At 46.3% G+C, this 140,795-nt stretch overlaps 1 protein-coding gene and 1 long non-coding RNA gene across 4 annotated transcripts; both read left to right on the top strand.

Moving 5' to 3' along the window:
- The first annotated feature begins 22,885 nt into the window (after positions 1-22,885).
- On the top strand, positions 22,886-115,321 carry SCN10A (sodium voltage-gated channel alpha subunit 10). Of its 3 annotated transcripts, none has more exons than XM_077773991.1 (27): positions 22,886-23,155; positions 24,052-24,179; positions 27,124-27,204; positions 46,987-47,115; positions 47,680-47,771; positions 49,789-49,980; positions 50,365-50,431; positions 54,118-54,259; positions 54,404-54,601; positions 55,313-55,483; positions 58,100-58,393; positions 60,934-61,045; positions 71,113-71,351; positions 74,206-74,379; positions 85,552-85,911; positions 87,441-87,875; positions 89,205-89,342; positions 90,972-91,095; positions 92,113-92,267; positions 95,490-95,663; positions 99,422-99,544; positions 101,114-101,398; positions 102,131-102,184; positions 103,059-103,196; positions 105,249-105,353; positions 110,422-110,692; positions 113,629-115,321. In XM_077773991.1, the coding sequence occupies exons 1-27, from the start codon at positions 22,886-22,888 to the stop codon at positions 114,840-114,842; spliced, it is 5,865 nt and encodes a 1,954-aa protein (XP_077630117.1). In that variant the 3' UTR covers positions 114,843-115,321. The 3 variants fall into 3 exon arrangements, with proteins under 3 accessions (XP_077630117.1, XP_077630116.1, XP_077630118.1); XM_077773990.1 differs by having other exon boundaries at positions 89,202-89,342; XM_077773992.1 differs by lacking the exon at positions 58,100-58,393 and having other exon boundaries at positions 89,202-89,342.
- A 6,436-nt stretch (positions 115,322-121,757) lies between these two features.
- Positions 121,758-123,698, top strand: LOC144239805 (uncharacterized). Its single transcript, XR_013337492.1, has 3 exons — positions 121,758-121,827; positions 122,069-122,296; positions 123,507-123,698. It is a non-coding gene; the product is annotated as an uncharacterized LOC144239805 (long non-coding RNA).
- The last annotated feature ends 17,097 nt before the right edge of the window (positions 123,699-140,795 follow it).

Genomic DNA, 140,795 nt, shown 5'->3' with positions numbered 1-140,795 from the left:
GTGGTCGACCTCTCCCCTGCCCTGTTTTGCCGCCGCCCCCTCCCTTCACGGGTGCTGCCCGAAGGGCTCTCCCTAGTAAACCTGTGCCAGCCGACCTCCCCCGGAGAGTCCTGAGAACGTGGCCCGGGACAGCGCCGGGGCCACGCAAGGGCGCGGGACCCACGCCCCCGCCGCACCGCACGTGGAAGGAGAGCCCGACCCTGAGAGAGACCGGTCACCAACCCGNTCACAAGCCCCCAGAGGTGGCCAGTCCCTCCCCCCGGCCTCCTGTCCCGTCCCACGTGGCCGGGCCACGCCGTGGTTACCCCCAGGGCCAGTGTCCTTGCCCCTCCTTAAGGGAGGGGACGGGGTCTCCGCATCTGGGTGCTCCCAAGCATGGCAGTGAGAGGGGGCGCGGGGGATGCCCCACGCACGACACAGAAAGCCCCCCGGTGCCAAGCTCTCCGGTCGGAGGGCGGGTTGAGGGACAGGGGCGCCTGAGGCCCCGCCTTCCTCCGAAAGCTCTGAGCAGGAGAGGGGCTGCCGCACTGCCGGGCAGCTTTGCTCTGGGGACGTGACCGCGGGCGGCATGTGCCCACACCCGTCCCCGTGGGAACCACGTCAGGCAAAGCCCCGGCTCGGAATGAGCAGCCTGCCTCGGCCCGAGCCCGGTGGGGGCCGGCGTGCGCACAGGGCTCTGTCGGGCCACCCGCAGCCCCCGCCTCAGGGGCCCAAGAGGGGCTGCGGCCAAAGCGACCGGGTGGGCAGGTTGCCATGGAAACCAAGCCGCTGGCCTCTCCTGAGGCTTGGAGTTCTGACGGGGAGGCTGCACTGCACACAGCGCCCTGGCCCGGGCTCCCCCGCGCCCACGCGGCCTGCGTCCAGGGCGCGTCACAGGCACGGAGATGGATGACAGGAGCTCAGGGGAGCAGGCCGGGCAGGCGCGTCAAGACACTGGCAACGATCCTCTGCCTTCCACTCTTCTGGCCGCTGCCGTGATTCCGGGGGACGAAACTGCCTGAGGAGAGTTGGCTTCCCGAGGAGCCGGAAGCGAAGGTGGCGAGAGTCACATCTGGGAACTCTGTGTTGGCAAGAGCCGGGGAGCCAGACACCGTGGGCTCTCCTTCTTGTCTTCATCCTGCAGGGCTGGGGTCACTGGTAGAGCGTCTCAACCTTGGCTCTCAGCCCAGTTTCCCCACATATAAAATAAAGATTATTTGATCCACCAGACCTCCATCAGGTACCATTATTCAAAAGTAAAGCGTAAGCTGTAACACCATTTTACGGATAAGAGATTGTTACTACGGCAGCTAAGACCATACCCTGTATTCGAAAGAATTAGATAAATGCATGCATGGCAAACAGCTGATGTATTAAAAGGAACAATTCCTTTTAAGTCTTAGTTTGGTGCCTCTCTAGGCAGGCCTGGTGCCCGTGGCTGGAGACCGGAGGGGCCCCCAGCCTCACAGAAGGGTTCCATGTTGGCTCGCTGCGTGCCTAGCGTGAGGAACACTGGAATAGGCATGGACGCGCGTTTCTCAAGGAGCACAGAGAGACCTTCTCAGGGACGTGAACACGAGCCACACACCTATGAGCCACACAGGGAGGCTGTGACTTACGGGGTAGAAGACTTTGAGGGACGTCTTCACTAGGAACCCTCATCCTAGGGACTAGCCTAAAAAGGTCCCTAGGGTGAAGCCCAGGAAGAGGCGGTTGGGTAAAACGAGGTGAGATGGGTCTGCATCACCAACTAATCCTTCGGTTGTACGGGGCAGAAGGAATCTTTGCAAAATATGTTGCTTTCTGGAAGATTATCCTTTGCCTTTGATATGCTAAGAGTGTCCTGAGCTCCAACTGCCAACAAATGTGTGTGTGTGTGTGTGTGTGTTTGTGTGTGTGTTGGGAGGCTTCCTCACGACCAACAAGCAAGCCTCCGATTCCTGCTGCGTGTCCTGCAGGTGAGCTCGGTTCTGACAGTGAGCAGGGCTGGCAGCGGTCTCCGCGGCTCAGGGGCCAGACCCTCAAAAGTGATGTTAAATAACAAAAATTCAACGGAATAAATTTAAAGATCTAATTGGCTTTATCCAACAATTCACGAGCAGGACAGCATCCCATTTTACAAACAGAAAGGATCTCCACTGAGCTGTAGGGAAGGAAAGGTATTTAAAGGCAATGGGGCGGAGGGGACAGAAAATGGAAGTTATTAGCCAAGTATGCATTGTTTCCAGCAAGGTCGCCTTCCTAAGGGGAACAGGGGCCTCACACTTTCTCACGGGCGCTGACCAGGTAATTCCACGCTGACCACAGCTTACAGTCCTGGGGGTGGAAGCTGCCATGAGGTTAGGTGTTAAGTCTCTGCCTGCTGACACGGGTTTAGCAAAAATGACTCCCTTGTGGGCTTCTGTCTGTTTTTTAACACTGTCCTCCGCTTCCAACGCCGATCACGAGCCCAGGTTGTCACCTATACTCCTGACGGACCAGCTACAACTCGGAGGGTCCCACGAACCCCTGCTTGCCAGAGTGGCTCACGGAATCCAGGACCACTGTTCACTCACTAGATTACCGGTTTATTATAAAAGGCTATAGCTCAGCAACAGCCAGACGGAAGCGATGCGTAGGGCAGGGTGCCTGGAGGCAGGAAAAAGTGTGGAGCTTCCGTTCCCTCTCCAGACACACTACTATCCCCCGGTCTCTACGTGTTCACCAACCCCCACCCCCCATCCCTGTCCTTTTGGGTTTTATGGAGACTTCATTACATAAGCACGATTGATTGAATCACTGGCCATTAAATCACTGGTGACTGGTTCAACTTCTAGCAGCCCTTCTTCCCTGCAGGGCAGGGGGTGGGAGAGAGATTCCCAGCCTCCACTCACTGGTGGGTCTTCTTGCCCACCAGCTCCCACCCTTGTGGGGTTCCAGAAGGTGCCTCATTAACATAGTGGCTCCAAAGCATTTCGGGAGCTTGGTGCCTGTCACCAGGGTGAACACAACATCACATGTGTGTTGATTCATTTTTTTGTTCTACATACAGTTTTCCTTATTTTTGTTTTAATGAGAAACTTGAGCCTACTTCTGTGAATGTAACTCTTTACATGAGGTGTAATGACTGAAATAACTGTCCCGGTCGTAATTCTCTGGCATATTTCGACTTCCCATTCGTTAATTTTTTTAATCACTTATTTTCTGCCTCCCTTTGTAGAATGTTAGCTCCACGGGAGAGGAACTTCATCTTCTCGTTTTTGTTTCCTCGGCGCTCAGCTTAGACATGGCGTAGTTCTTCCTATGTGCCAGTTAAATAAGGAAATGGTAGGGAAGACAGACATGGCACTCATGGCTCGAAGAAGTGCTTTACATGTTCAGTCGTATAAGCAGTTCATCGCCTTTGCTTTTTCCTGTCGTAACTGGTAGCACAGTTACATCCTGCCGTAACGCCTTAAGCGAGGCCCAAGAATTCCATTAGTGTAGGATGTGCGATGCATTATCATGAGGCTCATGAAGTGATGGGGGTGGGCCAGCTGCTAAGAATGAGAACCCGTCACCCGTTGCTGCCTGAATTTGCATTATTGGGGGTCTGTCATCACAAGGCACATTGTCACGGTCATTAGCAGCATTATTTGTGCAGTATCTCTGTCCCACACTGAGCTGTGGGCTCTCGGCACTAGACAGCTCTCCATGACAATGTGTTGAATGAATGAAAGAATGAATTCACGGGAGGGTTTAACATGAGTATCCGCCCCGGTTTGGTGAGTCAGGGAACGTATTCTCAAGGCAGCGATGTTTAGTTTGGGGAGTGAAGGATAACCAGATATTAGTAAGTAAAGGAGAGGGGAGGAAACCAAATGCAAGAAAACGAGAGCGAACACCCTCTTCAAGGGCTCTGGGGCACAGGGACGGGTGGGTGGGCCCCTGTCACCACTAGGATGGCAGGGAGCTCACAGGCTACTTCTGGGACCTGGGACCTCGCTGCAACGACAATGGCCCGCGTTCAGGGATTTTCTGCAGAAGCGATTTCTGATCAAATGTCTGGGACACAGAATATTCTAGCTGCTGTGTGGGGAGTGTATTGGAGAGTGAGCAGTGGCAATGGGGAAACCGAGGCCCAGAGAAATCAGGTGACTTTTCCAAGGACACAAAGCCTCCCTGACATCAACCCCAGGGCTGCTCCCCCCAAGGGTGCCACTCTGAGGGTGCGGAAGATGATCTCCCGTGGTGGTGACAGGGTCTACCGCACAGCCCTGGGCGCTCAGGGAACACTCCCCGAGTGCAAGGATCTCCTTCCCCAGGGCCAGTGTTCCCGCAGCCCCTCTTTCCCAGCCACCAGACCAGGATTTGCAGAGAGAAATCCTTGAAGCTGGAGCTCCAATCATGCTCTTTAAATATAGCCTTAGAGGCACCTGGAGGGCTCAGTCGGCTGAGCATCCAACTTCAGTTCAGGTCATGATCTCGCAATTTTTGTGAGTTCAAGCCCCACATCAGGCTCACTGCTGTCAGCGTAGAGCGGGCTTCAGATCCTCTGTCCCCCTTTCTCTCTGTCCCTCCCCCACTTTTCTTTGTCTCAAAAATAAATAAACATTTAAAATAAATAAATAAATAGTGCCTTTTGTTACCATGTTTATTGTGGAAAAAATAATACAAAGAGTTCCTTATACAGAATAAGTCACTCCTAATTCCACCGTGTATATACACAAACAAATTTTTGGTGTCTTTCCTCCCAGACAATATTTTCTACAGATAGCTACAATATTTGTTCATAAAGCTAAGATCATGATAGTGTCATAATCTGCTTTTCATCTAACAGCCTTTGCATGAGCATCACATTTTAAAAACCTTTTGTTATAGAAATTCAAGTATATTCCAGACTAGAGAGAATAGTGTGACAAATCCTTACCTACTCCAATTCCACAGTTATCTACTCATGGTCAATCTTGTTTCCTTTTCACCCCACCGCACCCCCTTAGATTATGATTCAGCAAACCCCAGATAGCATGGCATTCCATCCGTAAATACAGTTGACACTTGATCAACACAGGTTTGAACTTTGTGGGTCCACTTATGCACAGATTGTTTTTTATAAATACAGTACAGTACTGTGAATGTATTTTTCTCTTCCTTATGATTTTCTTAATAACGTTTTCTTTTCTCTAGCTTCTTTTATTGTAAGAATAGAGTGTATAGTGTATATGTAACACATACAAAATATATGTTCATGGTCTATTTATGTTATTGAGAAGGCTTCAGGCCAGCAGTAGGCTATTAGTAGTTAAGTTCTGGGTGAGTGAAAAATGATATATAGCTCTTAGACTTCAAGAAGGGATGCTAAGTACCACTAATGCCCAATTGTTCAAGGATCAACCGTATTTCAGAAGCAGTGTCTTTGGGGTCACTGCAGATGCCTTTGCTTGGGTGGATCACAAGAAGAAGCATCTTTATATTTTAAAGCTTATGTATTTGAGAGAGAGAGAGCACGAGAGAGAGGATGGAAGGGGCAGAGAGAGAGAGAGAGAGAGAGAGAATCCCAAGCAGGCTCCTCACTGTCAGCAAAGAGCCCAATGTGGGGCTCAATCGCTCAAACCATGCGGTCATGACCTGAGCCGAAGTCGAGAGTCAGGCACCGCGTGGACGGAGCCGCCCGGGCGCACCCAGAAGAAGCCAGTTGAGGAGACTGCAGGGAGCCAGGAAGTCCCGTCCGGCTCCCGCCCTCCGNGATAGGAATCCTGACTTGAAGAAGCTGCTTTTTGTTTGATTTGGGAGATTTTGAGTAGAGTTGTAATACGGTAAAGCGCCCAGGCCAGTTTTCTGCAATACGACCTGGCCCTGAGGCGCCAAGTCCCTCAGTGAACCCGGCAGACACAGTGGNACAGGTTATCTTCTCCTGCTCTTTTCTCTTATCCAATCTGAGGTTTGAGGGCTTTTCTGTAACTTTGTTACAAACTCTTGTTTCGGCCGACCTGGTCTAATACTGAGTGTGCATGAAAACTACGCAAATGCTCTTTTCAATTAAATTTCTCCAAAATGCAAGAAAAAAAGGAAACAAACATTTTCTTTTAGGTTCCAGCTGGGGAAGGGGGACATTTTGATAAACATGAGTGTTGGTTCTGAACAAGGACCTAGAGGCCAGGAGGCAGCGCATGAGCGAAGCAGCGGCCGGGCCGCAGCATCCGCATCTAAGTGCAGCCTCCTTGCTTCCTCGGGTTTCAGCGTTTCCCACGAGGCCGTTTAAAATCACATTTGTTACTTTACCATCTAATCACACATAAGTTTCTTCCCACGCCCCCACCCCAACCCCGCCCCCCTGCGTCGGAGGAGAGCACTTTCTGGAGCAGCAGCAGCCAGGGTGGGACTCGAGCCGGGAAGTGGGAATGGCACCCAGGGAAGCCCGAGTCCTTGCAGCTCCCTGAAATCAGGGAGGCGCCCACCCCGCAGGCCGAGCGCCTTAACTGAAGGCACAGACCGGGGGGGTCTCCGAGGCGCTTCCAGAACCGCTCACCGGCCTCTCAGCAGAACAGACGCCACACGGAGTCTCTTCTTGCTCTGCCCGATGTCGGGCTGAACGTGTGTTCCAGAAGCTCATGGATTCCAGAGGAGGCGAGCTGGGCTAGAAGAGAGGATCTCTTACCCAGAAGAGAAGCAAGACTGAGCCAGCAAAGGTTTGGCTGTGGGGCTAGGGGTCCAGTCTATGAGTAACGGTTTCAAGATCGGTGCTTGGGGTTATAGGAGCAGAATTACGGGTTTTACCCATGAGCCAAGTGGAAACGTGTTTGTGGGCTGTTTGAATATATGACCTTCCCCCAAACACCCACAGTTCTTAGAAAACTAGTATTACTATTCTGTTGCTGTAGAAAGCTCCCACTGTTTCTCTTCCTCTGACGGGTAAGGGGGAAAATTGTAGGCAAATCCAAACACTAGCAATCTCTACATGACAGATCGACGTCAAGTTTATGTTCTTCAAAGAGTCACATTCATATAAAGAGATGTTTTATTAGCAGGTGTGATTTCAGAAATTGTACCCAAGCTGTGGTAACAGAGGCCAAATACCCTAGAAGTTTTGATGAGAACGTTGCAGCTAAATGAAAATGGGCATAGAAAGCAGAGAAACCATAGTCTTCAGATAGGACATGACACACTCCTTCGGAGAGAAGTTTTGCTTCAAACATGAGGCAAAAATACTCTCATTAGAAGAAAGTGGATAAGGTTGAATGCAGTGTAGTTTCCACTCTGGGTCCTACATCAGATAAATTGGAGACAGTTTGAGGGACAGACTCCTGAACCCCACTCTAGGCTTACTGATCTGAATGTCCAGGGGTGACAGCCAGGAATCTATGTTTTTCTCAATGCTTTCCAGAAAATTCCAGTGGGCAACAGGGCTGAGGGGCACCTGTTTTCAGATGTTTTGATGAAAAAAGACAGACCCAGGTGACTGAGAGTGTTTTCTAACCTGCAGGGAGCATTTATACATGTCCAGAAAGGTGGCGACAGGTAGGGCCAAAGCCATCTCTTCTTTGTTTTTCGCCCAACTTTGAAATCCAGAGGAACGATTCATTGAGAGATTTCTGTGGTTCTGGCTTTGGTTGGCCCTTTCCCCCCCATAGCTCAAGTGCACTTAGTATAAATTGATTCTTAATCATGATTTTGGTCTTTGAGTTTACCTGATAGGCTCGATGCCAGAAAAGGAAAAGTCTGCTATGATTTTTTAAATGTAGCTTGAGTCACCTTTCCTGGATGTGCAAAGTGAAGCAAGCAGAGCCAGTCGCACTTAAGTATTTTGAGAAGCAGAAGCCAAGAGGTTGGGCTTTCTAGCCGCATGGTGTGGGAAGAAGGTGGAAATGACGCAGAGAAATGAATTGCTTTTAGTCTGATGGAAAAATTTGTTTTGAAATGGCATAAAGTTGGTTTGAAATGCTAGGAAGATTCTAGAATGGTCTTAAAAAGCAATTTCCTAGTTCCCTGTCCACTCACTTAGCAGTCAACTAATGTTGATAACAACAATAATAATAATGAACAATCATTGAAGGTGAGCGCCGGCATGTGAAAAAAACATGTATGCAGAAAGCTGGTTTTGAGAAAATCGTCATCAAAAGGAAATTAAAAAGGACCCTGCGGATGTTCTGTAATGGTAAACAATGGATAAAGAGTCTCTCACAAATAAATATTGCCAAGGAAATGCTATTCTAGGAGGAGGCAAAAACAGTGATCACCAACTCTGGGCAGGTCCCTGGTCATGCATTCCCTTGTATCAGAAGCCCGTCAGGTCAAGGAGATTCCTGAGACCCCGGCTCCTTTAAGAGCCGCAGCCCTATGCTTGCGGAGGAGAAGGAATATTCTCCTTCCCTCAGAGCAGACTGGTCCTAGGGTCCCGCATACAACCAATGCCATCAACTCGGAGTCCATGCCTCCTGAGCCCATGCAAGACACACTTTCCCTTCCCCTCTGGGGCTGCTGCATCCTTTCTTGTACATTCTTCACCCCCTGGGCTCACCCTTTCTGCATAGTCACTCCCTGCCCAGACCTTACCTGTCCTTCAAGGTCTGGAGAGCCCTCGCTCTCCCCCAAGACCCTGTGCCCTCTCTCCCTTCTGCCCCAGCATCGTCTCTTCACTGACGTTAGCGTGTGTGAGCGTGTCTCGCATCACAGTCGGGCTTCTGTCGGTCCTGCCCCCTCCCAGACTGTGAATTCCTGAGTGACAGGGGCTCATCCTCCTTGATTCTTATACCTCCATCAAAACTTTGCACACGATAGCCGCTCAGCAAGTGCTTCTTGGATAAAAACCGTGGCTTGGCGTCCCGGATCATATGGGAAGGAGATCCAAATATGACAGACGGCACCTTGTCTCACTTCCCCCTTTCAGGCAAATGTGGGTCCCTTCCTTCCCCACTGACATCGATTCTGAGAGGCTCAGAACTCTGTCCCGAGGGAGGATGTCACTCTGGTCCATCTTGCTCACGAGAGCCCGTGGTCACTCCCCTTAGCTTGCCACTTGCTACTCTCTCCATTTTCCGTGGCTCTCCGAAGACAGCTAGAGCCATGTTTGATGAGCTGGTTCAGAAGGGCAGCAAGAGGTGACGGTGACCGCCACCGATGTAAAAGTGCCAAAGAGTGTAGGCCTGGGGGCTGGGCCGTGCTTGGTTAGCCTTCCAGCTTTACTGTTTATTAGCATGTTGGACAACTCTACCCCAGTTGTTTCCTCAACTACGAAATGGCCATAATAATACCTATTTCACAAGACAGTTGTGAGGTAGGTTTAAACCGGGGATATATGAAGGGCTCAGCCCAGCCGATTAGCTACTCTTTCCATTATTATTTAGTCTGATGCTTTTATTTTATAGATGAAGAAACTTGGAGATTTAGGGTTTCAGTTTCAGTGAGTCGGTCAAGGTCACATAGCTGGTTAGGGAGACAAGGGGCACCTGGTCCCCTGGTGAGGGTGAGAGGCATTTGTCCCACGCTGCCCCCCCAGGACCACCCTGCACACCATGTGGCACTCACTAGCTTCAGGACACAGGAGGAAGGCGTGGGGGGGCGGGGGGGGCCTTGTTCACACTCTGTAGGGAGGGGCCGAGGCCCTAGAAGCCAGGCACGAATGCTGTGAGCCTAACTTTGCATGAGGCAGTCGTAGCGGAAAGGAGGTAGAGTGGGTTGTGATATTATTATTTTGATTAGTTATTATTATTATTATTATTATTTTGAGGTGTCTTCAGAGCTGACCAGCAGGACAAATCAGAGGATTCTTCAGAGAGGGTTTGAGTAACAGGTGGGCTGCAGAGAGACTGAGAAGAGGGGGGAGGTTGCCGCGCCCTGGGTGTGGTGATGTGGGCAAAGGCTCAGAGACACCTAGAAGGTGCTGACTTCAATGACAGAAGTCACAATAGTGGTCATCTCCGGGTGGGGCCTGCATAGCCACTGGGAAGGCATCAAACTCTAAGTTTAAGATTAGTGCACTTCACTTGTTTTGTGTATTATATTCTCCCTCTATTAAAAAAAAAATCCCCAGTAGCACCACTCCCCGAGAATAATCAGGTTCGTATTTTTATTTTTTACCTTCTGGATAGTAGACGTAAGGGTAACTACTTAGATATCCAATATGCTATGACCTTGGCTAAGCCAGCCTCAGGGCTTTAGTGCCTTATCTGTGGAAATGGGTTAATAATAGGGTAGACTTCCTATGATCCTGGGAAGATTAAGTGATACACCGTATGTGAGACACCCAGCACTGTGTATATATGCTGTAGATACGCAGCCCCACATATAGACAGCCAACAAGAAGATGTATTTATTAATAAGACAGTCACCTTTTCGTGTTCAATTTTTAAGCAGATAAAGCTGTGACTACTTTTTTTGGTAAGAACTGACTGGCTCAGTGGGTGATCATAGGTCATGGGTGGGTCAGCGCCCTTCAGAGGCCGCATTCAGAGTGCCTCAGAGCTTGTCAGCAGGCAGACACCGATCAGGGTGCTCGGAAAATATCAGCTGGTTCTTGGCTTGGCGCCCAGCTGCAGCCGTGCGAGGGGAGACGGCTCAGCCTGTCCTGCCTGGTCCGCCGGCCCAGTGCTCGTCCAGTCGCGGCTCTGTGTCTCCTGTTCCAGCCGATTACAATCCCCGCTTTGTGGGAAAGCAGGACGAGGGAGGGGAAAGGGAATCCTCAGACGACTGACAGCGTTGATGCTGGAACATGGAAAACACTGGAAAATCTGGGTTATTGTCCCAGCTCTCCCTTTTTCTAACTGAAGTCCTCGAAGGATACCCCTTGTGCACCCGGATCATAGATTCTTCATCTGTGGATTGGAGATAGCTGTACTCCAGGAAGTCAGGCAGATTGTGTGGCACGTCTGGGTCAACCTCTCTATCGCCTTGTCCCCTTGGGGGACAATAATGTTAAGGGCAAAATTAATATAATACTTCCAGTGCTCTGGACATAGCTCTAAGCATTCATTTCTTTCTGATGACCAGCTCATAGTACTATTATTATTCCTGTTTTACAGATGAGAAAATTGAGGACGGAGACGTTACATAAGCTTCCCAATGTCTCACAGCTAGTAACTTGTACAGTGGTGACCTAAACCCACATAATCTGGTCCCAGAATCCAAGAACGTAACCATTACACTCTGTTGCCACTCTACACCTTGATTTCTTAACCAGCAGAAAATATTTTGTTGTATTGGGGGAGAGATATGATAAGCGTAAACATGTGTACAAATGTGTAAAAAATGTAGAGGGCCAAGTATTAGATGTGATCATTCAATGCCTTTTGAAAGGCCTGAAACATAAGCATATGCTACATTGTCTGAAAAATGTGACTATTTCACTGAGTCCCCACTTTTACTTAATGACTACATTTCATGCTGTACATGGTGCAGACACCAGGCACGCGGAGCTGTGGACAGAAGAAATTTCGTTTCTGCCCTCCCAGGACTGACAGTCTAGTGGGGCAGACAGATACTAAATAAACACACAAATAAATATAATTATAAACTGTGACAGTGTCAGGAAAGAACAGGATTCTCTGGGGATCATCTTGCAGGCTCCTAATTTAGAAAGGCAAGATCAAGGAAAGAATCTCCGAGGAAGTGACATTGAAGCGGTGGCCTAAAAGGAGATACGTTATTTTTGTCATAATTTGCCTTTTGGAGGCAGATTTTCAGGACCACATCACAATGTGATTTGTAGACAAAGGACGATTCCTTCGATGGGGGGAGCTGGGCAGCAGCGCCAGATTTTCTGAGTACCCTTCACTTTCCTGGAATAAACCGATGGGCTGCATTATGTTGGTTGGCATTTATATAATATTCACAGCGCTCTTGCCTTAGACCTTGTCCAAAACCCATTTCTACCTGTCAGAACTTGCGTATTTTTTTCTTTAGAAACGTAGCAAAGAAAAGGGAGAATTATTGTTCATGAGAAACATATTTGGCTCTAAAAATAATTAATGTTTAAGAAGATTAACAGCGTAGAATTGCTTCATGAAAAAGGCCTCATATAGGTGCCTCTGCTTTTAGCAGGTGGTCATTCAATCAGGCCAGAAAGTGCCCCAGAGGGAGCGTTCGGCATAGCCAGTGGGTACGCATTTGCATATTCTTCAGGGTTCCTGACCCAGAGTATATTTATGCCTCTCAAGTTAGAATATGTGGATTCATATTGCAAAACATACAGTCATAAAGACACTCTACAAACAACTTCCTCCAGGATGGCTCCACTGAGCTTCTCTTACTGTTTTGGCCCCTCCCTTCTTCAAAACTTTGAGTCACTTGTCTTTATTGCTTTAAACTCCACAGTCAGAACCAAATAATGTAGCCCTTGTGTATTTTTCTAATTATTTCCTTGTGATGAAGGATTCTTTTCTCCCTGAGAAGACTCAAAGGCCTCCAAAACAAGAAACATGGCTTCAATATACCCCTAGATCAACCCCCTCATTGTATAGATGAACAATCTGAAATCCAGAGAGAGAAGGTACCCAAAGACTGAACATGGTTCACTACAGACCTGTGGCTGGGACTCCAGTCTTCTGGTTTCTGCCCACTGCTCCTCCCTCTACGCCACACCACCTTCCACAACACCCAGTAGTGCTAACTGCACAGCAAGCTCTCAGCAATTACTGAGAATGAAAGAATTTCTGAATATTTGACAGAACGAGGAAGAGCTGAGCGTTCCTGGCTCACCCAGCGACCTCCGGGAGCTCAGCGGGGCCTTCCAGGCTGTGGCAGTTTGAAGAGAGAAGCCTCTGAAACTTACAGGCACAAGGTCAAGTTCATATTTGAATGTAGCCAAGAGAATACAATTCTGTTGCTTCTACTTCCCTGGGGAGTCAAGAATCAAAACAAATATGAAGGATGACTGTCTTATCCCCCCAGGAGTTACAACCAGAAGGCCATTGACCAGGGAGGGAGGGATACTTGTGCCAGGTCATGATCAAACCCAGTCCTGCTGCTGCAAAGCCCATCCACCTTCATGGCCCCTACCTAGTCTTTCATTACACAGAACCTGAGTTTCTTCCCAAGATCATAATCAGAACAAGTCACCGCCATAGCATTACTTCTAGGTTCCTAAGGCAACAGAGCTCACAAAGGACACCTGAGAGCACTTCCTCATCTTCCTGTATGGTGATTGCTTCTCAGAGACAAAACAAACAAACAAACAACAACAAAAGAAAACATACTCGGCATGAGAAAGCAAGTCAGCAGAAGGACAAAGGGCAAACTCAGGTCTCCTCATGCCTGAGCCATAGTTGTTTACGTTGTGTCACAAGGACTTCCTCTTAGTGAGCGTCACTGAATAACCCTCCAGTCATCTTTTCACCCATTTCAGTTTTCTTGCGTCCATGTACAGCTCCAGGATTTTTTTTCTACACCAAAGAAGCTTGGTCATTGGACAGTGGGAACAATCTTTTTTACTCTAAGATCAAATCAGGTACACCGACACAGAAGCTCATGAATCGTAGGTCATTTTCGTGATGCTCCTCTAAAATAGTTTGCCTCTGGGAGCCATGCTCACTCGTGTATTCCTTTACTCAACAATATTTATCAAACACTTACATGTGTCATATTAATCTAAGTGCCAGGGATACAGCAGAGGAAAAATAGACATGGTCCAGGGCGCCTGGGTGGCTCAGTCGGTTACGCGTCTGACTTCGGCTCAAGTCATGGTCTCATGGTCTGTGGGTTCAAGCCCGGCATCGGGCTCTGTGCCGACAGCTCAGAGCCTGGAGCCTGTTTCAGATTCTGTGTCTCCCTCTCTGTCTGCCACCTCCCCAGCTCGTGCTCTGTCTCTCTCTGTCTCAAAAATAAATGAACGTTTCAAAAAAATAGATATGGTCCTTGGCACCCAGGAGCTTACTCTCTAGCATAGGAGCAGACACTGAGCAGGTAATTACTGAAATAAATGAAAGTACAGCCTTCTGTACAAATGAATAACAAAGCAAACTAGTCTAGTCTGGAGGGTAAGAAAAGAATGCTATAAGGGAGTGATATTTAAACTAAACTGAAGGAAAAATAGAAGCCAATCAGGGGAGGGAAAGGGATAGAAGAAGCGTTATTGAGGGGGGGAAAAAATGTGTGTGAAGCTACCAAAGCAAAAAGGAACTTGATGAATTTGAGTAAGTGAAAGAAAACAAGGGTGATTATTAGGGAAAAGCAAGGGAAGAGCCAATATAGATGGAAGTGATGGGCAGAGACCAGATCATGCCAAGGCTTATTTGCCATGTGAATGAATTTCGGCATCATCTGAAGGGCTTGGGAAGCCTTTGCAAGGTATAATCAGAGGAATGATATGATCAGATTTACATTTTTAAAAGGTTATGTTGGTTGGTACATAGGTAAAACAGAATATGTAGAGAGACCCATTAATAAGCAAGCATAGAGGCCAGATAAGAGATGACTGAGGCTTGGCAGTTGAGGCCCGTGTGGACAGTGAGGGAGAGGGAGAGTTTATGGGTTTATGATGTAAGCAGCCATGAAGGCACTTGATGCTACCATTTAACAAAATAGGGAACAGGGAAGAAGCCAATTTAGATGAAGGAAATAGAAACACAAAAACAAAAACGGGCGGACAGTCAGCTCTGGGACAGAAGAGATGTCTGAGTGGACATTAAAAGCATGGAGATTAGATTTCCATGAGAGAGGGTGTAGGTGAAGTCTAGGACAGACCCCAAAGAAGCTCCGTATAGTAGCCTGATAGGAAAGAAGCCTTCAATGATGTCTCAGATGGGACAAAGAGAGAAGATTTCAAGGAAAATGGAAGGGCCAACTGTGTCAAATCCCGCTGAAAGGTCAAGTAAATAGAGATCTAAAAGTTTGGATTTGGCATCCTCGAGGTCATTTACAACTTAGTAAAAGCTTTCATGAAAGGGATGGGGAGAGACATATTAGAGTGTGTTGAGGAGTCATGACATGTATGAAAGGGTGCATTTGTCATGTACGCCTTTTGCAATATCATGTCATCTAGTTAAATCTGATGCTGGTTTCCAGCCTCCCTAAAAATATTAATCGACTGTCCAAATTCTACTGCTCATCAAGACTCTAAAAATGGCAAAAAAAACCCCTATATGGTGATTTCAATATTCTGCTCGAATCAAGCTTACACTTTATCCTTACAAAATCTTTAGCTTACTTAAATATACCTGGGCAAAAATAAGCCACAGTTTAAAAATTGTAAGAACTCCCTTGCCAGACCACCTCCCACATGAATTCTGAAGGTCTGCTAGTGACATTCTGATAGGATCCTTTGGAATAGGACAGGAATTCTGTTGGGGGAGAGAAGTAAGAATAGGGAAAAAGAAGTAGATTCTATATGTTTTAAATAAAAATTTTTATCTGCAGCATAAAGCCCCTTCAATTCCTTGAGTCTATTGTAATTTGTACTACTTCATTAAATAAACACTTTTATTTGGGGCAGCAGAACCATATTCAAAAGTATTCACACATTGAAGATGGGAAATAGAGAAATAAAGTAGCAACAGTATGAGTTCTTTATACTCCTTAATTGTAAATGATCTCACATACTTATTTCATTTGTATGCTGAGAGCTAGTGGTGTGGAATTGAAATAGGCTAAGTGGCTATTGGCTATTAAATAGCATGTGTAATGGGAAATATTAAAGTCTACATTGTGCATTTGTACAGCACTTAGCTTACAATATGCTTTCACATACATTTGATTCTCCCAACAACAGTGTCAGATTAGCAGGGCAGATGTTATCATCACCAGCTTTCAAATCATAGAAATGAGAGTCAGACAATTCAAAAGACCTAGTTAGTGTCAGAACTAAAGCTTTGTGTCTCCAAGCCTAGTGCTATTTTGACAAAACCACACTACCTCCCTGGGTTTCTTGAATAATTATAACTTGAAGTCTCAAAAGCTGACTCAATCCACCATCCTGAGTTTCTAAGTCCACAGCGCTCCCAGACTATGTGATGAGGAACTTGATTTCTTCCATAGTGATGAAGATCTTTTTCCTCCTTCTAATCCACTTTCAGTAGGTTGGAGGAGATGGTAGGGAGGTAAAATCCTTTAGAAAGAATATTTTCCTTCTCTTTAACTTCATTTGGATATCCATTCTGGTGAGCAGAGATGTTCTGACTAAATGCCTTTTGGGCACTTTCTTCCCCAAATTCCCAGATTTCTTTCTTCCTTTAATTATTCCTGTCTTCCATTCTAGCTCCCACAGAAACTCAGTTATTCTCAGCACTTCTGCCTGGCACACTCACTCAGCATCACAAACATATCAGTTATTCACCCAGCTTCACAGAAAACCATTCCCACTCACCCTGCACCCAAGCCTGCCGTCCCGGTTTAGTACCACAGACAGCTCAGGAGCGTACAGCCTTGCTGTTTCAGACCCACGGACAGTGCGTGTACTTTCCCCTCTTCTGGGAGTACGTTTGTTGTACTCCATCCCTGGACAGTAGATTAACCTGCTATTATCTCTGAATTATTTGGAGGTAAATTATGTTCAGCAAGGGTTTCCATAAGTCCATTCCATTAGCACCAGGGGCAACTCAGGACTCTTCAACTTCAAAGACGGTTTAGTGATATGTTCCTGCCATCGCTGAGGCCTGTCTTTGACTGCTTGGCAGTGGCGTTAAGTCCTTCAAATTCTGTTTCTTCCCTGGACAATTTGATCACATTTCCCAGTGTCCTGTTGATGCAACCAGGTGCCTAATGATTAAACATTTCAGGGCAATGGTTTGCTCAGATAAGCACGTGTCAGTATCACTGATGATTTTAAATGCTGAAATCTCAGGGGCTTTTCTAAGTCTTGAATAGTTTGGGCACATTCACCTAAACAGAGACATTTAATTCCATGCTCTCATTATCATAGAGGGTTCAGCAGCCGCCCCAGTGCTAAAGCTAACTCGGTTGCTCATCCCGTGGATTAGAGAGCCTGGCCACACCCTCAGCACCATGTGCAACAACAGTTTCACTCAGATGTTTCAGTGTCTTGGTTACCACTTCTAACCACCAGCTCATCACATTCTCAATCCAGGGCCATGAAAGGTCCAACCCATTCTCAGTCTTAGTGACATCTTGACAACATGCTTTCTGTTCCCTCAGGCAGTCAAGCGAGGGGAATAGAAGCTGAGGCAGCCCTTTATCATGGTCCTGCTCTTTGGGTACCTCATGTAATAATGAGTTTATCCAAGTTTACAGTTACACCCGTATCACAACTAGTCTTTTTCAACAACACAAACAATCTAGACATAGCCTCTGCACTTCATACTTATTCACACTCCCTCTGACTAAAACCATTCCCACAACTAGAACAAAACTCAACAGTTCTTAAAACTTTTCTTCGTGTTATTTATATGACACCAATATTTCCTTGTTCTTCTTCCTTTTTGACTAGAGCGCTTCTATAATGTTCAGTGCTTCTCTGCCCCTATAGCCCTCCAGATTCCAGCCCTCATTTTTCTCCTCTCACCTTGGAGAACAAATTTTATCCACATAAGGGTGAATTTTAGGAATCTTAAGCCTTCAGCTGTTACTGGGCAACAACGTTTTCTCCCCTCAGCAACATGGGAAATGGTCAGTTTCTACCCACTCTGGTCTCACAGTTTAAGTACTTGTGCTTGTTTTCCCCAAACTCAGTCCTGCTGCAGAGATGTTCTGTAAATATCTGATACCCATTCAGGATCCCTTGAGTGTATTCACTCATGTATTCCACAAATATTTGTTGATCATCTAGTATGTGCACTGTTCTCAGTGTTAAGGGTTCAACAGTTAGCCAAATAGACAGAATCCATACTTTCAGGAAGGAAAAATTCTACTTTAAAGAGACAGTAAACAAATTAAAATGTCAATATTAGTCATAGGTACTATGAGGAAAAGTGAAGGGAGGTAAAGGGATAGAAAGCAGCCAACAGCTGTTGTTTGGGAAACAATGGTCAGGGGAGGCTTCCCTAACAGATGATATTTGAATGAACCATCTGGTTACAAATCAGAAGAGAATACGAGGCAGAAAGAATAGCAAGTTCAAACACCTTGAGACAAGAGCATGCTTGGTGTGTCCAATAAACAACTAGGTGGTCTATGGGCCTGGGTTTCAGTGAGCTAAGGAGATAATGATATGAAGTGAGCTCAGAGATTGAGTTTATGGGAACACACTTCAAAATATCACTCTTATTGCTTCCAAAAGCATATACTGCAAATATTTGAGAGGATTCTAACAGTGAGACGTATTGAGAAGATATAGTAGTGGCCCAAGCAAGACATGACAATGGTGTGGCTTATGGAGGTAGCAGTGGAGGTGAGTGACAGTGGTTTAGACCAGGGCAGTAACAGTGGAGGGAGATTATAGTGGTTTGAACCACGGAGATGGCAGTGGTGGTGGATGATAATAGTTTGGGCTATGGAGGTAGCAGTGGAAGTGGGTGACAGTGGTTGGACCAGTGCAGTAGCAGTGAAAGTGGGTAATAGTGGTTTGAACTATGGAGATAGCAGTAGTGGTGGGTGAGAGTGCTTGGACCATTGCAGTAGCCATGGAGATGAATGATAGTGGTTTGGACTATGGAGGTAGCAGTCGCTGTGATGGGAAGTAGATAGCTGTACTTCAGATGCAAGGTCATTAATTTTCTGATCATCCAAATATGAGATTTGAGAGGGAGAAAGTGAAGTGATATGTAATTCCGAGCCACTGGTAGGATGAAATTTCAATTTATTGAAATAAACTCAACAAAGAAGAGCACATTTGGAGTAAGGGTATCAATAGTTAGGCTTTATACATCTATCAGCCATCCTTATGAGGGGTTATGAGTGGATAGCTACATATAACAATTTAGAATGTAGGTGAAAGGCTGGAGATATAAATTTAGATTTATGTTTCAAATGTGACTTAAGACTTCCCATGATGTCACTGTAACTTCAGTCTTTTCTGGAAAGTCTCTTTCTAGGAAACTAGCCTAAGTTGGCTGAGATCCAGAGCTACATTTAAGCTCCCAAAGGTCTACAGTTTTTTTCATTGCTGTATCCCTGGAGTTGAAAACCATGTCTGGCATAAGGGAGGGAGACTTGTGGGAGAAATACACATGAAGAAGAACCCCTAAGCTTCCATTTTGGAAAAATGGTTATGCAGTTTATTGAGATAGGGCACACAGGAATAGGAAAAGTCAAGGTGGAGAGAAGATTGAGAGATCATGCAGGACAATGACTTTGAGGTGTCTCTGGAGCATTCAAAGGGGTATGTCAAAGGCATTGGATTAGTGGGTCCAGGGTTCAGAAGAAAGGTCCAGATTTAGGACCCATGTACATGAAAATGATAATTTTGGTTGTATATAAATAGATGAGAGGAACCATAAGCAGCATGAGAAGATGCAATCCCGCATTGATACATTCACCTGGAAAAACTATAATTATCTGTTTGCTTACATCATATCTGCCATATGGAGGAAAAAGCTACATTAGTGGGGAAAATCCTCCCTTGTTTTTTTTTTTAAATTTTTAAAATGTTTATCATTTTTGAGAGAGAGAGACAGAGAGCAAGTAGGGGAAGGGCAGAGAGAGAGGGAGACACAGAATGGGAAGCAGGCTTCAGGCTCTGAGCTGTCAGCACAGAGCCCAACGTGTGGCTTGAACTCACAGACCGCGAGATAATGGCCTGAGCTGAAGTTGGCTGCTTAGCCAACTGAGCCACCCAGGTGCCCCCCCCCATTGTTTTTCTTAAAAAGTATCAATGAGCTATATAACACAAAGGGGCTGCTCTAAGACCCCTTGAAAACTTCATCAAATCTGAATGCATTCAGATCAACCCATACCTCTATTAAGTCCAGAGCCCTCCAATGATGCCCCAGTCAGTAGGATTCCAGAACTGCTCCAGCCAGTGGGACTCATCCCAGAAATAGAAGAGCACTGGGTATGGAATCAAAAGTCCCAGAGACAAGCTTGTTTAGTCCAATGATATATTTATAACCTAGAGGATTCACTGGTTATTAATTGTCTTATATATAAGAAAATGCCTTCTACTTACTCTTTAGGACTTCTGTGGGGATTAAAGAGACAATTGTGTCCACCTTTGTTGTTGCAGTAGGTTGATAATTTAAGTAATTCTTTTCATGAGGTTCAGCCATCTTTGTGGGCAACTCAGACTCACTGCATGACTATAGAAACATTTATTCTACTGATAACAATAGAAACTGGAAGAAAGAACCCTCTGTCCTGTTAAGATGTTCTAATAACTCATCCCAATGTGTGTGTGTGTGTGTGTGTGTGTGTGTGTGCGCGCGTGTGTGTGTGTGTGTGTGTTAGGAGGTCCCTCACTCCACCAAGGTGCAATTCTGCAGACAGTATCTGTGTGTTCTGTAGTTTAACTCAATTCTGACACTATCTACTGCCCCTTGCCCACATACACAAAACTTAAGATTCCAATTGCAAGCCCAGGTTGTTTCCTATGCTTCTGAACAACTGGCTATAAATCAGAGGTTTCCATGACCTCCTCCTTGCATTTGGTTAATTTGCTAGAATGGCTCACAGAACTCATCGAAACACTTTGTTTCATATAACTCAGGGACAGCCAGATGAAAGGTGTATGGGCATAGAGCATAGGACAGAGTATGGGAAAGGAGTGCAGAGTTTTCATGTCCTTTCTGACATCTCTCTCCCCAGATCTCCATGTGTTCACTAACCCAGAAGCTCTCCAAATTCTGTTATTTCATGTTCTTATAAAGGCTTTATTATGTAGGCATGATTGATTAAACCATTGGCCATTGGTTATTGAACTCAACCTCCCTGGGAGTCAGAGGTGAGGTGGGGAGCTGAAAGCTTCAATCTTTTAATGGTTGGTTCCTCTGGAAATCAGTCCCCACCCTTAGGTGAGTTTCAAAAGGCACCTCATTGACATACATAAGACATCGATTAGGAAATTCTAAAGGTTTTAAGAGCTCTGTGTCAGAAGTGGGATAACAACCAAATACATATTTCTTATTATAAACCACAACATCAGACCTGCCCTACCCACCGTAATCTCAAGGAGACCCTCGTTTGTACCCTTACTTATATCCACCTCCATTTAGCAGCCCTGAATCTGCTGGCCTGCCTAGACCATAGGTCTTGGCTAAAGACCAACTAGTTATTTCCATCACCAGTGAAATGACAAATGTGAAACACCCATTATCTATCCAATCACTTTTGGTTGACTTTGTTTCTTCTTAGAAACTGTTTACTCAATACGGCTCAGAAATATGAGTTAAGATGTCTTTATGGCCCATCCAGAAGAGATCCAGTGGGTAGCCTGGAAATCCCAGATACAAGGCAAATACCTACAGAAGCTTAACCCCCAGAAACAATCAAATTCCATTCTTGTTCCCATCCCTTGAGTATAATCTCCCTGAAGTTTCTGGCCAGCGGTTGCCCTAACTCTGATAACAGAAGGGTGGAGGTCCCAAGGACTGCCTCACCAAAACCTCTGAGGGGTCAGTTTCTTAGGATGGTCACTCAGCAGGGACACCCAGCCACTTGATGCTGGGCCACTTCTTCCCTACTCCACGCAACACTGTCTTCTGTCTTGCCTCTACAATCCAGGAAGAGTTTCCTCTAGACTTTAGAGCTGTTGGAGCAGGTCATCAAATCCTACCCTGATCTTGTGGCCCTCACCTTCACTTCATCTTGCGTCCATAGTTGCACTGGCTTCCATTGCCTCCCAAAGATAGGACACCTTCAACAGCTTCAGCTATGAGCTTATAAATGCAGCTTCCTAGATCTCACCTTAAACCTATTGAATGAGAATCTTTGTATGTTGGGTCCAACAATCTGTATCTTAACTCAAAGAGCAGTATATCCTGCTCTATGTATAGCATATATGTGTGTGTACATATAGCTATATATAATGCTCATAAACTGCAGACATTCTGTTTGGTTCCAGACTAGCGCTAGGGGTGGCAAGCTTCCTGAGGACATTGCAGCCCATAGAAAACCTAGTCATTGGAGTGCCTTCCATGCTTTGTATGGATCATGCGGGACCAGAGTCCCAAAGACCCTGTCTGGCAGCATTAGAGACCATGTATTAGATCAGGATTTTACAAACTGATGGGACCATAGGACAGTTTTAAAATCATCATGACTTATTAAATGTCATTGATAGGCTATCAGGAAATGTGGGTGCACTTAGATTAAAATAAACAGCAAAAAACGGACTTGTTAATCAATCATTTGAAGAAATAAGCCAACTCTTATTTATGATTTTTTTTAAAAGAAAACCATTATATTAGAAGAAAAAGCAACTATTTAGGAAAATTAAATAATGTATTTTATTAAGAAAAGAAAGAAATAAAACAAATATGCTGCCAAGCTTAGAGCATTCGGCAGACAGCACACTCTCAACTAGCAAGCCCAGCTCTGTGCTCAAGGAGCTGGGCTTTCTCTTCTCTCTTGCTGTCACATCCAGGAAAGGCTGTCACTTCTTAAAAGCATCCATTGCATAATAAAAGAACAATAAAACATGTTAATGTCTTCCATACGTTTTAACAAATGCTTTTCAAAGGGGAAAATGTTACTAGCATTGTTTTTGCCGCAGACCACATGAACCAGTGTTTAGTGAGTGCAGGAGAGTGCCTATTGCTCAGTGGTCATAGAAACGAGAGAGAGGGCAGGATGGGTAAATCTGGGATGGTGATCGTGGTGGTGGTGGTGGAGTAACGCTTTATAAGGTGGAGTAACGCTTTATAAGCTCATGGAGGGCATAGCTTGACCCTGAGGTGCCGGGAGGAGGGTGGAATAAACAGCCTCCCCTAAACTTCCACAGGGCAGTAAGACTCCGGGAAGAGCTCAGTGTGAGTTATTAAGGACAGAAGTGGGCGAGGAGGCTGTTCTAGCACCAGAGTGTGAGTTAGGAAAGAACTGGAGGGAGAGGGCCAGTGGGCAGGCTGTTACTTCTCTGTGGTGATGTCCACTCTCATAAGAGTATAAATTCTTCCTGAAAAAGAATGAGAAGATGGAATTCCCCTTTGGGTCCCTGGAAACTACCAACTTCCGTCGATTCACTCCAGAGTCCCTGGCAGAGATTGAAAAGCGAATTGCTGCCAAGCAGGCAGCAAAGAAAGCCAAAGATAAGCCCAGAGAGCAGAAGGGCCAAGAAGAGAAGCCTCGGCCCCAGCTAGACTTGAAAGCTTGCAACCAGCTGCCCAAGTTCTATGGTGATCTCCCGGCAGAGCTGGTTGGGGAGCCGCTGGAGGATCTGGACCCCTTCTACAGCACACACCGGGTAAGGGTGACGTGCTTCAAAGGCTGTTCTCAGCTCGGGGAGAGGAAGCCCCTGCCCCACTCAGCCTAGGGGGTTCTCCTGTGCCTGGATGATGGGGCTATCAGCTAGACTCAGTTAATGACAAATATATCCGACTCTGCTCTTTGACACTCTTTGCATTTTTATAGTATTTATGGTAGGGGCTAATTAAACTCAAAACCTCAAACGCAGCAACGGGGTCCTGAAATCAGAACATTTGAGAACCACTGGTTTAAGTAAGCGCTGCTTTATGACCATTCCCCTGTTTGTATAGTGTCTTAGCTATTCCCTCCCGGGGAAGAGAGTGTGCGTATTTGGGAGTTGGGAGGAACAGGAATTAGCCATCTCAGATCTGGTTTCTAGAGCAAATAAAAAGGCACTGGAATGTCTTTCTCCCTCCTCTCATGGGCCAAGAGCCCTTACCGTCTCAGATGCTCACAGGGAACCAGTAGAGGGTTTCAAAAGCGAGACGTAGGAAGTGGAGGGTAGAGGGAACACCCCAGCACCAGGGATGACCCGCTAAGCAGAAGAGGAATGTAGTGCAGCCAGACCCCACCTTCCTGCTGCCAGGATCCTGGCCGTGGGCCTGATGCATCTTTCCAGCCCCGGGTCAGCTGCCTGCCCGCTGGGCACTCTCAGTGGGCTAATCCTGCTGCACAGTCAAGTGACTGTGGGTCTTGCTAGGGGGTGAGGATATGGCTTTTAGTCCCAGACGCCACTAACTCTGCCTCTCCGCTGGGCTCTCCGCTGATGGATGCGTGGCTCTCCGGGCGCTTCTTGCTCATAAACCTGGGATGACACCTTCGTGCTTGACAACATGGCTGCGCGAGGCCCATGCGTCTCACCGTGGGCCCACCTTCTGCCTTGTTTTGTTGTAGACGTTCATGGTGCTGAACAGAGGGAGGACCATTTCCCGGTTTAGTGCAACTCGGGCCCTGTGGTTATTCAGTCCTTTCAACCTGACCAGGAGAGCCGCCATCAAGGTGTCTGTCCACTCATATCCTTTGCACTGTCGCTTCTCCCACGCGGTTCCTTTAGCATCAGGCTTTGCCCCGTGTCCAGTACCTTCTCCAGAGCTTAGCAATAGAGGTTTTCTCTGACTGAACCCTGAGACAACGAAATCATCAAGTCGAAAGGAAAAAATGCTGTGGCTTTCAGGTGTCCAGGACCCCAAAGCAGCCCGAAGACAGAGGAGGTACTCGTGCAAGCCACAGGTGGGTTGGGGTTCACCCAGACTGGTCAGGACACACCTGCGCATGCATCACCCAGAAACCGTCCTCCGCATGAAGGAGCTTTGCTGATGTAAAGCCTGGCACACTGTCACCATAGGAGGCCTGCTCATCTCACGACATAATAACCAGCCAGAGGGCCCTGCGGGTTCTTGGGGCAGGTGACGCAAGCATGGGCTGTTCCCCTGGGCCTTAGCCATGCTGGGAAGTGGCAAAAAAGCAGTACCTGCCAGAGGACAGAGGGGACAGACCACAGTGGGTGGAGCTAGATTGTGTCGGTGGGACCACGCTGGTCACTGGGCACTGCCAACCTCCCAAGTTACCCCCAAACTGCCAGCAGGTTAGAAAGGTCAGCAATGCAAAAACGACAACAGAAAGAAACCTGTCCATGGTGCGAGGCTCATGCCACTGGGGCGTGTAGTACTGATTAGAGACACATCAGTCAAATCCTGTGTTGTATTAACTGCTTCTGGGTAGCTTCGGAATCTGCCTTCCGTTTTTGTTTTGTTTTGTTTTGTTTTGATTTTCAAGGCAAGCCAGACCAGGACGAAAAAGAGACTTTGGCTTGGTTTCCAAGGATCTTCCCTGGTGACTGTCCAAATTGGAAGTTCCTAATGACAAATTCAGCCCTGGCTTCCAGGAGGTTGGTTTGCAGGAACAGCCTTGCCTCAGCTGCCTGACAGATGGTAGCCAGCCTCTTCTCGGGAGGCTCCGGTAAAAGGAGCGCTCGCCCTGCCATTCTGCGCTGCGGGACAGCGCTCGGTGAGCTGGTAGCTCTGGCCCGGGCTCGCCCCGGTAGGAAACCTTGCCGCCCCTTGTACTTGCATTACATTTCCCTTCACACGTTTGATCTTTATGGCCAAGCAGGGGGGTTATATTTTCTTAATTCTATCTTGGATCTTCTGATCCTATATGTAATGATAATAGTAGGCTACCATTTGCTACATACCTCCTCACCGTCACAGGTACAGAAATCCTTGAAGAAGGGATTAGCATCCCCATTTTACAGATGTTGAAACTATTACTCAAAGGCATTAAATAAGTTGTCCAAGGTCACACAGCCAGTTTAGAGGTCCAGCCTGCATCCTGCTTAGAACAATATCAGCAATAAATAAGTAGGCAGTTAACGGAAATGAACTGAGGTAATTTATTCTCTCAGTATGTCATCTCCACTTGGGTGTTTTTAAAATATATATATATATCCAATTACATAAAAACTACAAATAAAGAAAAGCAGCAAATATACAAACTCCTCTCCATGCATCCTGGATGAGTTATGTCTCAATTAGCCGTAAGAAACACCTAATTAGAAATAAAATCCCTTTAAAGAATCAAGTGACCAGTGAATATTCTATTCACCTTGAGATTTGATGAATCATAATTGCCGGATGGAGTCATAGCTGGACCAAAAAGCTATTTAGTGTCGGCTTCTCACAAAAGCCCGCATGTGTATATTGAAATGTTACGAACTTGGTAGCTCGACTCCCAAAAGATACTCTTGAAGCTATGGAATTCTCAGTGTTCTATTATTAATATTTCACCAAATTTGTAATTCTAATCAACTTTCCTATGCATGTTTCCACAAGTAACATTATACCTAAGACATTGCTTTTAAAGGTTTGTGGAGTTGGAGATATGATTTTAATTTAATCCTTGGGTTAATATTTCCCCCCGTGTGAACATATTTCTTAACTTAATTGCAAGTCAACAGGAAAATGTGGCTTAATTAGCAGAATTTCCCTTTTCCAAATAGATGTGTTCCTAAGTAACTGTAAAACAGGGCACATTAAAGACATTTACAGAAAATAAAATAGCTTTAAATACTTCTGCTCAAACTGAAATTATGAAAGATGAGTGGCTCACTCTCTCCGTAGGTCAAGCTTATCTTCAGGCTTTGTTTTTCCTTTGGAAGTGATTGTTAGGAGCCCACGCTCGTCCTGAGAAAAATGTCCACTGGAAGAAATTTCTCTCTGGGCTCCCCTCCATCTATTTAGCCCTTTCCACTCACCCTCTTCACGGTCTCCTTCCCTTTGTGGTAATCCCTTGCCTCAACCTCGGAAACTCTTCTCTCTGGTTATCCAGGGTTCTCTACCACAGCCTACTTGCATCTGGAGTCTTCCTTCCCCGTGCCTGCCCGCGCCACTCCTGGCCCGGGCTCCGTGTCCTCAGTGTGACCGATCTCAGCTGAGTCAGGAAAACAGTCTGACTGAATTAATTCCCAGGAAAGCTGGCAATCCTCCCTTTACCTCTAACTTCTGAGGAGTATTTTCTTTGTCTTTTAGGAAAAAAGAGACCTTTGCTGGATGTGATTCCAGGCTGTATTGTAGAGGGAAAGGAAGGCGTCAGGGCGGCAGGACATTTTGGAGAAAGGGTTCTTGTTTCTTGCTTGCTTGCTCAGGGTTCTGCTATCAGACAATCTGAGGACACATCTCAGCACCATGGCTGACTGGCTGTATGACCTAGGGAACCTCACGTAAGCGTTTTAAACCTATTTTCTTGGGTCTGACACGTAGATTGGATATCTACCTCTAGGTCCAGCTGTATTAGAAACAACGTGGAGTAGCCCGCCCGGGGTAGGCGCTCAGTAAATGTTAGCAGCTGTTACGTGACAAAGCCGCAAAGCTGATCCTGCCTAAAAGCTATGAATTTAATTGTTCAGCATCAAGATGACGTCAGAGAAATACGGCGACTCTCAGCTTTTCCTTAACACAGTGCTCTCAGGTGGTTCAGTTTATTTATTACGGTCACCATTTTGGTCAACTGTGTGGGCATGACTCAGAACGAGCTTCCGGAGAGAATCGAGTAAGTAGACTTGCTGTCACTCTCATTCCTGTGCGTCCTCTTCCTGCTCACTCCACCTCTCCTTCCTCTTCGTGGCTTTTTCCTTTTTCGCTCCTGCTAGTCAACTGTGAGTCTCGCAGACTTCATGATGGTTAGGTATTTCCTTCTCTGTGGACTTTGGTTCATAAGCACACATGTGATTCTCAGCTTTGAAGAACTGTAGATGGGTGGTGCTCAACCTTGGGATCCCCTGGGGAGATTTTTAAAATATTAATGCCCGGGTCTCAGTCCCAGAGGGTCCGACTTCGTTAGTCTGGGGTAGGCTGGGCAGATGAGGCTCCCCACCACCCACTCCCCACACTCACCTGCCAGGCACACAGGAACCAGGTTCAGGGAAGGCTTACTCTGAGAGACAGGAGCAAAGTTGAGACAGAATGAAGAACAAATGGTTCTGGAACATATTCAGAAAATTACCCATGAATGAAGCTATTTATGTTATCATGGCTCATACACTTCAAAGTGCCCTTAATAGTCCTGAGAGTATTCTATTTCCCTGGGTTAGCAGAAGGAAACTCTGTAGTTTCAGAACCTAGTGGGGCCTTTCCAAAAGCACCAAAAAATCCAAGAGAGGTTCCCCCAGCTCAGCGCAAGACTGACATACCTTTGGTATAATAATGGGAAGTCTGTAGAGCTTTGTCTTTTCCACCTTATAAATGAAAAAAATATATTTTTGCTGATTATAACATTAAGACATGCCACGATAGAAAATACATGTAACCCTTAAACAATGTAGTAGTGGTGTGGGTCCACTTTTTACATGGATTTTTTCAATAATTATAATACAATATTGTAAATGTATTTTCTCTTCCTTGTGATTTTCTTAATAATATTTTCTTTTCTCTAGCTTACTTTACTGTAAGAAGACAGTCTCTAATACATATAACATACAAAATATGTGCTAATTGATGATTGATGTTATCGATAAGGCTTCCTGTCCACAGTAGGCTATTAGTAGTTAAACTTCTCGGAGTCAAAACCTATATGTAGATTTTTACTGTGCAAGGGTCAGTGCCTTTAACCCCTGTGCTGTTCAAAGGTCCACTATATGTTTTATTTCTATGACTAGATTAAAGAGAATAATCATGTAGTCATCTTAATTGATGCTGAAAAATCATTTGATAAAGTTTGGTATCTGTTTGTGATTAGAAATACCTAGAAAAAGAAGGAATCTAAAGGAATTGCCGTGCTCTGATGAAGGGCAATTACACTGAAGGAGGTAGCAAATATCATGCTTATTTTTTAAAAAAATTTTAATGTTTTTATTTATTTCTGAGAGAGAGAGACAGCGTGAAGAGGGGAGGGTCAGAGAGAGAGGGAGACACAGAATCCGAAACAGGCTCCAGGCTCTGAGCTGTCAGCACAGAGTCTGACACGGGGCTCGAACCCATCGAGCAGTAAAATCATGACCTGAGCTGAAGTCGGATGCCCAACCGACTGAGCCACCCAGGCGCCCCCAAACAATGGTTTTTAAAAAATACCATTTACACTGGCATTTTACAATAAAAGTATCTAGAAACAAGATTATCAAAGTATGAGTAAGATCTCTACCAAAAAAATTATGAAAAATAGCAAGTGAGATGATAGAAAATCCAATACATGGAGAGATGTATTATATTCCCGGATTCAAAGTCACAATATTCTAAGACTACTCAAAATGACTGAAGAACTTCATGTGAGCCCAATCAAGATTCCAACAAGTTTTTTTTTTTATTACTCAATGAATTGACTCTAAGATTTCTATAAAAATGCAAACAGCAAATTATAGCCAACACTTTTGAGGAAGAAAAAACAAGATGGGAGAAGAAAACTGGCCCTACTGGATGTTAGAATGTACTGTAAAGCTCCAATAGTTAAACCATGTGCAGCGGAGGTGAGATTAGTCAGCCTCGTGGGACAGAATATTTGGCTCGTGTACAGCCATTGAATTTGCACCGCAGCACAGTGTGGAGAGGGCAGTCCTCAATAAATGGTGCTGAAGAATTCGGTATCTTTTTTTTTTTTAAAGAATGANAAAGTCGGACGCTTAACCGACTAAGCCACCCAGGTGCCCCGAAGAATTCGGTATCTTAATAGAAAAATTACTTTGAACATCCAACTTTCTGCCACATACAAGAATCAACTCTAGGTGGATGAATAGTTAAATTCTTTTATAAAAGACAAAAACATAAAGCTTTTAGGGAAAAATAAAAGGAGAATTTCTTCATGGCCTCAGGTTAGGGAAGGATTTATTACATATGGCACAAGAAGCACTAATCATAGAGGAAAAAACTGATACATTTTAGCATGCTAAAATTAAGAATTTCTGTTCATGAGAAGACAACTTTGTAAGAGTGAAAAAGCAAGCCTCCTGAGTAGGAGATATTTGCAACAGACGTACCTAAAAAATGTTTCTATCCAGAAGAATGAGCCCCTACAAATCATTAGAAAAAGATCGAGCAACCAATTTTGAGGTGAGCAAAATATTTGTATAAGATACTTCACCAAAGGGGCGCCTGGGTGGCTTAGTCGGTTAAGCGTCCGACTTTCGCTTGGGTCATGATCTCGCGGATCGTGGGTTCGAGCCCCGCGTCGGGCTCTGTGCTGACTGCCAGCTCAGAGCCTGGAGCCTGTTTCAGAGTCTGTGACTCCGTCTCTCTCTGACCCTCCCCTCTTCACGCTGTCTCTCTCTCTCTCTTAGAAGTAAATAAAACATTAAAAAAAAAAAAAGATACTTCACCAAAGCAGAAACCCAAATGGTCAATAAACATATGAAAATATCCTTAACCAAAGAAATGTGAATTAAAATTACACTGAGCGATTGGGACAGCTCAGTCAGTTACGCATCTGACTGTTGATTTCAGCTCAGGTCGTGATCTCATGGTTTACGGGTTTGAGCCCCACGTGGGATTCTTTCTTTCTCCCTCTCCCTCTGCCCCTCCCACACTCTCCGTCTCTCAAAATAAATAAATAAACTTTAAAAATTTTTTTAAAAATTACACCGAGAGGGGCGCCTGGGTGGCTCAGTCGGTTAAACATCCAACTTCGGCTCAGGTCATGATCTCACGGTCGTGGGTTCGAGCCCCGTGTCGGGCTCTGTGCTGACAGCCAGCTCAGATGCAGGAGCTGCTTTGGATTCTTTGTCTCCCTCTCTCTCTGACCCTCCCCTGCTCATGCTCTCTCTCTCTCTCAGAAATAAATAAAACAATTTAAAAATTATGACCGAGAGATGATTTAATTGTGACAATACCGAATATTAAGAAAGGTAGGGAGCAACCGAAACTTGTATACTGCTGGTGGGAACGTAAATTTGTACAACATCTTTGGAAATCAGCGAATATCCTCAAATAAAGGTGAAGACACACATATACTTTGATCCTTAATTATACACTCAACAGAAATATGCATGGGCACCAGGATATAGCTACAAGAAAGTTTACAAACACTGTCCATAAAGCCCCAAACTGGAAACAACCCAATTGTCCAAAACTTTTTGAATGCATTAAATATCTCTCTTATATTTTAAAAATAGGATAATGTATAGCAATGGAAATGAGTAAATTATTGTTCCAAAAAACAAGGATGAATAAAGTCAGACATAAAAGATTATGTAAGTATGATTCCGTTTATACAAAATTTAAAAACAAGCAGAACTTAACTATTTAGTTTAGAGATGCTTACTTAGGACATAAAAATATAAGTACAATCTATAGGGCAGAGGAGGGAGGACATAGTTGAGAAGGGGCTTGTGGGGTGCTCATGATGTTCCATTTAGTGACGTGAGTAGTTGTCACACCGCCACTATTGACTGGATTATGCCCCCCCCCCCAATCCATATATTGAAGCCATGTGACTGTATTGGAGAAGGGGCCTTTAAGGAGGTGACAAGGTTAAATTAGGTCAGAAGAGCAGAGCCGTGACCCAGTAGAACTGGTGTCCTTGTAAGAAGAGGAATGGATTTCAGGACTCTCTCTTTGCCATGTGAGGATGTAGCAAGGAATCAGTCCTTAGCAAACCAAGGAGAAGGCTCTCACCAGAGCCTGGCCAAGAGACACCTCAGCTCCCATTTCCTGCCTCTGCAACTGTGAGAAGTCAGCTTCTGTGCTTTGACCGCTCTGTCGATGGTGTGTTGTTGTGGTAGCCCAAGCTATGTGCAAGCTTTCATTTTACAATTAATTTATGGTCCGTATGTGTTTTTATTATGCACATTACATATCATAATAAAAAGCTTAAAAACAAAATAAATTTTAAAAAATGGCCACTGCATAAAATATAGACTACTGAAAAATATAAATCAGAAAAGAGTTAACTAGGTCGAGAAATCACTGTTGATATTTTAGCTTATTCTCCCTTTCCTTCTCGCTCGCTCTCTCTCCCCATATATAAAAAGTTGGAGATCTAATTGGCTTTATCAAATGATTCATGAGCCAGGCAGCAGCCCATCTAGCAAGTAGAGAGGAGGTGTACAAAATGGAAGGTTTTATAGGTAGGAGCGTAAGGGTAAGAAAGTTATTAGCAAAGGAAAAGGATTCTTCCAGAGGGGGCAGTTTGCAAGGGGAAAAAGCAAAGTGTCTTCTCATGTAGATTACCTCAGCTTTCTTTTGGGGATGGAGAGGACCCAGGTGACAGACTCTTGGATGAAAAGAATAATTTCCTGACTGACCAGTCAAGGCCACATTTCTGGGGGAGGTTGAAACTACCAAAAGACTGGGTGTTAAGCCCCGGTTTGGGAACTCACTAAGTGGCACCATTTTGGGCCTGCGGTTTTCTTAACTATATATAGGCTGAGATCATATAGCATGTAAAAATCTCTATCCTTATTTTGAACTTTTAAGGCAAAGCATTTCTTTCAAAAGTAAGAGTTATTTGGGGATTCTGGTTAAATATGGAAGATAGCATGCATATGTTTTACCCCCACCCTCTCGGAACGCCAATAAAATGACAGCAGGGGAATAAGAATGGTATAAATATACAAGAACAAAAAGAAGGAGAAGCAAAGCACAGAGGACAAAGATGTCAAAACAATCTGGGAAGGACAAGGTGGGCGGAGGCCTGGCAAATGACTCACACATCAGGACTTATTAAAGAGGGGTGAAGATGACAGTCGAGGCATTTTACCCCCTAAAACCACAGAGGCCCTGAAGCTGTGGACATGATCCAAACAGCTCCCAGTGACTGGGAGTGGAAGGAGGAAAGGACGTGGGAGCAGAGGATGCTCACTTGCTGCTGCTTCTATAATAGCAAGAAGTGAAAGGGTCGTCTTTCAAGTAGATAAATCAAGGAATGGAAATAATTCTACTAAACGGTATAAAGGTAAGCCCCAAAACTGTACCCTTAAGTACAATCAGGTGATGCGTAAAGTGGAGGGGCAAAGGAAGAGAGTTGCCAAATCGAAATAAGACATATTATATAGATAGTATACTAAGGACAATGAGCTACCCGGCTTTAGTTATAATTACGAATTTATACTTATAAAGGCAACCAATAGAACTAAAATAAACACTGTTTTAAATTTAGAATCATACACAAAAAGCAAATGATACATATCAGGTAAAATATATTTTTAAAAAATGAGGAAATACATGACTTATAGTTATATAAACAACGATCAAACAATTCTCTTATGCCAATAAATATAAATGGATTTGACCCATCCGTTTAAAAAAATTCACACATACTCATATATTACAAAGCAACATCCAACGTTCTGTTGAATAAACAGTATACTGCTCCAGGTCATATGGAAAAATCAACATTAAAGAACGCTGTGTCCAACATCAAGTGTCCAACTCGTGATCATGGGTCATGAGCTTTAGATCCACGTGTGGCTCTGGGCCACCAGCTTGGGGTCCTCTTCCCCCCCTCTCTCTGCCCCTCCCCTACACGTTCTCTCTCTCAGAATAAATAAATACACTTAAACAAAAAAGAATGTATAAAGATATACGCAAAGGCATACAGGAAGAGAGAGAGAGATGAGATGTGAATATCAAAGAAGGTGAAATTTGAGCCAAAAATCATTAAACGGGATAAAAATGACACTTCATAGTGCAAAATAATCCAAAACAGTCATGTATGTCTTTGAAACAAATAATGTGGCAACAGTGTTCCTAAGTCAAAAATCATAAGAATATAAAGGTAAATAGACAAAAACATTACAAGGATCAGAGGGTGTAATTAATTTCAGCCTATGACAGGTCGAGTGTATAAAAAAGTATGTAAAGATATAGATGACCTGAACATGTAATTCCTAAGACACATCTGGTTAATATGTATCAAACTATATTCCCTGAAAAACAGAGAATATACTGCCAAACAAATTGACCAAGTGTTAAATCACAACAAAACTTCAACAAGCTCCAACAAGCAAAAATAACACAAGAAACATTCTTCCAGCACACTGTAATAAATAACAAAATTAGAAGGGGAAAAAAAGGCCTCTCCATTTGGTAATGTTAAAGTCCTTGAAACTCTTAGATTAAAAAATACTACAAACTTAAATTATAGAATATTTAAATCAGTGCAAAATGAAAAGAATTATTTAACCACCCAATATAAAGCTAAAAGAAGAAAATAAATGAAAGGAAAATGAATTAATAATTTAAAAGAAAAAATAGCAAGTTAAGAAATAGGGAAACAGTAGGAACGATAAGCCCAAAAACTGTTGTAAAATATATATGTAAGACATTTATACTGAAAGATGACAAAACACTACTGAGAGAAATTTTAAAGTATAAAATAAATTTAACAATATCTCAGTGTGTCTGGGTGGCTCAGTCGGTGAAGCATCCAACTCTTGGTTTCAGCTCAGGTCATGACCTCATGGTTTGTGGGATCGAGCCCCACATCGTTCTCTGCACTGACCGCGCGGAGCCTCCTTGGGATTCTCTCTCCGCCCTTCGCTGCTCATGGATGCACATGTGCCCGCTCTCTGTCTGTCTCTCTCAAAAATAAATAAATAAACATTTAAAAACTTAACAATATCTCATGTTTAGGGATTAGAAAACTCACCAGCTGTTACAATACCAAGGCTACCCAAATTGATCTATAGAGTTCCAATTTACTGAAGTCTGAATAAAAATCCTAGCAGCCTATGTTCCGTGGAAATGGAATAGATTTCACTACATGGATGAAGCAAAATCTATTTAACTATTATCCTGTTACAGGCATTTATGTTGGCCCTAATCAACACAACCCTCATATTTTGTCACCATGAGTCTTCAGTAAGTACCCTTCCTTACTCACGTATCTTTGCACAATAACGTAGATGTATGTGAGGGATGGATTCTCAGAAGCGGAATTACTAGGTCAAAGGGACATGCAGTTTTAATTTTTGAGGTATCACCAAACTGTTTTCCAAGGTCATACCAGTTTCCATTCCCACTATTATTAAATTCATTCTTTATCAGATTTTGTATGAACTGAATTGTTGAGAAAGCTTCTTTTATAAACACAGGTGGAAAAATATAGACATAAAAGATAAGTCTACGTATCTGGTTTTATTTCTAGAAACTTATGTGGCAGGTACTGGAGGGTGTTCAGCATCCTTGGCCTCGGGAAAATGATCAGAATGCAGATTCCATTTTTGAAATGCAAACTTATAACAGCCATTGGTTGCTGGGAGCCCAAAGGAAAAGGGTAAATGTCTGTGGGATACACTGGGGCTACAAAGATCACGCTGTGTATTCTTTTATTAAAATTTTTAATAGTTTTTATTTATTTGTTTGTTTGTTTGTTTATTTATTTATTTTTGAGAGAGAGAGACAGCATGAGCAGGGGAGGGGCAGAGAGAGAGGGAGACACAGAATCCGGAGCAGCTCCAGGCTCTGAGCTGTCAGCACAGAGCCCGACGTGGGGCTCGAACCCACGAACCGTGAGATCATGACCTGAGCCGAAGTCGGAGGCTTAACCGACTGAGCCCCCCGGGCGCCCCCACACTGTGTATTCTTGACGAGAAATAAGATCATAGCCAGCGAGGAATCAGAAGCCAGTTCCTATCACCATGTTCTTGATACAATGCTTTGGACACAGCAGTTCCCATCTCTGATCGCCCTTCCCAGACATTACACATCCCTGAAACATTAGCTTTATACTGCTGCCTGCTGGCANAGCTCAGGTCATGACCTCGCAGTTTGTGAGTTTGAGCCCCACATCAGGCTCTGTGCTGACAGCTCAGAGCCTAGAGCCTGCTTCCCAGTCTGTGTATCCTCTCTGTCTGCCCCTCCCCTGCTCATGCTCTGTCTCTCTCTCTCTCTCTCACTCACTCACTCAAAAATACTTAAACATTAAAAAAAATTTTAAGGAAATTAGGGATTCGTTGCGGTCACAAAGGGGAAGAACATATCAGACCGGGCCCCAGTTGGAGATGAAAACCACAGGGGAATGTTCTACTGTCCCTGCCTCCTAGGCTCATAGAGAGTCACTCAGAAGGCCCTGTGATGGCCCTAAGATGCCCATCACTAACCACGCTGAGAATCTGAAGAAGCATTTGACAAAATACAGCAATCTGGTTGCAGGGACAAGCACAGTGGAAGATAAATATTTTCTCACCTGGAAAAAAACACACGAAGAGAGACTAAACCCATGGCAACAGGGCAATGCGTCCCTGGCCACGCACTTTCCAAGTGAACACGAAGGACACCATGTTGTGTGCACACTTCAGCTGATGCTTTTTTTTTAATTTTTAAAAATTAAAAAAAAATTATTTTTACTTTTTAATTTACATCCAAGTTAGTTAGCATATAGTGCTATAATGATTTCAGGAGCAGATTCCAGTGATTCATTCCCGATGCAACTCCCAGTGCTCATCCCAACACGTGTCCTCCTTAAGGCCCCTGGTCCATGCAGCCCATCCCCCCCCAGCAACCGTGTTTGTTCTCCGTATTTAAGAGTCTCTTCTGTGTTGTCCCCCTCCCTGTTTTTATATTATTTTTTCTTCCCTTCCCTTATGTTCATCTGTTTTGTATCTTAAATTCCTCGTATGAGTGAAGTCATGTAATATTTGTCTTTCTCTGACTGATTAATTTCGCTTAACATAATACCCTGTAGTTCTGTCCACATAGCTGTAAATGGCAAGATTTCATTCTTTTTGACTGCCAAGTAATACTCCGTTGTATATATATATCTTCTTTATCCATTTATCTGTTGATGGACATTTGGGCCCTTTCCCTACTTTGGCTATTGTTGATAGCGCTGCTACGAATGTTGGCGTGCACGTGCCCCTTTGGAACAGCACACCTGTATACCTCGGATAAATACTTCGTAGTGCGATTTCTGAGTCGTACCGTAGTTCTGTTTTTAATTTTTTGAGGAACCTTCATACTGTTTTCCAGAGTCGCTGCACCAGTGTGCATTCCCGCCAGCCGTGCAGAAGAGGTCCTCTTTCTCTGCATCCTCGCCAACATCTGTTGTTGCCCGAGTTGTTAATTTTAGCCATTGTTACTGGACTGGGGTGGTATCTCACTGTGGTTTTGATTTGTATGTCCCTGATGATGAGTGATGTGTCTGTTTTTCATGCGCATTTTTTCATGTGTCTGTTAGCCATCTGGATGTCTTCTTTGGAGAAATGTCTATTCGTGTCTTTTGCCCATTTCTTTACTAGATTGTTTTTGGGGGTTGAGTTTGATAGGTTCTTTATAGATTTTGGATACTAACCTTTTATCTGATGTCATTTGCAAGTATCTCCTTCCATTCTGTTGGTTGTCTTATTTAGTTTTGCTGATTGTTTTCTTTGCTGTGCAGAAGATTTTTATTTTGATGAGGTCCCAATAGTTCACTTTTGCTTTTGTTTCCCTTGCCTCCAGAGATGTGTTGAGTAAGAAGTTGCTGTGACCAAGGTCAAAGAAGTTTTTGCCTGCTCTCTCCTAGAGGATTTTGATGGCTTCCTATCTTATGTTTAGGTCTTTCACCCATTTTCAGTTTATTTTTGTGTCTGGTGTAAGAAAGAGGTCCAGGTTCTTTTTTCCGCATGTCGCTGTCCAGTTTTCCCAGCACTACTTGCTGAGAAGACTGTCTTTATTCCACTGGATATTCTTTCCTGCTTTGTCAAAGATGAGTTGGTCATACGTTTGTGGGTCCATCTCTGGGTGCTCTATCCTGTTCCGTTGGTCTGAGTGTCTGTTTCTGCGACAGTACCGTACTGCCTTGATGAATTCAGCTTTGTAATACATCTTGAAGTCTGGGATTGTGATGCCTCCAACTTTGGTTTTCTTTTTCAAGATTCCATTGGCTACTCGGGGTCTTTTCTGGTTCCATACAAATTTTAGGATTGTTTACTCTAGCTCTGTGAAGAATGCTGGTGTTATTCTGATAGGGACTGCACTGAATATGTAGATTGCTTTGGGTATTACTGACATGTTAACGCTATTTGTTCTTCCTACCCAGGAGCAGGGAATATTTGTCCATTTTTTGAGTCTTCTTCAATTACTTTCATAAGTTTTCTACAGTTTTCAGTGTATAGATTCTTCACCTCTTTGGTCAGGTTCATTCCTAGGTATTTTATGGGTTTTGGTGCAATTGTAAATGGGATCAGTTCCTTGATTTCGCTTTCTGTTGCTTCGTTACTGGTGTATAGGAATGCAACCGATTTCTGTGCATTGATTTTCTATCCTGCAACTTAACTGAACTCATGGATCAGTTTTAGCAGTTTATTGGTGGAATCTTTTGGGTTTTCTATATAGAGTATCATGTCATCTGCAAAGAGTGAAAGTTTGCCTTCCTCCTTGCTTATTTGGATGCCTTTTATTCCTTTGTGCTGATTGTTGAGGCTAGAACTTCCAATACCGTGTTGAATAACAGTGTCTAGCTGATGCTTTTTAGAAATCAATATTGTGACTTCGAGATTGCTCTAAGTGGATACATGTAGACTTATTTCTTTTATTTTTTTACTGCTGTGTAGTACTCCATAAAGGTTTTCTGTATTTTCTTCTAAGCATCATACTATTTCTTCCTACATTTAGATATTTCACACCACCCCCTAGACTTTAAGGCACACACACATGGCTTGAGGTAGGCTTCTAATATTTTTCTTTATGGATTATCCCACCACCATTTTTAATGGATCATTGTTTCCAAAGCGATTCCTTCTACTACCTCTGTCATGCAGCAGGCTCTCATGCACTCTCAGGTCTGTTTCTCCCATTATTTATTTGTTACTCTGTCAGTCAACACCACACTGATTTAAGTGCTTCATAATAAAATTTGATCTGGTTGATCAAAACACTCTTCCTTATTTACCTTCCTCAAAATCATGAGTTCTTGGGGCATCTGGGTGGCTCAGTCGGTTAAGCATCCGACTCTTGGTTTCAGCTCAGAGCATGATCTCATGGTCCATGAGTTCGAGCCCCGCGTCCGGCTTGGCGATGAAGCTGCAGAGCCTGCTTGGGATTCTCTCTCTCCCTCCTTCTGTCCCTCCCCATCCCTCTCAAAGTAAATAAACATAAAAAAATAAAATCATTAGTTCTTCCTTCTCTTTACTTTTCTACATCAGTTAAAGGGTCATATTTTCAAGCTTTTTTCTTACCAATCTGTTGACTTTCATTGTAGATCCACTGAATTTATTTATTTCCACTCAAAGAATCATCACATTTATGTCAAGACTTCCCTTCCATCAGCATGGGGTATCTCCCAATTTATACAGATCTTCTTTTATATTCTTCTGTAACATTATGTCTTATGTAAAGTACTTACATTTCTTATCCCTAGGTACATTATCATTGTAGTTGTCCTTTTGAGTATTTATTTAAAATTTTTAAAAAATATTTATTTATTTTTGAGAGACAGAACACAAGTGGGGAGGGGCAGAGAGGGAAGGAGACACAGACTCAGAAGCAGGCTCCAGGCTCTGAGCTGTCAGCACAGAGCCCGACACGGGGCTCAAACTCACAAACTATGAGATCATGACCTGAGCTGAAGCCAGACACTTTACCAACGGAGCCACCCAGGCACCCCTGAGTATTTATTTTTATTGCTAAAACACGTCAATGTTATTAGTTGGTTTTGTACCCAACAACTTTGCTGAACTCCTGAACAAGTTCAACATTTTTCTGTAGATTCTCTTGTGTTTTCTATTGAAACAATTATATCATCTGCAAATAGTGATGCACGGGTTTTTCTCTTTGTGAGTCTTATGCCACTTGTTTGTTTTTCCTGTCTTACTGAACTGGCTGGGCCTTCAGCACAATGTTGAATTGAAGCAACAAAAATGAGTATATCTCTTTTGCTCTTGATTTTAAAGAGTATGCTTCTAAATTTCACAATTATTATGATTATGGGATTTTTTTAGAATTAGCCTTTATCAAGTTATGGAGATTTCTTTCCACTTCTGGTTTGTTAAGAGTTTCATTATGGGGCATCTGGGTGGCTCAGTCAGTTAAGCATCCAACTCGGTTTCAGCTCAGGTCATGATCTCGAGGTTTGTGGGACTGAGTCCCATGTGGGATTGTGCTGTGAGCACAGAGCCTGATTGGGATTCTCTCTCTCCCTCTCTCTCTGTGCCTCCCTTGCTCATGCTTTCTGTCTCTCTCTCAAAATAAATAAATAAGTTTAAAAAAGAGTTTTGCAGTATGGAGGCTCCTCAAAAAATTAAAAATAGAACTACCCGATGACCCAGCAACTGCACCACTAGGTATTTATCCAGAGGATACAGGAGTGCTGATTCTTCAGGCACATGCACCGCAATGTTTATAGCGGCACTGCCAACAACAGCCAAAGTATGGACAGAGCCCAAATGTCCTTAGACAGATGAATGGATACTGAAGGTGTAATATACACACACACACACACACACACACACACACACACTGGAATATTACTCGGCAATCAAAAAGAATGAAATCTTGCCATTTGCAACTACGTGGATGGAACTAAAGTACATTATCCAAAACAAAATAAGTCAGAGAAAGAAAAATATCACATGACTTCACTCATATGTGGAATTTAAGAAACAAAACAGATGAACATAAGGGAGGGGAAGCAAAAATAGTATAGAAACAGAGAGGGAGACAAGCCACAAGAGCCTCTTAAATATAAAGAACAAACAGGGTTTCTAGAGGGGTGATGGGTGGGGGAAAGGGGTGAAGGGGGTGGGCATTAAGGAGGGTATTTGTTGGGATGAGCACTGGATGTTATATGTAAGTGGTGAATCGCTAAATTCTATTCCTGAAATTATTATTATACTATACGCTAATTAAGTTGGATTTAAATTTTTAAAAAATGAAAAGTGTCTGAAGAATATTAAAAAAAAGAGTTTCATTATGAATGGGTCTTGGTTTTTATCAATATTTCTGTTTTATTAAGATGGTCCTTAACTCTTTCATGTGTTAATATAGAAGGTACATTAATAAATTTGCCGGTCTAGTTTTAGTGGCTCCAGCTTGATCATTGCTGGATTCAACTTGCCAGTATTTCATTTGATCTCTCTTGGTAAATGAGGCTGACTTATAATAGTCTCTTGTAAATGATCTATTTGGGTTGCTTTTCCATGTCGCTGCCTCACCGTCTTCCTTCTGTATTGTTCCCAGAAACTCCAAATTCTTCTCACTTTGTTTTGCACAGTAATTCAGGTCTCTCCCGCCCCTACAACGTTTCTCAGTAAGTTATCCAGGGATCTGTGCTGGTCACTAGTCTCAAAATCATTTGACAGATGGAGAAAGAAAAGCAATGCAATCATTTCATGCACAGATAATTTAAAAGTCTGAAATGTAAGACTGACTATAATTTTCATAGAATTTCTGTCTTTCATGTTCTTAAAAACTGACAGTTCTTACTGGTTAACATGGACTTCATCGTGGGTAGTTTATTCCACCTAATGTGTTTGTTGTCTGACAGTCACTGTGTACATTTGCTGGACTTGCACTTGTCGTTACCATCGCATTGCATGACATCAGTTCAAAGAAATGAGTCATTTCAAAAGCAGTTTGCAGAAATACAACCATAGTGGTGCAAATAGAGAAAGTAAACCTCACAGTATGAAATAAGGTCACAGATGTAAATAAGGAATGGACTCTGTCATGAATTCAGAGCTGGGACCTTCAGGTCATGAGACAAGTAGATGATGGACGTGGGTAATCTCACAAAGGCAGATAAAAAACAAGTAAGAAAACAGGCAGCGTGACAATGAGAGGTGACCACTGAATGTCATTGGATCAATGAACCTTTGGCCCTAGTACCCAGTTTATTATCTGCTAATAACATTTTCATCAAATAATAACACACAGCTACCAAATCTGCCATATCATTTTCCAATGAGGCTTATCGACCTCCCTTTTAAACCAGGGGACTATTTCTAGTACAAAAGCAAAATTAGGTTTTCCAGTACAGATTGCCGATTTGATGTTAGAGGTTGAAAAGAATCGAAACCTATAGTGTCCCCGTTCCTCCTCATAGCAAAAACAAGTACAACTATACCCTTGCTGGTAAGACATGAAGCCAGCTTCCAAATCAATGACAATATTGTGTTGGAAAGAAAGCAGGAAAAGATTGGTAGAATTCCTTTAACAGAACCACTGGATTTCTTATAACGTTACTGCCATTTAAAATCAATGACTGTTATGGGGGCGCCTGGGTGGCTCAGTCGGTTAAGCTTCTGACTTTGGCTCAGGTCATGATCTCACCGCTTGAGAGTTCCTGCCCCAGATCAGGCCCTGTGCTGACAGCTCAGAGCCTGGAGCCTGCTTAGGATTCTGTGTCTCCCTCTCTCTCTGACCCTCCCCTGTTCACGCTCTCTCTCTCTCTTTCTCTCTTACTCTCTCTCTCAAAAGTAAATAAACATTAAAAATTTGTTTTTTAAGTCGATGACTTATGTACGTAAACAAGCAGTTTACTTTACAGTTTAATAACACTATAGTATATCAGTTTTCAGTAGACATGTACCATATATGTGAGAGAGAAGGGCTCAATGACTTTTTGTCTTATTCACCATATGAAGCTAATTTTAAAAGAAGAGATTTCTGGCTTAATTAATTACAGATTAGCTTGGAAACTTAAAAAGGTATGTTAGCTCGTACACCGAGGTTCATAGTGGCATTGTTCATGAGAGCCAAAAGACGGGAAGCAACCCAAATATCCATCAACAGATGAATGGATAAACAAAATGTGATATATGCATTGTATGGACAATGGAATATTATTCAGCATTACAAATGAACGAGATTCTGATACATGCTACAGCATGGATGAACCTTAAAACGTTATGCTGAATAAAATCAGCCAGACACAAAAGGACAAATTGTATGATTTGTATAATTCCATTTATATGAGGTACTAGAGTAGGCAAATTTATGGAGACAGAAAGTAGAATTGAGGTTGCCAAGGAGGAGGGAGGGAGGGGTGGGGAGCGGTGGCGGGGGGGGTGCAGAGCTTCTGTTTGGGATCGTAAAGGAGTTCTGGAGACGGAGAGTGGTAGCGATTATGCAATATTGTGAATGTACCTAATGCCACTGAATTGCATACTTAAGATGGTGACGGCAGGAAATTTTATATTATGTATATTTCACCGCAACTGGGGGGCGGGGGGAAGCCACACTGAATTGGTATTGAAGAAGCTCCAGCCACGTGGCCGGCAAGGAAAGGCGTCACTGCACAAATGAGAGATGTTGCTTCCAAAGGCAGTACACCCTTTATCCGTGGAAGACAGTGGGGGCCCGGAGCATGCGTTCAGACCCTGCCTTGCCTTCGAGTGAAACGCCGGAAATCGTGAATACAAACTAACCGTGGCCACTGAGTCTGAGTCTCCTCAGCCCGCAGGGCCAAGACGAAAGTGAGTGTAAGTGTCTGCTTTCCTGCACTGAGTTGCTCTGGCTGGCAAACCAAAAAGGCTTCTAGTGTGTTTTAAAATAAGCAATAAAACCTTTTAAAGCTTCCGCTTCCGCAAATACACGGTGCGTCTCAGTAATACCTTCCGGATTTTGAAGTTTGGATCTTTGACATTAGGACCTAATACCAAGGTGTTTTAATGATTAGACACCAGGATATCTTTTTTTAAAATGTAATTTATTGTTAAGTTTGTTTCCATACAACACCCAGTGCTCAGGCACCAGGGTATCTTAAAGCTGAGCAGTGGAGCAAAGGGCTCCATGGCTTAGAGTTTGACTTTTTCTCAACACCCAGTGACTTTCTCCCTTCATCAGGAATATCTCCTGCATATTAAAAATCACATCAAAATGCGGCAACAGAACATGAAGAAATACCTTCGGAGCCAGTGCCACCAGAAAGAGGACGCGACTCCGTCAGCTACTGTCCCCGAGTTGAGACCTTTATCCGTCCAGCTTTGGGTGGTGTTGAGCCTCGGCTGGCGTTCTCTGGTGAAGCACTGAAAATAGTCTTCAAAACGCTCTCCATAATTTCTGGATCTGCATTTGATCTGAAAAGCCAGAAATATCCGTCAAAGCTTCCCAACAACCTATAATTCTGAGTTAAGATTTTCTAATTTAGAAAACACAAGGGGGGGGGCCCACAAGATATGGAAGCTGACAGCTCAAGAGCCATCCAGCCAGATATAGATTTCTTCGTGAATAATTTCACTCTTTCTCTTGCGCAGATATGAAAAGCCATGACTGCTATTCTCTTTTTAATGTGATTTTTACTTTTATATAAGATATACAGGTTTATGGTTTAAAAGGTCACAGAGTTCTACGAAGATTCTAACAGAAACACCAATTTCATGCTCCTCACCCTTTTACCCCTAATCTCGTATTTCCAGAGGCAAGTCCTCTCAGATTTTTTGTCTCTATATTCTGATACCTCCCTATCTCTAGTAATATGCTCATACTGCATGTTTTTATTCTTCCATTTTGGGTGTTATTTATTGGCTTTCTGTTACGGAAAAAAAGAATTAGGTCCATATACCCACACTCTTTTCCTCTCACACTTACCTTCCTACTGCAGTTATATTATCATTTTGAATTAGGTAATCAGACAAGACGTACATCGACTGACTACAGACATGGTTATGTAATAGTTATTGCTGAGCAAATGACATGACAGCTGTGTCATGCAGTGTCCTTTGATGACATTTTCCTTTAGCACAACATTTTTGCTCTCTCTGGAGCCAGTAAGGATTTCATTGCTTCATTTGCTCAGCTTTCTTTGCTACCAAGCTACTACTTTGCTCCTGAGCTCTTCTCCAGAGGTTTAATCCTTGCCTCAATTTATTTGATCGTATCAGCTTATCCATCAGTTCCCATTTTTCTTGGGGAAATCACTCCTGAGTCCTCCATTTCCTGTCTCAATCTGGCCTCGGTGCTCTCGAACATGATATACAGCTCTTTTCTGGAGCTTTTTCCTTCTCCATTTTCTTTTGGATTCCACTGGTCTCTCCCTTGCATCCCCAGATCTTCCTCTTTATTGGTTGCTTCCTTATGTGGGTGTAGCGTCCTATGGTAACTTTCGTAGGTGGAAAGCACATTTTCTGAGACTTTGCATATCTGTAATAGTCTTTATTTTACCCTCATCCTAATAGTTGAGCTTGGGAAGAAATTCTATACGAGAAATTATTCTCCTCAAAATTTTGAAGGCAGTTTATTCCATTGTCCTGTATCCTCGAAGGTTGCAATTGAGAAATCTGATGATATTTTGATTCTTATTCCTTTGGCTATGACCTGTGATTTTTCACTCCCTCAAAAGCAGTTGGGGTCTTCTGTCTGTGCACACCGTTCTGAAATTTGGTGATCTTATGTCTTGAAATTCATTTTCCTGAAATTTGTGGGTGTTTTTTACCTGAATACTTTAGATTCTTCAGTTTGCAGAAATTTTCTTGAATTATTTCTTTGATAATTTTCTCTTGTCTCTTTCTGTGTCTATTTTATTCTAGATCTATCAGGCAGATAGATTGTACCTACTGGTCTGATTATCTCTAGTTTTCATGATTTTTAACCACCTCTCATCATTTCCCTTTATCTCACTTCCCATGAGATCTTTCACCTTTATTTCCAGATTTCCTGTTAATGGTTTACTTTCACTGTCATATTTTTGTTTCCAAAAGTTCTGTTTTGTTCTTTGAATAGTCTTTTGAGCCTTCTGTTCTTGCTCTGTGTATCTGGTATCTTCTCATCTCTTAGCACTCTAAAAATATTAATGATAGGTTTTTCCCAACTTTTCTTCTGCTCCCTGTGTTGTCCTTTTAGCTTTCCGTTCTTTCCTGTTTGGTTGCTTTAGTCTGTGGTGCTAGAAGCATCCTTCCAATTCCTGATGCTCACATTGGCTAGCGGTTTACATTAAAAGTACAGCACGTGCTTGGGCTATTAGCCTGACTACAGGCTTCTAGGAACTAACTAAAAAGCAGAAGGAAGCGGGTGGGTGGGAGGGCTGTGTGCCTTTCAGTATATAAAGTTTCCTTTCTACTCTTGTTTCAGCATGCAATGTCTCTTTCTCTGTCTCTGTCTCTCTCTCTGTGTCTCTTATTCGACTCTTGCAAGAGTGAACATCCAAAAGAGGTTTCCACTGCAGAAGAGGCAGTTCCTCACTGCGTGGCTGCTTCTTGTAAAGGCTTTCAAACACTATCCAGCTCCACCTGATACCCTTTCCCCAAATCCCACTTTCAGAGAGAGGTAGCGTCTCTAAGTCCCGAGCAGTCCTGCGGTGTGGGCTGCTTGCTGCCGGGAACACCTCACTTCCCGGCTCATTTCAGCCTTCTTGGGTCCGCGTTGTCAGCTACTACCCATCCGTCTGCTCCCTAGTTTCCAGAATGCTGTTGTTGTGTTCTCCATTATCTTTGTCCTAGTGGGTTGATGCTTTCAAAAAAATCCTTCTGCCAACATGTAAGAAGCATTTCAGAAAGGATAGGGGTAAATACATATGTTCAATCTGTCATGTTTAATCAAATCGTTCCCTTTTTAATGCCAGTGTTTATGTTTATGATTTTATAATTTAAAAAAATTTACTGTACCCAAAATTATGTGTACGTCTGAATCACTTTGGTCCTAGAAGGGTAATTCCCTCAAGCACTAACATCAGCTGGGGACGCGTTAGAAGTGCACATCCTTGGGCCCTACTCCTGACTTACTAAATAAGAAACCCTGAGGGTAGATTCTAGAATTCTGTGTTTGAACAAGCCTTCCAGGTGGTTCATATTCTTCCTAGAGTTTGAAAACTACTCCTCAGCAGGTCATTGAGGGATTCTAAACATGTCAGAAATACTGCTCAGCTCCAGATCTGTCTTCACCTCCAAACCCACAAGTGCCCAGCAGACTCAAGGACTGTGTGAGATGACTTCCTCTGGCAAATCCGTCCTCCGGAGAAAATGTTTGTGGATTCAGACGCTTTCTTCTTCCATGACATCTAGCTGTTTCCCACCTCATATGGCTCTTAGCCTGGGATTCCCGAGTCCAGAAACGTTTGCAGGCCCGGCGTGGGGGGAGAAGACACCGTTGGCAGTTGATAAGTGTGGCGAGGAGGGTGTGGCGGCGCCTCATCCTTTCCCACGTGTCAGCCGACAACAGGCTGGGAAAGGGGCCGCCAGCTTCCCGCCGGGCGCCTCAGCGAACAGCAGCACCCTGTTCTGGACCTTCTGGCGGTTCTGCACCTGACACTGCTCTCTGCCCACCTTCCGAGCTGAAGATGCTGCCAACCATCTCAGCCACGCCCATCTGTCTCCACCCCCCATCTGCGTGACTCCTGAGTCCCCCCATCTGTGTGTCCCCTCCTTACCTTACCTACTTCCCTTTCCCGGCCTCGCTAATGGTGTGTGCGTGTTTTCCTTTGGAGCCATTCCAGGGGCTCCCGCTTGAGCTCTCTCCATGGCACGGTAACGCTCCTTTCCACCTTCCCTCTCAGGTATGTCTTCACTGTCATTTATACCTTTGAAGCTTTGATAAAGATACTGGCAAGAGGATTTTGTCTAAATGAGTTTGCTTACCTGCGAGATCCTTGGAACTGGCTGGATTTTAGCGTCATTACCCTGGCGTGAGTATTTCTCCATGCTGATGTTAATGTTGGCATGGGTGCCTCGCACTCTGCTGATACCCCCTCATCTCGGTCCAGCTTCCTCACTCGGAACTGCATGGCCCTGGGTTTCCTTGCCACTAAATGTTGCTTCGGGAGTCACTTTCTAGAGTTAGTCTGATACCTTCAGGGAGAAGTCAGAGCCCTCAACTCTGAGCCTATAAATGGCCTATCAAAGTGAGCAGACACAGCTCAGCCTTGCGCCTACCTGACCTAGACGTGTTTGCCTAAGAAACCAGGGTCTGAGGAGACTGGCGGGCCAAGTCCACGTGCTTGACTACTCACCCATACACGTAGTACACAGAGGGGTCCAGATCATAATGCGGCTTCTCGCAGGGGCCATTCTAAAAGATATCACAATAATTAAATCTGCGTGTCAGTCTATAGGTGGATGTGCCCTTAGATTTTGTGTCTATTCTGGATCCTACCTCAGTAGGCTCTTGTTACCCCAAATTGTCATTTATGCTGCATGTGTTCCCAGGACCCCCTCCTTGAAGAGATACTGACCGACTTCTGGTTCTACAGATACATCGGTGAAGCGATAGATCTCCGAGGGATCTCAGGCCTGCGGACGTTCAGAGTCCTTAGAGCTTTAAAGACCGTCTCTGTGATCCCGGGTGAGCAGCTTTCACCCCCTCGTGTACTCATAGAGCGTACGCCGGTTTCCACAGCCCGATGCCCTTCTTTGATTTTTGCAAGAGCACATAAAGCGCCGGGGCATGAACTGTGGTCGCCTTTAAAAGACCAAGGAACTGAGGCCCAGAGACTAGAAAACACAATCCCGAGTCTTTGTCACTAGTAAGAGGCCAAGCGTGACCTGAAGACCCGAATGTCCCGATTCCTAGCCCAGTGTCTGTGTGCAGCACCTCATGGTCTCACATCGATAAATGACAAGAAGGTCATGTCCTCATTTTATGCTCCTGCTGTGGGGTCAGACAAGCTCCAGTTGGAGGTTCTCGTTTACATCCTAAACCAAGGGCCTAAACTCAGAAATAGGGAGGAAGGGAGTAGGCAGTCCCAGGCTCTAGTGAGTGTGTTTGTCATTTCCATATACCTGAAAGCTTGAGCTTCAATTCTATCTTTGGACCTACAGAGAAGAGAATTGGGCAATTCTTGATCAGAGAATTCAGAAACAAAAGCAGCCCACAGACCTCATCTTACCTCTAGACCTCCGCTGTCACCGGTATCTCAGGGGTAGGCCTCATCCTCCGCTGCGCTGGTATGGGATAGTGAGGCCAGAGACCAGGAAAAGCATTGAGACAGCTTCCACCCTGCAGCCTGCTGGATTATCTCCCTTCCCTCACCCCTGAGAATCCATGCTCTCTTCTGGAAACCAGAAACGCTCACACGATGGGTGAAGTCCTTTCTGCTGTTCTCTGTCCGGCTCTGCAGGGAACGGTTGGGAAGTCTTCGCCAGCTTCTGCTGGACGAGCTTCCTCACTTAGTGCTGCCGCTTAGTCCCTCTCTCACCTAGTCTTAGCCAGGAAAACCCTGAGTCTTGTTTATAAGACCCGTTCTGTCCATGCTCCCTGTCTTGTCTCATCTCTCTCCGATATCCACCTTGCATAGGGTTCTAGAATCTACTGTGGTTCTACAGATATGCCTGCCTCTGCTCCTCTCCCAGCCTTTGGCCGTGCTGCTCCTCTACCAAGAGAGGGCTTCCTCTCTTCACTCAACTAATACTCCTTCCTCCGTGCTCTGCCAGGGTTTGACTTTCTCAAGGAAACTCTCTGGACTCCCCCAACTTCCCCACACTCCATCCCATCCCATCTCATCCCCACCCCACGCTTCAGTTAGGGTTTGCCTCTGTGGGTGCCCACCTGCTCGATAATGCTATGGTATTTCCCTTCAGTTGCCAGACAAGCCCACCACATGCCAGTGCCTTAGCCCCTGCTCAGCCCCCTCCCCAGGGCCAACACAGGTAGTGCTCAATGCGTTGTCAACCAAATAACAAGACAAGGTTCAGTGTCAGACTGCTTCCCTCTTCAGAGCTCTTTCTGCCACCTGTGAAGCTGCTCTCTCAAAGAAGCTGATTTCGCTTGCCATGGCCACAAATCCTCCCTCCTTAAACAAGCAGGGACCCCAACTTTACAGTCAGCTGTGCTTGTCCCTGAGGCAGCTCCTTCTGACTCTCTGTTTCTGCCTTGCAGCTCTCCCTCTCCCTCTCTCTCTCATTGCCCTCTCTCTCTCTCAACACACACACAAAGGTCCACGTGTCCCCAGCCTCAAGCTGCCTCCCAGAATTGAAGTGAGGGTAGAAAAACAGATGCCAAATTGCTAGAGTCAGGTTAGTAGCCTCATGTCTAGTTTAGTGCCTGAAACATACCAGGTATTCAACAATTATTTTTAAAATTGAATTGCTACCATCAGAAGCGTATTAGCCTTATGATGATAAGAAATATATCAATTGGGTCTCAGTTGTCTCATCTTTACAATGGGACAATAATCTCTGCCTCCCTCTCACGGTTATTGCAAGGTTTAGATGGGGGTCTGGGCTTGGAACTGCCCTAGAGTTTGCAAAGGACCTCACACCTATATGTAGTCAAGGGATAGGATGGTTAAGGTGCAGACACGCCGCACGCTGCGTGTGTGGTCCCTCATTCATGAGGAAGTGTTGCTATCATCTTCCCACAGGGCTGAAGGTCATTGTGGGAGCCCTGATCCACTCGGTGAAGAAACTGGCGGACGTGACCATCCTCACCGTCTTCTGCTTGAGTGTCTTTGCCTTGGTGGGCCTGCAGCTCTTCAAGGGCAACCTCAAGAACAAATGTGTCAAGAATTGTACAGCTCTCAATGAGACGGGCAATTACTCCTCTTACAGAAAACACGAGTGGAATTTCTGCCGTGAGGATGAAGGTAGGAATATATTTTGATTCCTCTTTCCTGCTTAAATGGTCCTCTTGAGCTATATTTTACTTTTGGGTCCCCATTTTCTGTTGCCCATATCCTATTTACAAAAAATGAGCTATGAACCTGGTGCAAGTCATTCTGCTGGGGGAGGCCCAGACTGAAGTCACTGCTCAGCTTTTCTCTTCCAAGACGGAACTTTTCTCCTTCTGAATGTCCCAGGGTACCCACTGAGGGCACATAGCCAAGGGAACGCACCTTTTGCTCAGGCAAAAGATTTAACAAGTGTTGCCTTTACCACACAAGGCGTGAACTGAAGGGTTCAGAACCATATGCAAGGCTTTCATTTCTTCCTCTCTTCTGCAGATTTCTACTACAACAAGCCGGGCACTTCCGATCCCTTGCTGTGCGGCAATGGCTCTGACGCAGGGTGAGTGGCCATCCCGTGAGAAAGCACCAATGCCCAGCAGTCTTCTCTCTTTGTCATTACCATTTCCTAGATAGGGGCTGGTTTTCCGATCCCAAGGACAGTGTAGAAATGAATAAGTCATGACTTTAGTCATCCCAGGCTCATGGGGAGGGAGTGTATGAGTTGGCATTTGCCATGTAACAAATACCCCAAGATTTTTGTGGCTTAAAACACCAGCCATTTACTTAGCTCAGGACTCTGCACATCAGCATGTTGAACTGAGATCAGCCTGCTGTTCTGGCACTGACATCTGCAGAAAATGGACAGTTTAGCAGGGGCCAGCAAATCTAGCTGGTTTCAGCTGGAATGGCGTCTCTGTTCCATGTGCTCTTACACCCCAGCATGGTCTTATTCTCATGGCAGAGGCAGAGTTCCAAGAGAAGAGGGCAAGTATGCGACGTCTCTCGGGACCCACGTTTAGAAGAGACACAGCGTCACTTCTGCTGCGTTCTATTGACCAAAGCGAGTCGCTGGTCACTGCAAACCCAAGGGATGGGGAGATAAACTGCACCTCTTGATCAGAGGAGCTGCAGCATCCTATTGGAAAGGGATATGGATACAGGCAAGGAAATAGTTGTGGCCATTTTGGTATCTACCCCAGGAAGAAACTGATACTCATTAAATATGTTTTGTGTCAAACGCTTTACATGCAGTCATCATAACTCCATCACATGGGTTTTATTATCCACACATGACAGAGGAAGAAGCCCATGTATCAGCCTTTGCCATTTCAACTTCTTACAGAGGCCAGAAACACGACAACAAATGAGAAAAGAATTCGGCTGGGTAGGAACCAAGCGATGATAGTTGTGTCCCACCTAAAAGGGCCAGCCGCCACTCAAGCCAGCTTTTGGTTGCCACGTGGAAATGTGGGTCCATTGCCTCCAGCTCTTCTAACTCTTAAAAGAGAGATAAGGAGTTTAGATTTTTATGTGAAATCTCCCAACTACAAACATTGGCTACCAATTCCAAAAAATGTCTACATATTGTGGGCCAAACAAAATATTTCTGCCAGCCAAATTCAGCCTGCAAGCTGCCAGTTTGTGAGCTCTGATGCATATACATAAAGATGGTACCCTGTGAAGAAGCAGTGCTGTGCTCAGGCTCCGTGGGCTGGGGAAACAAGTAAGGCGATGGTGGGGGGGCAGGGCAACAGGTCAGGGAGGGTTTCCTAGACGTGGTGGTTGAGTTGAGCCCTGAAGGGCAGGCAGGGTGTCTCCCGTTTGGTTGGACAAGAGATGGTTTGGAAGGAGGCCATTCCAGGTGGTAGAACAGAATGTGAGACAAAGCAAAGGGCCAGTGGTGCCTCGAGCTTGCCTGCTGCTTTGACCACTGGAGCCTGTGTGAGCAGCAAGAAGAGTTCAGGTGACAGATCAGCAAGGCTCATCTTTCCCATCTCTATAGTGGGGGATCTGGAGCCCTGATCCCAAATGACCCCACTCCCTGAATGGCTAACAACTCCATATGTTGCCCAAGTGGAGCTGGGTGATACTAGTATAGAGCTTTGCCTTAATCTGCTCACTAGGAAAAGCAATCTCAGATACAGCTGAAGGATGGAGAGAGAGAATTTGATCAACATCAGCTCCTTGGCCTCTTTCTTCACAAATGCACATGGCATTTGCTCCTTTGGCTCAGGAATAGCATTGTTCTGATACCATTTACCTTTGGCTTCTAACCTGAAGACCCCCTCAATTCTTTTTATTGCCTGGATAATGGCATTTCTTACAGCAATGGCTCCAGAGTAGCCCAAGCACTATCTGTGGTAAAGTTATGGGGTCTACCTAGGGCCCCCAACGCAGCTCCAAAAAAGGCCAGACATCCAGCTGGGCAGGTCCTGGTCGGGAGATCAAGGAGTGGAAAGGTCTGGAAAGGCAAGAGAGGCCAGTTCAGGGTGGCGGGTGGAGCGGCCCTGAGGGGCATCCTGTGAAAACGGAACCTGCGTCCTGTGCTGGGCCACAGAGAAGCCAGAGCCCTGAGCGAAGGTCCACGCTGACCAGCGGCGCCATGAGAGGACAACTCGGGGTCTCGGGGTTGTACTCGAGAACAAGTACCAGGAAGCCCTTCATGATTCCCAGCATTCTTTCACGTATGTTCTTCCAGCCCATTCTTTTGGTCAATGCAGTAAAAATAATGGGAATTTTAATCTGCATTTTACATACAATATTTATCATGCTGAAAGCGCCACACAAGAACCTTTGCACTGTGGTCTCATTTAATTCTCAGAGTGGTTCATTGTAGATGTGTAGCAGCTGTAGTGGGGTTTAGTGGAAGCCATAGGCATGAGGCTACCCTTGGAGTCAACTAGCAAACCTACAGGTAATAGGTTGATTAGCTCCTTCGGAGAGCAAAACAAAAGATGGACTTTATTTTTTTTTAAATTTTTTTAATGTTTTATTTATTTCTAGGAGAGAGAGAGAGAGAGACAGCATGAGCAGGGGAGGGTCAGAGAGAGAGGGAGTCACAGACTGAAACAGGCTCCAGGCTCCGAGCCGGCAGTCAGCACAGAGCCCGACGCGGGGCCCGAACCCACGAACCGCGAGATCATGACCTGAGCGAAAGTCGGACGCTCAACCGACTAAGCCACCCAGGCGCCCCCAAAAGATGGTCTTTAAATGTGGGCCTAAAGAATCTAGGAACTCACAAATCTCCAACCAGATTGAAGATAGAATTGGGATTAATTATAGTGAAGTTGCTGGGACCCTAATCAATTGTATGGGTCCCAGGATTGTGTGTTAGCAGGGAAGCCTGGGATAAGGACAGCCCCAGAGATTGACGTCGGTGAAGGCATCGTGGAGTGGTAGAATCCCATGCTCCAAACAAGGAATTACTGTTTTCTCAGCAGAGCCATCCCACTGGGGTGGGTGAGAGCACTTCACGTGCCTTGAGCTTAAAGATACTTCTTTCCAACAACTTACTTCCTTATCATGAGAGAGTAAAGAGTCAGTCCAGCACTGCCCACCTCAGTACTCACCACGAGGTCACCTTCAATTAGGCCTTCCTTCATTAGTCAGTCTCTATAGGCTATTTGACAGCTATATTTCTCCTTTTAAATAAATATATTGGCATCTGTATGGTTTCAGGCAACTGATTTCCCTTCTCTGAACCTCAGTTTCCGCATCTGTAAGAAAGGATTGTTAAGATAATTAAATTAGAGCATTTGTAAAGCACTTAGGAGAGAGGGAGGCACACAGTAAGTGCTCAGTAAATGGGAAGTGCCATTTTCATTATTACATATAATTGGGGAGTGAACTTGACTAATGTGAGTCCTGCGGTGGACAGGTTGGCAGGTGATGCCAAACGACTCAAGTTTTAAGTCTGCATTATTGATACTGACTCTCCCTCCCCTGGTATGAACTTGCAAAGAGTTTGCCACCTTACGGGATCAGGCCTGGGCAGTCAGCTGGCCTTCCCTGGCCACACCCCTCTGCGTGAAACTCTGAAGTGAAAGTATTATCTACCCCATTTAAATATGCAAGGGAAACTGAGCCTTCAAGAGATCAAGGTCATTCAACCAATAAGAGGGAGGCCAGGCCTTAAATTTCAATCTTTGACTTGAAACCCTGTGGTCTTCCTAGGGCTCTGGGCTGCCTGGCCCCCAACAAACAGGGAGGCTGTGCAATTGATGACCTTCTCTATTCTTGCTGCAGCCACTGCCCTGAAGGTTATTTCTGTCTTAAAACATCTGAAAACCCAGATTTTAACTACACCAGCTTTGATTCCTTTGCTTGGGCTTTCCTGTCACTGTTCCGCCTCATGACACAGGATTCCTGGGAACGCCTCTACCAGCAGGTATCGAGCTGTGCGTCCCCCTACAGACTTGGCTGGAGGCTGGGGAGTCAGGTGCATGCCTACATTTTTCTTGGAGAAGCCTGGCAACGTCAGGGGCCCGTGAACTCTGGATACAGATCTCTCTCCTTTCTCTCGAATCTGCAGACCCTGAGGGCTTCTGGGAAAATGTATATGGTCTTTTTCGTGCTGGTCATCTTCCTGGGGTCTTTCTACCTGGTCAACTTGATCTTGGCTGTGGTCACCATGGCTTATGAGGAGCAGAACCAGGCCACCGTTGATGAAATTGAAGCCAAGGAGAAAAAGTTCCAGGAAGCCCTCGAGATGCTCCGGAAGGAGCAGGAGGTCTGTGAGGGGCGGACGCTTTGTGAGATCTGTTGCGGCTGCACATTCTTGGGCAGAGGCCTGGACGAGCCACTTACATTAAGGCTGTCATTCTAAGGAGCTGTAAGAACGATTTATTGTACTTAGGCACCATCTTAGGTCGGGTTTTCTCGAGAAAGACCCTGAATCAAGATCCTGTGCAAGTGGTTTATTGGGGGTGTTCTCAGTAAAAGGAGAAAGAAGGAAGCAGGATAGGACAGGAGATGAATTGAACAAGAAAGTGGCCTCAGCTAGGGGCTACTTTCAGCCTGACCCCATGCAGAGTCTGGGCCCTGACTTGTCCCACAAAGTTAGCTCTGTCTTGAGGCAAGAGCCCTGGCATTTCATACCCTTGAACCCTCCCCAGCCGAGTGCACAATCGAAGGAGATACTCCGCAGAATGCTGTAGCTGTGATCCACTAGCAGCTAGCGCTCCGGCTGCTGCTGCTGAGGGTGCTGAGCTGGGAAGAGGGGTTCGGGTGGGGCACCAGCGGGCATTCAGGGTGTAAGTGAAAGGGACGGCCCAGAGGTGGCTCTCCCCGCCATGCCTCAACCCCACCACCACCCGGGTCCTAATCTTGACCTCCTCTGTCCTAGATGCCCTCGTCTCTGTGACATCCCACGTCTGGGGGGCTCACTGATGCAAAGCTCAATCACATACTGCTGCCCGCAGCTGCTGTTGTCTCTCTTCAGGTGCTGGCCGCACTGGGGATTGACGCGGCTTCTCTCCATTCCCACGACGGGTCCCCTTTAGCCTCCAAAACCGCGGGCGAGAGAATGCACAGGCTGAAGCCGCGCGCGGCAGAGGGCTCCGCAGATGACGACAAGTCACCCCGCTCTGGTCCTCACGACCAGCGCAGGATGGTAAGGAGCTCACGTTCGTGCTCTCAAGATTACCCACCTTGGCAGCTGCCACGGACCTTAGGTTGGACCGGGAAGAGGTTTGTAGCAGGGAGACAGCGGGAAGCTCAAGATTAGGAGGATTAGACAGCACGTCGACCCCCCACAAAATAGCCTAAACTAGGACAGGCCACTGTGGATGTGGGAAAGGGGTGGATTCTGACTTTCACCGGGGGGAGGGGCACCGAGACCGGGAGTGTGGAATGTGAAGGAGAGAGGAGCCCGAAAGGACTCCCAGTGTCCAGAACTGGGCGCTGAGGTGGGTGGCGAGTCTAAGGCAGGAGCACGGGAGGAAGAGGCCAGGTTAGTGGGGGGCGGTGAGCCCGTACCGGGCATGCTGACCTTGAGGTGTCCGGGGCCTCGGACAGGACGCGCTGGCTTCCTTCTTACACTCTGATCCGCGAGTCCATCCGTGGTGCTGAGATCCTTTACAAGCTCCTTTCTGACTCTTTGCCTCAGTCCCCACAACCCAAACTCTCACCTGTTGGTGGCAAAGAAGAGTTCAGCCCCCGTGTCTGTGATACGGTCCGGCCTAGGAATAACTTCAGTACCTCACCGGACCCCGTAACAACTCTGTCCACCACCCAAATCTTCTGCATCCCACATCTACACTCACCAAGCTTCCTCACACCACCTCTCTCTCCAAATGGACAACAGAGGAAGTGCGTCTCCTTAATTCAACAATACTAGGTGCATGATGTAAAGAGATGACTAATGGTCCATTTCCCATTTGGTGGAGGAGGCAAATATACAAACAACTGTGTGCTCTATACTATAGCAGGGAAACAGATATGGTATTTTGGGAATAGAGGAGGAAGCATCCACTCTTTCGGGGGTGGAGGTGTATCAGGAAAGACTTCGTGGCGGAGGAGATCGTTGCAAAGAACAGTCAATAGTGAGTAGGGGTTCCTCTAATAATTGAGGACTGTGGGGGAGGGGGCAGGAGTATTTTCCAGGCCTAAAGTAGAATGTGTCTGTGCAAAAGCAGAGAGGCAACATTGGGGTACTTCTTTACTGCTAACTGAAGGACTGCAATTCATTCAAGGGCATCCCCTTCCTCTTTCCCCGGGTGCATTCCTGTGGTAAACAGACCATAAGCAGTTTTTGTATAAAGTCATTTTCTAAAGGGCAACAATGGGTGAGAGGTTGGGGGGTAGCAAACTAGAGGAGACACAGCAAAGACTTCAGCGACCCCAGGACACCAGTCGACCTGCTTGGACGATGCGTTTCAAGTCAAGTCTTAGATTCAGAAGTCATTGCCCACCATTTGTCAAACAGGGAAATTCCGAAAAATATTAACTGGTGGCCAGGGAAGCACCACCTGTCAAACATGGGCCCAACATTTTCTTCTGGGTTTTTTCATCGGTTTGCTTACTGCCCAACTGCAAATAACTCGGCCGTCCCCCCTTTTAATAAGGGTTTGTTAATTCTACTAAAGTAGAATTAACAAAAGTGGGAAGTACTTTCCCAAAGTGGGAAAGATTTGTGGGATTTTATGAGTTTCATAATCCTTGGACATACATTCTAGGCAAAGAATGCTCTGTTTATGGTATCAGGATTGCAGTGATAGTTGCTGAACAGTGTCGGGCTCCAAATAATCCAAAAAGGAAGCTTCAGTTGTGCGGGCTGGGGGACAGGTGAGGAGGGCTCGAATTGACAAGATGTCCCAACTTGAGTAGTCTGGTAAACAAGAGGAGTTAAGGAAGGCGGAACATTCAGCTGTATGACGAGGTTTGGTAGGAAGTCGGTGTGTAGATCTTCAGCTACAGTTCACATGGCCTAGAACTGATAACTCGTTCCGGTCAGGCTCCCACAGTGGGGATGGGCACTCGCCAAGCCAGCGTACTCGCCTCCAGGGGCTCCGGGCCTGGGAATTAGCTCCTTTTCTCTGGCAACGCCGTTCCCTCAGTGGAAGATTTTGATGGGAAATGTTTATTGATTTGGAGGAATGGCATGATTCTTCCAGGAAATTAGGCTGCAACTCTCCCCATTGTTGACTGTTCAAAGTTTGCCTCAAGGGACCCTGGAGGCTCATTACATTACAAAGCTCTTGTCTCCTCATGCACAACACACCCTCACATTTGTATCGGCTGGATCTAATGAATTGCAGAACCTAATTTCCAGACACTAAAGTGCACCTGTTCATTCAACGACCATTTCCCGAGCTTGTTCCGGTACTGGTGCGCATAATAGTCTCCTTGGGTCACAGCTTCCCTGTGGAGCAGGGAATCTGAGACAGCTTTGTCCGGTCCCGTGGGCCAACAGCTGACTCCTCTGGGTGACAAGATCGGCCTCTGACACGCTTGGCCATCAGGACCTATTTGCTGATCTTAAGCACCCTGTGATCTCTCGTCTCTCCTGGCCTTTTCCCAGGCGTGTCAGAAATATTCTTTTCCCCTGTTCTCTTCCCACGTTTACCCAGAGCACCCCTTAGATCTGTGTCTTTAATTTTTTTCTGCAAGTTCATGAGAATGAGGGCAGGGGAATAGGGGCGGGCGGAGGAAGTGTTGAGCTCCAGAAATGCTTGCAGGACGAGCTTCCAGCCTGCCTTTTCTCCTGCTCCTCCGGGGCAATGCCCAGTCCCTCCTAGGCATCACCTCTGGGAGGCGCCGGGCGAGCCACGGCAGCGTGTTCCATTTCCGGGCCCCTTGCCCGGATGCCTCGTTCCCTGACGGGGCCACAGACGACGGAGTCTTTCCTGGAGACTGTGACAGCCATCGGGGCCCCCCGCTGCCGGGCGGGAGTGCCGGCCAGCCGGGTGCCCTCCCGAGGAGCCCGCTGCCTCAGCCCTCCAACCCTGGCTCAGGGCGCGGAGAAGACGGCCCTTCCGCAGTGCCCGCTGGCGAGCTTGCCCCGGGAGGCATCGAAGTCCCGGTAAGTCTGCCAAGGCCCCGGACTCTCCTGAGCTGCCCTCCAGGTGAAGGCCAAGGAACACCGAGGGTCACCCATGGAAGGCCCCCTCACACAACGTTGTGCCCAGCACTTCCCCGCTACCCCCATTTTACAGGCAGGGCAGGGGAGAGGCAGAGACACTGGGTTTACCAGGGGCCACACAGGTTTTCCGGTTTAGTCTTCAGTCCGATAATACAAATTATTTTCCGGCTGACCGCTGCCCCTTGTTTCTCAGTGTTCCTCCGTCTCCCCTCACCTTCACTGTTTCAGAGGCAGGCCGGCCTGTTCCCTGGATGGGTATGAGAACAAGGGACGGTGCTTCTCTTTCCGCCTGGAATCTCTGCAGGCGAGGCTGGGTTTGGCACCTGGGACCCAGAGAAACGCAGGGAGGTGCCCCGGACAGATATTAGCAGAAGCGAAGTATCCCTTGCTTCACTCAGTCAAGCAGTTAAGTTGCCAAAACGTACAAATTAGGCAACAGTGACTAACTGGCAAGTGCTGTTAATAGAATAATCGCAGAGTGCGATGGCAAACCAGGGACTCCTCATTGGATTGAGAGCTGTGATTTAATTTGAGCTCTCCCTTTAGTTTCAGAAATGATGCTTCTAGTGTTTTTCCTTTGCCCTCTGTGGCTAGCCAGGGACCCAGAGCAGTTTGCAAACAGACTTGTAAAGTGAGCAGGATGCGGCTCTACTGACTCGGATAAGTCCTACAAGGTTTCCTTAGCTCCATATCTGACTGGATGCCGTGTCATCCCAGTAAGAAACAGATACCACTCGGGGCGCCTGGGGGGCTCAGTCGGTTAAGCCTCCGACTTCGGCTCAGGTCACGATCTCACGGTTCGTGGGTTCGAGCCCCGCATCGGGCTCTGTGCTGACAGCTCAGAGCCTAGTGCCTGTTTCAGAGTCTGTGTCTCCCTCTCTCTCTGACCCTCCCTGCTCACGCTGTCTCCTTCAGAAATAAATTTTAAAAAACATTAAACATTTTTTTAAAAAAAGAAACAGATACCACTCCGACGGGCAGGTGGGCTCTGAACTAAGAAGGGACAGTGAGGCACTTAGAGGTGAGCAACAGTGGGTGGCTGCTCTGTGCTCACGCTGAAGAGCTGAGGGGAAGGACCAGGACCGGAGCCCGGCAAGCGCTGGGTGGTGGCACAGAACTTGCGACCCAAGAGGCAGACCCACCACAGCCCAGCAGGGAAGAAGCCCCTCTCCCTCCAGACCCGGGCTTTCTGCTTGTGCCCCCCGTTGGCCAGGCCTGACCAGGACGAGAGGGTACAGACCACCTCCCCCAGGCACAGAGCAGGGTAGGGAAGGTGGAGAGTGGGTCTCCAAGAGCCAACAAAGAGACATCAACGCAGAGCCCAAAAGTCAAAGCCAACCTGCAGGCCTCTCTTGGAGGGGCTTTAACGCTCTAGAAAACCCCTCACTCAGGAACTCCTCCCTAGATGACCACTTCCTAGGGATTCGGTCTTTGATTCATTTTAGTTAAGCTAGTCGGCTGGTGTAAGATTAACTCTTTAAGCCCTTCTGCGTCGCGTGGACGTGGATTTCAGTCACAGGGTTGCCAGTTACCAACTGAGTCACCTGTAACAAGCCCCTTAAATTCTTCAAGCCTCCAACTCTCCCATTAAAAAGGTTCCTAAATAGCTGAAGGGTTCAATGGAACCATAAAGTGCCTGCACTGATACGCATTGGCTTGAAAATCACCAAAGCTGCTAGCATGTCTTGTCGAGTCGTCATGGTGAAAATCTTCTGAACACTCTTCATATGTACTCAAGCGCTATCTCCCTGTGAACTTCGCCTCTGTGCTCATACCTGTTGAAACTGGATTCTGGATGTTAGTGCAGTGCCAGAATCAGCTGCTGTGGGCCCCGGACACCCCCATCTGGGGTAGTATGTGGCTAGAGTTAGGGTACTGAACCCAGACAGAACTTCCCGGGAGGGCCCGGGAAGGCTCAGAAGGATTGTGTCAAACAACTAACACCGGGGAATCAAGACACACAAATATGCCCTCAGAAAGAAAAGGACCGTGTGGAGTTGGGACTGAGTTGTATGCTGGGGAGAGAAATGGGCCCATCAGAAGGGAGGTCAAATAAGCCTGCTCTGGGAGAGGAATTCCGTGTGAGCACCACATGCACAGCCCAGACGGGGTCTGGGGCTGACCGCCTGACCGCTGCTCCTATCGCTTCCCTTTAGTAGAAACCTCAGAGGCCCTGGAGGCAGCCCCGTTCCCACGCTGGTGCCCAGGGACTCTGTCCTCGGGCAGGAATTAGCAGACCCTCAGGTGAGCCCAGGTCACAGCGTTAGCTACAAGCCTAAGCTCTGCTTGCACCCCCATATCTATGTCCTGGTCTCCATGCCTAAGCTCTTACCCCAAGTTCAAGAAGCAGCCCCATTTCCCAAAGCACAGCTGCAGAGGATCATAGCGTCACCAGGCAACTCAGCCGCACGAGACGGGCCAGTAAGAGGCCGAGTGAGCCGTCTCTGCCACAAAAGTCCTGACTGTTTGTGTCCCAGCAGGCACTGGATGCAGAACAGAAGAAGACTTTCTTGTCAGCAGAATACCTGAACGAACCTTTCCAAACCCAAAGGGCGATGAGTGTTGTCAGCATCATGACCTCTGTCCTTGAGGGTAAGTCCTGCTCTTTGGAACGTCCACAAACTGTGCTGTGCTGAGTCTGCATCTGAGCAGCAGAGGGGACGCCCCAAACCTGTGTCGAATGTGTCTCCCATCCGTGTCCCGGGGCCCGCGTACGCCTCTTTTTTATGCCCTTGGCCCCGTCGCCCTTTATCAATGTGTTTTTCCTTGATGTGGATAATTTTTATAAAGCAATAGAATCCAATGAGTCTGAGATGCTCTAGGCATCTCTTGTTTAAATGAGCCTCTTGAATGCCGAGAACAAACTGAGGGCTGCTGGGGTGGGGGGGAGGGGAAAGGGGGTGATGGGCATGGAGGGGGCACTTGTGGGGATGAGCACTGGGTGTTATACGGAAACCAACTTGACAATAAACTGTTTAAAAAATAAATTAATTAACTAACGTCAGCCTGATATGTATTCATCAAACTAAATTTTAGAAAGTGGTCTGGCAGGCACCAGAGAATTTCAAGCTACCTCAGCTATGCAAGAGATGCTACAGTCCTTAATTTTCAAATATGGTGAAATTATCCTGTCATTTTTCATGGTTGTAACTCGGACGGTTAGAACTTTTTGTCTCAAGCCCACATTATGCTGAGCATTGGAAGATAATTTAAGTCAATTAATCAGTCAATTTAACTAAATTCTTGTTAATTCAGGGCTCGATCAATCAAATGGAAACCCACTCAGCCTCCTCAGGGATGTGTCTGAGTCCCGGATGCCCGCATCACCTGGGGCTGGAGGAAGACCCTGGCACGGGGTCACGGCCAGCCGACACAGGGGTCCCCAGAGCATGTCTGCCTCCTGTGTAACGCCTGGCTTCTTAGCCGGCCTTTATTTTGCCTCAGGGCGTGGAGAATTTGGTCTTCATCTTGTCCAGCTATGTACCTCCCCTAGACAAATTTAACAGGTCCTGGGCTGAAGGAGGGAGGGGGCGCTTAGAGCTGGTGTGTCCCTGAGAAAGGGCTCTGTGTGCTCCCTCCCAGCCCAGGGCTGAATCCTCGCTGTGGGGGTGGGCATGGCGAAACCAAGAAGGAAACCAAAAAGAGATGTCTGAGGGATTTGAAAACAGAACCGATCTATGCCTTACTTTCTCGGTGAAGTGAGAGGTGGCAAGTCTTGGAAAAAGACCCAGATGCCCGACGTGGCCCAGAACTGTGCAGTAGAGCACAGGTGACCGGCCTGGGTAGAGAAGGCCTGGGGCAGCTTTGGAGGGTGCCCTCCAGCCTGCAGAGGAGGAAAGTAGCCAGGTGATGACCTTGCCCCACTTGAGGGCTATGGAAGGAGGTGAGCGAGAGGCGGGAACAGCCGTCTCTGTGGCTCTCCCACCAGAGACCACATGGGAACTATGATGACTCTAGTAAAATACACTTGGCAATGACCAAGGACCAGCTCGACACTCTGTCGATCCTGAGCTCCCCAGAACCCAGACACAATTTCAGATAGTGAAGTAGTAGCAGACGCTGAATTAACCAAAACAAGGTCCCCAGGTTGGGGACTTGCGGTATATATTGAATTCAATTATGGGGGGAAAAACCCTCAAGTTACTTTTCTCGCACGCATGAATCTGTGTTTTGTGAAATGTATACACATTTCAGTAACAACAGTGTGTACATTTCTCTCATATTATTGATCTTCATTATTTAAAAACCATTTTTCATTGTAATCGTGTCTGTATACCTAACATTTTCTGTGGCTGCCTGGAATCTAACCATGCTATCTATGCCCGTGATTTTTTGTTGGCCAGGTGGGTTACTTGGATTCTTTTTCCTTTTTGCTTTTAGCCATCAGACAGTTAATGTTAAATACAAACAGCTTGCTTTTTCATTTATTCCCCAGAATTATCAAGCTTCCTCCGCCTCTCTTTTTTCCCCATTTATTTACTCTTCAACGAGCATTTGCCGAACACCTGCTATGTGTCTGGCATCACTCCGGTGCTGGGAATTCAGTGGTGAACAAGAAAGAGGCCTGCACACATGGAATCTGCCTTCTAGGGGGTGGGGTGTACAGATAAACACAGATATTCAGGTGGCGATAGTAAGCAGGAGACGGGGGAGGGGGGCTACACAGGGGCTGTTTCAGATAAGGGGGGGGCAGAAGGCCAGTCTCTCTGAGGAGACCAGAAATATCAATGAAGTCAGAGAAGCAGTCTTATGAGAATCTAGGGGACAGCGTTCCAAGACGATGAAGGGCCCATGCGGTGTAGTGAGCAGGAATGAGACAGCAATGAGCCAAACGAATGCTCTAAACATGTCCCACTTCAGGCAAGAACAAAAGAGGCCTCAGAATCCATGAGAAGCAGCAGAGGCTAATAGTTAAGAGCACAGGCCCTGCAGCCTGACATCTGGCTCTGCCACTCTGGGGGAGCTGTGCGATTTTGGAGCTCCTTGAACTCCTCCGTGCTTCAGCGCCTAACCTGTAAAAGGGTGAATATGTATTGATCTTCTTGTGTTTTGTGAGGATTAAGTGGGTTAGCTAAGTAAAGTGCTTAGATCCATGACTGGCACTTAATAAATATTCAGCAGATGGGGGCTATTCTTTTTCTTTCTAAATACTTGTTTGTTTGTTTGTTTGTTTGTTTGTTTGTTGGGGGGGAGAAGGGCAGAGAGGGAGGGAGAGAAAGAATCCCAAGCAGGCTCCTTGGGATCGAGCATTATGCAACGTGAGCTCGATCTCACAAACTGTGAGATCATGCCCTGAGCTGAAATCAAGAGTCAGATGCTTACCCGACTGAGCCCCCCAGGCGCCCCAGATGTTGGCTATTCTTATTTGCTCCGTTGTAAATGAGGGCAGAGATATGTCTGTTTTGCTCACAGCTGGATTTCCTGCACCTGAAAGAACCGTGCGTGGCATGTAGTAGGCACTCAACAAACAGTTGGTGGTGGATGAGAGGATGTACAAAGGTGACATTTGCAGGTGGTGCTAATTACAGTGACCTGAACTGATAAACAGGAAGAGAATAAGAAATGGTTAGATATCTCGAGGTAGGACAGACTTCCCCTCAAGAAAGATGCCGTGAGAATAGACGGAAAAGCAGGAAACACACTGACGTTTCTAAGAGAATCTGGGTACGGACAACCTCAGATTAGGGCAAAGAGGTCAAAGTTGCTTGAGTGTAGGGCGGGTGACCTGTGATCTTCTCTGGTCTGATGTTATAACCACCACACTCACGGGATACAGGAGGGGTGCATGGCACTGTCGGGGGCTGTGATGGGGTGTACAGAGGTCACCTCTCTGGGCGTGATCGTGCCTGGGAAAGTCTGGCCCAAACCAATGAGAGCTTGGCAGTGCCCTGAGCTCAGGGCACATGAGCCATCTTTGCTTGACACACAACCAAGGACTTGACAGTCATCCAGAGCAGAAGGCCAGAAGCACACAGCGTGAGCACAAGGCAGTCTCCTGTGCCCTCGTGCTGAGTGGGAGAGACGGACATGAGTGTCGTGAAGGAGAAGTGCAGGATGCTAAAGGAAATATGGTAAGTTTAGCCTGGGGTTAGGGAATATTCCAAACAAAAAGGACAGCAAAATCTCTGAGGCAGAAGACAGAAGACAGCATAACATTTGAAGAAATGAAAAAGCCTGGTGTGGCAGGGACGCAGAGAGCAAGGAGAGGGGCTCAAAGTAAGGCTCGAGAGACGGCCTGGGGCCAGGCCCGCGGGGTCTCCTACACCAGACTAAGGATGTTGGACTTCATCCTAAAAGCAGCGAGGTACCATTAAAGGATCGGAGGCAAGGGAGCTACATTTGCATTTTGTAAAGGTTACTCTGAATACGTGTAGAGAACGGAATTCAGAGGGGAGACTGTTGGCAAGGAAACCAGCGGGGAGGAAACCAGCGGGGAGATGGCAGTGCCTGGACTCGGGTGGTGGCAGTGGGGTGATAGGAAACGGGAGGGCTGAAGAGCTAGTGACGTAGGATTCGGGACTTGGTTCGCACGGGTCTGGCATAAGCAACTTACTGGTGCAAGAACTCATAAGGGGAACACGTTAGGGGGGTTCACTGGGGAAAGACGAGAGGAAAGATCACCAGTTGGGTCTGGGATTGAGTGGGTTTCGGATGCCCTTGGGCTTTAGTCACATGGACATCCAGGTAGGGATTTCCGGTAAGAAGTCAGATTTACAATACATGGGCCTAGAACTTAGAAGATGAGGGTGACCTAGAGATACATATTTTAAAGCTGTTTGAACGTAGATAGTAATTTTGGGAAGGCGCAAGTGGAGTAGATGACACCGAGGGACCTGAGGAAGAAGAGAAGACCTGGACAGAGCTCTAAAGATACTGTAATGTTTGGTGATTGAGCAGAAGGCACAGAGCCGGCCCTGGAGGCTGAGAAGGAGCGCCACCAAATAGGAGAAGACCCAGAAGCACACAACACAGGCCCAAGCGTCTGAATTCCTTCAGGAAGAGCCGAACGGTCAAATAAGGCAACGCTGTAGAAAGACCAAGTAAGACCAAGCCCAAAAAGAGGGGCGCCTGGGCGGCTCAGTCGGTTGAGCGTCCGACTTCGGCTCAGGTCAGGATCTCTGGTTCGTGGGTTCGAGCCCCGCGTCGGGCTCTGTGCTGACAGCTCAGAGCCTGGAGCTGCTTCGGATTCTGTATCTCCCTCTCTCTCTGCCCCTCCCCTGCTCATGCTGTCTCTCTCTCTCTCTCTCAGGAACATTAAAAAAAAAAAAAGAATCCAGGGCTTTAGTCACATGGATGTTTTTGGTGATCTGAGCAAAAGAGGGCTGGCAGAGTAGGGAGGAGGGTGAAGAGCGGGGGTGCCGCCAGGGTGTAGGTAGCTTTGAAGGAAGATTTTGTTGTGGTTGTTTCTTGCGTGGAAGCTTTTAACAGCATATTTGCAGCAACGCGGTTCGAACTCGAGGGTGTTATGCTAAGTGGAATAAGTCAGGCAGAGAAAGACAGGTATCATATGTTTTCACTCATGTGGATCTTGAGAAACTTATCAGAGGACCATGGGGCAGGGGAAGGGGAAAAAGTAGTTAGGGAGAGGGAGGGAGGCAAACCATAAAAGACTCTTNGGCTGATGGGGGTGGGGGAGGGGGGAAGGGGGGTGATGGGCACTGAGGAGGGCACTTGTGGGGATGAGCACTGGGGGTTGTATGGAAGCCAACCTGGCAATAAATTATATTTTAAAAATAAAAATAAAATAAAGTCCATTTTGACCTAAAAAAAATAAATAAAAATAAATAAAAGCATATTTACATGCTAAAAGGCAGGATCCATAAGAACGGGAAAGACTGGAGATAAAGGAAAGAGAGAGAACATTCCATCAATTCCTGAAGTGACAGGAGGGGATGCATAAGTGGAGACTGTTCATGGGAGGAGGGACATCTCTTTAACTGTAGCAGAAGGAGAGGAAGACATTCCTTCTGGATTCTCTTTGTGCAGGAGGTTCTTCTAGGGCAAAGAGCTGTGCTCATGTTCCAAGCTTGCAAGCGCAGATTCTCTGAGGCTCTGTATCTCCCCAGACAACCGAGGTCAGCGATATTCAGACGATTTACAAGGCTGGGCATTTTCCTGTCCTGTTTTTCAACTAGAAATGGTTGATTTTGCCCCTGGGGTGTGCCCCCTGCGTTAGAAAACCATGCTTTGCCAGTTTACATATCTGTCATTTACAGTGACCTTTCAGAACATTCTCCTGACTGACTGACCTGTGCAGGATTTGATAGCCTATGCACATAACTTATGATTTGAGCGTACAGAGGTTTCTGACTTTCATCAAAAATAGAGCTTGCATGTCTATTTCTGAGTTTCCTTGATGCCTTTAGTGGTTTCTGGAAGTAGACGGGCAGCACATTCTTTTCTTTCCTTTTTTAAAATTTTCATCTGTTAAGATGCCTTTCAGCTTTTGAGATATGATTGACAAAATTGTAAGATATTTAAAGTGTACATTGTGATGATTTGATACGTGTATATGTTGTTAAAGGATTTCCCTAACTGGTTAATGACCACATCCCTCACAACTCACAAGTTCATCTCTTTTTTTTTTTTTTTTTTTTTTGAGATTCCCCATAGATACATGATACCATGTAGTATCTTTCTCTCTGACTTATTTCGCTTGGCATAATGCCCTCAAGTTTGAGGGCAGACACCAAGATTTCCTTCTTTCGTATGGCTGAATAATATTCCAATGCATGGGCGGGAGTGTGGGGGTGTTGGTGTGTTTCACATCTTCCTTATCCATTCGTTTATTGGCGGGCATTTAGATTGTTTCCATGTCTTAGCTATTGTGAGTAGCGCAGCAATAAACATCAGAGTGCAGATGTCTCTGAGATAGTAGCTTCATTTCCTTTGACTATATACCCAGATGTGGAACTCCTGGATCATGTGGTAGTTCTATTTGTAATGTTTTGAGGAATCTCCAGACTGTTTTCCAGAGCGCCTGCACCAATTTACACCCACCCCCCCAGCAGTGCACAGGATTCCCTTTTCTCAATATCCTCACCCACACTTACTGTCTCTTGTCTTTGATGATAGCCATTCTAACAGGTGTGAGATGATATTTCATTGCATTTCCCTGATGATTTGTGATGTGAATATCTTTTCACGTACCTGTTGGCCATTTACACGTCTTCTTTGGGAAAAGGTCTATTCAGTTCCTCTGCCCATTTTAAAATCAGATTATTTGTTTTTTGCTACCAATTTGCAGGAATTATTTACATATTTTGGATATTAACTCCTTATAAGATACATGATTTGCAAATATTCTTTCATTAAGTTGCCTTTTCCTTTTGTTGATGGTTTCCTTTGCTGTGCAGAAGTTTTTTAGTTTGATGTATTCCATGTGTTTATTTTTGCTTTCGTTGACTTTGATTTTGGTATCAAATCCAAAAAATCACTGCCAACAATTTGCATTTCTATTTCTCAGTCTCCTTGATGCTTTTGTTGATTTCTGGAAGTAGAAGGGGCAGCATATTCCTTACTTCATTGCTTTAAATAAAATCTCTTTATCAAATTTTTATTTAGAACGCTATTGTTTGAATAAGCAACATGTTATATAGAATTTAAAAGATACCAAAGGGCACATTAAAAAAGGGAAATATTTGTCTGTCCCCCCAACTCTCTTCTCCGGAAACAATGTCCAAACCAGTTGTTTTGTGTTTCCCTCCTGAAATAATGTAGTATGTTCAATAAAAAATATATAGTCTTTTTTTTCTCCCTTGCAAATGGTAGCATATCACATATCCTATTCTGTGCCATAATGTTTTTTCGATGAATCTATTTTGAAAATCATCCTACATTGTATCCTTACACTTTGCAATAAATGTTAGTATTTACACTGTATAGATGGTTCTATAATTTGGCTAACCATTCCCTTCTTGATGGGAAGTAAATTCTTCAGTCACTACATCACTTTCCACATGTACTACAGGTTAAATGCCTTGAAGTGAAATCACTTTGTCATAGGGAAAAAGGCATTTTTGGGCACTTATCGAAAGATAATGGGTGCTGTATGTAAATATATCAACTCTTACCCACCCAAGCAATGGGTGATACTGCCTCTCAGTGCACACCCTCCCAAACACAACTATCAAACTATCTTTATCTCTGCAAATCAGATCCATGAAAAGATGTCTTAGTATAGCTTTATCTTACATTTCTCTCATTTTGTGTGTCATTGGACATCTTTTTGAATATTTATAAACCATTTGAATTTTCTCTTTAGAAATTGCCTAATCATTTTTCTGCTAGGTTGGTCTTTTTTTTCATTAATGTTTAAGAGTTCTTACATATTAATGAAATGAGCATTTTGTCTAAGACATAGGCCACAATTATTTTTCTCAGTCATTTTTTCACTTTATTTGACAAAATGTTTTAAAGATCTTAAAGACTTTTAAATATTATAAGTCATTACAACTGTGTGATATTGAAAAAATAGTTTGATCTACGTAAGAGAAATGGACATGTGCATATAAAGACATATGGATACGTGGAGATAACTTGTGATCAAAATGAAACTTCAAATCCTTTCAAAAGTGAGATATTATGCAACAAACAGTGGTGATATAAATAACAAGATGTTGGGAAAAATAAACTGGATCAATATCTCCTTACTCAAAATAAACTCCAAATGCACCAAAATTTTAAAGGAGAGGTAAAACTACAGAAGAACTAGAAAGAGATGGGAATAGGAATTTTTCACATCTTGTGATGAAAATGGGTTCTTTGCAAGTCACAGATGCAAGAAAACATAAAGAACAATGTGGATAAATGTGACTACATATAAATTTTGTATCTACCTACAGGAAAATAAAACCGCAAGATGTGGGAAGATACATTTATTTCTATGAATTCATTTCTTTTGAAAAAATATGTACAACCAAAAGTTCAAGTGCTGCAAGTGCATATTTAGTGGGAAACGTGTATTTCCCACTAAAGAGCCTTCCTGCCCCCAGTACCCCCGTCTTTCAGGGTGCTCCTCCAGTTTCCCTGACAGCCTTCACGCCATATTCTATGCACGCACACACGTGCATGCACACACGTATATAAGGTTGTGTTTTTTTACATCTCTATAAATAAGTCTGCCTCATCTTTCTTCATAATGGACTTTATCAATGGTTTCTGTTATTACTATTATTATTGTTATTATTATTATATAAGCAATGGACATCATCTTTCCTTGCCTTGCGGGCTGGTATATCTGCAGAATGCATATCTTACAGGTAAACTTATAGATAGATCTGAAGCTATGCGGTTGCTTTCTGTAGAAGTGGCTCCAGATGCACATGCACGTGGAGATTTAATGGAAGCAGCTAAAAATGAGCATGGTGCTTAGGGAAAAAATCAGTAACTCAACATACAATCTGGGGGAGATCATATACCGATGGCGTTTTAGGGCCATGAGGCTCAATGAGATTACCTAGAGAGGGGGGGAAAAAAAGAAATATCAGGGAGAAAATGCTTGAGATCTCCCTCATTCAGAGGGAAGAAGATGAAAGACACGACCTGAAATTAAGAAGAAGCAGTCACTGATATGGGAGAAAACCCAAGAGATAATGATGTCCTGGAAGTAGACAAGGGAATTCAGGGACAGTGTTACAACTTCTGTCAAATGCTGTGAGAGGCAGAGCAAGGGGTAATTGGGAAATGATCATTTAAATGGGGACGAGGTAAAAGCCTGATTCCAGGGGTCAGCTAGGTAACAGGAAGTGAGAAAATAGGGAAAATTCAGTGTAGAAAACTCTTACAAGGAATTTTGCTGTTGAGGAGTCAGTAGATGAAGGATAGCATGTGGTCCACGGAGATCTTTTGAAAAGTGGACCTACACTTAAAGCGTGCTCACGTGCTGATGGGAATGGTCCAGAGGGGAGGGAGAGGGGGGACACAAGCCTTGGCCAGGTGCACAGGCGGGAGTGGAGCGAGCTGTGTGCCGGGGGGGGTGGGTGCAGAACACGGGGGGGTGGACTTGTGGATTCCTTGGAGAGTCAGTGAGAGGAAGAAGAGGAGGTTCTTTTACGAGTGATTCTATGCTCTGAGGGAAGTCAAAGGGAGCTGGTCAGGAGAAAGCGAGGCATGGATGGGGGGTTGGAGGAGACAGGGAAGGTGAGAAATGCTGGTCTGCACAACTGAAGGAGGGGCCCGAAACGGAGAAACGTGGCAGGAATTCTTACAACGACCGGCTGGGACTCACGACTCCCTGGTGGGGCCGGTCAGCACGGTTGTGTGGTTTTCCTAACCCGGTTCGCCTGGCTGGGCGCCGGGGCCGGGAAGCCTGCCTGTTGAGGGGAGGCGAGGAGGGGAGAAGGACAAGGGAGCCGAGGGTGTCTGCAAAGGGGCACACAGCGGGGGCACGTGACGTCCAAGCCGGGAGCATTAGGAACTAAGAGCGTGACAGCGGCAACGGGCAGTTAAAAAGCCCGCGCTTCGGGGGACTGAGTGGGGACAGAGACTGGACCACGCTCGCTGCACTGAAGGAGCTCAGAAAGTGGGAAACGGTCACCAGAGCGAGCTGCTGGGGTGGGGAATGCAAGTGGTAGCTATTAGCAATGACAAGGTGCCCGGGGGTGGGGTCTGAGGAGACACGGGACTGACGACCGGCACTGACCACAACTGTGATACAGAGTTCGAGGAGTCTGAACGGAGGTGCCCGCCCTGCTTGCTCAGCTCGGCTAAGAAGTACCTGATCTGGGAGTGCTGCCCCACGTGGGGGAAGCTCAAGACGCTTCTCTTCGGGATAGTGACAGACCCCTTCACGGAGCTCACCATCACCCTGTGCATCGTGGTGAACACGCTCTTCATGGCCATGGAGCATCACCGCATGAGCCCCGACTTCGAGGCCATGCTCCAGATAGGCAACATCGTGAGTGCTGTGGTGGCAGGGGCTCGGGTGGGGTGGCCGCGTGCCCTCAGCCGCTGCAGTGTTGGTCTCGCTAGCAGAGCGCGGTGCTGGAGACGTGCGGGCAGGGAATCGAGTCTGGAGGGCCAGGCCGAGCCGGTGGGAATTGCACTGGGACAGACCAGCACAGGGAGATGGACCCAGAGTCCTGCCCGAGGGGAACTGGCTCGCTCTTTACAGGACTCAGGTCAGGCTCTTGAATTCTCTGCATCTCAGCTGCCTCCACCTTGAAATGAGGATAAATGTCACCTTCCCATCTAAAGACAGTCTGTGGAATTGCAAGATCCCCTCATAGTTTTGTTGCTTTTATGACTGCAAATCACAGTGGTGGTAGTTTTTCAGCTGATGCCATTGAAGGGCAGACAGTCGGAGGGGCCGGGAAGGCAGGGAAAGGGAGGGGACACGGAAGCACCAGGGAGCCAGAGCTTTTCTTTTGTATCTCGTTTAGACAGGACACTACTTTGAATGGTCCTCCATTATTATTCCCTTTTGGTATTATTTGCTTCTAACAAGATACAGCACATACTGGACTTGTTACATGATAAGCAGAAGCTGGGAAGGTCAGGGTCCCACCTCCGTGTCCACTGCAGTGTCCACCCCCCTGGAAATGCCCACTGGGTCCACCAGGACCATCCAGCTCTTCCGACTCCTCGTAGGCTGCAGACTTAAACAGAAAGAGGGGTCTCAGGGGCAGTGTGATGACTCTTCCCTAGAGCCCTCCCTTCCCCCAGAGTCCCCGGAAGTCTCCAGCAGGTTCTGGGACACTGCGGCTCCCGTACGCCTTATGTTTTGGCAGCACCTGGGCTGAGAGGACACATTCTTTTATTTTTATTATTTTTTAATGTTTGTTTATTTCTGAGAGAGAGAGAGAGAGAGAGAGAGACAGCGTGAGTGGGGGAGGGTCAGAGAGAGCGGGAGACACAGAATCGGAAACAGGCTCCAGGCTCTGAGCTGGCAGCACAGCGCCCCATGCGGGGCTCGAACTCACGAACAGTGAGATCAGACCTGAGCTGGAGTTGGATGCTCAACCCACTGAGCCCCCCAGGCGCCCTGAGAGGCCACATTCTATTCAAAGTTGACATGAAGAGGGGAAGTGGAAAGAGGAGGAAGTCTATTTCCAAGAAGTCAGCACAGACCACAGAGGGTCTTACGGAAGAGATCTCTGGGCCCACACCCTCATTTTAGAGCTGGAGAAGTTGAGATGAGAAAGAAAAAAGGCCTTTATGGCTGGGCCAGAGCAGGGCGCCACGTTTTAAAGGCAGCAAGAAGGGCAGGCAGCGTTTGGTGCCTCGTAAGCGTGATATCCACCACACAACCGTGCTATGAGGCTCTCGCCACCCTCACGGCCCCAGAGAGGGCACGGAGACTAAGAGAGGTTTAGCATCCTGCCCAACATGGCACAGCCAGTGACAGTGGAGCCAACTGACCCAGGACTCAGGTCTCCGTAGGACCCAGGACCTCAGCCCCACCCCGGCCACGCCTCACTTGCCTACAAGTGATGCCCAGGGCATGCTCTCTGAATTATACAGTTGCGGTCTGTGGTATTAGGCAGGTCACTTGCCAACCCAGGCTGGCGAAAGGCTTTGCTGAGAGCAAATGAGAGACTGGCACCTGACCCTCTTCCTGACCCGTCTCCCTTCCGCTGCTGGTCCTATGACCTGAGCCTGGGCCTGACCTCTCTCAATGTCAGAATCCTCTCCTGTTGAAGACAACTAAAGACACTCAGAACTGAAAGAAACTTAGATAATTTCTTCTTCTTCTAGTCCAACAGCTATTATTTATTAATGCGTTATATTGGCCAGGACCTTTGCTAAGAACTGCATATGCATTATCACATTTTATGCCCATTATACAGATGAGGAAATAGAGGTACAGAGAGGGTGCATTACTTGTGCAGGCTTTTATAAGCTAGAACACGGCCAAATTGAACTTTTTTTTCAATGTTTATTTCTATTTGAGAGAGACACAGAGACAGAGACGAGCCAGGGAGGGGCAGGAAGAGAGGGAGACACAGAATCCGAAGCAGGCTCCAGGCTCTGAGCTGTCAGCACAGAGCCTAAAGTGGGGCTCGAACCCACAAACCGTGAGATCATGACCTGAGCTGAAGTCGGACGCTTGAACGACTGAGCCGCCCTGGCGCCCTTGAATTGAACTTTTATCTAGGTCTACGTTGCCCTGCAATCCAAGCCNAGAACACGGCCAAATTGAACTTTTTTTTTCAATGTTTATTTCTATTTGAGAGAGACACAGAGACAGAGACGAGCCAGGGAGGGGCAGGAAGAGAGGGAGACACAGAATCCGAAGCAGGCTCCAGGCTCTGAGCTGTCAGCACAGAGCCTAAAGTGGGGCTCGAACCCACAAACCGTGAGATCATGACCTGAGCTGAAGTCGGACGCTTGAACGACTGAGCCGCCCTGGCACCCTTGAATTGAACTTTTATCTAGGTCTACGTTGCCCCGCAATCCAAGCTTGTAGACAGCTCACCCAGACTGACGTCTCATTTAGACAGTTATGCAATAATTATTATCCAAATGATCACCCGCCTCTGCTTCCATTCCTGTGGAAACACTGAGCCTGGTTCTAATGCGTCCCCCGAGCACATTCCACGGAGGGTCTTACTGGCCCGGAGGTTACTCTGTGCTGCCGCTAAGTGTTCCCACCCCAGTCCCTCAAGAGCCCGCAGACGATAGAGAAACCGAATGAAAACAAGGCAAAAGGCTTTGCTGCTTCAGTTTTAAACCAGACGTTTGCCTGTTGCCCTGTTTGCCGTGATGCCCTGACCCCACAGACCCTGATGGACCCTTGTTTCCGACCACAGGTCTTTACTGTGTTCTTCACTGCCGAAATGGTCTTCAAAATCATTGCCTTCAACCCCTACTATTACTTCCAGAAGAGATGGAACATCTTTGACTGCATCATCGTCACCGTGAGCCTGATGGAGCTGGGCGCGGCCAAGAAGGGCAGCCTGTCGGTGCTGCGGACCTTCCGTCTGGTACGTTCTCTCCCAGCACCCTGGGGACACTCCCCGCACTGAGGGAGCCACAGCCCTGGGAATGGACACTGTCCTTTGGGGGCCCCAGCAGCCAGCAAACTTTCTCTGTCCTGTGCCTGGGGGGCGGGGAGGCCGGGCATGGCTCCAAGGGGCTGGAGACTTGGTCCTTTCTACTCACTCAAAGTAGGGGTGTGCCCTCTCCTCTGCGGGCCTGGGCACCCTCGTCTGCGGCCCCCCGTTCGCTTACCAGACAACAATATTTATTATCGATGTTTATAACATCAATATTTATCAATATTAAACGATATTTATTATTAACCTCTTCGCACACCCCCCACCCCCGTTCTCTTATCAAATAACAATCACAATGGTAATCATAGCAGCCACTGTTTCGTGAGCACTGACAACGTGTCAGGCACACTGCTCAGCCCTGACGTGACATGGCGTGGCTTATTAGCCGGGGCTAGCCACCGTCCTCGGCATTCGCTCCGTGCCTGCGGGGTCCAGCGTCCAGCTCCGGAGAGAGAGGACAGAGTGAAGGAGCCCTGCCTAGCAATCTCACCGAGCCCACTTGTACCCAGAAAGTCTGCTTGGGGCCCCAGCGGGGGAGCCAGCACGCCGGCGCCGAGCTCCCGGACCTGATTCACCTGTAGTGGGGAGGCAAACTCAGAGGCCTGCAGGAGCCAAGCAGGCGATGCCATAAAGCTGGCCAAGGAAGAGATCCTGGCGCCGGACATTCGTCCCGTGTAGGCAGTAGGCAGACCCAGCCCCTGAGCACAACTCCAGGGAGGGCCATTTACATACGACTCGGGATGATGTAAGCCAAGGAGGTGGCCCTATCTGTTATTGTCAGAGTTTGCCATTTTTCACGAGAAACCAGAAATCCAGATTTTAATACTGGCTACTCATCCAATTTTTTAAAGAGCATTCTAAAGGCCGAACCAGGCATACCCTGGAAACCCAAGCTTGTGCTATGTGCCTCCAGTCAAGGACATCTGCTTGAAGTGATATATCTTGCTGCCCTGATGGAGAGAAGGGCACGGTGGGCCTCCAGGCCCTTTACCCATAACCTGAAAACTTGAGAAGGTAGGAAGTAAAACACATTTTTAGAAGGACAGATTTCTCTACATATCTAGAAAACGATATCAAGAGGCAGGCACCTAAGTTAATGGCCAATGGGGGACACCAGTGCACAAACATTGAGGGAAGAAGATTCCATGAAGATCCCCTGAAAGGGCCGCAAGTTAGTTTCCTAATAAAATAGGACCATTTTTGGTACCCTTGGGGAAATACAAGCTTAGTGGGTTTTTAAATTTTTTTTTAATGTTTATATTTTGAGAGAGCGAGACAGAGTGCAAGTTGGGGGAGGGACATAGAGAGAGAGAGGGAGACACAGAATCCGAAGCAGACGCCAGGCCCTGAGCTGTCAGCACAGAGTCTGACGCGGGGCTCGAACTCACTAGCCGTGAGATCATGACCTGAGCCGAAGCTGGACGCTCAGTTGACCGAGCCCCCCAGGCGCCCCACAAGCTCAGTGTTTTAAAGTCTACATGCTTCTTTAGCTCTGATTCTGCGAAGCCTCTATTCTCAGACAGCTGCAAATAGGCAGGTTTCCTCCATAGCTGGGGCCTACGGAATTCTCCAGGCGCCTGCCCCTCGGCCCCCACCTCCCTGCCCCTGATCTGCTTCTCACCCGCCGTTCCCTACCTACGGCCAGCACCCCCGTGCTTTGCTGGGGGCCCCTCCGCCGTCTCCCCACTTCTCATCACCTGGCCTAGAGACCACGGTCCGTTAGGACTGTTACGCCCTCGAAACAAATCCAACCCCCTTTTGCCCCTTGCGCTTCACATGTTTGTCTTTGGCAAAATCCCGCCAAACATTGAGGTTAAAGCCAAACCTCCCCTCTGCCGTGCCTACACCCGAGCTGGGGACATTACCCCAAAACCTCACACCGCCCGGACCGCCCAGAGCTCTTACACAGGCCTTAGTTCTTAGGTCAGTTAGGGTTTTCAGAAGCACGGAGCGGGCGGTACACACAGCTGCACACACTCCCGCCGGCCGGCCGCGCACACGCGGGCACACACTTCTCCTACCGTTACCATCGCGCTGGGCGAAGCGCATCGCTTACGAGGGACTGCTCCGTGTCCCCCGTTGCTCTGAGAACGACATCCAGAGCCTTGTGCCGGCCTCCAAAGTGTGGCAGAGCCTTCCTGCCTCTGGGCCTGTGCACACTCCTTCCCTTGAGCCGCAGCGCTCTTCGCCCGTCTTTACTTAGACCACTCATTCTCAGCCCACACCTCACCTCCTCAGAGAGGCCCTCCCCAGCCACATTCCCTAGAGTTGGCGTCTGCCAGCAGATTCACCCGTTTTACCCGGGTTATTCGTGACACAAAACCCAGGGTTTCCTTGCCTGCCGTTCTATCCCAAGGCCCAGCACATAGTAGGAACTCAGTAAACACTTGATTGAAGGCAGGAAGGAAAGAAAGGAGGGGGAAAAGCAAAGAAGGAAGAAATGAAGATGCCACGTCTTCTTTCTTGCCTTTTGCTCCCTCTCAGAGCGGCACTGCCTCCTCTCCCGTCATTCAAATCCTTGCTGCATTAATCACTGCTCTGTCTTTGTACCAACCACGTGTCCTAATCACTGCAGTTGCCTTGAGAGTGTCTGTGTCCATAACGCAAGTCACCTGCCTCGTTTCCTTTCTTTTCTTTTTTTATTTGAAATATTTTTAATGTTTTATTTATTTCTGAGAGAGAGAGAGACAGCGTGAGCAGGGGAGGGGCAGAGAGAGAGGGAGACACAGAGTCTGAAGCAGCTCCAGGCTCAGAGCTGTCAGCTCAGAGCCCGACGCGGGGCTCAAACCCACGAACCGTGAGATCAGGACCTGAGCCGAAGTCAGACACTCAACCGATTGAGCCCCCCAGGCGCCCCTCGTTTCCTTTCTTTAAGAATGTGTCGGCCCCTGAACCTCCATATTCATTTTAGAATCAACTTGCCAAGTGACATCCCCACGCGCACACAAGCCTGTTGGCCTTTCTACCGGGACTGTAATAATTTATGTATCAGTTTGGGAAGAAATGCAACCTTTACATTATGAAGTCTTCTGACTTATGAAAACAGCACACTTCCCATTTTTTAAAGCTTTCAGCAGTTGTATAATCTCTCCATAGAGTTTTATAATTTTTTCCATAAGGAATTCTCTCCGTCTTTTGTTAGATTTATTCCTAGCTCGTTATGCTATTCTAAATGAAATCTCTTTCTAAATGTATTCTTCCGGGGTTGTTGCTCTGTTGGCTTTTTTTTTTTTTTTTGATATTTAGTATTTTTGCATCCAGACAATTCTTATTAATTCTGATTTATCTATATAATCCCTTAAAATGTTTACCACAATCATGTCATATGCAAATAAGGAGTTTTGTTTCTTTTTTTTCCTAATCATTACACCATTTGGTTCTTTTTACTACACTATTGTGCGAATCAGGACATCCAGTAAGCTGTTGAAAAGAAGCGTTAATAGCAGACATCCTTGCTGGTTTTTTGATTTCAAAGAGAGTGCTTTCAATATTTCCCGAAGTCTAATATTTGTTTCTTGAAAGATAAAAGGACAACTTTACCAGTTTAGGAAGTTTCCTTTGTTCAGAGTACCCATCATGAAGGGATGTTTAATTGTATCAGACAATTATTCTGCATGTTTTAAGATAATCAAGTGATTTTTGTCCTTAAATGTGTTAAAGTGGTGAATTATATTAATTGATTTTCTACTGTTAAATCAACTTTGCCTTTCTGGGGTAAACCCAACTTGATTGTGATACGTTTTTTAAATACATTGGGAGATCCAGTTTGCTAATAGTTTGCTTAAAATTTGAGTCCATATTGATGAGTAATACTTGGCCTGTAATTTTCCTCCCTACATTCCTTTGCTGGGTTTTAGCATCTGGGTATCAAGGTTGTGCTGATTCTAATAAAAAGAGGTGAGAAATGGTCCTCTTCCTCCACACCCAATCTTTGGGTCAGATTGGAATTATTTATTCCTTATAGAGTGGGTAGGATTCACCAATGAGGCCGTCTGCGGTCGAGATTTTTCATTACTGACTGAATTTTCTTATTGGCTCTGGGACTAGTCAGGTTTTCTCTTTCTCAAATTGGTTTTTGATAAGTTATATTTTTCTAAAAATTTCCCTTATCTGAATTTTCAAATTTTCTTGGCATAAAGTCATGAATGCTATGCCGTTATATTTTAAGAATCTATATCACCTGTACTTGTGTTACCTTTTTCTTTCTTTAAAAATGGTAAAATACTACAAATTGTGCTTTCTCTCATCTTATTAGCCTTGCCAAAGGTCATCAATTTAGCCTTTCCGAAGAATCAACTTTTAGCTTGTCGATCTCCTCTTCTTCACTGGTGTTTTCTCTTTCAAGGAATCCTGCATCTTATCTTGACTGCATCCTCTGTCCTACATATTTTACACTTTTCTAACTTCTTAAGATGGAATTTTCAACCTATTTTCCTTTCCAATATATTCGTCGAAGACTTCATTTCCTTCTAAGAACTGCCTTATTATGTAGAACTTTCCTTATTGTTGGCTTCTAAATATTTTCTAATTTCAAGTTTGATTCATTCTTTGACTCAAAAGTTAATTAGAAGCTCAGTTCTTAATTTCTGGTTATCTCTATGCCATCGAGTTCTAGCTTAATTCTATTATAGCCAGAGAATATATGCTCCACGTTTAACGTTTTGACATTTACTGTAATTTTCTTTTGGCCCAGCATGTTGAAAATGTCCCTTATTTGCTTGAAAAGGTGTCTTCTGCAGCCATAGGGTATAAGACTCTGCAAATATCCATGGGGTAGAGAAAGTTCATTGTGTGGTCCAAATATTCTGAATCCCTGCTTATTTTTATCTGCCTGTTCTAGCAATTACTGAGATGGTAGTGTATAAAAATATCTCCCACTATGATTATGGCGTGGTCTGTTTCTCCTTATGGTTCCGTCTTGAGGCTGTGTTATTAACTGCATACATATTTTAAGTTGTTATATCTTCCCTGTAAAGTGAAACTTTCATCAGAAAGACTTGACCTTCTTTCTCCCTCCAAGTGTTTTTGGCCTTAAAAAAAAAATCTCTTCTGCCTCACATTAATTAACTAACCCTATTTTCTTTTGGTTTAGAATTTGAAAGATGTATCTATACCCACCCTTTTACTTTCAACTTTTGTATGTCTTTAGGGTTTTTATATGTATCTTATAAATAGCACACAGTCAGATTTTAGATTCTTACTTAGTTCTGACAATCCAATCTTTACCTTTTAACCAAAACATTTAGCCCACTTACTTTGTTGTGAATACTGATGTGTTTGGATTTGTGTCTATAGTTATATTTTGTGTTTTCTATTTGCTTCATCTGTCCTAGTATTTTGTTTTCTCTCTCTCTCTCTCTCTCTCTCTCAATTCTTGATTTATTTTGAACCATTTTTATTTCCTGTTCCATTTTCCCCCTTTGTTGGTTTGGAAACTACTCTGTTTTTATTCTTCAAGCGGTTATCTTAGAAATTACTTAATTAAAGTCAAAAGTTAGCTGAAACCTTTACTTTCCAAGGTCGCTTTCCACTCCAGTAACCCCTTCCCAACTTCCCACTGTGTTCAGCATTTTCATTTTATCTTGTGTTTAAAAAGCGATATGACTTAATCAGTAATAAGGAATTCCCAACTTACTATGAGGTAAGTATTTTATTTTTATCTTGTTTAAAAAAGTTATGTAACTTACTCGATGATAAAATCAATGATTGTGGCAACAATCCCCAAAACTCCATAGCTTAACCCAGTAAAGGTTTATTCCTCACTCGTGTCATAGTCTGAGGCAAGCCAGCCAGCTCTAGGTAGAACTTCTTTAAGAAGTGATGTTCCTGGGGCCCCTGAGTGCCTTGGTCCGGGAAGCATCTGACTCTTGATTTTGGCTCAGGTCTCCCGGTTCCTTAGTTCAACCTCCTGAGTTCGAGTTCAAGCCCTGACAGTGCAGAGCCTGCTTGGGATTCTCTGTCTCCCTCTCTCTCTGACCCTTCTCTGTCTCCCTCTCTCTCTGACCCTCCCCTGCTCACTTGCACACACTCTCTCTCTCTCTCTAAAAAAAAAATAATAAGTAAACAACAAAAAAATTTACGAAGTGATGTTGCCACATCCGAGGAAAGTCTGTACGTCTTCAGAGCTTGCCTCCTGCTCATGGAAAGATGGCCAACGCTTGTTTTCAGCTTTAAACAGTCAAAGGCTTTTTCAGTCAGGGCTCGTGGTGTCTTTTGCAAAGCAAATCCTTCAGGACAGAGATGGCTTCGGACCTCTCTGTACTGTGCACTCCCACAGTGCTGCCTTTGACAAAGTTCTCAATTCTCTGTTATTTCTTTGCTTTTTCGCCTCCATGCCTTTTCTGTCTCAGCTTGTAGCTCTCAAATGGTGGCCGCAACATCAATATAATCTTTGCTACTATTTGCTTTATTTCATTGACAAATTTAGTTGGTCTTCAATACTTGAAGACTTGATCCCATTGCTTAACTAAAGCAGCATATTTTCCTAAAGTTTCAAGGCTCTAAACATCTGGATTCTATTTCTGTTTATTTCTTATTAATCAGCCAATATTCTCCAAGTTCATTTCTTTCTTGTAACCTCTTGACAAATGTAACCAATTGCAGCTGACCCACAATACTCAGGTTCTGTTTTATAAACCCCTCCCTTAGGGCTACGGGCCCCTGAAGCTCGTGACCTGCCCCAGAATTATTGCAGGCCACAGTTCTGCCATGCGACGCGGATCAGCACTTTCCAAGCTTCCAGTTTCTTTTCTGTCCATGACAAGACCGCTAAGCCAGCGCCACACATCTGATGTCTTGAAATGGTGACAGCTCTTTTCAGTGTACCAATTTCTACATTCCTTAAGATAAGTACACCAGTTACGGTGAGAATCGCTATGTCTGTGAGTGAACATAATAGAGGTTTCTGCTTCACAGACCGGTTAGTGCTAGTTGGGAAGCTCTCCTGGAGTGGCTGCTCCAAGGAGTGACCCAGGGATCCAGGATGGTGTGATGTCACCATCTTCACTGGGTGGCCTCTACGGTAGCCATGGGAGGGAATGAGAAAGTGCACGTTTCATGGTTACGCCTGAAAGTGGCGTACTCTACTTCTGTCTCCATCTGCATTGTATCAGCCAGAATCCAGTAACAACCTCAACTATTTGCAAGTAAAACTGGAAAACAGTCTTCGTTCGTGTCTGAGATGAGCAGAAGTGAATGAGGACCATGCCTTGCCCCATGAGACCTTATTGCTGTATCCAGATTCACACTCATGCCTGCTCTTTTTACATTCGTGCGAGCAATACTTTCCTTCTGGGATCACTTTTCTTCGGCCTGGAGTAGATTTTTTAGAATTTCTTTAAGTGAGTGTCTTCTGGCAGTAACCTCTCTCAGTTTTGTTTATCTGAAGTTTACCATTCGGTCCGCCCTGGTCTTTAAGAGAAATTTCTAATGGATATAAAATTCTAGTTGATAGTTACTTACCCTCAGTCCATGGAAGATGTTGTTCTACAGTGTTCTGGCCTCTGTGGCTGCTGCTGAGCACTCAGCTTTCAACTTAACTGTTGTCCCTTTCCGTCTGGGTGCTTTTAAAATCTTCTCTTCGTCTTTACTGTTCTGTAATCTCATTAGCATGTGTCTAGGTATGGGTTTAGCTTTTTCTTTATAATGCTTAAGATTCTTTGACCTCTTGAATCTATAGATTTATGCTTTTGTTCAGTTTTGGAAAGTCCTAAGACATTATATGGCCAAATCTAGTCTCGATTCCATTATTTTTCTTCTCTTGGACTTTGATTAGATGTATGTTACACTCTCCCACTCTATTTTCAGTGTTCTCACATCTCTTTGATATTTTCCATCTCTGTCTTTCTGGGCTACCTTCTGGGTAATTTCTTCTATGATAGCTGCGATACATCAATTCTTTCCTAAACTATATCACATCTGATGTGAAACTCGTCATAGAGTTTTTTTAATGTTGTGTTGTAGTCTTTGTTTCTAGAGGTTCCATTTAGTTATTTTTCAAAACTTTTTATTGTGTATAGTTTCTTGTTCTCTGCACATATCTTGCAGTTTGTGTTTTATTTCTTTCAGCATATTATATCTATTATACTATCATCTGGCTAATAATTTTATTACCTAAAGAAATTGAATGACAGTTTCCACATGCACATCCCAGACCTCATTCACTCATGAGGCCTCATTATTTACGTATTTGTTTTACTGCAACTCTTACACACCTTTGATGGGAGTGCTTTGAGGCCTGAGAGGCACGCTGGTTTCTTCAAAGAGTATTTGTACTCATTTCTGCGAGGCACTTTGTAGGATTGCTCTAAATTAAATGCTCAGCTTGAAATAACTAAGTAGTATAAAACCCTGTGTGAGTACCACTCTGGGGGTCCAAATTCTCAGTATCCGTTTCCCCTCCTCTGCCTGGTATCTGACACCAGACATTTCATTTTCCTGCATTTATTTCTGGTTTGTCCTTCCATGAAAGTTATGGCTCTTTGGGATCTAGTGTTAAAGGGAGGAGAGATTCCTGTACGATCTTCTACCTTAGCCAGCCCTGAGATTGTTTCCTGCTCTCCGTACCTCATGAGACCATTAAAACCTGTCCCAGATTCACTCAGTTTTGCAAATGTCTTCAGAGAAAAAGTTAGCGTCAACAATCTCTTTATATATCTGAGTTCCCATATTTATTTAGTTTTTGGCTGAAGAACCTTATTGACAAATCATCAATGTGTCTTAGGTTTTATTATCAACATTTTTAGTAACTTTTTGATGGAAGGGGACCCAGGATATTACCCTATCTGTTGATATTTGTCACAAGCCCTATTTCATTGCCAAGGGGTAGCCTCCCTGGTAGAAGACAGACTTACCTTTAGACTTACTTTTCATTCTATTCTAAAAGTAATGCATCTTCGTTAAGGTAAGTTGGAAATATATAGACAACTTTAACTCTAAGATTCAAAATATTGGGATATGTTTCCATACAAGTATGTCCATGTTGCCAACTTGATTTATTTCCTTCCAGTTCCCCTCCATTAGAAGTTTTTACATTAATTATGAGATTAACTGAAGAAATGGGTAATTAAATTTGAAGCAATATTCAGCAGCACTTAAAAGAAACAGCTTAGAAATGTTATGTGATATCATAAAGACATTCTTCTCGATGTATTGCTAAACTGGCCAAAGTGTGCAGAAATCAACTGCATGGGGGTGAAGATGAGGGTCGCAGGAATCACTCTCCTGGACCACTCGCTCCAGGAACCAGCGAGAGCCAGCCAGCGCGTTCAAGAGCTCTACAACAGGCACCCTGTAAACATGTGTTGACTGACAGCTAACGCTAGGGGCCCCCAAGCCCGGTATCTCTGGAACAGCAAGTAAGAAGATCTTGTTGTCTTGCCCTCTATAAAGACTACAAAAGAATTCGTAGAAGACCACTCAATGCACTCCTTGTAATGACAATGACACACAGTTTGCTTACAGTTTAACATAAGCCTCATAATGGACAAAAACGGCTACCTAACTGGACTCTATACTAATTTCTAAACTCTCCATCCCCACCCCAACTAAGGAACCAGTGGACACTTAGTCATATTTGATTAAGAGTCAACACCTGATCCTTTTGCTTAGGTGCAAGCGAACACGCCTGTGTGTCCCTCACTGTCCCCATTCGTGCCCCACGAGTCTCTGTGGTGTGGTGGGTGGCGTCAGGGCCCCACTCCAGCCTCTGCCTTTGCACTTATCCAGAGTTTACTGTGGGAGTGGAAACCTGCAGGAATCGTGTTGCTAGGGAAACTTGGCATTCTCCCAATACCCTCTGCAAAAGGGCTCCATCTAGTTTCCAGTTCTCAGTGTTTATTTGCACTTACTTCCTGCCTCTATGTTTAGTCAACAGAACTAGTGTTTTAAGCTCTGCTTCCAGGATGAAGAGAATAACTTCCAGGTGAGGTCTAAGGGGACATAGCCCATCATAACACCTCCTCTGCCCTGTCGCATAGAGACGTGGGTATGGAACTTCCTGTATAAGACAATTAAACCTTCCTTGGGACTAACTGCTGTGTGGCTGATAAAACTATTGCACTGTTCTGTTCAACACTGCATTTTAAACCCTAAGCCAGAGCCAGGCTCTCAGTAGGTGCTCCATGAGTGCCCATGACAGCTGAACCCAGATATTTCTTTCCAACAAATTAGAGAACCACACAAATGTATTTTTAATGTTTATTTATTTGGGGGGGCAGGGACCAAAGATCTGAAGCGGGCTCCACACTGACAGCAGAGAGCGCGATGCAGGACTCAAACTCACAAACCATGAGATCGTGAGATCATGACCTGAGCTGAAGTCTGACACTAAACTGGCTAGCCACCCAAGCGCCCCTAAATGTTTAGACATCTTTTTGCATAGTGTTTATGCTCTCTTCTGGGACTTAGCGTGTTCGGGCTTACGATGAGGCCTTTTGCATCTTTGCCTCGTCTTTGTGACTAAGCGTGATACTAGTTCCGTGACGGCAAGAGCTTACATATATCTCTGTCCATGTACCTAGAGGTTCACACAGTGCCATGCACATGTGTGGCTGGCATTCAGTGAGTGGTTCGGCTGGTCAACTAAAGAAATATATGAATGCTGGGTCTGTGAAATCACATACTGGAGTTTCAGACTGGTGGGGGCAGCCGTCTGTGGCTGACTGTCCATGGCCCCAAGATGAGAAATGCCCTAAGATACAGTTCACCAATACCCCTCGAATGCAGTGGGCCCTGACCTACCTGCAGAAGGCTAACATTTCTTCAGGTCAAAAGTGGGCCATTCTCACTTATTTGTGATCTCCATAATACCCCCACTGCACTCCCCAAAGAATAGGCCAACATTCAGGAAGCCCGTGGTGACAGACTAGAGTACGTATGGCCAGACCACAACCCCACTTATAAAACTTGCTGAAACATGTTGATATATAAAGATCGTGGAAGGCCATTGGTATTTTTGAGTGACTGATCACAGAAAGAAAAGTCTCTAAAAGCAGCTTCCTGGAAGCACTCTTATCAATGAAATAAGCTGCCTGGTGGTTTTCCAGTATCAAGACTTGAGATGAGAGGCGACAGGACCTGACCGTGTCTGTTTCTCTGCAGCTGCGGGTCTTCAAGCTTGCCAAGTCCTGGCCAACCTTAAACACGCTCATCAAGATCATTGGGAACTCCGTGGGGGCGCTGGGGAACCTCACCATCATCCTGGCCATCATCGTCTTTGTCTTCGCTCTGGTTGGCAAGCAGCTCCTCGGGGATAACTACCGTGATCACCGGTACAATATCTCTGCGCCCAACGAAGAATGGCCGCGCTGGCACATGCATGACTTCTTCCACTCCTTCCTCATCGTCTTCCGGATCCTGTGTGGAGAGTGGATTGAGAACATGTGGACCTGCATGGAAGTCGGCCAGAAATCCATATGCCTCATCCTTTTCTTAACAGTGATGGTGCTGGGGAACCTGGTGGTGAGTGCTGAGCCCCTCTGGGGGCGCTGTTTCAGGGGCAATGGGGGAGACTTCTGGGTTATCCGAAAAAGCTTGGACATTGCACATTTCATTCCCCCATCACACCTCCCTGGCTGTAAAGCCTTCAAACTGCAGAGTCATGCGGGGCACATTTTAAGAACTGTCCCTCGGGAGGCTGCCTGACTTGCTTGAGTGAGCATATAGGATAAGGATGAAAAAACCTGTTTAGAACTCCCCAGCTCTATCACTAGTGGCTGGATGACCCGGCACAAGAGACAGTCTCCTCAAGCTTCAATTTCCTTAGAACCAAGAAAATAGTGCTTACTCATAGGCTCGCCAGGGGAATTAAATTGCAGGAGATGACATAGGAAAATTGCCTAGTGCAGTGTCTGGGCCACAACAGGAACTCAGCAAATGTTAGCTGTTAGTTATTGAAGAAAAATTTCCTTCCCCACTCTAGGGGGTCTCAGAAGATAATTTTCTCCAAGGGAGTGAGAGCTGACTGATGTCTCTAAGCTACCCATGTCCTAGCTAGGGGCAGGAGGGCCGGCGTGGTGAGGCAAGATGGAAGAGAGAAGCTGGGTCATGGACGGCGTCCAATGCCACAATGTCAGTAACAAAATCCACTCCCACATTTGGCGGATCCCCCCTGCAGATCTTCCTGTCCATTGGCCCAGCACCCCCTCTCTGTCCCAGCCTGGCTCCTCGCCCCCAGCTTCCCCCCGCCCACTGTGGTCCTGGGCACCCTTGCTGCCCAGTGCTGGCTGTAGAGAAGCCTGTGCAGTCCCAGAAGCCTTTCTTACAGACCTGGAAATCAACCAATTTGAATTCTTCTCCTGTAAGAGTTTTACAGACACAAGAAAGCTAAACCGAGAGAGGCAAAACAACAAATCCAGGCTCTTCAAAGTCTTTCCCACCCAGGTTGTGGAGGCAGAGATGCCTTTTCCCCCCATTCCCAAGTTGGAGGCTGTGGCTGAAGATCCTTTCTTCCAGGCTGAGCTCAGCATCCCTGCAGAGCCACGGGGGCCCCTAACCCTCAGGCAGGAAGTTTGCCTCTCTGAGCACTTTCACAGCCCTCGGGTCATTTCCTTTTCACGTCCCCTCTCTGCTCACACTCATGCTCATGGGTGAAGAACATGAAGTTGGAAGCAGGGAGGAGATTGCCCAGGATCCCAGGGATGTGAGGATCCCCAAACCCAAGGCTTTGGCAGATGACAGTGGCCCCAGGGCAGACCCACACGTGCTCCTCTCCATTGTCCCCAAATGTCCCTTGGTTCAGGAGGGGTGATCCTCCTCTATGGTGGAGAATGTGCATCTAAGCCTTGCCCACATGAGGCAGGTCACTTGGGACATCCTCAAGACTCCCATCGGTGGCTCTCCAAATGTCCATTCCCCAGAGAGGGAAAGCACGAGGTCGGGAGAGGCCCAGGGGTGGCCATCCTGCCGTCTGGCTGCTGAGCTGGGGGGCGGGCCACGGGGAGGCTCCGCTCGTCGCCTGAACCAACTTTGCCTCCACTCCTTCCCTCCAGGTGCTCAACCTGTTCATTGCCCTGCTGCTGAACTCCTTCAGTGCTGACAATCTCACGGCTCCAGACGAAGACGGGGAAGTGAACAACCTGAAGACGGCCCTGACACGGATCCAGAAGTTTGGCCAACACACCAAGAAGGCCCTTTGCAGCTTCTTCAGCAGAAGGCCCAAGGCGGAGCCCCAGCCGCTGGCGAAACCCCCACGCCCTAGTGCCAAAGCTGAGAACCACGTTGCTGCCGGTATGGCCATGGGGAGCCCCTCAGGGCTGCCCGAGCCCCGAGGCCCCGGGGACGGCCACAGTGACTTCGTCACCAACCCCAGCGTGTCGGTCTCTGTGCCCATTGCTGAGGGTGAATCTGACCTCGATGACTTGGAGGAGGAGGATGCTGAGGAGGATGCTCAGAGCTCCCAGCAGGAAGTGATCTCTCAAGGGCAGGTGAGAGCTCTCCCACGGGAAAGCCACGGGAAGTAGGGAGGGGCCTCAGGGATGGAGTGACAGGGGCAAGAGGGAAATTGTAAGAAGGAGGTTTTCCAGCATCAGGACTGGCACAGCCTTGATAAGCACCGGGCCAGCCAAGCACAGAAGCACTTGACGTCAGGAAGCAAAAGCCACGCCAAGCTTTCCGGGGAAGGTGGTATTTGAGCAGGGCCTGGAAAAAAAGATCTGAATTCCCCGGGCAGGCATCAGGGCAGCACTTTAGTCCCAGGCCACTTCATGGTGCTTGGGAGTGTCTCTCACACAATCACCCCATTTTCGTCGCCCGGCCCAGCCTCTGTGCCCAAGGCACTAATGAGATTCCTCTAAGAACAGATGTTGTCCAAGAGCAATGCTCCCCTGATCTTCAGCAGAAGCCTGGGGACTCCGGATCATCGTGTGACTCACTTATCCAGCTTTTTCCAACAAAGGATGTCACAGGGAAATGACACTTGTTCCTTTTGGCACCAAAGAATTTAAAGCACATTTAAGCCTTTCGGTAATATATATTTTTAAACACTTTGCACAATTCCCTACTACCTTTAGCTGACATATCAACTCTGTTAGCCTCTTCTCAGTGACTCAGGGTATGCACTTCTGACCATGTGGGAAGGCAGGGATCCCTATGGGGCCTGGCCACATGTAGGGCTGCCGGCCAGGCCGCTGAGTGGCCTCAGACAGCTGTCTTCGTCCCTGCAGCTGTCACTTCTCTGTGTTCCAGCAGCTGCTATTATCAGCTGCCATATTTTACATGCCTTTGTATGGGTGACAGCCAAGGGAAGAGCGTCACCGTCCCGAGAATAGAGGACATGAACTCTGTGATGGCTGCCTGTACTCAGAGGCATTTTCAGGGACTTTGGGTTCTTGGGGGACTTTGCATGGCCACGTCCGCTACCACTCTGACCTCTGGACAAGAAATAATGGGTATGGCTAACATCTACTGAGCCAAGCACTTCATGCAAAGCATTTTACAAGCATCGCATATCTAGTCATCAAAATCACTGAATGAAGTTGATCTCGCCTTCTCAGTTCTGCAGGTGGGAGAACGAAGATCAGACAGGTTAAATTTACTTGCCTAAGGTCACATGGCTTGTAAGTGATGGAGCCAAGAGTTAAACAGATCTGGATATAGGACTCCACGCTCACGCCACACAAGTGTGTATGTATGTATGTTGCGTATATTAGGTCCTTAGCGCTGGCAGACTCCGAGGTCCAAGATCTCTTCAGATTGAGAGGCGGTCAGCTGAGGGTGGGCACAGGCACCCAGATGGGACTCTCTCTCACCAGCAGGAGCAGCCACAGCAAGTCGGGAGATATGAGGACGACATGGCACCCAGGAGCCCGGGCTCTAAAGCGTCCTCTGAGGGCCTGGCTCCATACCTGGGTGAGAAGCAGAAAGACGAACCTGCTGCCCAGGTGCCCGCAGAGGTAGGTATGTGAGCTTCCGGGAGAGGTTGGTCAGCCTGCCAGACACTGACTGGTGGGGGGCATAGGGGGTGGAGGGTGCGGCTGCGGGGGAGGTGGTTTTCCACACTGCGCTCGACCACGGAAGCTCACATCTCATCCTGAGAATTGTCAAGGCCTGTCCTAACCTCCGGGCTGGTCGGCACTATTTTCAGAGCGAGGTTCCACAGGCTGGAGGGTTGTGGGGGGGAGGGACTGGTGACGAGGACCAGATCCCCAACTTCCCTGAGTCTCCTTGTCTTCGTCTATGAAAGCGAATCGTAATGCCTACCCGGTAGGCTGCGTGTGAAGCTTAAATGAGATGCTGCTTGTCAAGTGTTTAGCTCCTGCCTGAAATGGAATAAGTGCCCAGAAAATGACAGCCAAGAAAAAAGGGAACAAAAGACAAGACACAGAGAAAGCGCCTTTCTGAGCCAGCAGATAGGAAGTCAGAGTTGCTCGTGGGTGAGGAAGTCATCCCTGTGACTCCCCGCCCCCACTTTCTTTTGTCCACATCCACATCTTCCAGCCAGAACCCTTCTGCTGCTCTGGAGAGGCTGTCGGTAGTGAGTAGTGTACTGACAGCCTCATGTAGACTGAGCAGGAAGCAACACTGGGGTTTAGGACTGTATTATAAAGAGGCAGAAAGAAACATGGTGGTTTCATTACAAATCTCTGAAGAAATCGAGCTGCAGGGAAGAGGTGTCTAGAAAGATTTAGCATCCTTAATACCGCTGCATTGAATTTAGGAATTTAACTTGTCACCTAGCCGCTGAGAGCCGAAGCCGTGACAGGCACCGGCTGGGCAAAGATAAGGAAGGCATCATTCATGGCCAAAGTTATCAAGCCCTTTAGCTTGAGGAACGTCAGGCCAGCTGGCTGTGTGCCCCTGGGTAAGGCTGACCACAGCAGGGAAAGATGGGAGGGTGGGCTGAGATGGGGGGGGTCCGGTGGACACAAGCCACCTGCTAGGGGAGGGCTGCCCTTCCTCCCGTGGACACGATGTTTCCTGCCGAGCACTCTAAGAATTCCCCTGGCTGGTTTTTCCCACGCAAGGTTTTCAGCACACAGCTGCTGGGTGTTGGTTTGGGTTTTGCTTTTGGTTTTGTTGTCCACGAGCCTGGCCAGGCAGAGAAGGGCCTGACAGTGACAGATGGGGACCCACCCCACCATTTGGGTCCATTAGCCAAGCTATCAGGTTTACTAATAGGAGAGCAGCCTCAAGTCCTAATTGAATTCATCTGCAGACATTACAGGGCTGGGGCTGCCAGGAGGGGCAGCAGAGCCCCGCAGGATCGCTCGGAGATTCAATACTCGAGCCCAGTGGCCACGAGGGCGGTTACGGGTGTCATGCGCGTCCCGGGCCCTCGCCAGCACCCCATCAGCGGCCTGGAGGCGCAGAGCCCCGCGCAGCGGACCTCCGGGGCCCCACAGAGAGCATCGCTGTGCTGGGCCTCAGCTGGCAAAGCGCCAGGCGCACAGGGGACGGTGAAGCGGGTCCGGCCCTGAGGGGCTCTCCCTGCACCGGGGAGCCTGCGGCCAGGCAGACCGTGTGCACACTCACTGGGCCCCTCCAAGAGCTGAGGTCACTGCCCCGGGCTTCTGCCCCTGCAGGGGGCGGACGACGCGAGCTCCTCGGAAGGCAGCACGGTGGACTGCCTGGACCCCGAGGAGATCCTGAGGAAGATCCCCGAGCTGGCAGACGACCTCGAAGAGCCAGACGACTGCTTCACAGAAGGTAAAGCCGCGGCCCCTGGCCTCCTCGTGTTGACATTACTTAGGGTCAGAATCCAGTCCAGCACACTGTCCTCCGGGCCCCTGTGTGCCCCCAAGGCCCCGGCCTGGGGTCCGTGGGACGCAGACAGACAGGGCACCCCGCTGCCTTGCCCCCAAGTCTGAGGGGCCAGCATCAGGCACGAAGGCCACAGCTCGCGGCAGCCAGGTGGTGCCACGGCAGACACGGCCACGGATGCCGGGCCGTCCTTGTCACCTTCGAAACACCTCACTGAGTGATAAACCAGCCCTCTTGAGCTTGAGAAAGGTAAACACTCTTGTTTGGGGACATAAACGGCCCAGAGGAGGGCCATGCCACATCTGTGTCCCTCTAGCTTTTGTGCGACTCTTAAAGGGAGAAAAATTATCTACAGCTGTATCCCCTGAACGCGCCCTCTGTGGTCCCGAAGGCAGGAAATGCATCTTACTCTTCTTCCCCTCGGTGTTTGGAACAGGGGGCCCCGCTCTGTGCTCAGTAGACATGCGAGCAGCAGGTGGACGTATGTGTATAGTTCACACGATGAAAGTCATTGTGGCTTCAATAATGGAAAGTATGTAAATTCGGAAGCAACAGCACTTTGTTGAGTTTTCGGTTCCACACGATGCTGGGCCGGACTGGACCTCTCGGGTGAGCACAGGCTCAGGGCAAAGCGCCTCCGCACCGGGCCCAGGCCCTGCGGCTCATCAGCCTTCCCGAAGTGGGGGGGCATAGGACAGGGTCACCCGTATCCTCTCCAAGAAGGACAGTAGTTGGGGAGGAGTTGAGAGAGGGTGAGGCCGATGGCGGGAGGGACCCCCAAAGGGCAGGAGCGAGAGGCTGGCTGAGAAGGGCCGCCATGACTCTCGTATTCCGGGGAAGAATTCCTTTCCTAAGGGGCAGCAAACGGTTGCCCAGCAGAGCGGTTTCTCAGCGGGGCTAGAGCGAAAATACTCCTCGTGCCCCAGGCGGACGTCCCTCTCCATCGGTCACCTCCCCCCACAGGCTGCATCCGCCGCTGTCCCTGCTGCAGAGTGGACACCGGTGAGTTTCCGTGGGCCGTGGGCTGGCAGGTGCGCAAGACGTGCTACCGCATCGTGGAGCACAACTGGTTCGAGAGCTTCATCATCTTCATGATCCTGCTGAGCAGCGGGTCCCTGGTAAGGGGAGCCGGGGTCCCTGCCCCCAAGCCCTCCGGATGGCGTCTCCCACAATCCCAAGGCCCTGGAGCCGCAGCAGTGAGCTCCCCGGGTTCCGAGCGCGGAAGCCCGCGAGCTGTGGCTGGCGGGAGAGCTGCGGCCGCACGCGGGCCCCTCAGCAGGGAGGGTGCTGCTGGTGCCCACGACTCGGCCTGCTGAGCCTGGCTGCCGGCGTGTCAAGCGGCAAGGGCACGCGCCCCACTTTGTAGATGGGGCAGCTGACGCTCAAAGGGCTTGAGGCACTTGGCCAAGGTCACCCAGCTTGTCAGTAGCAAAACCTACCTTCGTCCTCATCAGATCCCCAAGCCCCTGGCTTTCTACCCCCCGGGGCCTCCCAAACACTGGCCTTCTCTGAAGGCCCAGTACCAGGACGGCCGTCCTTCTGTATCTTGCAAGTTGAAGCCACTTGCAAACACTACCACCTGCTCAGAGCTCACAGCAAATGCTCACATCAGCCCTTCTCAAGATGCAGTTACCTGGAGAGCGGGTCCGAAGGCAGGTCCTGAGTCAGATCTGGGGCGAGGCCTGAGAATTCGCATTTCCGACAAGCACCGGGAGCTGCGGCTGCTGCCTGGACCCCACTTTGAGTAGCAGGCCCGGCAGGCGCAGAGACTCCCAGGGCTTCCGGAGTCGGGAATTCTGATTAGGCTTCTCAGGCCCCTTGCTGACAGCCCAGCTTCGCAGGGCAAGGGAGGAAGCTCCTGACAGTGTGCTCTCACGCTCCCTGCACAACCGCAGCTCAGCTTCCCCACGGGCCGCGGTAGATGTGGACGCGGGGAGGGACTCGGCACCCCTGTCGTCTGCACCTTACGGCTGAGGAAGGCACGGCCCAGAGACACAACGGGGCCCAGCTAAGTAGTCAAAGGCAGGGCGAGAGCCCCTCTCTCTCGACTCATGGCTCCAACGTTTTCACTTGTTTTGCTCTCCACGTGCCATTTACTCCCTAAACAGACCTACTGGGTACGCGGGCACCTACTTAAATGCCAGGTTTCCCAGGAAGGGTGCCAAATCCGCTGAGCGCGGCCGCAGCCCTGGGGAGGAGCAAAGGGAGGGAGGAGACGGGATGACTAGAAGACGGGTGGCAGGCAGGCGATGGCACCAGGCAGAGAGAGAGGCCCCAGAACAGGGCTGCCACCACGGGGGAGGGTGCGGCAGCCTCGGAAGGTGCCACAGGGTGGCGACTGTCCCCTGCTATAGCCGTCTCTGTGGAGCACTGGCGCCCAGGCCACGTGGCGGGGCCAGAGGGGGCTGCGTGGTGATTTCGCCTACCCTTCCCTCCCTCCCGTCCTCCCTGATGAAGACAGTGGTCACATTTGCTGTTGACAAGGTGCTTCCCTCATTACCTCGGAGGCTCCTGTCTTTCCCCATGGGCCTCCTCTCCTCATTTCTCTTCTCCACGCGCCTCTGCCCTTGCCCTTCTTTCTGTTCCCTTCTCCACTCACCCCAGCTGCTCCCCTCTCTCCCAGGAGGGAGCGCGGATCCTGCGCCAGCTGCTGGGCCCTCACCTCCCCATCTCCTTCCCCCAACGGACCGAACAGGCTGGCACCAAATTTAGTCTTCCTTATGCTTTTACTTTGAGTACTTAAAAAAAAAAAATAACACAAGTTTTCATCTGACAAAGTGCAAAAAATAAAAAAAAAACCTTGGAAATTATGGGAAAAGGCAAAGAAAAAATACCACCCATTTTCCTATCATTCAAAGAGAATCTCACTTTGAAAACATTTTGGTGTACTTCCTTCCCATCGTTCTTATGCGTATAATACATAAATATTACAAAACTGAAACCACATTTATGCATTCTGTAACTTCGCAGTAAATTCTCACAGTAAATAGACTCCTACTATCTGGTTTAGTGGCTACAGCGCATTCCATTACGGAAGGTGCCGCCATTTATTTAAATAATCCCCGTGTTTACTTCTAATGAGCGTTGAATAGCCCATGTAGACGCCTTTGAACACACTGGCTTCTTTCCTGTCTTAGGTCCAGTTAGAAGCAGAAGCAGAAGCAGAGATGTTGTGCAAGCAGCTCTGGAGGGCGCTCCCGGATGGGGCCCAAGAGGGAGGCAGGATGGAGAGAGGAGCTAAGAGGCTCCCATGAAGTCCAGCCTCAGCCTGACCCCACAGGCGCGATGAAGCACTAAGGGTGTCACAGAGCTGTCCCACCTTGACGCAATGGGGACAGTCACTGGCCGCGGCTGCCTGCAGGTGTCCTGGGCATTTCTGCAGGTGGAGGCAGCTCCCCTCAGCCCAAGGGGGCTTCAGGAAAGGGGGCACCTCCAGCTGTTTTAGCGGCAGCTGGTGGACGGGCGCCCTGGCCCCTTGGACCAATAATGCCTAGTGTCCTTGGGCTAAATTCTTTTTTTTTTTTTTTTAGTGTTTATTTATTTTTGAGAGAGAGAGAAAGACAGAGCGCAAGCAGGGGAGGGGCAGAGAAAGAGGGAGACGCAGAATCCGAAGCAGCTCCAGGCCCTGAGCTGTCGGCACAGAGCCCGACGCGGGGCTCGAACTCACAAACCGTGAGATCATGACCTGAGCCGAAGTCGGACGCTCAACTCGCTGAGCCCCCCAGGCGCCCCCCTTAGGCTAAATTCTTGAAGGGAGCTATGCTGGGTCTCTGGAACCTTTGACTCCCATTGCCAAAGTGGCCTCCCAAAAGACGGAAGCGGGTTCCCGCCCCCAGGCAGGTGTGAGAGTAGTGCCTCCCCGCAGCCACAGCCACCCTGGCCTCACCCTGCTTCTTTTTTTGTCTTCCCCAGTCTGATAAGAGAAAAACGACATATTTTCGTTTGAATTTCCTTAATTACCAGCGAGCTAGAACATTCTTTTTCAGAGGTTCATCGGCGATTCTTACTTTCCTTTTTGTGAACTGCCTGCGAACATCCTTTGATGCTTTTATTTTTAAACCAAGACGCTGGTAGGATCCCTTTGGTTCACTTCCAAGCCCCAATTTGAGAAGGTTTCCTTTCTCCTTTGCTTTCAGCGTCCCTGCAAAGGCTAAGCCAGGCTGCGTGCCCGTGGGCTCTAAGGGGTCCTGGCTTCTGTGTCACGGCGCCGTTTCCACTACGGCGCCAAGCCCCCCACCCCCACCCCAGGCAGAGAAAACAAAATGATACGGGTGACACCGGGCTCCAGGGCTGTGGGTCCAGGCAGCCGACCATTCTGCCCCCTTTCATTCTTCTCCCAGGCTTTCGAGGACTATTACCTGGACCAGAAGCCCACAGTGAAGGCCTTGCTGGAATATACTGACAGGGTGTTCACGTTTATCTTTGTGTTCGAAATGCTGCTCAAGTGGGTGGCCTATGGCTTCAAGAAGTACTTCACCAACGCCTGGTGCTGGCTGGACTTCCTCATCGTGAACGTGAGTGGCCCGCTGGCGCATGTGGGGACTGGGGCCCTCACCTGTGACCGGTGGCTGCGCCTAACGCAAAGAAAGCTTGCGGCCTCGCCTCGCGGGCCACCCGCCTTGGGCACTTGGCAAGGCCTCTGAGAACAGCCCTGCACACCGGCGAACGGTTAGATCAGACGGCAGATGGTTCCGGCACAGTGGTGAGGCCCAGGGGAGCTCCCAGTCCCCAGGTCTCCCTCCACAAAGACCACTTACTGCCCTCTGTGTTCTATGTCCAAAGCGAGATGACACACGTGGCTCCCGGGGCCCCTGTGCCCTTGCATCCCCTGACCCGGCTTCTGGACAGAGGGGAGCGGGCACCGCCCAGCACGGGGGACCTTCCCGCCTGCTGACTCGGTGCTCCTCAGCCCTGGCTATACTTTAGAATCACCCGGCGAACTCTTAAAAAATACAATGAACAAATGCTACGACTCCCAGAGGCTCAGATCTCTCTAGCCCTGGGGGAGTCCAGGCTTCAGTATCTTAGAAAAGCTCCTGGCCACGTCCCGTGTGTGTGCAGCCAGACTGAGAACCCCCGAGCCTGCCCCACCGGCTTCTCCCCATGGGCACTAAAAGAGACAAAGCGCCCCTTTGGGAGGTGTGAGCAGGAAGCTCGTGTGCTCAGGCCCCTCTAACCTGTGGCCACTACTCCCCGCGTCACGAACCCCCGCGTCAGAGGGGTTACCAAGTGCCTCCCATAGGATGGGCTTCTGTCTCCTCAGAGCTCCTCCCAAACCCAGGAGTGATCTGTCCCTCGTCTTAATACCAGAACCCTCTATCTCTGTCCAGACCTTTGCCCCCTTGGCTTTGCGGGTTGGCCGCCTGCGCTGTGGGCTCAGGGCAGCACAGCTGCGGGGGCTGCCAGCCGGGGGGGCACGTGCTGTGCACGTCTCCGCCTCCCCCACTCCGAGAGCCACCGCACCGAGGGCTGCGTGTCAGAGGTGTCAGGAGCTGTGTCTGTATTTGGCGCTTGCCTCCTGAGGCTGGATGGCGTCCAGTACAGAACATTCTGTCCGGCCTCCCGCGCTGGCAGGGCCCCCACAGCAGGTCTGTGCGCTCCATTCTCATCTTTCCTGACACCAACGTGCTGGCAGCTTCCGGACCCGGGACCACGGGGATCAGCTATGAGGCTGGACTCTGAGTCATGGGTGATAACTTTGTGCGTACGAAATAATTACTCATAGACGAAGGAAAAGTGTTTTATTGGCTTCCCAGCCCCGTTAGGGGCACAGCCACTCTCATCGACGCTAGTTTAAGCCCCCGCCACCGTCAATGGCCACCCACTCGTTCCGTCCATCCTCCTCCCAATTCTTCCTCTGACCATCCATCCCCCCTTCCATACGCCCCTCCTTCATCCATCCAGCCGTCTGCCCTTCCTTTTTCCATTCTTCCAAACGCCCACTCACCTCTACGTCTTCCATTTACCTCCTGTCAGTCCTCTCCCTCCTCCCTTCTATTCTACTTCTTTCTTTCTTCTTTTCTGCCCACGCATTCATCCTAACCTTTCTTTCATCAACCAACGGGCCCTTATTCCCTCTACCTTTCTATCTTCTGAGTCACCTTTCTATCTGACCATTCAGCCATCTAACCTTCTATTCACTCACTCACGCCCCTTTGATACAAGCGCTCTGCTATCCGCTCGTTCTTCCGTCTTCCCTACAGTCCTCCACCCAACCAGTCAGCTTCCCGTCCCGTCCAACCTTCTCTAATCTCTTTCATCGATTTATTGTGTCCAGCTCTCTCTTCACATCATCCATCCGTCAACTTACCTGGCCGCCCATTCTTCTCCCCTTCATCCGTCTCATCCATCCACTATTCCATATTCTATCCTTTCTTCCATCCTTCCCTTCAAATGTCTATCCTGCCCATCCTTGTATCCTTTAATCCATTCTTCATATCCAACCAGCCTCCCATCGCCCATCCACCTTCCTTCTTTCTCTCCTTCCTCTCATCCCTCATCTGTCTTTTCTTCAGTTTCTCAAATGTTTATGTATGACTACCGGATATAGGATTGTCTTACGAAGTGCTCTGGGAGAGACAGAGGCCAAGAAATAAGAGCTCCCTGTCTCCAGGAGTTTACTCTATAATCTTCCAGCAGATGAGACACGCAGAGAGAAATAAACCTATTATGGGGGTGGGAGTGGGGTGAGCCCTGCTGGAAATAGTTAGTGTCTTATGGACATGGAGACATGAGCCTGTGGGGGTGGGTGGCTGGGAAGGCTTCATGTAGGAGGTGATATTAGATGTATGGCTTAAAATGATCAGGAGCATTGAAGTGCAAAGAGGACTGAGGGAGGCCAATCTTAATTAAAGGATGACTCTGAGCAAAGGCACAGACACGGGTGCATTTAGGGACTAATCTTATTTGGGTAGAATATATAGGTGAGCCGTGACTGAAAAAGTAGTCTGCAGCTCAGGAGTCCGGAACTTAACCTAAGGGTGATAAAACACCAGTAGACATTGGGAGTAAGAGACGCACATGATTATAGTCAAATTTGCAGTGGCGAACGGATGAAATGAACGCAATCCTAGAGACCAATTGGGAAGCTAGTGGCCTAAGCAGTGGGAGTGGTGGTGGGCTTGGATGGAGAGACCCAGGTCTTGACTGCTCCAACTACAGATTTTGCACATGAGGCAGCCTTCCCAGAGGGCTGGGGGAAAAAACTGAATAGGGTCCAGCATGAAACTGGCCCCAAACCTCCCTACCCTTTGTCAGCCAGACAGCTGGATGCCACCTGCTGGTGTTTGGAGCCTTGCATGGAAGAAGAAAGGCAGTTCTTTCCATTCCAGTTTTTTGTCCTGGTGGAAGAAGCCACTTATTCAGAGAACAGACATTGCTTGAGGCTCTGTGTAACTCAAATGTAAACCCCTTTCTTTCTGAAGGTCTGGTGACATCCCCACCTAGTTGCCAGGATAAGCCAAGCCTGAATTCAGCCCACCAGTCATGGTGCAGTTGAAGGTCTTCCAAGATTGGGACACGGCCTCTGGCAAGTTCAAGCCTATGCCTGTGGTACCACCCTAGCACCTTCAAAGCCCCTGGAAGGTGTACGATTTGTCCACATTAATTTGTGTCCTTTGTAGCCCTTGGCCAACACTTTACAAAAGTGCAAAGCTGGCAGGCCAACAGGGAGTCACAGCCCAGTCATTGTATCCCAGCCATCTGTCAAACCTGTATTTCATGGATCATGCCACACTCTTACTCTGACCTGGGTGAAGGTATGACCCGCACGAGCAAGGCACTGACCCAAGGCCACGAGAAGAAACAGGGGTTGAGAAGGAATTAGACCCCTCCCAGACCAAGACTCTTTCCACTCCACTTTTATGAGCAAATACAACTGGGACTCACTTCAAAACAGACTTTCAGCATAACCCCCATGAAGGGACATCATCCCTCCAAGTCTCTGAAAGTCAAGTTTCAGAGCTGTTGGAGCCTGACTGATGCCCCTAGGGAAAGGGAAGGTAATATACAGGGAGCTTGACCACCTACAAACCACAGGGTCATGGTGTGCAAGACTGTTTTTCTTTCTCAGAGATTCAGAGAAGTGATGAATGAAATCTGTAATAAAGAGGAAGAGATCGAATTCTCTCCAGACCTTTCACTGGAGTTCAGAATAAGATGTGAGCCAGGATGATGACTTGGACAGACTGGAGGATAGGAGGGACTTCCTGTCTCCTTTTACCAGGACCTTCAGGAACCTAGAGTAATGCTTTTGCTCTCTGCTTGCACTCAGATCTCCCTGACAAGCCTTATAGCGAAGATCCTGCAGTATTCTGACGTGGCATCCATCAAAGCCCTTCGAACCCTCCGTGCCCTGAGGCCCCTGCGGGCTCTGTCTCGATTTGAAGGCATGCGGGTAAGACCTCCCTCCAAGCTGCTCTGGTCGGCGGCGTTTAGCGCCTCCTCGTCCCCGCAGTGCCTTCCGCGCCCCCGACTCTGGACTCTGGGCCTGGGCCCACCCCCACAGGTGGGCGCTGGCTCCTCACCTCGCCCTGCTGGGACTTCGGCGGCGCTGCCATGTCCTAATGCTCTGGTTCTCCTTCACACCCCTTGGTGAGCTCTCTGTCCTTCTCACTCAAGCGCCACATCCACCCAGCACGCAGACTCACCCTTTCCTGCTCGTAGCGAAGTGATCCTGCCTCAACATCTTTTACCTCCATCTCTCCATCCTGCCTCTTCTCCTTATTGCCAAACTTTGGAGCGCTCCAAACTCTTCATCTTTCCAAGACAAATGAGCCTTCACTCTGACACTTCATTTAAATATGGTGACACCATCCGTTCAGCACCATGGCCACCATCCACCAGAGAGCATCTGCCCCACCCAAGGTAGTCGTGGGTCCTATGGACTCTTCCCTTTCATCCACTCCTTTCCTCATCCATTGTCACCTCCACCTGCCCTCACTGTCTTCCTCACAATGGAACACTCACAACCCACACCTTTGAATTGGGGGGGGGGGCCGCGGGGACAAGGGACTCTTATTTGTCCTCCTCCTCTTCCTCATAATTACAAAAGGTAATAAAAAGGTACTGAAAGTGAGGTTTTGCTTTCTTCCACCACTGACTCAAAGAAGACATCCTGTCTTCAAAAACAAAAGTAGACTTTATTTTCGTTTTTTAATCATTTCTTCTATATTTATTAGCATGGAATCTTCTGTAAAAAAAAAAAAGTAGACTTTAAAAATTCATTTGTACCTTTAGAAACACAGGAGATTAGGGTTGAAATCGTTTGAAATTTATTTTATTTTTTTCTATTCTATTTTACTTAATTACTTTTGAGGGGAGGGGAGGGGGCACAAGAGGGGGAGGGGCAGAGAGAGAGGGAGACACAGAATCCAGAGCAGGCTCCAGGCTCTGAGCTGCCAGCACAGAGCCCGACGCGGGGCTCGAACTCACTAACTTGTGAGATTATGACCTGAGCTGAAGTTGGACGCTTAACCTACTGAACCCCCAGGTGTCCCTGAAGTTTATTTTCTTTTATCTCGAGGTTGCTGCTCTACAAATAAGCAAGTTTGTGAATATGGTTTTCATTGATTCTTGACTGAAGCATACCTTAAACTGTATTTGTCAAGGCTCTTTTGAAATTGCATTTAAGAAAAATAAAGCAAGGCCCTAGAAGTCTGTATGTGCAAGCACAACACACACATTCATGCCCTTATATGAGCATGTAGGTACTTGTAAGTTCACTCGTCTTCTCAATCCTGGGGAAAGATCCAAAAACCTGCGGAATGAAGTTTAGGGAGAAGATCTAAGCCCATCTTCAGCTACCAAGAGTCTCTCTTGGTCTTCTGAGTCTGAACTGTTGCCCTAATTAACCTACTTCTCTTTCTGCTTCCGAAAGCCACTCGTCTTGAAGCAGGCTGAGTGAGTGTAGACAGAAGTAGGCTCCAGCAAGAACGGCTCCAGATCCTTTTACCTTCCCCTCCAGGTGGTGGTCGATGCCCTGGTGGGCGCCATCCCCTCCATCATGAACGTCCTGCTCGTCTGCCTCATCTTCTGGCTCATCTTCAGCATCATGGGCGTGAACTTCTTTGCTGGGAAGTTTGGGCGGTGCGTCAACAAAACCAATGAATACCTTTCTCTTGTGCCTCCGTCTATCGTGAACAACATGTCTGACTGTAAAAATCAGAACCACACTGGCAGCTTCTTCTGGGTCAACATGAAGGTCAACTTTGATAATGTTGCAATGGGTTACCTCGCGCTTCTGCAGGTGGTGAGTCCTGAGACCGACCTTGTTTCTTCCTCTGGCTGCTTGAAGATGTGGAGGGTCTGGGGTCTTCCAGAAGATGCTATGTGGAGACTTTGCAAGGGGTAGCACTCAGTGTGAGCTGAGGCCACTCCCCACTCCTACAGACTAGTGCGAGGCTAAAGGGCCTCACCACTTAGTCCAATGTCAGAGTGGGGCAACCAGACAAGCGCGGGATGGCAGACTAGAACAAAGGGGTGAACTTGCAGTGGCGCTGGATCGGTCAGCTGATGACCTAGGGTTCACTACGTATACAAGATAGACACGATACAGCCCCTGGCTCAGTCTTCTACTGCATATCCCCTCCTAGATGGTAATAAGTTATATTCCATGTCTACTGTAATGATAGAAAATGCTGGTGGTGATGAGAGGCAAACACATCTACACTTCCATTCATTCATGCATTCACACCTTGCCTTCATCTTCCGGTTCACTCAGTCCTCCATTCAGCCAAGTGTTGATGCAGCTACTTGCTTGTCACACAGTTACCCACACCTTCCCGCATGTCCACGCACTTGTTTGACAAACAACCCCTGAGGAGCTGTGGTGTGCCAGGCACTGTGTTAGCCCTGGTACTCACGGGGAATTGGCTCCAGGGGGCCCCTGCTCTATGAGAAAAACCGACAAATAAGTGAATCAAAACAGAGTTCAGTGTCGACGATGGGCAGACACTGAGTGGCCTCTGCTCCTTGTTTCCAGGCAACCTTTAAAGGCTGGATGGACATCATGTACGCAGCTGTTGATGCCCGAGATGTGAGTCAGCCTGCTATGTGTGCTGCCCACCCCTCCGTGCATCCCCCTCACACCAGCCTATTTGAAATGGACTGAGGGTGGCCTTGGTACCGGAAGAGGGAGTCCCCCAACAGCCTGGCCCTGGCCCTCCCCGGAGCACTGTCCAGCTGGCCCTCTATTGAATGTTTAAGCCAACTTCACCTGTTCCCCTACCAGGCACACTACCCAGGCTTTCGAAGCTCTTCTGCTCACCATTGAGGAAAGTCTCAGACCCCACTCCAGGACCGTGTAGGAGGGCACTCGTGGGCAGAGGCAGCAAGGTGGTGACTAGAGCAAGGGTACTGTCACGCCAGCCAGGTGGAGGAGACGGGTGCTGCTGGGGAAAGACCAGTTGCTGCTGCGGCAGACAGTGCCGATGCCCTGCGCCAGATCCCCTCAGCCCGCCTCTTGAGTTCACTTGCTACATTTCTGATTCTCTACCTGAGACTTGACTTTCTTCGGTGCCTTATGGCTTGCTCAGCAGCCCTTCCCCCCACGGGTGGGGTTGGAGTGTCCACAGGGGCAACCCTCGCAGAGGAGTTTTGGGAGTCTGTGGGCAAATGTTCCGGCTTCATCTGTGGGCAAATGTTCCAGCTTCACTGGCCCTTAGAGGCCCAATTCTGAGGTGTGTTCCACACAGTTTATTGGCGAAGCCCAACAGGTGAAGTGCCAGTTGCCCCCCAGAGATGGTCTGCTTAACGACACCCCCGTCATCAGCTTTTCTCCTGCTTAACCCCCCCACTCCTGCTTCCTGGGGTCACCTCCCGAATGGCCACCCACACTCATGTCCTTGTCTCAGGGAGGAACACAAACAGACCCCCAGCTGCTCTCCGTGCCTCACTTTGTCTGTTCACAGGTGAACCTGCAGCCCAAGTGGGAGGACAATGTGTACATGTACCTGTACTTCGTCATCTTCATCATTTTCGGTGGCTTCTTCACGCTCAACCTCTTCGTTGGGGTCATAATTGACAACTTCAATCAACAGAAAAAAAAGATAAGTGGGGCTCAGGTGTTTTTGCAGTGGTGGTGAATCTTCCTCTCCTTGTGCCCTGGCCTCATGACTACAGCCAACGCTAGTCACAGCCCTCCTGTCTGACCGGGAGCCCAATTTTTGGCCTTTAACACCACCCCCACCTTTGCACCCTGAACACAGCGCTCACCTCTGCTCCCGCCTGAGCCCCCACCCTCTCTCCCAGAGTGCCAGGGTCTTCCCAGCTAAAACCAGGCGTGTTGGGTATGTCCCAGGTGACCCTTGGGAAATATCAACAGGGAAAGAAATATCAACGGGCAGTACTTGCTGCCTCTGTCTGGGGCTATGACCCCCCAGAGCACTGAATCCAGGAGGCCTCAGGAAGGTCCAGAGCTTCAGTACTGGCGGAATCCAATCTCCTTGGGACGGGGAGGAAGACACTTGCCTCCACGGATGCTGCCTCTGATGAATAGGAACCCAATCCCAGATAACCTCTCATATTTACATTAAAATATGAGGGCATTAAAAGTATAAAATGCTTTCTTGCTACCCTCCATTAAGCCTTTCATTTAACCCCCTCCATTCCTTTGCGGTAGAGAGAGCACCACTTTAGATGTATGTAAGCCAAGATCCAAAGAAGGGTCACATTGGCTAAGTCACATAGCACAAGAGCCTGGCATTGCTTGTGGCAAAGTACAAACCCGAGCTCGCATTCCCTACTCAGCTATTCACTAGATGGCTGACCCTGGCAATGTTAAAAACTTCTCTGAGTCTCAGCTTTCTCGTCTATCCAATGGAGTTAATAGTACCTACGCAAGGATTCTGGTAAGAGGTTAAGTAAAACCCTGTGCAAGAAGCACCTAGTTTAGGGCTGAGCTGTTGCACTGTTAATGTAATATAGAATCCATGTCTAGTGGCACAGACATGCCGCCTACAGGAAGTCCTCAACTAGAGTTCTGGGGATAAGAAGTGGGGCCCCTCTCTGTCCCAGAGGGGCTCAGCAAGATGGCTGTGAAGGGCTGGCCGGTGTCATCAGCACCCTAGAGGGTTTTGAGACCAGTCGAGCAATCCCTTCTCCCATTTTCAGATGAGGAAACTGGGGCCTTGACGGGGAGCTGTCCGTGTTAGATGATAGAATGAGAAAAGCCAGTGATCAAATTGGGGGAGAACTGTGTTTGCTGACTCCTTGCCCCGGGTCTTCAGCGTTCCCGAGTGCTCCCAACCTCCGGCCCCTGCCCCCAGCCCCGCTGAGATGTTTCTCCCCAGAAACCTTCTGTGTCCACAAATTCTCTAAAATCTCTGAAATCCCACAGACCTCCACATATCTCAGCCCACATCGCCATCATTTGCAGTGACTGGTTCACACAAACATGCTATTGAAATGGGAAGATTTCAATTATGTCAGGAAGTGAAAGGTGAGGGGTTGAAATGAAGGAGGTCCAGAGGGTCCTTAAAGAAAACCCAAAACTCAAGGAGGAAGGCATTTCCAATGGTGGAATTTAACTGTAACTGTGGAGGACAACACAAATGGCAGGGCCTTAAAAGAACCAATCAAGAATTCTCCAAGGACCCTTGGATACATCAGTAACTATCCTCAGCTCCTCTTCAGAAAGGGGTTAAGTGGCTGGGTCTCAGGGTCTTTGCTCCAGAAGGCCCTGAGGGAACGTCTTGCCCCTGGCAGGAAATGTGATTCTAGAAGCCCAGTGGATTTGACTGTAATGAGCAGGCTAGATTTAAGGCTCAGGTTCAAACTGATATTTACCTTTTCCTTGGGTTCTACCCTCAAATACTCCCTACCCTCTGTCGAAACAAACCTCTGGGTTCTTGCAGAAGAGAAACAGACTTTGGTCCAGAGATTCGGGCAGGCAGTCAGAGCCGGGGCTCAGGCCTACCCACTCTGTCACTTGTTTGTGGCTCCCAGGCAGGAAGGACACGGCTTGATTCTGGCCTTGACGTGTCTTTCTGCAGAGAAGGGAGGAGGTGGACATGTGCTTCTTCTCCAGCCTGCATTAATTTGCTTTTCCTGAAAATTTTCATTGCTGTCATAACAGCAGTGTGTGTTATCCCCTCTCATACTTAGGGGGCCAGGACATCTTCATGACAGAGGAGCAGAAGAAGTACTACAACGCCATGAAGAAGCTGGGCTCCAAGAAGCCCCAGAAGCCCATCCCTCGGCCCCTGGTGAGCCCCAGAGCTTCCCTCCAGCACAGTGTGTCTGGGAATCCAGCTGACAGCCTGTGCTTGTGCTGGGCAGGGGCTGGCCAGTGCTCTCTGTGAAGGATCTGGGTTGAGTTTGGGGTTAAGGTAATGAGAGCTCCAAGACCCAAGGAATGAGAAGTCTGAAAGAAGCAACGTGGTCTGCTGGAGTGAATATACAGTTTTTCCAAGTTGACCTGTTTAAGGAACCACTTAGTTCCCCAACCAGTTTAGGGTTCAATCACAAGACTGGGAACTGGCTAGGCTAACTGATAGCAGAGGTGGTTAAAGCCCTGAGATGAAGTGTTTGTGTGGCTATGCATCATGATCTAGCCTCCATACATAAATCTCCAGCCTCCCTCTACATTCCACCCCATGCCTATAGTAGACAGAGAGGAAATAGCCAAAACCCAACTCCGTGGGCCCCAGTCATGGTCATGGTCAAGTGGCACAATAGGAATAAAAAGTTGTGTTTAGACTAACCAAAACTTAGGGCCATACTTCACTTCTATTCTTTATTCACAAGGACCCTAAGAGACATGCCATTTTATTTCTCCATTAAATGCAATACCCAAACCATACATGCTATCACCTAAGCTCTTCTCAGTCCTCCACCAGAAGACAGAAAATGTCAAACCTCTACTTGGCATCTGTTGAGAGTGGATGAACAGGTCTGGGAGTGGGAGTATTGCTATGTTGGAAATGTACAACTGAGCTTCTTCCAAGAATTTCTGAGCCATCCACTCCAGTGAATGGAATTGGCATCTTGTCCCTTTACTTAACCTTTCTGTGGTTAAGATGCAGTATTTGTGGAGAAAACTACAGGTGCTGTATAGAGCACAATGCCATTAGCCCTTCCCCCCACCCCAGCAAGGCAAAATCTAAGAACCTGCAACAAAGGAGCAGACCTTCCCTAAAATTAGGGAGACATACATTCTGTTGGCCACAGCATTAGGATTTCTAAATCAGGCCATGGGGTTTGCATAAGTTGCTAAAAACTTCATGAGCACATAGCCTTGAAAACATTTACAGGAGGGGAAAAAATGCTATGGTTTTTGGTTATACTTTACTTGGAAACAGTGGTCACAAATGTATCACTATGCTCAATTCTGATAAGAAGGTTATAATGGGGGTGCCTGGGTGGCTTAGTTCGTTGAACATCTGACTCTTGATTTTGGCTCAGGTCATGATCCCAGGGCCATGGAATTGAGCCCTGTGTCAGGCTCTACACTGAGCATGGAGCCTGCTTGATATTCTCTCTCTTCTTCTGCCTCTCTCCCCTGCTCATGCTCTCTCTCTAATAAATATAAAAAATAAAAAGAAGTGATACAGTGAGGGGTGATAGGACGTTCAAACCTCTGTAGGGGCAGAGATTTCCTTCCAAATCCCCCATAAGATCAAGATGACTGGGGTGGAATGAGCCTAAGGGACAGTCCTTAAGGCTCAGGAGTATCCCTCTGTCAGTCAGTTCAATGGGCAGGAACAGGCTCAGAATTAAAAGATGTAGGTAAATGGCTGAGCCCAACCAATCAGCATCAAGTGAATGGAGAAGGATCCTGAGACTTACAGATAAGAAAGCAATTGAGTCCCTGCTGGCCTTCACTGGTGGCTGGACTGATGCTGAATCCACATTTGAACCAGACACTAAGGAGTCTGTGCTAGAGACATCCCTTGGCAAAGTCATGTTGGTACCTTGCCCTATACACTGCTCAATCTCTCTATAAGATCTCAGCTTCTCCCCTTTATCAACCAATCCCATAGGCCACCATAGCTTCCTCCTGTCAAGGAGGACAGTTTCCCTGGGATAGGATGAACTGAATTTCAGAAAAGGACCCTGGAGAGGACACTATCTTAATACAAAAATAGGAACCTAATGTTAAAATTCCAGGCACGACAATAAGAGTGTAAGACAATGGTTGGGCAGGGAGGCCTACAATGAAATCACCATTTCTCCTGCTTAAGCCATAACCAAGACCCTCCGAGGTTGGCATGCAGGGAAGCCCTCCACAGGGATAAGGCAAGTGAGACATCACAGCCCAGCTGTATTTCTGAGACTCGTCATCCATTTGGATGGGAAGGGGGTGTATTACTAATGAACTATCAACACTGTCTTAGCTTTAGTGGAGGAACATGGCTCTCTCCTTAATACTCTGTTCCAAGCACAGCCAACATTGTTTTCCTTTTGTTCCCCTTACCATAGCTGAGGCAAGGCTGGAACATTCAAATAAGACTTTGAAATCTTAGAGGTCCCAAAGAGAAGCATCTCTGCTGCTTAGTAGAGCAGGGGCCCAAGCGGCAACTGCATATGGCTGCTCCCCAGGGCCCACTAGCCTTGCCCTGTCCTAGCTCCTGGCTGGCATCCAATATGGCAGAAAAAATTTTGGCATTCACCACCCAGTGGGACAAGCATGATCATCTGCCCTCCTCAAAGGCCAGACCCAAGCAAAAAGAGAAATTCCCACTCCCACCTAAGACTCACCTTCCCAGATCCAGCTCTCTTTTCACTGGAATGCTCACCTTCTTCCCTTAGTAGTTCCAATAGGTTGAGCTGGTCAGCTGGTCAGATAAAAGCTGAACATTGACACAGTAGTTCTGCCCCACACGCATATGGGTGCCATTTCACAGCAAGGCCGGTGCAGGATACACACACACACACACACACACACACACACACACACACACACACACCCCTCTTCACTACTGGCAAAGCTCAAGTTCTAAATTTTATGCTCCATCCATAGCAAAGACTAAGACTTCCACAAGACTGGGAAATTTTATTCTATAACATTCCCTGCTATAGAAATTACTAAACACAGGTTTCATATACCCCACTTTATAGGAAAATCATCCACTTCATCACCTCTGAGAACACTGAGGGCTGCAAAGAAGTTGTCCCTGCCCACTGGCTAAGCCAACAGCAGCAAGCCACTCCATTCCCCAGCATACAAATATCTGGGGCAAACTCAATGCCCACACCTTAGTAATGCTGTCACCGGCTCTGTTCAATTACAAGGTGTGTAGTCATAATTAGGCCTTTATTTTTCTTGCCATTTCCAGTGATAAAATGGAAGTTATTCGTGGCTCTGCAATCCTCCTCTCACTCCAGGAAAGACATGGACCAGCAGTTACACCCAAATCCAGGTCTACTTGGGTCTGATCCTTTACTCCAACCCCACAGAGTTGCAATCCCTCCCCACCAGGAAGTAGAAAACAAGACCCAGCCTCTGTCACAGCCCTTCTTCCCCTTGTCTGATTTGCAGCTTCTGTGAGCTCCCTGGTGAGACTCATGACAGGGTCCTCTCTGCCTCCACTCATGCAGAGCCCCAAACACAGTGCACATTCAGTAAGTGCCTATTATACACAATAAAGTGGCCTTCTAATTTTATTTGAGATGTGGGTAATTCAGAGCTATCCATTCATCTATTTATTGAGGATCTATTGCATGCCAGGTACTCTGCAGACGCTAGGGATAGGGAAGTGAGCAAGACAGATGAAGTCTCTGTATGTCAGAGACCACAGTCCTGTGACAAGGGAAACAACTAGGGAAAATCACACACATACCAATTCACAGGCTGGAGAGGTTGGAAAGAGAGAAAGAAGAGGGGGAAGAGTCCTGCCTAGGACTGAGCCTTGAGGTGCTCTAACATCTGTGGGTTGCATAAAGAAGACTCAAAACAGAGCAGCCAGAAAGGCAAGAAAAGAACCAGGAAAGTAAGGCATGATGAAAACCAGGAAAACATAGTTTCAAGGTGGCATGTGTGGCAAGCAATGCTGAACAGGTGCCCATGGACTTACATGATGGAGGTCGTTGGTGATCTGAATGAGAACCATCTCAGTGGCAGCTTGGGGTGAAAAGTTATGTTGGAGTGAACTGAGGAGTGAGTGGGAACCAGTGATTGCACAACATCCCTTCAAGAATTTAGCTGTAAAAGTAAAGGGGAGGAGTAGGGTGGTAGCTGGAGGGAGATGTAAGGTTCAGGAACATTTTTTTTTAAGCTAGGAACAAGTAGGTCATTAGAGATTTAACTAAGGAACCAAGACGTAGTAGACCAAAGAGGCCATGTCTGACCAGAAGCCTCACTCCTCAGTAATGAAGCCAAAAGACCAGGAGGTTGGTAAGTGTCAGCAACGAAGAAGAGGTGAAGGTGGGCTATGTAGATGACACAAGCTTCAGAGGAGGAAGGATTTTGCAAGATGCAGGAGGAGCAAAGTTCTGGAAGATACAATGAGGAAAGATAAGGACCCCAGGCCCGTCCCTTTGCCTTGGGGTACCTGGGGTGAGGGAGAATGAGCAGCCACTGCGTGTGCAGTTCTTTGTTTGTTTCTCTGTTTGTTTTTGAGAAAGAGAAAGCATGAGTGAGGAGGGCCAGAGAGAGAGGGAGAGAGAATCCCAAGCAAGCTCTGCACTAACAGTGTGGAGCCCAACTCTGTGCTTGAACCCATGAATCATGAGATCGTGACCTGAGCTGAATTCAAGAGTTGGACACTCCATCAACTGTGCCATCCAGGTACTCTTAGTCTGCAGTTCTTGAATTCATGCTACGCAGGCACTATGGGAGCACAGCGTTAAACAAGACATGGCCCCATCCTCAAATTGCTCACTGTCTAGCAGAAAAGAAGAGAAGCACACAGGAAATTCTAGAACTTGAGACTGACTACAAAGGCTGTGAGAGAAAAGATGTGATTAGGGAGATCTCCCTGGAGGAAGTGGGGCTTAAAACAATGGACCACTCCAGACTATTGGGATTTAGATAGCCAAGAGAAGGGATGGGAAGGACTTGGCAAATGAGCACCAGCAAGGACAAAGTTCCTGATTTCTTCAAAGGGGTGAGAAAGGTAACAAGGACTTGAATTGAGGCACTGAGGTAGAATCAACTAAGGAAAAGATTTTGGAAGGAGAAAGGACAGGACTTGGCTTCTCTTTGGATGTGGAGTGTGAGGAAGACAAAAGAGGCGGACTTTAGGAAGCCATCTGTGGAGAGCACAGCCTCTTTAGATGCCTCGCATATGTTGGCCAGTAAAGGCCCTGAGGTACCATCTCTTGTTTTCTCAGAACAAGTATCAGGGCTTTGTCTTTGACGTTGTGACCAGACAAGCTTTCGACATTGTCATCATGGTCCTCATCTGCCTCAATATGATCACCATGATGGTGGAGACCGATGACCAGAGCGAAGAAAAGACAAAAATCCTCAACAGAATCAACCAATTCTTTGTGGCTGTCTTCACGGGAGAGTGCGTCATGAAGATGTTCGCCTTGCGGCAGTACTACTTCACCAACGGCTGGAACGTGTTTGACTTCATTGTCGTGGTCCTCTCCATTGGGAGTAAGTGGGCTCACAGCTGGCGGGGAAGCCCAGGCTCTGCTTGGGGTTGTTCGGGCTGGTTTGTTTTTTTCAAAACCAACAGACTTTTCTGATACACATTATGTATTATAGGAGCCCAATATTTGCTGCTTTCCAAGAGTTGCAGGTTTAAAGTGCCCCTGGGCCTCTCAGTGAAATGGAGTTTCCAGTGGCCTTCTCCATGCTGTCATGAAGTGTTTTTAGGCACCTACTGTGTGCATAGCCTATTGCGTCAGCTTTGGGGGCTATTAGGGATAATCACTCCTCCAGAAAAAATAAGATGATGGAGTTTCCAGTGGGCCTTATCTTGATGGCCTTCAAAGCAAAGGTGGTGTGATTTGAGGTGAGTCATTATATACTTTCTGGAAAAGGAGGTGGCTGCCAGAAGAGTGGGAAATATAAGTGTTCAAAGGAGATTCCTAAGTCAAGGATCTGGAATTAAATCTCTATAAAACTGTCCACTTAGGGAGTATGAGTGATAGAAAAGTCAAAGGATCAATGCCAAGAGATCTATGCTCTTAGGGCCTACTCTGGGCATTGAATGATAGGCCCAGTTTTGGGGGGCCAATGAGTGTTCAGAGAAAAATTAACAAAGTCAGAGGCTAAAGTGGGCAATGGAGCCACCATAGCTGAGTGCTCGCTGACATCTGAGTACTGGGATGGGTCCCCTGGACCTTCACAACAGCTCTCTGAAGGAGTGTTCTTATCCTCATTTTATACATTAAAAATTGAACCTCACAGATTAGGAAAATGGTACATGATCACACAGTTTGTAAAGGGCAGAGCTGAATTTAGTCCAGGCTAATGTTTTTGTTGTTGTTAATTTTTTAATGTTTATTTTGAAGAGAGACAGCATGAGTGGGGGAGGGGCAGAGAGAGAAGGAGACACAGAATCTGAAACAGGATCTAGGCTCCGAGCTGTCAGTGCAGACCCAAATGAACCCATGAAATGTGAGATCATGACCTGAGCCAAGATCACATGCTTAACTAACTGAGCCATCAGGCGCCCCAGACCAGGCTAATGTTCTTCTAATGAACTAGCTGCTTTCCAACAACAACCAAGAGAATGTCCCTGGGCTTCTTGTGGTTTAGGCCAAGTTTGACCCTACAAAGCCCAAATCCCAGTGTACCAGCTTTACTTTGCATTATAAATATATCCTGACCTGTTACATCATGACCTGCTTACTTTTCATGTCAGGGAGTAACTGTGGATTTCATTTTCCATTGATTTACCATCAAAAGCTAACAGCATCTAAATACAACTTGGCAGCATTTAATCAATCTCCCCACACCGGTGCTGAAACACAGCCTTGGGTTGTGTTTATTTGTCGGTGAGTTTATATTTTTTGTGTGTGTTTTGTTTTGTTTTCCTGCTGCTACTGTTTTTGTGGGAGGTTTGTTTTGTTGTTTGCTTTTCCAAAGTGAGAAATTCTAAAGGTCATTTTGATTTTACAGTGGAGAAAAGAGCTTGCTTATGTGAGTTCCCATATCAATACTATAGAAATAAAATATACTCAAAGTACTCCAATTTATGATGAGGACACCTTGACTGCCAGTTCCTATGACCTACACAGCAACACCATCCACTGGTGAGAAATCAGGCAAAGAGGCAACTAGAAAACTAGTTGAAGGACCCACCGCTCCATCCTTCTGCCCCCTTCTCTCTCTTTCTTGCTTCCCAACAGCAAGAAATGTATTGAGTACCTAATTGCTACAAGTATGAAGACTCTTTAGCCCTTGAAGTACTAGATTATATAGAAACATAATATACCCCACACTGTGGAAAAATATCCCAGTTAACCTGGCTTTAAGAGAGGGGCTTTCATAAAGCTTTTATAACACAATATTATAATTCCTTCCCAGATCTCTTCCCATTTCCTGGCTCCACCCAACACAATACTATGACCACCCATATTCATACGAAAAAAAGCAAGTAGGGGACAAAGGTCAAGGGACCCCTGGCAGAGAAAGAGAGAGAGAGAGAGAGAGAGAGAGAGAGAGAGCTTGCCACCACAGCCCTCACCATTTGTCCTAAGAGTTTTCACATCCTGTCTGACCTAAAGGCCTCGCCTAATCCTTGGTGGGTCCTGTGTCCCCTAGATCAAGCTTCACAAATCTTCAAGTTAGATATCATATAGGGAGACATATCCATTCTTCCTCTTTCTAGCTTTGTTCATAACTATGAGTGGGTGGGAGGGCTATAACTGACCCCAAACAAGCCTATCTCCAGGCCCTAACATAGAGTTCAAACACAGCTGGAAATGAAAGAGACAAATACAAGCCATTATGTAGACAGCTGGCCATTCACAGCCATTCTGCTTCAGCTGTCAGCAAGTTGCCCGACTCCTCAAGCCCCCTTATAATTAACACCAGGCTCTGTACAATTATCCACAGGACCATGTGCCAGGAACTAAGTCAATCTTCACAGTAGGAGATGGAGAGATGAATCACAGGGGACCCTGGCCTTCACAGAGCACAGGACAGGGTGGAGGAAAAGGCACATCCCAAGGCTGAATTCTCAAGGAAGAGTAGGGTCTGTGTCATAGACAGAGATGGACAAGGACTGGTATGTGTGGCATACGCTGCCATCACCTCCAGCTAAACTAGGCTGCAGGAGATAGGGCTTTGGGCACGGAGGCTGACTGGGAAGATGACATTCTGGGTGGAAGGAAAGAAAGATAAGAACATGGTGGGAAGGGTGGGACTTACTTCAGAGACAAGAGATGTATGCAGTGAGCAGGTACTGAGCCCCTGCATTATGCCAATCACCGTTCAATGCTCAGGAGGCCCAGAGGACTTGAATACAGATCCTCACATGGAGGTCCATACAGAGCAGAGACAGGAGAGGGTGGCTGCAGCCAGCTTTGTCACAGCTCAGGCTTGCAAGTACTAATCCGATCATTTCCCCTCTTCTAAAGGCCTGGTGTTTTCAGCGATTCTTACCTCACTTGAAACTCACTTCCCCCCGACGCTACTCCGAGTCATCCGCCTGGCCCGAATCGGCCGCATCCTCAGGCTGATCCGAGGGGCCAAGGGCATCCGCACGCTGCTCTTTGCCCTCATGATGTCCCTGCCTGCCCTCTTCAACATAGGGCTGCTGCTCTTCCTCGTCATGTTCATCTACTCCATCTTCGGCATGGCCAGCTTCCCCCATGTTAGGTGGGAGGCCGGCATCGACGACATGTTCAACTTCCAGACCTTCGCCAGCAGCATGCTGTGCCTCTTCCAGATCACCACGTCGGCGGGCTGGGACGGCCTCCTCAGCCCCATCCTCAACACGGGCCCCCCCTACTGCGACCCCAATCTGCCCAACAGCAACGGCTCCCGGGGGAACTGTGGGAGCCCAGCCGTGGGCATCCTCTTCTTCACCACCTACATCATCATCTCCTTCCTCATCGTGGTCAACATGTACATCGCAGTGATTCTGGAGAACTTCAATGTGGCCACACAGGAGAGCACCGAGCCCCTGAGCGAGGACGACTTTGACATGTTTTATGAGACCTGGGAGAAGTTTGACCCAGAAGCCACTCAGTTTATTACCTTTTCTGCCCTCTCAGACTTTGCGGACACCCTCTCTGGCCCCCTGAGAATCCCAAAACCCAATCAGAATATCTTAATCCAGATGGACCTGCCCCTGGTCCCTGGAGATAAGATCCACTGTTTGGACATTCTTTTTGCCTTTACTAAGAATGTTCTGGGAGAATCTGGGGAATTGGATTCTCTGAAGGCAAATATCGAAGAGAAGTTTATGGCAACCAATGTTTCAAAAGCATCCTATGAACCAATAGCAACCACCCTCCGGTGGAAGCAAGAAGACATTTCAGCTACTGTCATTCAAAAAGCCTATCGGAGCTACGTGCTGCACCGCTCCAAGACGGTCTCCAACCCTCCAGCTGTGCCCAGAGCTGAGGAGGAGGCTGTGTCACTCCCAGATGAAGGCTTTGTTGGATTCGTGGCAAGCGAAAACTGTGCATTCCCAGACAAATCTGAAAGTGCATCCGCTGCCTCTTTCCCACCATCTTATGACAGTGTCACCAGAGGCCTTAGTAATCAAGTCAGCATGAGCACATCTAGCTCAATGCAGAATGAAGATGAAGCTACCGGTAAGAAAGCAACTGCCCCCGGGCCCTAGTGAGGACACTCTGGCACGGACCTAACCAGTTCTGATATGACCTTCTGCTCTGTGATAACTTTCCCACTACAGGTGGCACCCAGCTACCACTTCACCAATGCATGCCACCGGTCAGTGTCAGAACTGGGCGGAGAATGCAATTGGTGCCCACCTTTGCAGAGGCCCTCATACACCCACGGGAGTCAGAAGCCAAGAGCATCTCCACTGTGACTACCCTTTTGAATTTCAATATCAGATGACGTTTTCTCTTACTTTCCAGAAAATGTCCCTGGTCCTTTTATTTTAACCGTGACCAGAGCTTACACTTACTGTGACAAACTTCTCAGGACCAGAACTTCCAAAGATGTATGGCAAGGATGTTGCTGAAGGTCCAAGGCAGTCCTCTGTGAAGCAACACATGGAGATGGACAATGCTATTTAGGATTCTGCATGACTGCATGTTGAGAGTTGCCAGACAATTGTTCCTGCCCAGGGTAACATCTGTGGTCTGTGTCATGACAGGCCTTTCAGATATCCATTAAAATTAATATTTTTAAAGGTATATGAAGACCAATGTTCTATCTTACGGCATCATTTAAAAAAATTCTATGATACTGACATGCGTCATAAACCATATCTTCACTTTCGGGTTTCCTGATATGATTTTGAGCTGGAATCTGGATGGGGCAGGAAGTAACACTGTCCTGAAAGTTTGTTCTAATCCCAAACACTCCACCAGTTGCCATGCTACCTGCACCACACTCCTTCCCCTCTGAACCTCAGTTTCCCCTCTTGTAAAATTGGTGGGAGGTGGGAGACAAAATGGATACCCTCTATGGCCCTTGCACTTCCTGCTACAGGACTCAGTCACACTCCGTTCCAATTAAACGAGGAAAACACTCTCTCCTGAAGCTGCAATGGCCAGACTTTTCTGCTGTGTGGCTCAGGAGGTGGCTTTTGGATACATTCCAAAACCTGTTTCACATCCCATAGTCAGACCTTAAGAGGGAAGGTTTTCACATTTCCCTTGGGCCAAGACTCCATTATAAGTATAATCAAAAGAAAAGGGACATTTTGAAAAAGATGATCTGAGAGATAAAAGGTATGGTCACTGTTCTCTGAAATTCATCCTACAAATGTTAAGTAACTGTCATATGACAGACATGCTCTAACTACAAGAGATAATGGCAACTAAGCCTCGAACGATTAATTGGACTTAAGCAGTGAGTGAAGAAACGGTTGTCAGAAGATAATATTCAGGCCAAAGAATGTGAAGGGTCTTAAGATGAAGGTGAGGAAGGAGCTCATGTGACAACATAGGATATAAAGGATCTTAATCACAGCCATGATCTATTAGCCCTGGGATATTTCCTGTCACAATAACAAGGATCAGGTCAATTTGTTGATATACACATTTAATCCCTTCTTGAGATTTCCCACTTATATAATTACAAAGCCTGGAGACTAGGCCTCCATACTTGCCTCATGGATACAGATTTTCTGAGGCCTTGATCTCCTTTCTCTGTCACTGTTGGCCCGTCAGAGGCCAAAGTGGCTTTCAAGATGCTTGTTGGGGTTTGCCGGCACCTACCGATGGAGGTTAATGAGGTAATGATGGAATAGCGGAGGGCATGGGCTGTCCCAGTACAGATCAGATGTTCGCTGGGTGTGTGGTTTGTATCTGAAGGGTGGTTCAACAAAATGGCTCTTCCTCCCTGGTTTCTCTGAACCAGGGAGCAAAGATGTTGATGGTGCCACTTCTTCAACATCTAAATCCCATGAATTCAGTTAAAATGCCATCTAAGACAACTGGACGGACAGAGAACTTGGGGAATGGTTTATGTTCATATGTTATGTGGAAGAATTAAATGTACCCAATCAACAGACTAGTTTTATTAAGTAGATGATACTATTCTCAAAGTATCCATTTTTTGCCCCAGGCTGTGAGTTGAATTGTTCCCCACCCCCACCCTTGAAAAAGACATGTTGAAGTTTTAACCCATGGAACCTGCAAACGTGGCCTTATTTGGAAATAGAGTCTTTGTAGATATAATCAAATTAAGATGCAGTAATAATGGATTTAAGTGGGTCCTAATGCAGTGATGAATATCTTTAAAACATGAGGGAAATTTGGACATAGACACTCAGAGAGGAGAATGCCATGTGAAAACACACACACACACACACGCCTCATGAAGACAGAGGCAGAAATTAGAGTGACGTGGCCACAAGCCAAGAAATGCCAAGTATTACTGGTAACCACCAAAAGCTAGAAAATGACATAACATAGCAGTGAGAAAAAGATGACCTTCCTACAAATGGTATTAGGACAATTGTATCTTCATGAGAAATGAAAGAAAATTGGACCCCTACCTAAAACTGTATTTAAAAATCAATTTCACGTATACCAAAATGTGAAAGGCAAATCTATAAAATGTTTAGAAGATAATAAAGGAAAATAACTACATGACCACAGAATAAAGAAAAGACTGATATGTTTGGCTACATTAAAATTTAGGACATCAGGTCATTAAAATAGATATTAAAAAAGTGAACAGGCTGTGGTGCCTGACTGGCATAATGGGAAGAGCATACAACTCTTTTTTTTTTTTTTTTAATGTTGATTTATTTTTGAGACAGAGAGAGACAGAGCTTGAGGCAGGGAGGGGCAGAGAGAGAGGGAGACACAGAATCTGAAGCAGGCTCCAGGCTCTGAGCTGGCTGTCAGCGCAGAGTCTGATGCAGGGCTTGAACCCACAAACCGTGAGCTCATGACCTGAGCTGAAGTCGAACGCTTAACCGACTGAGCCACCCACGTACCCCGTACAACTCTTAGTCTCAGCGTCATGAGTTCAGGCCCCACGTTGGGTGTAGAGATTACTTAAATAAATAAAAAACTTTTTTAAAAAAGAGCAAAAACACAAAGTATAGAGTGGAAAAAATATTTAAAACACTTAGATCCAATAAAAATCTAATGTTCAGAGGAGACTTCCATTAATTTCTACAAATCAATACAAAATAGACAACACTGTAGAAAACTGGCAAGAGACTTAAAAACATACTTCACGAAAGAAGAAATCTGAATAACTGAGAAACATTAGGGTGCACAACCTAATTAGTAATCAGGGAAATGCAAATTAAAACCATAGCGAAATACCATTTATCAGATCTGCCAAGCTTTTAGAGCCTAACAAATATCAAGTGTTGGCAAAGATGTCAAGCAACAAGAACTGCACCTCTAGAAAGTAATTAAATTGGCACAACCGTTCTGAAAAGGTTTAACTTTGCCCGAAGAGTTGAAGATATACCCATGACTCAGGTTTCCCGCCCTACAGTATGAAACCCTGACTTTTTAGTCCATTAAACGTACAAGCGTTTGCAACTGGGTCTTTGCCATCGTTCTAATTCACCACCTAGGTGGTTCTCTTTGAGTGTCGCCTTGAGTGTTAAGATAAACATATGTAGTTAATGTTCTTTTCTGTGTGTATGTTAAAGCTCATCATCTAAAAAACATAATGGTTTCGTTTAGATTCTCCTCCTTCTTCACAGAAGTAATTACTATCTGCTACTCTGAATTGTGGTGTTTCTATCTTGGACTTGGATGATCTGAGCTGAGTTATAAAAGAAGGAGTAGGAGTCTCTTACAGGCTTAGCTTGTTTTGTGTGTGTCACTTTATGGCACTTCACAAACGCTGGTGTTTGGGGTTGTTTTGTTTTGTTTTGTTTTGTTTGGTGTTTGTTTGTTTTTACAAATTGAAGGTCTGCGGTAACCCTGCATCAAGCAATCTATTGGTGCCATTTTTCCAACAGCTTTTTCTCACTTCATGTCTCTACGTCACATTTTGGCTTTTCTCGTGACATGTTCAACTTTCTCATTGTTATTATCTGTGTTATGGCGATCCTATTCAGTAATCATCAATGCTACTTTGTAATTGTTTTGGGGTGTCACCAACCGTGCCCATAGAAGACAGCAAACTTGATCAATGTGTGTGTTCTGACTACTCCGCCGACTGGCTCTTCCCCCATCTCTCTCCTCCCCCAAGACACAACAATATTGAAACTCAGCAGCTCAGTAACACTTCAGTGGCTTCTGAGTGTTCACACGTCTCTCACCTTAAGTCAAAAGCATGATTAAGCCTAGGGAGGAAGGCATGTTGAAAGCTCAGATGAGCTGAAAGCTAGGCCTCTGGCATGAAAAAGTTAGTCAACTTGTGACTGCAAAGGAAAAATTCTTGAAGGATTTTAAAAGTGCTATTTTGGTGAACATAGGAATGATAAGAGAGCAAAATAGATTTATTGCTGATATGGAGAAAGTTTTATTGGTCTGGACAAAAGATCAAAGCAGCCACAACATTCCCTCGAGCCAAAGCCTCCTCCAGAGCAAGGCCCTAACTCTCTTCGATTCTAGGAAGGCTGAGAGAGATGAGGAAGCTGCAAAAGTTTGAAGCTCGCGAAGGTTGGTTCATGAGGTTTAAGGGAGGAATCCATCTGCATAACATCAGAATGCAAGGTGAAGCCCCAGGTGATCCAGAAGATCTAGCAAGATACTTAATGAAGGTGGCTACACTAAACAGCAGATTTTCAATGTAGACAAAATAGCCTTCTACTGGAAGAAGATGCCACTTAGCAAGAGTGCCGACTTCCATGGCAAGAGAAGAGAAGTCAGTGCCTGGCGTCGAAGGACAGAGTGACCCTTATTAGAGGTTAATGCAACTGGTGATATTAAGTTGAAACCAATGCTTATTTACTATCCAAAAATGCGAGGGCCCCCAGGAATGGTGCTCAATCTACTCTGCCTGAGCTCGTAAATGGAACAAGAAGCTTGGGTGACAGCACATCTATTTACAACATAGTTTACCGACTATCTGAAGCCTCTTGTTGAGACCTACTGTGAAGAAAAAAAGATTCCTTTCAAAGTATTACTGCTCCAGTGACAATGCACCTCGTCACCCAAGAGCTCTGGTGGAGATGGACAATGAGATTAATGTTGTTTTCATGCCTGCTAACACAATATCCATTCTTCAGCCCATGGGTCAAGGAATGATTTCATCTTTCAAGTCTTATTATTTAAGAAATACATTTCAGGGCACCTGGGTGGCTCAACCGGTTGAGCGTCTGACCTCAGGTCATGATCTCACAGTTCATGAATTCAAGCCCCACATCGGGCTCGCTGCCGTCAGCACAGAGACTGCTTTGGATCCTCTGTAACCCCTCCCTCATCCCCTCCCTCCCTCGCTTAAAAAAAAAAAAGAATGAAATACATTTCACAAGGCTATAGCTGCCGTAGACAGTGATTCCTGTGATGGATCCAGGCAAAGTGAATTTAAAACCTTCTGGATAGGATTTACCATTCTAGATGCCATTAGGAACATTTGTGATTCATGAGAGGAGGTCAAAACATTAACATTAACAGGAATGTTGAATCCTGGAAGAAGTTGATTCCAGCCCTCATGGATGACTTTGAGGTATTCAAGACTTCAGCAGAGGATGTACTTGCATATGTGGTGGAAATAGCCAGAGAACTAGAATTAGAAGTGGAGCCTGAAGACAGGGCTGAATTGCTGCAATTTCATGATACAACTTGAACGAGTGAGGAGTTGCTTGTTGTGGATGAGCAATGAAAGCAGTTTCTTGAGATGGAATCTACTCCTGGTGAAGATGCTGTGCAGATTGTTGAAATGATAGCAAAGGATTTAAACTATGACATTAACTTAGTTGATAAAGCAGCAGCAAGATTTGAGAACACTGACTTCAATTTTGAAAGAAATTCCACTGTGGATAAAATGCTATCAAACAGTAACACATGCTACAGAGAAACCATTCATGAAAGAAAGTCAATCCATGCAGCAAATGCCATTGTTGTCTTATTTTAAGAAACCACTGGGGCACCTGGGTGGCTCAGTTGGTTAGGCGTCCAACTCTTGGTATCAGCTCAGGTTACAATCCCAAGGTCGTGGGATTGAGCCCTGCATCAGTGTGGAGCCTACCTGGGATCCTCTCTCTTTCCCGCCATTCCTTTACCCCACCCGTACTCTCTCTCTCTCTCTCCCTTTCTCTCTCTAAAATTTAAAAAAAAAATGAAAGAAATCACCATAATCACCCCAGCCTTCAGCAACCATCACCCTGAGCAGTAAATGGCCATCAACATTATGGCAAGGTCCTCCATCAGCAAAAAGATGACTCACTGAAAACTAGAATGAAAANCTAGAGGGTGTTATGCTGAGCGAAATAAGTCAGGCAGAGAAGGACAGATACCATGTGTTTCACTTATAAGTGGATCAGGAGAAACTTAACAGAGGACCATGGGGGAGGAGAAGGGGCAAAAAAATAGTGGGGAAGAGACTCTTGAATGCTGAGAACAAACTGAGGGTTGATGGGGGGGAGTGGAAGGGGGGTGATGGGCATGGAGGAGGGCACTTGTGGGGATGAGCACTGGGTGTTATATGGAAACCAACTTGACAATAAACTATTAAAAAAAAGAAAGCTAGAATGATGGTTAGCCTTTTTTAGCAACAAAGTAATTTTTAATTAAGGTATGTACGTTTTTAAAACATAATCCCATTGCACACTTAATAGACTACAATATAGTGTAAACATAAGTTTTATATGCACTGGGAAACCAAAAAATTAATCTGACTCACTTTATTACAATATTCACTTTATTGTGATGGTCTGAAACCAAACCTGTAACGTCTCTGAGGTATGACTGTAATGGGTAATAAAAAAGGAAATTGTAGAGAAAATGAATAGCAAATGCAGAAGACAAAGGAGATGTGCAAGAAGGTGAATAGTTTGAGCAAATGTAACCAAACTAGCTTGAGCCAAGCCCAGCAGGAAATGAGGGCGTGATATGATCACAATGGGGACAGAATTGTGTAACTCTCTGAATTCTTTTGGATGGTACCACGGGTGACATTAAAACACTTACTAGCCTGTGTGACACAGGGCACCAACCAGGACTGGCCATATTGCTAAAGCAGCCTTCTGGAGGCCCCTGTTGTGCCAGGTACTAACCCTTCAGCTGTCGCATCAAGGAAAAGTCTAGAGAAAGGTCCCAAAAGAAGGGCCAGGGCAGCCGGGGAAGGGGTGGGGAGCACTTGAGGCAGCAGCTATTTACCAATAGGTGCAGAAATGTTTTGTTACACTCATGCATACTGGTAGAATATTATCAACCCTGGTTACAAGTGATAGAAATCCAACCCAAATTAGTTTATGGGGATAAAAAAACATTTTCATCTACCAAACAGGAAGCCAAGAGATGCCTTTGGATCCAGACCGACCTGGGTCCAGGAGTTCAAATGATGCATCAGGATATTATCTCTCTCCTTCCGGATTCTGCTTTCTTCTGTATTGGCTCCATCCTCAACAATCTCTCTCCATGTAGTGGCAAAATGTTACCCTGCAAGTCCTTTACAACTATGACCTCAGAAGGGAAATGACTCCTTCCCAATAATTCCAGCAAAATTCCCATGGAGGTATGTCATTGGCCAATGTCATGTCCCATCCCTTTCCCTAAGCAAACACTGTCCAGACATGCAACTCATTGACCATGACTGGATCATGTGCTCACCCTGGGAGCCACAGCTGAGCTGGGAGCAGTTCCCAAATAGAAAAGTTATGTGGCCATAAGAAGAGAGAATGTATGATGAACAGGATTAAACAATAGCCCCCACCCTGTCCACCCCTGAACTGCCCAACATCAGCATGCGTTCTTCTTTCCAGACATGCAGTGTCAAAAACGCCTTCCTAACATAATGCAGCCATCCCACGTGTAACTGCACTCCCCCTCTTTCCAAAAAGCAGCCCAGAGCCTTGTCCTATTAACGCATCCAGCTTCAACTGAAGTCTATTTGAATAATAGGAGATCAGCAAATCCTGACAACTTTACTTCCAAAACATATTCAGGATTTGACCACTTCTTACCACCTTAACTACTGTCAACTTCATCCCTCACAAGCGTTATTCCCATAGCCTCCCAATTACCCGCCCCCCCATTTCTACTGTTGTCCTGAACAGTCTATTCTCCCCAAACAGCAGCCAGGGTCAAAAAATCCAACCATGGCACCTATGCTGGCTCTCCGAGTAGATGTCATTACAATGGTTTTACATAATCCGGTTCTCACTCCTCATTCTCTGTGCTTCAGCCACACCGTCCTTCCTGCTCTTCCTTAAACACACCAGGCATGCTCTTGCCTTGGTAAAAAGGTCCTTGGAATTTGCTTTTCCCTCAGCCAGTATATCCACACGGCTCATTCTTACACTCTCTTCAGTTCTTCCCTGACCACCTGTCAAATTACCAGCTATATCCATAGCGCTCAGCACCCTCCTGGATATCATATATGTACTTGCTCACCGTCTGTCTTCCCCCCTGGAATGTAAGCTCTGTGGGAGCAAGGACTCTACCTACTTTGCTCACTGATAGATCCCCTGGACCTAGAATGGTGTCAAAGTAGATTCACAACATTTGGAAAATGAGTGACATGCTTTCTTCTTGATCAGTCCGTAGCTAGCTTCTCATGGCCCACCGCCCAAAGGTTAGTCATCTGATATACAATAATATAAGAGAAACACGTTATCCCTCTTCAGAAAAGTAGAAACCACATCCAAAAGTACAAGCTCACAGTATACCTTGAAGCATGTTCTCCCGGTTCTGACAGTGGAGGGATTTCCTGGTTCTATTTCTAGGAGAATTCCTCACCCACTGTCCTATTGTGTCATAAGAAGGAGCATTGGAAGGAGACTTCTAAGGAATGGGCAGCTTATTGCACTTTCCATGACATCAGTGTACTACGGAAATTGTCTTCAGGTTTGAGCATTCATGAGGCGCCATTTGCCTGGACTGAAGTGCCTCTGACAATACAAATCCCTTAAAACACTGCTATGACTTCCATCTTTTGCATTTTACCAACTCAGTAGTTTTTGTTGGGTTATGGTCCTTCAGTCTAAACTTTGGATTGGATACCACTGCTCCCCACCACCACTGCCATGTGCAGTCCTCAGCTGAATGGTCTTCATCCTAGTCTCACCCAGCCACTGCACACAGATATTGAAAAACGATTGGCTTGGGTGTGGAGGCACATCTCATCTGCCACTTCCCGGTCTGTATAGCACTGGGCAGCTCTAAAAGTTGGAGTCGTGTCTCCTTTGCTCTCTAGGGAGTGCAGGGGCAGGGTCATTCAGGGGGCGAGATGCGGGAAAGGGTGTCAGGCTTCTCCCAGCTTCCATTCTTTCCCTCATCTCTATGTTTCCGATCACTGGTATGCTGGTAAATGTTTAACAACTAGCTCTTTAAAGGGAGTAATCTCTGATTTGTAGCACTTTCTGATTTATCTGGTATAAATATTCCCACTATGGCCCGTGTCAAGATACCAACATGACATCCCTGAAGGCAGAACTGGGAAGAGATGTGCGCAGTCGACCTGAGGCAGTATGAACTGGCTCCAGCACACCCCAGTTTCCAACCCCCCTGCCCTTTCTCTAGCAATATTAGCCTCGGACAGAAATTTGTCTTTCCACTCTCCAAAATCTAAGACTCTAAGACCTTAGGTTACTAGTCATAGCCAGAAAAGGCCTCCCTTTCTGCTTTCACATGGGCCAGTTGAGGCGAAGTTTGTCTTTCTTTATGTGCCTCTAGCAAGCCTGCAGGAAGGAGCCCGTGTCTTTCCAAATCCTAGCGTTTTTCTATGCAGTCCCTTAAACTCTTGCTGCAAAGGGCAGTTGATCTGAGTCTCCACATACAATATGGTGTAGTTAAAAGCATAACAGAAACTTCCAAATTCAGATCTGGTCATAAGAGAGTCTCAGTATCCTACCACATCTCAACCTGGCCAATGCCACACTTTGAGGTCTATTAATAGTAACACTCATCTCCAGGTATCAGTTTCTATGTCAGAATTACTTGGTTACAAGCAACAGACATCAATTCCAACATCAAACAAATTTCCTGGAGGGCCACAGAGTAGCTCAGAATGGAAGTAAATGCTTAACCAGGTCTGGATAGATTTCTGGGCAATAGACACCTAAAGACAATCTCTTCAGGAGGTCAACACTAATCAGTTCCAGCCTTTTTCCTGTGGCTGTCCAGTCAGGGATTTGAGTGGCCCAGCACCAGCAAGGGAGGGGAAGAGCANTCTCTCAACTCACCCAACCCCCTGCCCTGCCCAGCTGCCTACAGCACTACCCAGCTTTTATGGGAGCTTCTCCCTTCCTTAGCTCTTTCTGCTTCTTCACTTTGGCCTCCTGGAATCACATCCCCAATACTACCTGCCACCAAATCTTTGTCTCAGCTCCTGATTTGAGGGATCCCAAATGAAGATAAACTCCCAGATACCCTATGGTTCAGAATTAAGAAACTGATTTCTCATACTGTCCACATACCCCTTACACCATCCGCAGGCTTCTTACGTATNCATTTCCAAGTCAGGTTGATCAGAGAAGCCCTAGAAAATCTGAGCTCTGGTCGTAGGGCCAGCTTTTCACAAACCTGAGAGTAAATGCCCCCTTAATTTTTGTGCATTAGGTGACTCTCTCAACTCACCCAACCCCCTGCCCTGCCCAGCTGCCTACAGCACTACCCTGCTTCTCCCTTCTCATACTGATTTCTCATACTGTCCACATACCCCTTACACCATCTGCAGGCTTCTTACGTAGGGTTCCTGGATAAAGGGCTGCAGGAAGGGCATCACTTCCCCTCGGTTACGTTAGGCACGTGCAGGGTCCTACCCAGAAGTGATGATGTCATCTCCCCATCCTAGCTTCCTGCCCATAATCAATCCCCCTGCTTCTGATTGATGGCACAGGTGAAGCTCCTCTCCCACTCTCTCAAAGCACTACTGAGGATTTGGTTTTGGTGGTAACTGCCCTAGGACCAAGCAGATCCTTGCCTCCCCTTCAAAACTGTTCTGTGATGAATAAAATGTTCATGACAAGCTCAAGCTTTGGTTTCTCAGCGCATCTTGTAAACTGACAAGATTCTTGACAAGTTCACAACCACCTATGGCCCCCCTTTTCCACCATTATATTGTATTGGGCTGCTTGGAATTCCACAATTTGCAACAAGACCCTCCACATTGGGACTTTACCCAGAAACTTCCATTTCCCGACACACGGCATCAAGGCACATGGTTCATGCTAAGTGGCCATCAGTTAACAAGCAGCTTGGTTTGTACCACTCAGCAGAGGACTATGGGAGAAACTTCCTGGTTTCCCCCTTCGTTGTCCACTCCATAAAAGAAGTCAATGAGCATCTGAAGCTGTCTCCTGAACACCAAAAAGAAGCCAGACTTGCTCCTTCATTCCAGCGGCGTCATATGTGTAGACTGTGATGTCCAACTAACCCACCCACCGTCCTGCCTTTGGGCAGAGCCTGCACTGTGTTCTACAAAGCTTCAATCTCTGAATACGGATCTCCTTGAGGATAATAGAGAGCACTTCCAGATGTCTTCTTCCTGCTAGTTGAAACGTTTCCTATAGCAACTAGTTCTCGAATCTCTCCCTGGATCTCTCTCATAAAGACTGTAACCAAGACAAACCTCTCTTACACGGTGGTGGGGAGACGACTCCTGTGTCACTCTCGTTCCTCCAAGAGCTGAGATCAAGCCATAACTAGACGTGCAAGAGATTTATTGGGGAAGACCCTTATGAAGAATAAAAGAGAGGGGGCAGGAGTCTGCAGGAAGAGCCTCAGACTGTGATACAAGTCTGATGTTGTGGAAGGAGGAAGGGGAGGAAGTAAGACTGGACAGGAAGTGCCACAGAGAGCGGCGCAGCTGTGAGCATTGGCGGGGAGTAAGGCTGCCCAGTGGAGGCCTACTTGTTGGGCAAGAATGGCCTAACTCTGGTTCCCCGACCGTCTTCAGTCGTTGGTGGGAGCAGCACAGAAACAGCAGAGCTTCTACCTAAACCTGCAGTAGAGCCTGAAGGTGCCACAGCTGGAGCTCAGCAGAGCAGATGTCCAGCGATGGATTGTCTAGGAGCCTTTATCCATGTTGGGCCAGAAAAGGTGTTTTCTAGTTAGACTAGCAACACCTCGCACCAAGTTCCCACAGTCCTCGGGGGTTGCCTTCAGTACCCCTGAGCAGGGTTGGTGAAGCACAGCCCCATTCAGGAAGCCCCCACCCAACACTTCTGGCCTTTCACAGTGTGCTGAGTACTCAGAGAGCAGCTTGCCCGCTCCCCTCCTGCAGGGTGTGCTTTTCCCTCTAGTACCGTCTACCAGGCTGGAACCACAGTGAGGCAAGCCAGGTGCCCTGAGCACAGACTTTAAGGAAGGGCTCATTCTCAAGTGTCGAACTTGGCCTTGCATTAAGCTGAGAGTGAGTGCATCCTGGCACCTCTGTTGCCTCACCCTCGTCCTGACCTGACGGCCGGTGCTTCTGATCCATCCACCGAACTCTGGGTGTCATCAGCAGTGAGTCTGCGGTTATCGCTCACCGTTCGCCAATGTCGTGGCCTCTGGCTCGCCTCTCCCTGTCCTGTTCCTGTTTTCAGTCCCAGAGCGATTCGTCCAATACACAGGTTTCTCAGGCCCAGCGATGACATCCCGCACCCTATATCCACCACTCACTGGGCCGGCCGTATTCTGCCCCTTCCCATCACTCATAGGAACACCAGTCTCCTAATTTTGTCAGCGCACCCCACCCCCCCGGCACACTCACCTTATTATTTCCACGGAAACAATTCTCCCAGTCCCGTAGGTGTTCTGCAGGTCTTCGAGTTTCCTTCGCTTCCATTCTATCCTTACCTACTTCGATCTAGCTTTATGCTCACATTTTTGTGAACACTTTCAAATCTTTTGCCACTTTCTACATGTCTGGTAAAACCTTGAACTGCTCCAGTTAAACCCAAATTCTACCCTCGCTGCTCCTCCTCCAGATAATTGCTGGTATCATTTCAATTTCATGAGCACAAACTTTAGACGGGTTCTGAATACTGTCCAGTGATCTCATTGCATTTCCCCGAAAAGTTCCTTTTCCTTCCCACCAAAATGATATTTTTGTGCCTCTTTCTCTCTTCTCAAATCTCCGACCCTCCCAGCCCCTGCCTTCTTCCCCTCCTTCATTCTCAGTCGCTGCCCCCAACTCTTCCGTCCTTATTCAGTGACACAACTTCATTTGTATCATTCACTCTCCCTTAAATTTTATATGGGTTGGAAGTCGCAACAGTTCTGAATGAAATCTTGTTTTGTCCCATAACTTTTCTGATTACTTTTGTGTAATAAGAAGTCCATTGATCACTTTAAGTCCCGAAATACAGTTGATTTGGTATTTAGAATCTTGGTCCCATGTCATAGCCAAGGCATCTAACTTCATTCAGAGTTCTGGCTACTCCCCCTCGCTTAAGCTGCGGCTTGCTGCACAAACTGCCCCTGGGGAGGGGGTGCTGATTGGTTCCTCACTCACTTGCCTCTCCGTCTCCTGTAGATGCTGTGTCTCACTCTTACAGGGCTTGGGATTAGAGCGACGAGAGGAGTGGAGAATCCTCTACTCTCTGAGCCTGGGCGATGTTTAAAGATGACTCTCTGGGAGCCTTTATGAGTCCATGTAAAGGCTTTCCTTCCTGGAGATCTCTCACCTGCGTTCCCTTTGTTTGAGGTAATATGCTCTTCTCCAGCTCATCTGCCCACTCACTTCCTTCCACAGCCCCGAGAAACCCTGAGGTGGTCCACCTCCCGACCCTGTCTGTTCAGAGGCCGTGCTATTAGATGATCTCTCTCTCTGTCTGTCTCAGAACTCATATCTGATGCCTGAGAACACACAAGGTCCTCTACCCGGACAAATCCGGGGATGGTATGTCTGTCACAACACAGCCACCCCTCCGTCAGCTTCTCTGTCAGCAGTGAGACAACCCGTCTTGAGCTGTTTAATGTCCCAGGCAGGAATCAAGCACTAGCCATTACATCTCCCAACCCCAGCGCTCTCAAAATGACTTCCTCCGAAGGTTCAGATCAAAGACGGGCACCTCACAAAACACCTCTCCAACGTACACTGTCTCTGCACCCTCCCCGTCAAAACCTCATCCTCAAGAAACCTTCCGCCTTCATCCTGACAACCGTACTTCTTCATCCCTCGGTGTGGGTGGAGTTTAAGTGTCATGTTACAATTTCTTCGGAAATTTGCATCTTGGTCTAGCACCTCACTTTAGCATGTCAGTTCTATTATATTTGGGTGTCTCAATCAACACTTCCGATTGAACATCCTGTTACACTTCATTGAAAGAATAAAGTTATCAGATACATTCCCACCAGCAAGTAATCAACTCAGCTCTCTGGGCATAGTCTCTGCATTCCCTGCTCTTAAAATGGAAAAAGAGAGTTTCAGCTCCAGTGAAATCATTCTGTGCTCCAATCACATCACACCCTCATCCAACCTATAGTTATCCCTTCTCTTTCATCATCAATGTTGTCATTCCAATCAGTCTTCCAGTATGTTCTATGTACCCCATGTTAAAACACACACACTCAGGGCGCCTGGGTGGCTTAGTCGGTTAAGCGTCCGACTTTCGCTTGGGTCATGATCTCGCGGTTCGTGGGTTCGAGCCCCGCGTCGGGCTCTGTGCTGACAGCCAGCTCGGAGCCTGGAGCCTGTTTCAGTCTGTGACTCCCTCTCTCTCTGACCCTCCCCTGCTCACGCTGTCTCTCTCTCTCTCCTAGAAATAAATAAAAATATTAAAAAAACAAAAACAAAAACACACACTCAGGGTGGCTGGATGGCTCAGTCGATGAAGTGTCTGACTCTTGATTTTGGCTCAGGTCGTGATCTCATGGTCATGGCACAGAGCCCCAAGTGAGGCTCTGTGCACTGAGCGTGAAGCCTGCTTAAGATCCTCTCTCTCTCTCTCTTTCTCTCTCTCTCTCTTTGCATCTCTGCCTCTTTACCGCTCCTCTGCGTGCGCATGCTCCCCCCCCTTAAAATAAATAAACTTTAAAACACACACATTCCCTCTCCCTCATCCCCACATCTTCCTCCACCCCGAACGCCCTGCATTCCTTCACAACAAAATTGGCTAAAAAATTGTCTAGACTCACTCTCTGCTCACTTAACTCTTGTTTGGTTGGCTGATTTGGAGGATTTATTTCTGGTTCTTATTCTAACTTTAAAATACACAGAACAGCCCAAAGAACACTTCCTCAAACAACCCCCCATTTACCCACCTCTCTGAGTAACAAATGCCAGCCTTCCAGTGGTTAAGGGCCGGTCTCCGGGGCCAACCTGCCTGGAATAAAATCCGCATCTATCCTTTCGGGGTGAGCTATCTAACCCCACCTGTTTCATCTTCTTTGCAAAAGGACTGGTAGTTGCAGGCACCTCATAGTATTATTATTCATACTCAGGGACTGACTCAGACTCAGGTCTGTGCCTGGAAGACTGTACTTGTTTAGCAAACGTTAGCCGTCCAATTTTCTTCAGATTTCTTCCTTCATTCTTAAAAGAATTCAGACGTTAAAGATGAGTTGAGGTGCCCCTGGTACCCCTTCCCAATCTCTCTTTCCTCCCTTCTTAGAGGCAACTATTTTCTTCAGAGATTTAGGCCACATACATTTTTGCTAGGTTTTTATATTTATCTTACATAAGTTTGTTTGGCAGATAAGATACGACATCAGGTATTTTTGTAAAATTTGTGTAAGTGGCATAACATTTCATATGACTTTCTGCATCTTACTTTTTCATTCAACATTATTTTTTGAATTCATTCATTTTAACTGTTAATTATTTTTAATCTTATGAATATACCGTAATTTAATAAGCCATTTCCAATTGGTGAACATTTAAATTGCTTCAGATTTTTAGTATTAAAACAATGTTGCTAAGAACAATTATATACACTCGTTTGTGCACATATGCAAAGGTTTCTCTTGGGTACATAGTCTCATGGATTATATATACTCAAACCAAAGTGTTCAGAGTGTTCAAAGCAAAGTCTACCAGTAGTGCAGAAACTTCCTACTTATCTACATCATCATCCACACTTAGATGTCAGAAAATTTACACTTATTTATTTATTTTGAGAGAGAGAGAGAGAGCAAGGGAGGGGCAGAGAGAGAGGGAGAGAGAATCCCAAGTAGGTTCTGTGCATGGGGTCCAACGTGGGGCAGATCTCACAGACCATTAGATTATGACCTGAGCTGAAGTCAAGAGTAGGACATTTAACCAACTGACCTAGGTGACCCCAAATCATTTTTTTAAACTTTTTATTTTGAGATAATTGCGGATTCACATGCAGTTGTAAGAAATAACTCAGAGAGGGGCGCCTGGGTGGCTCAGTCAGTTAAGTGTCTGACTTTGCCCCAGGTCATGATCTCGTGGTTCGTGAGTTCAAACCCTGCATTGGGCTCTGTGCTGACAGCTCAGAGTCTGGAGCCTGCTTCGGATTCTGCGTCCCCTCTCTCTCTGGCCCTCCCCCGTTCTCTTTTTCTCTCTCAAAAATAAACATTCAGAAAAAAAAAAAGAATTCAGAGAAATCCCATGTACCTTTCATCCAGTGTCCCTCAATGGAAATGTCTTTCATAACTATAGTATAATATCTCAACAAAGAAATTTACATTGATATAATCCACTGACTGAATTCAGATTTCACCAGTTTTTCCAAGCCTTCATTTGTATGTGTGTGTTTTGTTCTGTGCAATTTTATCACTTACAGTGATTCGTATGACAGCCACAATGAAGGCACAGAACAAATTCATTACAAAGATTTCTTGTATTCTCCCTAACAGCACCGTCACCACCCTCTCCATCTTACCCCCAAACTCTGGCCACCACTCATCCATTCCCCTCTCCGCAATTTTTTCATCTCAATAATGTTGCATAAATAGAATCATGCAATATGTAGTCTTTGATTGAGATGAAATTGGTTTTCTTTAGTCAGCAGTGAGATCCATCCCAGTCATCGTGTGTATCCGTAGTTCATTCTCTTTGATTGCTGAGTTGCACCCCATGGTATGGATGTATCCCAATATGTTTAACCATTTACTCACTGAAAGACATCAAGGGTGTTTCCAGTATTTACCTATTAAGAATAAAGCTTCTATGAGTGGCTAAAATGAGCAAATCAGAGGACTCTAGATGCTGGCGAGGATGTGGAGACACGGGCACCCTCCTACACTGTTGGTGGGAATGNGGGGGGCGGTGGGGAGGGGAAGGGGGGTGATGGGCATGGAGGAGGGCACTTGTGGGGATGAGCACTGGGTGTTATATGGAAACCAACTTGACAATAAACTATTTAAAAAAAAAGAATAAAGCTGCTATGAATGTTTGCATAGAGATTTTTGTATAAATGTAACTTTTCATTTCTCTGGGATAAATGTCCTAGTGCAGTCCCATGGACTGAATATTTGTGTCCCCCTAAATTCATGTGTTAAAACTTAATCCACAATATGGTCACTTTTGGAGGTGGAGCCTTCAAGATGTGTTAGGTCATGAAGAAAGAACCTTTACAAATGGGACTTGTGCCCTTATATAAAAGACCCCAGAGATTTCCCTCAACCCTTCCACCATGTGAGGACATAGTGTGAAGACATCCATCTGTGTCCCATGCAGATGGCAAATCTGTCATGGCCTTGATCTTGGACTCTTCAGCTTCCAGAATTGTGAGAAATAAATGTCTGTTGTTTTAAGCCACCCAGTCTTGGGCATTTTGTCATAGAAGCCCAAATGGACTAAGTTACGTGCCATTGCTGGATGATATGAGATATTACTTTTGTAAGAAATTACTAAACTATTTTCCAGAGTGACTACCATTTTACATTCCCACCAGCAATGTCTAAGTGATCCAGTTTCCCCACATTCTCATCAGCATTTGGTATTATCACTATTTTGTATTTTAGCCATTTGAGTAGGTGTGCAGTGATACCCCCCATGATTATAATTTGCATTTCCTTAATGACTAATTAAGCTGAAAAGACACAGACAAGGAAAGAATCATGAAAGCAACAAGGGGAAAAAGTTCTTAACTTACACGGAAGACAAATCAGGCTCACAGCAGATCTGTCCACAGAAACCTGGCAGGCCAGACGGGAGCGGCAGGATATATTCAATGTGCTGAATGGGTAAAATATGCAGCCAGGAATTCTTTTTTTAATGTTTATTTATTTATTTTGAGAGAAAGTATGTGAAGAAGGGAGGGACAGAGAGACAGGGAAAGAGAGAATCCCAAGCAGGCTCTGCACTGTCAGCACAGAGCCCGATGTTGGGCTCAATCCCTGAACTGTGAGATCATGAGCTGAGCCAAAAACAAAAGTGGGACGCTTAGCTGACTGAGCCACCCAGGAGCCCCTGCAGTCAGTAAGGCTGTCATCAAGAATAGGAGAGATAAAAAGTTTACCAGACAAACAAAAACTAAGGAGTTCATGACCACTTAATCAGCCCTGCACGAAATTTTAAGGGGGACTCTTTGACTGGAGAAAAGGCAAAACAAAACAAAAAGACCAAAAGCAACAAAGACTAGAAAGGACTCGAGAACATCACCAGAAACACCAACTTGATAGGCAACACAATGGCACCAAATTCATTTCTTTCAGTACTCACTCTAAATGTAAATGGACTAAACACTAAACCCTCCAATCAAAAGACGTAGGGTATCTGAATGGATAAGAAAACAAGACCCATCTATATGCTACTTACAAGAGAGTCATTTTATACCTAAAGACACTTGCAGATTGAAAGTAAGGGGATGGCGAACCATCTATCATGCTAATGGTTGCCAAAAGAAAGCTGGAGTAGCCATTCTTATTATCAGACAAACTAGATTTTAAAATAAAGACTGTAACAAGAGATGAAGAAGGGCATTAAATCATAATTAAGGGGTCTATCTATCAAGATCTAACAATTGTAAATATTTATGCCTCCAATGCGAACATCCAAATATATAAATCAATTAATCACAAACATAAAGACACTCATTGATAATAATACCGTAATAGTAGGGGACTTCAGCACCCCACTTATAGCAATGAATAGATCATCTAACAGAAAATCAATAAGGAAACAACGGCTTTGAGTGACACACTGGGCCACAAGGACTTAACAGATATATTCAGAACATTTCATCCTAAGGCAACAGAATATACACTCTTCTCAAGTGCACATGGAACATTCTCCAGAATAGATCACATACTGGGTCACAAATCACCCCTCAACAAGTACAAAAAGATCAAGATCATACCATGTGTATTTTCAGGCCACAACTCTATGAAACTTGAAATCAACCACAAGAAAAAATTTGGAAAGACCACGAATATTTGGAGGTTAAAGAAAATCCTACTAAAGGATGAATGGGTTAACCAAGCAATTAAAGAGGAAATTTAGAAAAAGTACATGGAAGCCAATGAAAATGAAAACATAACAGTCCAAAACCTTTGGGATGCAGCAAAGAGGGAAGCATATCGCAATCCAGGCCTTCATAAAGAAGAAGGACAGGTCTCAGATACGCAATCTAATCTGACACCTAAAGGAGCTGAAAAATGAACAGCAAATAAAGCTGAAAAACAACAGAATAAGGGAAATAATAAAGATTAGAGCAGAAATCAATGATATCAAATTTTTAAAAAGTAGAACAAATCAATGAAACAAAGAGCTGGTTCTTTGAAGAATTAACAAAATTGATAAACCCCTAGGCAGACTGATCAAAAAGAAAATGATTTGAATAAATAAAATCACAAATAAAAGAGGAGAGACCACAACCACACCACAGAAATACAAACAATAATAAAAAAAAATCATCGGCAATTTTAGGCCAACAGATTGGCCAGTCTAGAAGAAATGGATAAACTCCTAGAAACAGACAAGCTACCAAAACTGAAATAGGAAGAAATAGAAAATTTGAACAGACTCATAGTCAAGAAATTTTCAGAGACTCATAATTCAAAGAAATTGAATCAATAATCAAAAATCCCCCAACAAACAAGAAACCAGGTAGGGATGGCTTCCCAGGGGAACTCTACCAAACATTTAAAAATAGTTAATACCTATTCTTTCGAAGATATTCCAAAAAAATAGAAATGGAAGGAAAACTTCCAAACTCATTCTATGAGACCAGTCATTACCTCGATTCCAAAAACAAGAGGAAGACCCCACTAAAAAGGAGAATTACACACCAATTTCCCTCATGAACATGGATGTAAAGATTCTCAAAAAGGTACCAGCAAATCAAATTCATCAGTACATTAAAAGAATTATTCACCATGATCAAGTGGGATTTATTCTTGGGCTGCAGGGCTGGTTAAATATCTCCAAGTCAATCAACATGATACATCACATTAATAAAAGAAAGGGTAAGAACCACATGATCCTCTCAGTTGATGCAAAAAAAAAAAAAAAAGCATTTGACAAAATACAGCATTGTTTCTTGGGAAAACCCTCTTGAAGGTAGGGATAGAAGGAGCATATCTCAACATCATAGAGGCCATATACGAAAGACCCACATGTAATATCATCCACAATGGGGAAAAACTAAATGCTTCCTCCACAAGATCAGGAACATGACAGGAATGTCCACTTTCACCACTGTTGTTCACAATAGTACGACGTCCTAACCTCAGTAAGTAGACAACAAAAAGAAATAAAAGGGAAACAAATTGGCAAGGAAGAAGTCAAACTTTCACTCTGTGCAGACAACGTGATACTCTATGTGGAAAACCCAAAAGACTCCAACAAAAAACTGCTAGAACTGATACATAACTTCAGCAAAGTTGCAGGATAGAAAATCAAATTACAGAAATCATTTGCATATCTATACACCAATAATGAAGCCGCAGAAAGAGAAATCAAAGAACTGATCCCATTTACAATTGCGCCAAAAACCATAAGATACCTAGGAATAAATCTGTCCAAAGACATAAAAGATTCATACACTGAAAACTATAGAAAGCTTATGAAAGAAATTGAAGAAGACCCAAAAAATGGAAAAACATTCCATGCTTATGGATTGGAAGAGCAAATATTGTTAAAATGTCAATACTACACATTTAATGCAATTCCTATCAAAATAATACCAGCATTCTTCACAGAGCTAGAACAAACAATTATTTTTTGTTTAAAAAAAATGTTTTAATTCTTTATTTATTTTTGAGAGAGAGACAGAGCACGAACAGGGGAGGGGCAGAGAGAGAGGGAGACACAGAATCTGAAGCAGCTCCAGGCTCCGAGCTGTCAGCACAGAGCCCAACACAGGGCTCGAACCCACGAACTGTGAGATCATGACCTGAGCTAAAGTCAGACACTTAACCGACTGAGCCACCCAGGTGCCCCTAGAACAAACAATTTTAAATTTGTATGGAACCACAAAAGACCCTGAGTAACCAAAGTTATGTTGAGAAGGAAAACCGAAGCTGGAAGCATCACAATTCTGGATTTCGAACTGTATTACAAAGCCATAAGAATCAAGACAGACTGGTACTGTCACAAAACCAGACACATAGATCAATGGAACAGAGCAGAACAGAGAGCCCAGAAACAGACCCACGAACGTATGGCCCACTGATCTTCGACAAAGTAAGAAAGAATATCCCACGGAAAAAAGACAGTGTCTTCAGCAAATGGTGCCGGGAAAACTGGACAGCGACATGCAGAAGAATGAAACTGGATCCCTTCCTTACACCATATACAAAAAATAATTTCAAAATGGATAAGACCTAAACGCAAGACAGTAAACCACCAAAATCTTACAGGAGAAAACAAGCAGCAATCTCTTTGACCTTGGCAGCAGCACCTTCTTACTAGACTTGTCTCCAGAGGCAAGGGAAACAGAAGCAAAAATGATCTATTGGGACCACATCAAGATAAAAAGCTTCTACACCGCAAAAGAACAAATCAACAAAATTAAAAGGCAGCCTACAGAATGGGAGAAGATGTTTGCAAATGACATATCAGATAAAGAACTTATCTATAAATAAATCTATAAAGAACTTCTCAAATTCAACACCCAAAAAAACAATCCAGTAAAGAAATGGGCAGAAGACATGAATAGATACTTTTCCAAAGAAGACATCCAGATGGCCGAGAGACACATGAAAAGATGCTCAACATCACTCATCATCAGGCAAATACAAATCAAAACCACGATGAGACACCACCTCACACCTGTCAGAACGACTAAAATTACCAGCTCAGGAAACAACAGATGTTGGCGAGGATGCAGAGAAAGAGGAACTCTTTTGCACGTCTGGTGGGAATGCAAACTGGTGCGGCCTCTCTAGAAAACAGCATGGAGGTTCCTCAAAAAATTAAAAATAGAACTACCCTATGACCCAGCAATGTCCATCAACTGATGAATGCATAAAGAAGATGTGGTGTATACATATTGATGTGTGTATACAAACACACACACACACACACACTGGAATATTACTTGGTGATCGAAAAGAATGAAATCTCATTTGCAGCGATGTGGAAGGAACTAGAATGCATTATGTTAAGCAAAGTAAGTCAGTCAGAGAAAGACAAATATCATATGATTTCATTAATATATGGAATTTAAGAAACACAACAGATGAACATGGGAAGAGAAGGAAAAATAAGATAAAAACAGAGAGGGAGGCAAACCATAAGACTCTTAAATACAGAGAACAAATTTAGAGTTGCTGGAGGGCTGTTGGGAGGGGGATGGGCTAAATGGATGATGAGCATTAAGGAGGGCACTTACTGGCATGAGCACTGGGTGTCATATTTAAGTGATGAATCACTAAACTCTTCTCCTGAAACTGTTACGACACTATATGTTAACTAACTTGGATTTAAATATAAATAAATGAATAAAGGGGCCTGGGTGACTTAGTTGGTTGAGCATCTGACTTCGGGTCAGGTCATGATCTCGTGGTTCGTGGGTTCGAGCCCCGCAACAGGCTCTGTGCTGACAGCTCAGAGCCTGGAGCTGCTTCGGGTTCTGTCTCCCTCTCTTAAAATTAGATAAACATTTAAAAAAATTTTTAAGTAAATAAATACTCAAATGATTAATGATGCTGAATACCTTTTCATGTTTTCATTTGTCATCTGTAAATCCTCTTTAGCAAAATATCTGTTCATGTCCTTTGTTCATTGTTCTTTTTTTTTTTCTGGTGTTTTTCAGTGTTGTTCAATGTTAGTCTGTTGAGATTTGAGAATTCTTTTTTATTTTTAGTTTTTTTTAATGTTTTATTTATTTCTAGGAGAGAGAGACGGCGTGAGCAGGGGAGGGTCAGAGAGAGAGGGAGACACAGACTCTGAAACAGGCTCCAGGCTCTGAGCTGGCAGTCAGCACAGAGCCCGACGCGGGGCTCGAACCCACGAACCACGAGATCATGACCTAAGCGAAGTCGGACGCTTAACTGACTAAGCCACCCAGGCGCCCCGAGATTTGAGAATTCTATACATATTCTAGGCAGCAGTCCTTTGCCAGATATGTGGGGTTTGCAAATATTTTCTCCGTGACCATTAGCTCGTCTTTTCATCCTTTTAACAGGGTCTTTGGGGCTGCAAGAGTTTTAAATTTTGATGAGATGCAATTTGTCACGCTTTCCTTTTATGGATAATACATTTGTTGTCAAAGTCTAAGACCTGAAATCCTACATATTTTTCTGTTTTTAGACCTACATTTGCATGTATGTGTGTGATCTATTTTGAGTTAATTTTGCAGTTTAGGTTCACATTTTTGCCTGCAGATGTCCAATTGCCCCCAAAACCATGTGTTAAAGAGTCTTCCTGGAGCGCCTGGGTGGCTCAGTCAGTTAAGCGTCTGCCTTCGGCTCAGGTCATGATCCCATGGTTCGTGGGTTCAAGCCCCACATTGGGTTCTCTGCTTTCAGCACAGAGCCCACTTAGGATCCTCTGTCTCCTTCTCTCTCTGCTCTTCCTCCCTCCCTCAAAAATAAATACTTAGATAAATCATTTGGACATATTTGTATAGGTCTATTTCCGAGTTCTCTGTCCCATTTGGTTGATCCATGGATTTGTCTCTCTGCTCCTGCTACACTGCCTCGATCACTGCAGCTATGCAGTGAGCCTTAGCATTGAGTAGAGGGATTCGACCCATTCCTTTTCTCAAAGTTATTTTAGCTATTCTGGGCCTCTCCACATAGAATTTAGAATAAGTTTGTCAATGTCTACAAACACTATTGCTGAGATTCTTTATAGGAATTGCACTCAATTTATAGATTAATTTGGCCAGAATTGACAGTTTAACCATTTTGAGTCTTACAATCCATGAATAAAGTATGTCTCTCGACTTATTTAGATCTCGAATTGTTTTAATCCATCATTTTGTAATTTTCAAGATGTAGGTCCTGTACATGTTTTGTTATGTTTATACCTGAGCACTCCATTTTTAGAGTAATTATCATAATACTGGGGTTTTAATTCCAGTCTCCAAGTGCTCTTTGTTAGTACATGGAAATATACTTGAAATTCATGCATGTGCGTATTGATCTTGTAGCCTGCCATCTTGCTTAACCCATTGATTAGTTCTGGGAGTTTATTTTTGTAGATTCCTTGAGATTTTCTACTAGACAATCATGTCACCTGCAAGCATGGACAGTTTGCTTTTTTCTCTCTACTCTGCAGGCTTTTTTACTTGGGGCGGGGGGCGGGGGGTGTTGTGTTATTGCCTTATTGTACTGGCAAGGACTTCCAGTATGATGCTGAACAAGTTTGGTAACAGTGGACATCCTTGCCTTATTCTTAGTCTTGGAGGAAAAAGTATTTGGTCTTTCACCATTAAATAGATTAGCTGTAGGGTTTTTGGTAGATGCTCTCTATCAAGTTGAGGAAGTTCCCCTCTATTCCCAACCTGCTGAGAGGTTTTGTTTTGTTTTTTTTTTTTTTATCATGAATAGGTGTTAGATTTTGTCAAATGCTTTCTTCTGCATCAGTTGATAGGATCACAACATTTTTTTTTTAATGCCTGTTGGTATGGTGATCACATTAATTTATTTTCCAAGATTCAAATTATTTTTCACCCATCTTTGAATACCTGGAAAAAAATCACACTTGGCAATGGTGTATGATAATTTTTACACATTGTTGGACTAAATTTATTAAATTTTTTGAAGATTTTTGCAACTAAGCTCATAAGAGATATTGGTTTCTTCAGTTTTTGGTACTATTTTTGGTTTTGATATCAAAACAATACTAGCTTCATAAAATGAGTTGGGAAGTGTTCTCTTCTCTTTCATTTTATGAAAGATAGGTAACCATGATTCCTTTTTAAAAAAAATTTTTTTTTTTGCCATTTGGGGGCACCTGGGTAACTCAGTCAGTTAAGCATTTGATTCTTGGTTTAGGCTCAGATCATGATCTCATGGTTTGTGGGGTCAAGCCCCTCGTTGGACTCTGTGCTGACAATGTGAGGCCTGCTGGGGATTCTCTTTCTCTCCCTCTGCCCCTCCCCCCTTCTCATGCTCTCTCTCTCTCCAAAATAAATAAACATTTTATTTCAGAGAGAAAGAGAAAGAGACAGAGCATGAGCAGGGGAGGAGCAGAGAGCGAGGGAGACACAGAATCTCAAGCAGGCTCCAGGCTCTGAGCTGTCAGCACAGAGCCCAACATGCGGCTCAAACCCACAAACTGTGAGATCATGACTTGAGCTGAAGTCAGAAGTTCAACCGACTGAGACTCCCAGGCTCCCCTAAATAAATAAACTTTAAAAATTGCTATTTGGAGTTTCTCTTCTGTGGACTGCCTCTTCGTATTTTTGTCCACTTGTCTCTTGCATTGTTTGTCTCCTAAATTTGTGAGAATTATTTGTGAGATATAGATTCATTATCTACTATATAAATTGAAAACATCTTCTCCTGGCCTATTTTCTCTCTTTCTAGTCTATTTAGAAATTAAGAGCAGCATACTATGGTGGTCATGTATATGGCTTCTGGCACATGACTGCCAAGGTTCAAGCCCTCCTACTACTTACTAGGCCTATGACTTGGGACAAATGACATAGGCTGTCTGTGCCTTCATTTCCTCATTGGCAAAAGGCAGATAGCAACGGCACAGACTTCACAGCATTGTTTTG

Source organism: Crocuta crocuta, unplaced genomic scaffold (genome assembly GCF_008692635.1).
Source record: "Crocuta crocuta isolate KB4526 unplaced genomic scaffold, BGI_CrCroc_1.0 scaffold541, whole genome shotgun sequence".
Taxonomy (NCBI): domain Eukaryota; kingdom Metazoa; phylum Chordata; class Mammalia; order Carnivora; family Hyaenidae; genus Crocuta; species Crocuta crocuta.
This window is presented reverse-complemented; position numbering and strand designations above follow the sequence as displayed.

What these genes read in the sequence shown, in the direction of transcription:
- SCN10A (XM_077773990.1), top strand. Translation starts at nt 22,886, where the DNA reads ATGGAATTCCCCTTTGGGTCCCTGGAAACTACCAACTTCCGTCGATTC. An exon ending in GACCGTCTCTGTGATCCCGG is followed by an intron (nt 47,772 to 49,788) that starts GTGAGCAGCTTT and finishes ATCTTCCCACAG; the next exon opens with GGCTGAAGGTCATTGTGGGA. An exon ending in GGCAATGGCTCTGACGCAGG is followed by an intron (nt 50,432 to 54,117) that starts GTGAGTGGCCAT and finishes TTCTTGCTGCAG; the next exon opens with CCACTGCCCTGAAGGTTATT.